At 37.0% G+C, this 129774-nt stretch overlaps 6 protein-coding genes across 7 annotated transcripts; 5 read left to right on the top strand and 1 right to left on the bottom strand.

Moving 5' to 3' along the window:
* Positions 1-8387: 8387 nt before the first annotated feature.
* LOC109064330 (unconventional myosin-X-like) lies at positions 8388-56021 on the top strand. Its single transcript, XM_042755029.1, is given in 43 exon segments — positions 8388-8544; positions 24646-24744; positions 34571-34729; positions 38636-38823; positions 39664-39798; positions 39950-39977; positions 39979-40075; positions 40780-40793; positions 41019-41103; positions 41220-41326; positions 41441-41570; positions 42536-42654; positions 42780-42926; positions 43010-43110; positions 43292-43358; positions 43522-43614; positions 43720-43788; positions 43878-43960; positions 44044-44152; positions 44271-44351; positions 44435-44559; positions 44646-44775; positions 44914-45020; positions 45764-46092; positions 46744-47254; positions 47256-47511; positions 47902-48025; positions 48728-48971; positions 49092-49187; positions 49289-49382; positions 49465-49520; positions 50211-50353; positions 50546-50685; positions 50688-50742; positions 51341-51498; positions 51615-51738; positions 51920-52217; positions 52323-52530; positions 52681-52817; positions 52982-53105; positions 53345-53824; positions 54061-54252; positions 55150-56021. Coding segments are annotated over 43 exon segments (6168 nt in total). The 5' UTR covers positions 8388-8523; the 3' UTR covers positions 55255-56021.
* Positions 56022-60620: 4599 nt separating this feature from the next.
* Positions 60621-65445, top strand: LOC109091192 (pituitary tumor-transforming gene 1 protein-interacting protein-like). The gene is made up of 7 exons (XM_042755032.1): positions 60621-61056; positions 61534-61586; positions 62577-62685; positions 63555-63657; positions 63971-64036; positions 64375-64421; positions 64907-65445. Exons 1-7 carry the CDS (start codon positions 60870-60872, stop codon positions 64951-64953), a joined length of 612 nt encoding a protein of 203 aa, XP_042610966.1. The 5' UTR covers positions 60621-60869; the 3' UTR covers positions 64954-65445.
* An 8526-nt stretch (positions 65446-73971) lies between these two features.
* Positions 73972-77123, top strand: LOC109079960 (small ubiquitin-related modifier 3-like). 2 transcript variants are annotated; one of them, XM_019095074.2, is made up of 4 exons: positions 73972-74129; positions 75035-75163; positions 75362-75433; positions 75996-77123. In XM_019095074.2, exons 1-4 carry the CDS (start codon positions 74109-74111, stop codon positions 76056-76058), a joined length of 285 nt encoding a protein of 94 aa, XP_018950619.1. In that variant the 5' UTR covers positions 73972-74108; the 3' UTR covers positions 76059-77123. The 2 variants fall into 2 exon arrangements, with proteins under 2 accessions (XP_018950619.1, XP_042610950.1); XM_042755016.1 differs by lacking the exon at positions 73972-74129 and adding an exon at positions 74747-74773.
* A 56-nt stretch (positions 77124-77179) lies between these two features.
* On the bottom strand, positions 77180-98045 carry LOC109079959 (multidrug resistance-associated protein 1-like). Its single transcript, XM_042755017.1, has 31 exons — positions 97790-98045; positions 96840-97016; positions 96289-96414; positions 93027-93164; positions 91233-91352; positions 89944-90005; positions 89718-89849; positions 89050-89256; positions 88011-88188; positions 87442-87603; positions 87174-87266; positions 86147-86350; positions 85879-86025; positions 85671-85758; positions 84676-84745; positions 84443-84569; positions 83913-84089; positions 83575-83742; positions 83295-83487; positions 82896-82977; positions 82308-82416; positions 82009-82216; positions 81614-81924; positions 81273-81472; positions 80883-81009; positions 80499-80607; positions 80234-80376; positions 79704-79862; positions 79411-79577; positions 79097-79291; positions 77180-78509 (listed from the first exon to the last, which is right to left on the bottom strand). The coding sequence occupies exons 1-31, from the start codon at positions 97829-97831 to the stop codon at positions 78401-78403; spliced, it is 4530 nt and encodes a 1509-aa protein (XP_042610951.1). The 5' UTR covers positions 97832-98045; the 3' UTR covers positions 77180-78400.
* Positions 98046-110101: 12056 nt separating this feature from the next.
* Positions 110102-112281, top strand: coq7 (coenzyme Q7 homolog, ubiquinone (yeast)). The gene is made up of 6 exons (XM_042755033.1): positions 110102-110290; positions 111071-111249; positions 111320-111434; positions 111517-111656; positions 111812-111880; positions 111982-112281. Exons 1-6 carry the CDS (start codon positions 110200-110202, stop codon positions 112057-112059), a joined length of 672 nt encoding a protein of 223 aa, XP_042610967.1. The 5' UTR covers positions 110102-110199; the 3' UTR covers positions 112060-112281.
* A 6047-nt stretch (positions 112282-118328) lies between these two features.
* Positions 118329-127169, top strand: LOC109102563 (carboxylesterase notum2-like). Its single transcript, XM_042755034.1, is given in 14 exon segments — positions 118329-118752; positions 120832-121067; positions 121252-121586; positions 121865-121917; positions 122534-122629; positions 122738-122798; positions 122888-122964; positions 123042-123141; positions 123845-123900; positions 123903-124032; positions 124834-124934; positions 125044-125191; positions 125361-125408; positions 126575-127169. Coding segments are annotated over 12 exon segments (1485 nt in total). The 5' UTR covers positions 118329-118752; positions 120832-121067; positions 121252-121272; the 3' UTR covers positions 126876-127169.
* Positions 127170-129774: the final 2605 nt, after the last annotated feature.

Below are 129774 nucleotides of genomic sequence, written 5' to 3'. Positions count from 1 at the left end.
AATAATGTACATCCAGCCGGTTGTTATCTCAGAATAAACCCCGATGAGAAGCGCTTATTACGCGGCTACTTGCCAAATAAGTAAATAATTATACGCGAAATATTGATTTGAGTTCAAAGCATTCAAAGAGTCCGTGATACCAGGATGACATAATTAAATAATTGTACACCATTTTGAATCGAATTTTAATATTTTATTAGCTAAACAAACGCAAGCTTCCACCAAGAAAAAATAGTTCAAGCAAGAGTACAGCGCCGACTGCTGTTACCCGGATGAGCCGGGTTATTAAGCTTTTACCAGCTTGTTATATAAGCGGGATAACATACCTCGGAATGTCGCGACTGACCAATCAGAATCAGTATTCCGCAGAGCCGTGTAATAATCAAATATAACCAGTATTGTCCATGAGTGTACCATTTCCAGTTTATTAAATCACTCTTATAACAACTCAGGGATTTTTCTCATTGTAGTCTCCATGTGGTTTTATTAAATGACAGATTAATTTACCTAAAATGAAACCTTAATTTGTTATTGCATGAAGAAAACTGGATCAGGAAAATTGCATTACCTTTAGAAAGTGCTTCAGTTGTGTTTGCAGCAGCACCAACATTTAACACTGGATGAGAAAAAGGATTTATGATTGTGGTTGTATTTCTACATGATTGTCCCATGTTGACCTTTGTCCATGCATTAGTGATATTGAGGACTGATTCAGATGTCGTTCTGGGATTGACAGGAAGAAGGAAGGAAACGGGGGTAAGTGGAGACCCCTCTTGCTCAGAGATGAAGTCATTCCTCTGGGGACCCTTAATTAAATTGAACTCATGCTGGCTGCTGGGAACCATATGCATTTATACACATACGCTTTCCTTCTGCATTTATCGCAACCACTAGAAGTTTTGTGCAGTTTTTCAGTGTTAAGAACAAACTAGAATGTAGATGTAGATATTTATTCATTTAAATATAGTAATGCATTATTTAATAACTTTCAGCCATAATATATCTTTGTGTTTTATGTGGTATTATATTTCTATTACCAATGACATTGGATATTTTTATAAGTAACTTGTTAGCTTAGCTGGTTAATTATCATCAAAACAGAAAGAAAGAGAAATTAATTTATTTTAACATTGTTGCTTTAATTAGACAACTTATTTTCATTGGTAGAGTTAAATATGTTGTGAATTGATATTATAAGATTTCTGATCAGGCACTAAATAGAATAACTAAACAGAGTTCACAAGGTGCATAAAGCACATCAGTAATAAGTTAAAGTGTCATTGAAGTTCCATCACAACAAATATTTTAGTCTCACCTGATTCCCAACTGATTTCAATATGCAAATATATATTTATGAATATAGTACCTATACATGGCTAACAGTTGTTAATAAGAAAAACGATGCCATTTCTTTTATTATATTCAGGAATATCAGTTTAAAAGCAAAATATGTTTGCAAAGCAATATATTCAAGAATGTCCAACTACATTGTAATGTATTTACAATACCAAAACAAGTTTTAGCTAAAAAATAAAATAAAAAAACCCTTTCAAACAAAAAGCAGTTCATGTTTTCATCTTCATCAGGATAAAATTAAAATGTTTTAAAAACTTTTAAACATTATTGAGATATTTATCCTCATTCTGTCTCTCTCTTAGACGTCTGTCAATATTCACACATTATTTAAATACTATGTGCAAGTTACTAAAAATGTACCTGTCCTGTACCCACATATTTTTTGTCTATTGTTAGTCTTGACAGATATTAATTAAAAAGTAATTACAACACCTAAAAGAAGTAAACTCTACCTATGAATATGGACTAGAGAAACTGAAGAAAAAACAACACATTAATATCAAATTAAAAATAAATGTTAGTAACATGAAAATAGTTACAGTACTAGTTAATCTGATGCAGACTCTGGTCCTTCTCTATGGTGCTTGTCGTGAAGAGGCTGAAACACCACATGTACCATTTCCTGTTGTCTGTGGAGAACATGTGTGGATGTTTGTGAGGGAGAGATATGCTTTATATGTCACAGAGCTTTACTGTGTTATGCTTCAGGCATTTTCATATTAAGGATTGAAGAGGATCAAGGTGCATACATTAAATTATAAGACAAACATTCATTTCAGTATTGAGGGATAACAGAAGAGAGCGTATGCTGGCGGGCAGATTCCTCTTTTTGTGATAAATTTGAAAGACTGGATAATCTTGGATTTGGCTTGGGAATGAAGTGAGGATGAAGCCATACTGAAGTGTCTGTTTTTGTCTTTCAGGGTGGTTTATTACAGTTTGTCATTAATCACTTACCCCCATGTCGTTCCAAACCCATAAAAACTTTGTTCGTCTTCAGAACGCAATTTAAGATATTTTGGATGAAAACCGGTAGGCTTGAGACTGTCCCATAGACTGCCAAATAAATAAAAGTGTCAAGGTCCAGGTAAGTATGAAAAGCATCGTCAGAATAGTCCATCTGCCATCAGTGATTCAACCGTAACGTTATGAAGCGATGACAATACTTTAAGTACACGAAGAAAACAAAAATAACAACTTTATTCAACAATTCCTCTCCTCTGTGTCTCTCCAAATCAGTGTAGTGCCATTTTGGCAAAAAAGTATTCTCGTCGCTTCATAATGTTACGGTTGAATCACTGATGCCAGATGGACTATTCTGACGATGCTTTTCATACTTTTCTGGACCTTGACAGTGTATTTTACTTGCCATTCTATGGGTCAGTCTCAAGCCTACTCGTTTTTTCATCCAGAATATCTTAAATTGTGTTCCGAAGACGAACAAATCTTTTACGGGTTTGGAACGACATGAGGGTAAGTGAAAAAGGACAAAATTTTCATTTTGGGATGGAGTATCCCTTTAAGTCCTCTGATGATCCAAGGACTCTCAACTTGATTCCTTCCTCATAGCTCTCTGTAAACACAATAAACATATTCATTTTCCCAAGGATGTTCTTCCTGTGGACCAGTTTTAGTTTTAGATCACACACACATACGCTTTAGCACAAGCTAGAATTAAGGATAGAATTTTTAATCTTTTATGCATGTGCAAGAAATACTTTGTATTGATGTTTTAGAGTGTTATACAGTATATGAAGTAAATGAATGGCATGTCAATGCATAACAATTGCACTTTATTTATTTACAAGAAGGTAAGTTTTAAGGTAAAATGAAACAAATCTAAAAGCATTGCAAGTTTTTTTTTTTTTTATTACAAACTCACCATGGCAATCAATAAAAATGATTTCTGACATCATAAACACACCCTCTCTGTCTATTGCAGAACCATTATACCTCCAGACACAACACCCAGCACTTAACTATAGCATTTACAGTCTCATGCCTGTCTAGCTCAATAATGGCTATTGATTTATCCAAGATCAATGGTGAAGAAGTGCACTAGCTTGTTTCTCCTAAATGTCTACATTTCCATCAAAATATCAGAACTTTGGTTCTCAGTGGTGCTTGACAAAGCAGTTTGTTGTCACTATTATTATTGCTTATACTTTGGGTTATGGATCCAAACAAACCCCTAACCCCTTTTAATCATTTATTTTTCAAGTGATCAGATCTGCCCTTGCTGAAGATGAAATGTTGCGTCTTTTTTTGCCTATTAATCTTTTTTTTATTATTATTATTATTATAACATTCAAAAACATTCATTTTATTGTGTGGACATTTTTTTATTGAATGTTTATTTTTAAAATATTTTCTCAAATAACCTTTTTTTAAACACAGATAATGTGTTTTTTTTGTTTTTGTTGGCTTTCCTAGATATCTATTCCACTATGAGAAGTGGAATTGTCAGACTTTGTCAGCTTTATTTTGACATCTTCGACATTGTGTACTCTCATGTGGAATAAATGTACATGAGAGTGCTCTGTCTAAACCTATATCTGATTGTGTCTTTTTTGACCATTGTCACAGTGAGATGAACACATCTGCAGGCAACTGATCTTAGGTAATTAAACAAAAACATTATATGCTATTTCAGTTACTGAACAGAACTAGGAGAGTGAGAGCAATAGTATAGGCCTATTGCAAGGGGTGCAGTAACATTTTAATCTGTTCCTATTCTGCCATAGACAAATAAAGGAAAATCCCATTACAAGAAAGCCTCTGTTTATTCACTGAATGAGAGGGATTTATGCTGATGGCAATTGGCTAGTGCCTTTGATTGACACTAATCTGTTTGTTTCTCACTAAATGATAACAACAGGTATCGACAAGTTTTTCTTTACTACTTTCTGATTCAGCACTAAAACATCGGGCTGCCGAGAGGAGACGGCATTTTCAAGTGAGAAGGTTCAAGCCTGAATGGGTTTTAAGAGAGCAGAAAAGATTGTGGCTGTTTAACTAATTCTCAACTAAATGCTTGTACCAGTTGTTGAGCTGGGTCATTCAAATGCCACCATTCTTTGGAATGGTGTTAGTACTAACCCATTGGTCTGAACTCAATGGGGCTGCAAAACTGAAACTATTTTCTATAATCCAGCCCTGCAGTGACTCAGATGGAACCTTAGACAGTCCGAACGGTAGAACAGAAAATAAATCCTCTCTTCGTCAACATGCCTTTCATACTACCAACTGAAGTCAACATCACAGCCCCATTACAAAAAAAAGGACTTATTTTATTGGCATAGCAACCGTGGTTTGTTATATGGTTACATAACTTATCAGTGGTGCCCAAGCTGCTATGATGATTGTCTTTTGTCTCTCAGTTTGCTTTACAAATAGTTTTTTTCCATAGGCACAATTCAGAATGACTCCTTTTTCACAATAACAAGTTGAAATTTGAATTTAATTGGCCACACCTACAAGATGTATAATTAGAATTTGAATCAGAAAAAAGAGGATTGTACTGTATAATAAATAAATTCAATCCAATGATAAAACAGGGATTTATGCAACATGTAAATGGTCTTACGTAATGTTTACATAAAAACTATTTCTATAGGTGTCATTTTAAAACACTGATTATTAAAATTATGTGTATATGTTTTGTTTTACCTCCATTTTCATTTTTGTAGAAATTTAAATTAGATTAGGTTTTCTATTAAATAAAAAATGTAAATGTTCTTGCTTAATACAAATTTGCATAGGTGAAATTTTAAAGCATTGATTATAAAAAATCATCTAATGTAAATTAGATGTAAATGCAAATTGAAATTATGTTTTCATGCTGTTTGTGCTTTTAATTCTATACTTTTAGATTAGAATTCTGTATTCTGTTTACTTTAAATTTTAAATTATTTTATATTTTAAAAAAGCCATTCTCAGTTAAAAATAATTGTTAAACAATTTAAAGTCAAATTATGCAGTCTAAAATCTGCTTTCAATTTTCTACATTCAATTTGAAAGTACAGTATGTGGAATTTAAAAGAATTGTTAATTAAATTCTAAATGATGCACAACCCTTTAATCCCTGCAAATGTAATCTGGTCCTATTGCACAAAAACCAGTTCGGTGGGACATCTGTGATGGTCCAACCGCAGGGCTTGTCATTTAGTGTATCACATTTTTCTTTTCTACATCTGTCTATCCACTTACAGTGACATCACCCTGAGAGTCCGATTGATTGTCACATTAAAATGACATTTGATTCCGAAGTACACTTTTGGGATATGGCTCTCAGTTTTCTACTTTTTCTCTGTCTCTTGCTCATCTGAATTGTGCCTGGAGCACTATCAACTGGATCTTGCTCCCCAGTTTGTGACTTTACTGTTTTACTGTTTTAGAGGACTTTATGAGCATCATGCAACACATGCTTGTTGAAAGCAAAGCATCAGGTGAATGATTAAGAAGTGAAGCCTTTTCATGTTGAATTGAGTTGTCACAGTGGGAGAGTGATGATAGTAGAGGGGGAACCAAGTGGAACTGCCTCCAACACTTAAAAATAAAGCAGCCCCATTCAGCAGGATGTAACAAAAGAGACAAGCTAGATTTGAACGTGAGGCTCTGTTACAGTGGTGTGACCCCAGCCCATGTCCCACAACGGGAGGCGAGGGATAAAAGGCTGGAGGAGACAAAGAGGCGACTGCAACACGGGTGGTGTGCTGCAGGCTACACCGCTTACTAGGAGGCTCCTAAAACCTCCAGGGCCTCCACTGACAGGCATGAGGATACAATAGAGAGGCCTGGGAAGGGGAGGATCAGACTTGGGTAGAGTAAGCTGCATCTGGGCTCTATAGTTTGACCGTCTGGAGCACAGGCAAGCTTCTTGCCATCACATGAGTGGATAGTTTTGGCAAGCATAAATGGATGCTCATATATATATATATATATACTGTATATATGTTTTTTTTATTCAGAAAACCCTGTCAGTGTGAATATGCTATCAGTATGGAAAGGCATTTTTCTTTGCAACTGGAGGTTTTTATATTTCCTAATTTCTCATTAGAAAATGATGAATAGAAACTTAGAAATGCGAGATGCTAAACTCACAATTCAGAGAAAATGTAAATGAAAAAACATAAATGCGCAATTGCATTTTTTTTTTTTCACAATAAGAATTTCTTCTCAGAATTGCCAAATTTATAAACCTACAGTTGAGAGTTGGGGGGTGTAAAATGAGCATTGCTTTCATTGATGGTGATGTATGTGACCACAGGGATTTCACATTGTTGTCTTCACAGCTTCTGTTTGTCAGATGGATACAGACATCAATCTTCAGTGTACATCTGACTCTGAAGCACACATAATGTATAAATCATACTTTTTTTTTTTACTGCTGATGAGGCATACTTGCGTGTCATGAATATCATCTAAGACTTTTCTACATCTGACACCATCTGAACCTGATACTGTTGATTTTTTTTAGCCAGTCGAACAGTTACAAGTTACATTTAGCTGGAGGCACTGAATTTTATTAGTCGAAAGACACATATTCAAATAGGTTAAGGAAAAAGAATTAAAGTATTCAAAGATGTTCATTTGGACCAAAAGAAAAAAAGATTGTTTGTGTATTATATGTAGAACCCCATAATTTAAGAAAAATAAGCCGTTGAAAACCCCTGGCAGAAACGGTGAACAGTTAAATGCAGCAACATGGTCCTGTGAGGCATGACATTTCGTTCCACTGTACAGTATATCCACACATGTAGCGGAATGACAATAAAGCTCAACTTGAACTTGAACTTAAAGTCTAGCACAAATGTCATAAATTGATTTCCTGGAAGAGGTAACCCAGTGCTCATCATAACACTGCTCAATAAATGTAGTATTTTACATCTGGGAATGACGTGCAGTGCCACATTGCTCCAGGGATGCTATTAGGTGCTGAATGAAAAGTGTCAGTCAAATGGCTCATAATTCGTCAATCAATTTTTCATCAGTAAACCCTGCTCTTTGTGTCCCTTAAACTGAAAACATGAAGAATTACAACTCTTTCAAATTTACCAACATATCCATCCACAACTTAAACTAATGATTACATGCACTTATCTATATGTACAAAACTTTTTAATATGCATGTGCATTTTAAAATAGTTTAAAAAAAATTCATCTTGGACATCCTTATTTGTCACTGACACTAAACAATTTGACCGTTCTTCTTAGCTCACTAATGTCTGTTCTGTGCTGGTTACAGAATCCGGATTACAATTTTTGTTTCTCAAGCTGTGAGAGATAAGAGTTTAATGATTTAATACATCCACCATCTGCTTTATTTAACTTTTATGCAGAGACTAACCAAACTGCCCTACTTCATGCAGTTTTGAAGATGTTGCATATGAACTTGTTTCTCTGCAGGATAAGCCTGCAGACACTGCGACACCTTCTATATAATGTGTATGTGATGAGTGAATCTGCTCTACTCCACACCCACCGCATGAGTCTCACTTCAGATGTTCAAGGCTCATGCAGAAATATGTGTCAGTAGTGCTACCATGGAAACCCATCAGAGGGGCATCAGTACCACATCCAGCGCATGGGATTTCAGATCAGTTCATTCAGATAATGGAATCTTGCTAAATATTGAATTGTATTTAAGATACATTTAAGATGTTTAATATTGTTCAGAAATCAAATTCAGAATGTAGCTGAAATATATGTCATGTTTATTTCCGAGAATGCACATTTCCCTGAAATCTTAGAGATGCGATGGTAAAAAAGGGTGAACTTGGGGGGCTGGCTTTGCGGGCGGTGCGCCGCCCAACCGGAGATGCGCGAGCGGACACTGGCTCATTTGCTCTGGTGCGGACACCGGAGTCAGAGAGGCATGTGTCTGGACACCGGCGTTTCGATTAAGTAAAAAAGACACTTACAGAAACCAAACAGCTGAGCGTTTTTCTTTTCCCACCGGCTGTTATTTGCCAACGGCCGCTTGCCCGCGCCATCAGTTGTTTGAATTGGCGCTTCAAGCAGGACTGCAGCGCCCTGCTCTTCGTAAACATTCGTGAATGGAAAGCAGTTGCAGAACAGACTTACATCTTGTCAAACGTTTCTTCCTCGAATCCTCTGCAGTTTTGTGATTGATTAGCTGGATCCTCTTGCAGCTTTTGAGGGAAGATGGAGACCTTCTTCGCAGAGGTGTGGGCTCATTTTCTAACGAGGGAACGTGTCATTTAAATCTGTTATGCTTTATGTGCAATGCAAAAACAATAGATTGTGCGCTATTTGTGTGAAATAATTCCCCCGATAGTCTTATGATGTAAAAACCGGTGGATAATTCTCATTGGCTGTTCCTCTGGATGTTTGCATGCAATCCCATGTCTTCACATAACGGTGTCATTCCGTTTACATACAGTCGGTATATTGTTTATAATTTTCAAGTGCTTGATTAAAAGGAGCCAGTGCGTTATTTGACCCGCTGACAGTAGTTTATAGCGATGTCGCGTGCATCGGTGTCTCGCGCTCGCCTGGGCTGTGGCGCGCGTGAGGGGGAAGGGGCTCGCGCATTGAAGCAGAGGCAGGGTCTCTGATATGATGTTTCTGCAAGGCTTCTATGCAAGGTTTTACAAATGGTTTCATGCATCTACACTATTTGTTATGAATGAGATTAAATGTCTCTGATTCCAAAAAGCAGCGCCTGACTGTGTTGTCAAGGCTGTCCGGGCATAACTGAGATGATTTCCATATTCAGAGCGTTCACCTTCAGTCTGATAGGAACATATATGCAAGGGCTCATAATGAACCTTTCACCCTGAATGCATTGGTGGTTTTGTTTACCTGATCTGTATTCTGCAGGACAGGCCTCACAGCAGGTTTTTCATCCATTTTTTTTTCATTTTTATATGTCTGCTTCTCTCGCTTATCTATTTCATTTTATAGTACAATTAGATGCACAAATCCTACTCGATTGGATGATTCGGTAATTTCTCCTCTTTCTGTGTTAAATGAACACACTCTTTGCACACAAAACACCTGCATTTTTTATCTAATACTGAATTATGGTATCCTCATTAAGCCATTTATCCTCTTGAGCACATGCTATGTCTCTCAAATGGTTTTTAAGCAGTCAGCATTTAATTTGTATCAGAGTGGACAGCACCAACACTAGGCTTAGTGAGTAAATGACATTAACTGATGATGCAGACACTATGGATATTGTATTTATTAGATAGTAGAGCAAGAAATTGCTAAAGTAGGCTATGTGATGGCCCATAGAAACAGAACAGGAGAACATGATCTTTGGATCCTTCACAGGCTGCTGGAAGGGCCATTAATTTAATTTATGGGGCATTTACAGTGAAATCTGTATGTGGGTAATGTGGGTTCTTATTGCTGATCTTTCCAAGTGGTTCAGATAACTAGGATGCTTGTGATACATCAGCTAGAATCAGTATGACTAGATAGCTGGTTCTTGTCCATGAAAACTGGCTGCTAAGATGGGAGTTGTAGGTGGTGGGCAGGTGGTTCCAATGCAGTATTTAGTGTATTGCTTGCCTTAGTCAGTGTTAATATTGGGGTCAGAGGTCAAACTTCCCCCAAAAGAGTTGTGTAATGCTCGCCATTTTACATGGGGTAATACGTAAAAGGATGCAGTGGAGCACATTAGTCCCCTTAAAAAATCAAGACTTGACCTTCCCACTAATATCCTTATCTCTGCCTAGCATCCTAATGTGTCATTGCCCAGCAGCGTCTCAGGAGCCCAGGGGTGTTTTTCTTGAGATCCTTAAAGCTCAGTGACCCTTTAAAGCACAACGCACATGCACAAACTGCTCTCGTTCCCATATTATTCTCCCTCTTTCTTTCTGTCTCTCTTTTAGCACCCATTTCTCTGCTGTCTGCTCTGTGGGTGGCAGTTCAGGTTATCATTTTGGTGACTCAACAGTCCACACCTCCAGTCCCCACAGCAACACTGGAATGTTACTGGGTCACCCCATGGTCCTAGTGCTGGGCATTACATTTTAGAATCTCAAGCATGTGGTTTGGAATTAACTAGATTTCCGAAAAAAGAACTGACATTTTATAAAAACAACAAAATGATTATTAAGAAGTGTTATGATATGTGTCATTGTTTTAAAAATATTGCAAAACTTAGGCTAATTATGTTGTGGACCCACTTACTTTCTAGGCAATTTTCTAATGTAGGCCAGAGATTTATATATATAAGAATTAGTTCTGACCATATAATATAGCTCTGTTCAGATGAGAATTGGATGTGAAGGCCTACATCTTTACAGGAGGTTCTATTTTTTTTTTAATGCACCACTTTTTAAAATCTCAGTTCAAAAAACCTTATCCTCAAACTATCTGTTTGAACTAATACAGAAAATGTAAGTACTAATAAAGCATATCTAATTGGAGTACTGTTTTATTCAAAAACACCTTTAAAAAAAATGGTCTGGGATGTAACAGCTAAATGAACAGCCACAGATTTTTTTTCCCAATCTGGCTTCCTATGGTCCACAATCTGCCAATTTTTTTGCAAAACCAACCTTGACCTTGATGGCACTCATTCTTGACCGTGATAAAATTTAAACACTATGTGAGAGTAGCTGTAAATCCTCAAATGATAAATGTTAGAGAGGATATGCACACACAACACTCAATACTGAAAAGAGTGTCTGATTAAGTGTGCTGTATGTGTGTGTGTTGGTTTATTTTATATTTAATGTAATGGTTTGGATGGGTTTTTAATAACTGAAGAACCATAGTTTTAAAATATATATTTTCATTCAATTTTAATTTTGTTGTATTTTTAATATAACTTATTTTTTGTTGGTTTACACACACACACCCACACACACACACACACACACACACACACACACCATCTCTGAGCTAGCGCTGTTAAAACTGTAATCTATACATTTGAAGAGAAAACAAAAAGAGAGTGATTCAAAATGTGATCAGTCTTAATTTATTGTTGATTTTTCAGGTCAGATTATGGCTTTAGTATATTTCCATTATAGTCTTTTTGTGTCTGTGTGCACTTGCAAAAATGCTTGCAGATGTAATTGTGCCACTATGGCATGTCCACAATCTTGAAGCAAAGGCAACTGGAAGAGTGCCAACCCAAAATGTCTCTCACCAAACACAAAGACCTATTTTTAAAGATAGGGCTGGGGGTGAAATGTAGAAAAAGGACAGGAAGTCAGAGAAAAGAGTGCTGAAAGATTGAAGAAAAGAACTAATAAAAGAAGAAATCTAACATAACAAACATCGACTATCTCTGAGCTTCTGAATGGAAAGGATGTTTGCATACACAATTTACATTTTTATGGCTATTGGCTTAACTGTAGAATTCTAGTATAGGAAATCTTACACATGAACTCATAATATATTGGTACCATATTACCAGAATTGTATTTTCATCTGTATTGGCCAGTAATACCATTTTTTATTGAATGCTAATATTTTGGAATTTAGATTATCTTTGACATCCACCAACATCTAATAATCTTAATTTTTTTTTTTTTACACTGTTGGTAGATTAATTATAATTTGTATTCTTGTGATGTTCTTGTGAAATTTTTAATGAATAGAGATGTGAGAATGTTATGTGATTTGCTGACAGGTGGCAGGAGCTTCAGCAGGTGTGCAGCTGTTTCACACAGCAGAAACTAAAGTTCATTTGATGTGTCAGTTGAGAAATCTGTATCATCCTTTATTACATGCATCCCAGGTCAGAGCAGAATTCACGTTAGCATCCTTTCCTCCTCGTGGTGACATGAATTGTGTGTCCTCTCACGCTCTCTGCGGTTCTGTGTCCCTGCATGGTTCTGAGAAAATCAGCCACTGGAGATGTGTGACCTATATTTCCTCAGCAGCTTCATTTGAAGCGAGTGCCTTGATTCGTTCCAGTGTGAATCTCTCCCTTTTCCTTTCTCTGTATACTAGTCTCTCTTCAACATTGCTGTCTCTCCTCTCTTTTGATGAATCCATTTCCGCAATGCACTAATTTCTCAGGTTGTTTGAAGTACTGGGCTTTAACTTTGACTTTCTTTTTTTAAATGATCTTTTTTTATCACATGCTGTAGGCCTTTGGAAAAGATTGGATACCATCAGTTTCTATTCCCCTTTTCTTTTCATCATTCTTCTTTGCTTTAAGTTTTTGTCATCTTTACACTTTTTTGGTTTGATTGTGTTCCGTGTTTTCATAGTACTAAAGGAAGCTCTTAGAGATATTCTGTCTTTTTTTTTTTTTTTTTATTTTTTTTTCCCTTGCACTTGTTTGGTTGCTGTTGAATAGCCTAAATGAGGTGTGATTGTTGTACTGTGTGTATCACAGTTGCATTGTGTGTGTATGTGTGTGTTTACTGCCTCTTAACCTGGAGAGGTTTTCTTTCCTTCAAGGGGATCAGTGTCGATCACTAAGTGTCAGATTCTCATTATCAGGTTAGAAATTGCATCTCTTATGGATTCTTGTGAGGTTTTAATTGAACGTTGACCACTTAGACTTTAATAGCATCTAACATTAAGGATAATGGTAGATTGTTGAAGTAGCATTGTGTTCTACAAAGTGAATCTGAGTGCATTTTTTTTATATTGGTATAATCGAAATAATTTTTTTTTCTGGATGTGTTCAGTTTCGCTATATACAAAATTAAAAGAAATTAGTATTTTAATGTGCAGAACACTGGTTAGCTTTTACTGACTGCAGAAATTGTGAATTTTAAAAATCCTATTTTTTATTCATAAAACTAAATTAAACATTAACTAAATATATTTAGTTTTATCTTAAGTAAACATTCTACTTTAAAAGCATGTATAATTTAACTTTTGCTTGTCAAATAAAATCTTTTTAGTTGGTATCAATGTCAGTTTTTGTCTTTGGGAAAATAACTATTTTGATTAATATTAAATAAAAATATATTTGTGGTTGGGGGATGAAATAAGTGAATTTGGCTGTAACAAATTAAAAACTTGATCCAAAGTATTTTTTTGTGTGTGTGTGTATAGCCATGTAATAAGCAAGCTAATGTTTCCTGATCCACCTTGTCAGGATTTATTTTGCGATAATGATTTGCTGACTGTACAGTATATTAATATTCCTCCTTTGGTTCCAGTTCACCCACATAACCATATTATAGGATCATGAGCAGGACATACAGTGACTATGAAGGCTTTCAGAATCAGGATGGAGACAGAGACACAGAGAAAGACTGCATGTGTACACGCTTGTGTTTTTTTCAGTTAGAGAGACCAGCAGAGAGAAGCACTGAGCAAAGTTGTCTCTCCTGACCCAGATCAGCCGCCTCCGCCTGCCTGTGAAGAGCAGATCTGACAGACCGCTCCAGGGCTCCAAAAGTGCAAATCTCTTTCTACCACTGATGCACGTGTGCCCCTTCCTGTGTCTCCATGCCTTCTTTTCCTCTCTAACTGTACATTCTTGGCATCATTATATGGTCTAGTCATTGTTCCGGTCCCTTGTGTATAATTAGAACGGTCGCTCATGAAGTCTCACTCGTCTGGAGTGATAACTTTTTCTTTTATTCAACTCATCATCTTTGAGACCATCAGAATATGAAGTAAGCCCCATGCAGAGAGAAACATGGGTGCCTCAATCCCAACGTTAAATCTCAGCCTCTGATCATTGCAGGGTTTTACTGAGGCATATTTTAGCACTGGGGGCTACTGAAGACGAAGGGTTACTTCAGCTGTGGATAATAAAAGATACTCTTCATTTCTGTTAGGAAAATATAGGTTTGTATTGTCTGGCCACATGTCACTGAAATTAAAGGGATAATTCACCCAAAAAATTAAAACTCTGTCATCATTTATTCGTGTAAACACATACAGCACATATATAACGCACACATTATTGTGTCTACTATAGGTGTAGGTATGTGTGTTGATCATTGTTTCAATGTAAATAAAAGACTTCATTAAACCTATTTATTATATAAGGAAATCATATTGTTTCACAGGACTTAGATTAAGCTGCTCATTTTCCTGTTTATCCCTATAAAGCTGCTTTCAAACAATCTGTGTTGTATAAAGCACTATATAAATAAAGGTGACTTTACTTGAATTTGCATCATAAAATTAAAAAGTCATACAGGTTTGAAATTTCAAGAGGTGAGTAAATAATGACGTCATTGTCATTTTGGGTGGACTGTCCCTTTAAGCATAATGTCCATGTACCAAGCAATAGCCAATGGCTTTCACACAACATCATAAAGTATTTTTTGCATTTTTACTTGGAAACTGGATGTATAGTAACACACAAAATATTTATTTAGGATAATATTTATATTAAATCACTAAAAAAGCAGACGCCAGCTATGCAAAGAGATAGGAATGGGCTCAAAGTTTATTTTAGTAGACTAGTGAGGGTACAAGATCAGCTTATGTACAGTAGCTAAATTATATTGGGCCAGGTCATGAATATTTGAGATGCTTTTTACCCTCATTTTAACCTATTGTTAATGGGTATTCCCAAGGAAAAATGTATTGGTTTCAAATTGGTTTTAGTTGTTGAAATCCACCAGGTTCATGATTTTTGCCTTTTTTCAGCATTTGAAGTGTGAATTTCTTTTGTAGTATTTGAACAGCACACTGTATGTGTGTGTATGACGTATGCAGTCCTCACCTGAGACTCATCGCCATCTGTTCATACCAAGAGTGGAAATATGTGAAACCAGGAAAAAATAGATGGGGAACTTAAAAATTTGATGACATTATCAGTGTAATATTCATTAAAGAAACTCATATTTGGGGCACCATTTAATGTCTTATATATAGTCTGCTACTTTGGAATTTATCTTCTATGGTTTACATCTAGTTTTGTGTATTGAATCCTTAGGCAAAAGGTTAAAAAGGTTTGTGTGCATTTGCAATAAACCCCATAAGTTGAGAAAACCTATAAAACGTATTAACACAAAGGGTTTTCTTAGCTAACTGTAAGTAGTTTGTTGCAATCAGCTGAGGCACAGGTCTGACCTGATGTGGCCATGCTATCTGAGGCTAGTTTGGCATGTGCTATCAATACTCACAGAGTGGCTGTTAAGAGGTATTTCCACATAATAAAATCACATGGCTAATACTGTAAGTAGCTATTTATAGTTAGTTTTGTAATACAGTGTATAGATACACTACCAGTTAGGGGTCAGTAAGAATGGCAGTAAACACATTTATAATATTTATGTTTTAAATAAGCACTGTTCTTTTGACATTTCTATTTATCAAGGAATTCAGAAAAAAAAAATTCTGAAACTTTTTCCAGCATTTATAATTATCAGAAATGTTTCTTAAGCACCAAATCAGCATATTAGAATGATTTTATGGAGTCATGGCTGTTGAAATTCAAAACTAAAATCATGAATCTTTCTCATCTCAAGAATACATTACATTTTAAAATATATTAAAATGTTAAATTGGAGTAATATTACAATCACATTATTACTGTTTTTACTATATTTGATTTAATAAATACAGTCTTGGTGAGCATAAGAGTGTTCTTTAAAGAGCACCTTTAATGCCACTTTTTACAAGATATAATATAAGTCTCAGGTGTCCCCAGAATTTTTCTGTTCAGCTTGAAATACCCCACAGATCATTTATTAAATCATTTTGAAAAGGCCTATTTTGCATGGAAGCAGAAACATATGCCTACTGTTTTTGTGCATGTATCTTTAAATGCAAATGAGCTCCTGCTACCCACCCCCTTTTCCAGAATAGGGCTGTGCTTTTACAGCTTGTAACTGTTTGGTTTTGATTATCATGTCTATCTCCCTAAAATCATGTGTTTTAAAACTATGTCAGTTTAAACTTCTGATATACGGTTTCACAAAATTCTGAAGCACATGCACAGAAAGTGGCCGTCACACGACATGCGAGTATTAAACCAAGTTCTCTTTCATGTCTTATTGCGCTTAAACTGTCCAAACCTCACAACACATGAGTTGCAAAAACACAGTCGTTATGTCTTTGAAAGTAAAAAGCTGGGAATGAAATCACATTTTTGTATTAGATCTGTGTATTAAAGGCTTAGTTCACCCAAAAATGAATATTCTGTCATTAATTACTCACCTTCATATCGTTCCAAACCCGTAAGACCTTTATTCAACTTCAGAACACAAATGAATATATTTTTGATGGAATCTGAGAGCTCTCTGACCCTCCGTAGTCAGCAATGATATTACCACGATCAAAGCACAGAAACGTAGCAAGGACATTGGTAAAATAGTCCACGTGACATCAGTGGTTAAACTGTAATTTTATGAAGCTACGAGAATACTTTTTGTGCAAAAAGAAAACAATAACATATTTTATTCAGCAGTTCTTCTCCCCGAGTTACCATCTTCCGCCATTTTGGAGAGTACCTCTGAACATAATCAACTTATTGAGCGTTTTTTACATTCAGCATGCGCAGACTGTCTACTGAACGTAATCAGCATTGTTTATATTCAGTAGACAGCCGTGCATGCTGAATGTGAGCATGTGTGTACGTGAGGGAGAAATGTCATTATAAATGAGGTGGACAGTACACATACACAGACATTCTAAAAATACACACCTACGTTGCATTTGACCTTTCCATGCAACCTGCATGAGAGTATTTTTGATCCTCTGCAAAGACATTCAAAAATCTGTCCAGATTTTGTATCTGTGTATTAAATCATTAAATAATAATATTTCAACTTTAATATATTACCTACTGTCCTGTCCACTCCACTATTGCCCTAGTTCACACCCAGCACCTGCTGCCACAACCCTGTCCTTCTGTTGCCATGGCAGCCGTGTGCTTGTGCTAAACCCTTTGATGGAGAGGTGGCAGCTCGGTGGGATTACTGTAACGCAGCAGGTTATTATAGTGATTATAGTGCCCTTATAATGCTCACAAATGCCAGGGTCATCTGTCTGAATCTTCCAAGGGAAATCTAGTGGGAAATCACTCCTTTGTTATGTCTGTGAAACTGGACAAACTGCACAATGCTGTGTGTAGCCCTTTGGTAGATTACCAGCTTGTGTTTTCTCTTTCTTGCTGGCTGTAAAGACCTAGAATTATCAGAATGCAAACAGCTAGGCCCGCGATGTAATTAACTCCCTTTGTCATTAAAACTGCAGCTTTGGCTTTCCTGATTTAGCATCGCTCGTTTCCCGTGATTTCACCCTGCTGTGATTAGAGCCAAAATGGATGACTTCACGAGTGTAGCATGTTAAACCAGCACTTTTTTGGGTCACTTATTATGAGACAATGCTACAGTTGAATCTCATCCTTGTCACATTTTATACCAAAATAAATTTTAAACAATTGTTTGCACGAAGACAATTCTTTGAGTAGATGAGGATACTTTATACCATATATGAAGAAGTTCATAACATATATAAAATCCCCACAGTAAAATCTGTACATATTGTATATAATAAAATGCATGTTATATATTGTCGCTATATATGTCAACAATGTATTTTATTTATATATGCATATGCAACTTTATTAAAACAACAAAGAACAAACAATCTGTATGTTTATGTGTTTTTGTAATACATGTCTACCTTTTATATTTACTTTTTATATTTACATATAATATCAACATGTATTGATGGGTTTAGGGTGAATATACATGTACATGATATATGTATATTCACATGATATGTCCAAAAATGTATAGACTAGATATAAAGGCTATGTTAAAATATGGAAAAGTTTTGCTTCATATGCCATATTTCATAAATGGAAATATATATATTTAAGATACGTACGTATTTTATTTTGTGTATGGGCCATTAAAAGTCTGTTTCTCACAAAAAAAATATGTACATTTATTGTCCCTTACTGGAGTTTGGAAGCTTCAGCCCTTTTTCATAGAAAAGAGCTATTAGCAGGGAATTTGTCCTTTTATTTCTCCAAATAATTAAAGTCTTGTGGGTTTACAGCAACTTGAGGATGAATAAATGATGACAGAATGTACATTTTTTTGGAGCTATTACTTCAAGCAAAATCTTATAATATTCTGTTTTTAATTTGGGGTCCATCGACATAATTATTCATCCAAAAGAAGTGGGATCTGGTTTCTTAAAAATACTTAAACCTAAGAGCTCAAGAAGCAATCAAGTATGTAATCATTTATCCAGAGCTACCTAATAATGGTCTAGTGATGCATTTCCTTGTTTTCATACAGTAGATCAATTTTTCAGTATTAAAAGAGAGAACAATGCTGCACTGCCAGGACTTGCAGAAATGCTCCATACACTAACATCTGCTTTCTTCTGTACCTATAGTCCATAAACACACATTCCCACCCTGTCCAGCATGTCCACATCGATGGACAATTAACTCCTCTCCTGCCATGGTGAACCGCTTGACCATTTAGATCTCTGTCTTGCTCCTTTTCCAGATGCATAAATCTGTCAGCCGGTCGTTAAAAAAGACATACAGGAGAGGGAGTGAGAGAGGGGGTCTCCAGACAGGTGTCTCATTTCTTAGCCATCCTTATTTCTGCTCTTAAATCAAAATGGAGCCAGAGGTGTGAGAGACCATGTGAAGGACAGAGCGGGAGGGAGGAATGTATAGGATGAAGAGAAAAGAGTGTGAAGTTTGGGACTATAAAACAGCTCAGCACCTATGCCAGCCCATCATAACCTATAGCGGATAATCCTGCATTATATTATTATATATATATATATATATATATATATATATATATATATATATATATATATATATATATATATATATATATATATATATATGTATCACATATACATCTTTAATATCTGTAAATTATTTGCTTGTTTGAAAAGAATAAAATTTTGGCCAACTCTATAGCCAAATCAGTTTTTCTAAAATTATATTTATGTTTGGTTCAAACCTTAAGTTTTGTTTTAACATTAATTTTCCCAAAGACAAAAACATTTATGCAAAGTAAAACGATTATTGTTATTGATCTTGATCTTGAGAATGAAATGCCCCATAAAAGCAGTGTGTGTGTCTTTAGGGAGCGTCAATACGTTGGCCATAAATTAAAGGAGGAGTGGAGAGGCGTAGAAATGGTAAGCAAAGTCTAGCCTCCTCATCGTCTCTATTTTCTTCAGTATGGTGGGAATCTCTCAGGCACAGTTTTTAGTCTAACAGCTTCATTTATCATTAATTTCTCTCTGTCCTCTCTCTCCCATTCCCTCTCCTTCTGTCATGTATATTTGATAGCTGCACAGGAAGGGCAGTGTAATGGCATTTTCACACTATTATGTGTGAACATACATGAGGTTAGGAGACGAGAGTAAAACAGATAAGTGGGGAGGAAAGAAGAAGGGAAAAGGGTGAGAAAGAGGAGGTATACTGATGTATAGCTAATTGTCAGTTTAGCAGCAAGCTTATTTATTAGGATTTTAGATGAGGAATAAATCTCAATAAAAAAAAAACAAGAAAAAGACCCTTATGACTGGTTTTGTGGTCCAGGGTCACATTTGTGTCTTCAGGACAGAGTGCCAACAATAAGGACAGAAGCTTTTCAGATTACCTGAGCAGCTAAAATTCTCCCTACAGTGCAGAAAGATGGGCAGACTGTTAGCATTATAACTGAGTGTGTCTGAAATGGAGCAGAAATATCTCAGAATGGTTGTGCTGCAGTAACTGAGACTCCAGTGATGAACACTGAAATGTCAGCATGTTTCGGACAGTAGAAGTGGGTGATGGGATGCAGCATTTTCCCTGGGCCAGTGGGTTTGTTTTCCATTTACAGTCAATACTCTCCTTCTTTCTTTTGCCATTTCTCTCTCCATGTCTCCTTGTCCAGCTGTATCATGCTTGATTCGTAATACTCACATATATGCTTCTATTCTGCATTTTAAACACATTGCCAAGTGTGCCACTTCCCTAATGCTTTATTAATCCCTAAAGAATCATTCAGGCACTGTTCCACACATACTCCTTCTTCTCATTGTCAATGTTATTGTCTGCTGGAATTGGTAAACCCCTCACTGGAGGGCGATGAGAGGTTGAGAAGCTGTCTGGTGATGAATTACACTGGTCATTAGATGAAGGTTAATAATGGCAAGTATCTGTGCAGGGAGATTTTGAAAGCCAGTGATTTTCAAGGTTGTGCAGACGTTCCATTAAAGTTATTTGAAGGGGTTCAGTGAGTCTATGTGCTGTGGTTTACATAGTGTGACTGCAGTATTTAATGCAATTTAACAAGCCCAGATTTGCTGTGTTTGTTGGTATATGGCTAAACAATTTGGGCAATTTTTTTGATCATGTATCAGTATGGCTATAAAGTAATAATAATAATAACAACAATAATAAATAACTAAATAATAATAGTAATCATAATTTTTACATAAATTATAAAATATAAAATATTAAAATATGAAATAAAAACAATATTTCACTGTAGATTATTAAAAATACATATAAATGTAATATTATTATTATTTTTTGATTAATCATGCAGCCCTAAGGCCAGGTCATTATGCTGCTGGTTCCTCAGGGGCTGTATCTTTTATATAGACCCTCTTGCATACCCCCCCCCACTAAGAGCATGCTCTCCTTATTCCTCCACATATGTGTGTGGTTGGATGCTTTTTCAGAGGATGTGGCGGCTTTCTACTGACAGCTGTGCAAGAGCAACAGCAGAGTTATCTGTTGATGAAGATGTTGAATTCTTTCATCTCTGTTGTGTTCATGCATGATCACACACTCCTGCTCTCCATAGGGCCTGAGCTCTCATTAATGATTCGTTCGCTCAGATCGGGGCACAAACCAACAGCCTCTGCATCTGTGCTAATTACTGTAGCAGCTCCTGATCCTGTTAGAGATGCTATCTGCGTCTGTGTACAGCCAGGAGTTTCTGATAAGAACATGAAGAACGCTTGAGAGAAAGACAAGTCAAACATCAAGTCATTTTTTAATTTCTGAACTTCTTCCCATGCACACAATACACACAGTGGCAAAAAGCTGCACGATTAATTGAAATAAAACAAAAATCACGATATGGCTGAGTGCAATTTTAAATGGCAAAGACTGCAGTTAAATTAAATAAATACATGTGATCCGTGTTTCAGTGAGTGTGGCACTGTGTTCATTTACTCGCATGTAGCTCATCATCCAAGTTTCGAGCGGCAGGAAATTCTGTTGCATAAGAACTCATCCCTGCGTCTGCTCTGAGTTTTGGTTCCTTGTGTATTTAGGATGCACCAACCATCTTCCCAAACTTGTAATTAGAAGCACTTATAAACAGGCTGTAGTCAACAAAGGGGAAGCTTTATAGGCTCCTTATGCTGAGTTCACACTGCACGATTTTCAAAGTCGTCGGATCACCATTTTTTTTTTCACACTGCACGACCATCTGGGGTAGCATTCAGTTGCTGATGAGTTCACATTGCACGATGGATCGGTGACAGGAGGTTACACATTGCATGACAATAGAGTGAATTGGTGACAACTCTGTCTGGTCCGCAAACTTCATTTCATATAACTCCTCCCTGAACTTCCCGCTGTCCTGTATTTTGCCCTCTCATTGGCAGTATGCCATCGCCAATGTATCTTTCAGTCAGAACTCATTTCACACAGCAGGATTTTGAATCACTGACAGGTCCAGATATTTAGCATGCCAAATATTTCACGGGCGTCTGCGACACGTCAGCGATTCTCTCAAATCGCGTCTTTGATAATTCACACTGTGTGTTATTATTATTATTGTTATTATATTTATAGTAATATTGATATATAATCACAATCATAATTTTTTCAGAAAAATCGATATTAAATTTTTCCACAAATTGCAAGCCCTATATCTGTTTTTACTGATTTTCCACTTGTCACAGTTTCTTCCACGATTAAGACACAAGACCAGTTGCTGTTTTTGATACTGTTACATACAATATGTAAATGATCTTATATTAGCCTCTGTGAATAGCCATTAATATTAGTGCTGGCTTTGATAATTTCATTGCTAAATAATAAAGTCTTGGCTGTGGAGGGAGTTTTTTATTATGAATAGTACACTGAATAATTTTTTCCCCAAAAGAGCAGGGAAATATTTTTAATGTCTTTTAATGGAAATGAAATGTGTAAGTGTATGTAGCTCAGCTGTCTGTTGTAAGTGTTTTTCTGCCTGGTTTGGTTTCTTTACCCAGGGGCAGAGCAGCCTGTCTTTTGTCTTCACCACTGTAGTTCCTCTGACTGGAGGTGGGACGGCTCGTCATAGTCAACCATCTGTTGACAAAGAACAGTTTGCTTATTTATTGTCCAGAAATGCATGTGTCGAAGAGGAGGTCATCCGCTTCAAAATCAGTATGGCTAATGTCCATGTCTGGGAAACTTACACTCATTGTCTAGTTTGAGGTTTGGGGTGGATTTACACATTATTCTTTATTTGTTTGTGGGCAGGCATGAGTTTATGAGTCAAAATTTCAATTACATGCTTGTGTTGTCTAGCAGTGGATTTCTATGTTGTTGTCAAATCACCTACATATTTCAAAATACTCTTTAATTCCAGTAGAATAATATTTGTGAATTCTGTCAGGTTACCATTGTGACAGTTTACCTCATATAGGCTACTGTGAGTATTAAGGAATTTTGTCACAAAATAATAATGGAAATGGCAATGGATGTTTCTTCTGGGCCATTTAATGCTTTGAAAGTAATGTGTGATATTTTTTTGTTGAAGCTGGTGATTGTGTATTGAGTTTCCTCTTTGAAGCTAAGGGCTTATCGATCTGTTTCCCAATTATTAGTAGTTAACTTCATACAGCAGGCCATAATTCAGTGCGCACACAAAGAACAGCACTTTACTGTGGAGAAGAGCAGGAGGACACATCCAAAATAATAGCATTGCTCACTGTGTGTTATTGCATTTACAAAATTATAATGTGGGCAAATTTAGTAATGCACAAACCTCCTAAGTCTGAAAACCTTTCATACTTCATTTGTAAGTGATTAATTAATTCTTTAATATTCTGAAATATTATGTGAGAAATGTTGTTGGGTCATTCTATTAAACATGTGCCTTGTCCAATCTGATGGTGAGATCATCTTTGAAGTATAATTTTTGTAAGGTTTTAAAGGGGGTCCTATTATGCTTTTTCACTTTTTCAACTTTAGTTAGTCTGTATTGTTGCTGTTTGAGCATAAAAAAAATTTGCAAAGTTACAAAGCTCAAAGTCTACTTCAAAAGGAGATAATATAATGTATAATGTTATGTACACTTGTATATGTATATAATGTACACTTGGTGTAGAATTTTACAATGCTATCTCACGACCAGTTCTTTACGTATTTTATTAGGTGGTTAATTTGTAAAAATTTGTATGACTTCACTCGTACGATTTTGTTTGATTTCTGTAAGGATTCAGTTTAAGGGTGGTCATTCGCATGAATTCCTACAAATTTGGCACCTTGTAAAATATACTGAAAAAAAAAATTATACTAAATTTTTCAAGATAAGTGGTTGCAAACAATTTATTTTAGCTACATTAAAAAAATTAAAACTTAAAAATATATAAAAAAAAATGATTTCAACCAAATACATCAAAAAAAAATTAAATTCAACCAATCACCTTAAAAAAATTGTAAATCCAATTATCACAAAACGTACAAATTTATAATTGCCATGAAATTGGGTTGGATTTGCTTTCAATAATTAAACAATTTTCACTCAGAAATTGCAAGTACATTTCATAAATAAGTGGCAAGTGAAGTAACAAATTGAATGAAACAAGAAATTTTGAAGTACAAAGACCCTAATGACAAACATAACAAAACAACAGTTTGGTAATGGTAAAACAATATGCTGTAGTGTTTAAAAAAAAAAATTATATAAATCTTTTTTATTTTAAAAATTATTTATTTTAACAGGTCTGATATTGTAATACTATGATCCTGTAAAAATCACCCAGTTTTTTTTTTTTTGGGGGGGGGGGGACTGTGCTTGTGTCTCTTTAAACTTTTTCTTTTATACATTTTACTTTATAATGTGCTCTGAGGGTATCAGTTTGGCCTTTACCTCACTGCTTTGGAATAATAAAAGGCTAAAAAAAACACTTTTTAGGCTTGAATCAGACTTTTGTGCTCAGAGACATGTCTAAGCTTTGTGTGTGGGCATCTGTGAGTGTTTAGAAATGAAAAGCCACCCACACGTAATCCTGAAAGTCATACATTTCAGCAGTGAATGACTACATGAAGATTTTGTGTTTTATTGTTGTGTTTTATGGTTATGTGGCTCTTACAAGCAACTGGGACATATAATCTGGGATTGTGCTGGTTTGTGTCTGACTGCTTTTGTGTGTATTTTGCAGGGTTCTCGAGTGTGGGTGAATCATAAAGATCAGCTGGTCCCGTCTACAGTGAACTCCTTTGGAGATGGAACCCTGGTGCTCACCACTGACTACGGGGAGGTAAGACTCAGCAATCTGTCATAAACACACACACATGCAAACACACAGATGTTGCCCTTTATGGCTGAATGGGTGTTGTGTGAGTCAGAGATTACGCTGGGTTAGTATTGTGCTCTGAATGTCATAATAACAGGGCTGAGGAGCTGTGTGTGTGTGTGTGTGTGTGTGTGTGTGTGTGTGTGTGTGTGTGTGTGTGTGTGTGTGTGTGTGTGTGTGTGTGTGTGTGTGTGCATATGCATGTTTGTGTGTGTATGTCTGCCATTTGCATTTCTGAGGCTAAATTAATGCATTCATAACTGACCATGTGAAAGAGACTATATCATATAACGACCATAATGCACTCCTCCATTCTACATGAGCTTTTGGCCAGTTCTGGTGCAATGTTATATATGCAGATAAATAATCACAGAATAATCACATGATCGAAAGAGAGACAGAGAAGAAGAGATAGAACACTCTTCTTTTAGTGCAGAGATGTCCACTAATATTTGCTGTCATGGTAACAGGGTGTCCTTTGAAAGGTGATGCAGCTGGAGAAAATTTTACTAGACCCTTCCAACAAACCAGTGCTTATAACCTTCTGGTATAACTGGACATGCAACAATGTCATATAGAGTCTGAAAAATACCAGTAAGCCATTGTAAGGAAATAGTGTTGCTTTTGCATTAGCTTCCCACAATTAGAACATGCTAAGTTAATTTTTAGATAGATAGACGTATATTTGATCTTTCTCTAAATATACCGAAAATTTCCAGCAAATTCTATTCTGTTAGATTAATCACAATTCTTTACATGTTCGGCTTTATCTGCATACACTGAAGTACACTATCAACATGCATGCATAGAGCACATCAAATATAGTAAACAGAAGCTCTTTTTGTTTTTTAAAATAATACACACTTTTAAAGGGGGGGTGGGATCTGATGGTAAAAGAGTAAGTATCAACTGAATTTACTGTATATATATTTACTATATAGCATATCTCAAACACTTGATTGCTTGTTTCGTCAAAAAGCATAATCTATATTATCGTCCAGCTCTAATCTATTAAATGCTAGTATGAGGCTTGAAGACATAAAGATATTATACACATCAAGATTTATTGTGAATATGCTTTGAAAAATATTGTGTTGTCAAAAGTGCTAAACAAATGAATGAAACTTGACAATTTGATTTAGATCTACTTAAGTTACATCCTTAGCCTATAAATACAGCTACCGTACAAAGAATACAATGTTAAATTTATGTTATATTGTCACATTCACACAGGATTGCAAGTTAGTCCAGTTAAAGCTTTAATTTTTACTGAACACTGAAGAAAGACCTCTTAGGTTCTATGCATAGTTTATAATAGTTTTAATACGTGCCTTATTCTGTCATCTCCATATAGAAATAAAATAAGCAGCTCCTCTTTCTCAAAGTACAGTTAACCTGCCATGAATTGCATCAGGGACTGAAAGCAGTAGCCATCTTTTGAGATGGTCTCAATTCAGCACTCTTTAAAAGTGATCTTAGTTTGTTGAATAAATACATCATAATTAATGCAAATCACTCTCAAACATCCAACAGTCACTTGTCTGATAGCTGTTTTGCCCTTCTCATGACTATGAGCAGATGACGTGGGAGCCTTAATATAGTTCCTTTATAAATGGCTTTCGTTTTATTCTCCGTACGTGGCACTATTCCAAAATTTAAAAATGGAAAATAAAGATTATATTATCTCGTGTAAAATACAGCTCAGAGAGATTTAATTCGTTTCTACAGTAAATACCTTTTGTCATTGTTATGGAGTCTGTGTCTGTCACATTTCTGTACAGATCAGTGATCAGAACTGCCTTTGTTTTGATGTTTAATTGTAATCAAATGGTTGTATTAGCAGTTAAACTCCTACACAAGCACTCAAAGTACTGATAGAGGTAGTAGTTTGTGATAGCTGGGGGTGTTGGAGCTGGCAGAGCTGTGATGTCAGGCTAATAATAACAGCTGTGCTGGCCTGGATTCTGCTCAGAAAAGGAGACTGCACAGCAGGGAAGGGTTATCTGTATGTACAGATGCATACAGGAAGCCTGTTTGCATTTGTGTTTTTGTCTACAAACATTTGTGTTTGTGGTGCATATATTATACTCATTCATGTGCATGCTTGGTAGGGGTGGGCAACATGGCAAGAATAACCTATCACAGCTTTTTTCAGGCAAGATCACAACGGTTTTTAGACTATTCTGCAATACTAAGCAGTACAGGAAACTCGTGTTCATATTTAAAAAACATGGCCATACAAGGAAACAAAACATCAAAGAAAAAAGAATGAAAGACCACTGGGTTGATATGACCAGTGGTGGACTCTGCTGAAGTCCTACATCTGTCATCAAGAATGATTTTTAAATGTGACTCTTTCTGATGGAGATGCACATGCGAACAGACATTAAGGAGAGAGTCAGTTGACTAATAGTTATACTTACTGAATTGTGATTATTATTTTTTAATGATTCCCAGTGTCTTTTTAAATCACTAAAGGGGAATTTGCACTTGATATTGCAGCTACAAATGTGTTTTAATTTTAGTGAGGTTTGAACTGACATGTCGTTGTTGGCAGTGCAACAGATTTGATCAAAGTGCTTGAGTAACTTTATGCAAATTGGCAGTGATGATGTCTACTAATGTCTACAGATCATGTGATCTGCTACAGTAGATGCTGCGTTTGAGATTGCAGTGACTTAATGCTTAATACTTTCTCCAATCCCAGTTTAGTATACAGACACGATGAAGTGATTTGTTAATTGATTTCACTAAAAAAGTATAAAAAGTGTGGAACTGTGGCACAATCAACACAATTTTTACTTGATATATTAACATTAACTTTAGAACTTCTGTTTGACCAACCAATGGCAAATGGAGGAAGTGTGGTAAAAAAATATATATATTTTTTTTTTGCAATTACAGTATGTTTGAAAAAAAAAAAACACCACAAAATTTTCTCACATGCTGTTTCAAACATGTATGCATTTCTTTATTCTGTAGAACACAAAAGATATTTTTTGGGGGAAAAAATCCATTCAGTGAAAGTCAGTAGGGTCCAATGACTTTCATTATATGGGCATAAACAGTTGTAATATTCTTCAAAATATCTTCTTTTGTGTTTCACAGAAATGAATAAGTGATATTTTTCCCACCAATTATTTGAAATGGGCATCTAAATTAACAGAATCCCTAAAATGATTCAGACTTTCCAGTTCAACAGCTGAATCCAAGGTAGGTTCCAAAAAAAAAAGGTTTAGGTTTTATCTAAGTCTGCATTTCCCCAGTATTTCCTGTATGCTGGTTACCTTGATGTTTCATGCCCTGAACACCAGAGAGCTTGTGCTGACATGAGAATATTCAGTAGCATTCTCTGCAGTAGTTCAAACCTCCATAAATCAATACACCTATCCAGCCTTCTGTTAGGTCTCAGGCAGCCTTTCCAGGAAACCCCAGCAGCCTCCATAATGTCTTCCTGGAGGTCTTCTCACCCATTGTTTTGGCCTTAAGGTCTTGGTCCAAAAGGGTAGAAAAATTGTTTTGCGTGTGTGGGGTATGTGTTTTGAAATGGCAACCCTGTCGGAGAATGCTGAATTTTTTATGTGGATTTTAAGGCATGGTATTGTACAGGGCTGGATGCAAAGTGACATCTCTCTCTCTTTTCCTCGCTTAATTTTTCTCTCTCTCTCTCTCTCTCGTTTCGGATTTGGTTAATAATTTAGTTAAGAATGGGAGTGACCCCATTCCTGCAGTGGTTCTGACCGAGTTACTGGGACAGTATGTGTGTGTGCTATGCATGCATGCATGCTTGTGTGGATTGTACATGTTTATTGAAACATTTCAAATATGTTCAAGAAAACACAACTAAGATATGCATATATAACCAAGATTAAAATTTAATGGTATGCAACCTGCTATGTTTTTGCAACATTATGAAAACATAAAAAATGTTGCATAAAAACATAATAAAACATAATAGAAAATCCTTGCATAATGCAAAACATATTAAAGGAATATTTCCCTCTAAAAATTAACATTTGCTGAAAACCTTCAGGCCATCCAAGATGCAAACGAGTTTGTTTCTTCATTGGAACAGATTTGGAGAAATTTAGCATTACATGACTTGCTCACATGTATGCAAGTGAATGAAGCTGTCAAACTGAGTCCACACAGCTGATAAAAACATCATAGTAATACACAAGTAATTCACACGACTCCAGTCCCTCAGTTAACATTTTGTGAAGTAAAAAGCTGTGTTTGTAAGCAAAAAAAAAAATCTAAAATTTGGCCAAAATATCAGTTCATAAACCATAATAATGTTTCCTCTGTGAAAAAGTCCATCCCCTGTTGTCCTCTCACATCAAAATCCACCAACTATATGTTGGCTATTTTCACTTATAAACAGTCCTTAATCTGTGCAAATCTCTCTCCTGATTCAGACGAAGCGACTTTTTCATTGAAGAAACCAATATTATGGATAGAGGACTCACATTTTAGCCAGAAGCAAAAGTTTAAAGTCAAAAACATCTTAATGATGAATTTGATTATTACAAACATGTAGCTTTTTGCTTCACAAGACGTTAGTTGATGGTCAGAGTATGGATGGAGATGAGGATGGAGTTGTTTGGATTACTTGTGGATTTTATAATATTTTTATCAGCTGTTTGGACTCTCATTCTGATGGCACCCATTCACTGCAGAGGATTCATTAGTGAGAAAGTCATGTAATGCTAAATTTATCCAAATCTGTTCTGATGAAGAAACCAACCCATTCACATTTTGAATGGCCTGAGGGTGAGTATATTTTCAGCAAACTGAGATTTTTGGGTGACCTATTCCTTTAAGGGATTAGAGTAAATGTGTTATCATAACCTTCTCATGACTTTGAAATGTTTTTGTAATGTAGTTATGCTAGTAGGGTTCTTCTGACTTTGTCACAGGGCTATATTGTGTTGGTACAGTTTGATTCCGTCATAGAAGGTTGCATTGTCAGCCTTGTCCTTTCAGGTTGAATTTGAGGATGTGAAAAAGGGCACTTATAATGTCAGTGGTCATAATGTTAGCCTTGTCCTTTTAGATTGAATAAGAATTTAAGTTAACGTGTTTGCATATTTTGTCAGTATATCAGTAATTCTGGTGTGTTTTCCTATATTTCTCTGTACACTCAAAAATAAAGGTGCTTAAAAGGTTCTTCACAGCAATGCCATATAAGAACCATTTTTAATTCCACAAAGAACCATTCAGGGGGATCTTTAAAGAACCATCTCTTTCTTACCTTTTTATAATCTGAAGAACTTTGTGAAACAGAAAGGTTCTTCAGATGTTAAAGGTTCTTTATGGAAGCATTTAGACAAAAAGAGTCTTCTATGGCCTTTTTTTTTAAAGGGATAGTTCAACAAAAACTTCTGCCATTAATTACTCACCCTCATGTTATTCCTAACATATAAGACCTTTGTTTATCTTTGGAACACAAATTAAGATAATTTTGAAACAATACAATAAAAATCTGACTCCATAGACAGCAAGGGTCCTTACACGATCAAGGCTCAGAAGTGTAGCAAGGAGATCGTTAAAATAATCCATGTGACATCAGTGGTTCAACCATAATTTTCTGAAGCTATAACAATACTTTTTGTGTGCAAAGAAAACAAAAATAATGACTTTATTCAACAATTCATCTCCTCCACGTCACCCTATAGTGCCATTTTGGAGAGGATCACATATGTAAGAGAGCTATCGGAATTCATCAAAAATATCTTAATTTGTGTTCCAAAGATGAACGAAGATGACTTGAGGGTGAGTAATTAATGACAGAATTTTCATTTTTGGGTGAACCATCCCTTTAAGAGTGTATCAGCTGGAAAAACTGTATGTGGGTTCTTTTTTTGGTGGGTGTGTATTTGTGTGTGTTCCCTCCGGAGCATTGGTCAGTGAGTGAGTATCTACTTCCTACTATTCACGCAGAGGTGAGTCTTCTGCTTCAGTGCGCATGTGTGTGTGTGTATGTGTGCAAGTTCACCTAAAGCGTTCACAGATTTGTTATAGGATTTAAGAACTCTGAGGCACAAAAATAGACTGTGACCTAAATTTGAGAAGTTAACTATAAGAGTTTACATGCAACTGAGCTACAGCGCTCGAAGGCGCCTCACTCACCCCCTCCTGAGATGGCCTTTCTTTGTGTCGTTTTGTATGTGAGAGCTACTTCTAATTCATTTTACACTGAGAAACATCAGTGGATGAGACGAAAATGGTAAAAGCCTAATGAAATTAATTGTATTATATTTCTGTCAGACTCTATCCCATGTTTTGTGTGTGTTCCTGTCCCCATTGTGTTGACTGATTTAATTCTGGTATTTTTTATGTCTACTCCTTGAGCTACGTGTTCCCCGTGATGTGAATAAATTCCTTGTTGATCACAGTAGCAGCAATCGTGACAGAATACCGGACTTAAACTGTAAGCGGCACCCCCTCTTCCCGCGTTTATTTTCCGTTTTTTGAAAAGTGATTTGTTTTAGTTTTTTTTCTGCTCAATCTGCCACGCCTACATGGATGAACGAGCGAGGTTCATCGCAGTGGCTCAGGTGAGCCCAGACCCCGTCGTCTTGGCAAGGGCATTTGTGCCACTTGCCCTCGCCAGCTCCCTTGAGGGGGAAACCCTTGCAACGCTGTTCCGGATCGGGATAACCTACCATCTTCCCGCGGAGCTCCCAGACACAACCAACCTTGACTGGAAGGAGGCAGTCATCCTGTGTCTGGAGAGCCTCCGATCCTGATCTGGAACCCCTCAGCTGGCAGTTCCTGAGTCAAATTTGCTGGCCACCCCCAAGTCAAGCCCGCAGTCCGAGGCTCACCCAAGCACACCAGTTCATGTGGCAAGCCAAAAAGACGTTAATGTGGCAAGCCAAAAGGACATTAATGTGGCAAGCCTGCCAACCCCAAAGCTCACTCCAGTGCCCACTCCTCCTAAGCTCATTCCAGAGTTTGCACCAGTGTTGGCCCAGACCAGACCAACAAAAGAGCAATGATATATAAATGCTATAACAAGTCTCAGTTAGCTTAAAATACTGTTTTACTGTATTTTGTTCAAATAAATGTAATCTTAGTATACACATTAGAGCAGGGGTGTCCAGACTCGGTCCTGGAGTGCCACTGTCTTGCAGAATTTTCCTCCAACCAGCTCAAACACCTGCCTGGAAGTTTCTAGTATGCCTAGTTAGACCTTGATTACCTGGTTCAGGTGTGTTTAATTAGGGATGGAGCTAAACTCTGCAGGATACTGGCACTGCATGACCGAGTTTGGACACCCCTGCATTAGAGACTTTTCAACAGTCGTTTAATTATTTGCAGTGAAAGGGCTGACATTTAAATAATTCAGTCACAGTACATTATTGTGACATATGAAAGCATTGAAAATACCTTTTAAAAATCCATATATTGTTTTCTTAATTTCCATATCACTGAACACAAGCCTATCACTGGCCTACAGTCTCCAGCAGTTCAAATGGTCATCAGTCTGTCTGAGGTGAACTTAGGGGTCATTCACACAGGGCACTTTTGTTATATCATTTTGGTCTGTGTTCACAGGCAGACAGATGTCTTTAACCAGTAAGTCACATCTCACTGTTTATCAGTGTCTCAATCCATGTGGGTCTTGTTTTTAAATTGAAATTTAAACATGCATCTCAGGACCCCTGCATTCTGTCGCACTTCTGTTACTCTATAGGTGTGAATGTAGGTCACTGGTGCTTATAGTCTCTCTCTCCCATGCTCTTTTGCAGCTTTCGTCTGAATCATGCAAAGCAGCTTCAAACATCAAACAGATTTGCAGGAATATCCATGCGCTGAGGGGAGAGAGATGGAGTGGCTGTGTGCTTGTGTGCGTGTGTGAGTGGGTGGGTGGAGAAAATGGAGCATGAAGACCTCCTCATCTCCTCTTTTCATATTCCAAAACAATGTATAAAATGTTTTTGTGCTAAAGTTTTGAGAACATCATTTAAGACCAAATTATCAAAGAGAACATTATTAATAACTAGAACTTTGTACAAATATTCCATTATTGTTGCTAGAACCTTTGTTCCTTTGCCAGAACATTAGCCAAAATTCTGAGTATGTTCCTTGATGCTGTGTATAGTCATGTATGATAAATACTGTAAAGCTCCAAAAAACATACCATAAAAGAATAATAAAAGTATTGAGTAGTTGACTTTTTTTCTTTCAAAATCAGGTTTGTTTCTTTATATTTCTAAATACGGTTTGATTCTGATCAGGATTCTGGAAGGTCAATGTCATTACCACCAGTAGTATTGATTGACAGCAACTTTGACCTTTCTTGCTTCTCTTCAGTCTGTCAACCCCAGTTTAGCAGCATGTAACTGAGGCAAACATAATTCTGTTTTTGTCTTGCCCTCCAGTCCTGAGATATATGTTTGTACATGTGTGTGCACTTAAATTTTTTTTGGCTGATTTAATGGGTTTGAATAGAAACATTTCATAAATCCATACCTGAAGTAAATCCCCCCCCCCCCCCCCACACACACACATTAGTGGCTGTATTGATTTTTAATCTATCAGGCTCTCAGCTCTCTCTTCATGAACTGGGCCTGTGCTCTCTGGTTACCGTGGCAACAGGTGACACGACCTGAGGTTTTCAGCAGAAATGAAATAGACAGAAGGGGAGTGAGAATGTCTCTTCCTTTTGTTCTGTCCAGTCAATAAAGCAAAGAACCTTTTTTCAAAGTTCATGTAATTTACATGGACCGCGTGTAATTTCTGCAGCAATATGATCACCAAATTGCAAAGAAATAATGACTCTTATCAAACAGGTTTCCAGAACACTTTTCCTGCATGCAGACCCTCATTTTTGAGGAAATCAACATACAAATGCCTTAGTTGTCTCTTGATACTTATTTCACAGTGGAAAGGAAGTATCAGCAGATAATAATAATAATAATTTTAATGATAATGATAATCTTTATTTTCTGTAGCACATAAATGTTACATTTCAAAGCGCTTTACATAAACAAGTAAAACAACAAAATACAAATAATTTATAAAGAAGATTATAAAGTAAGCAAGAAGAGAAGAGATGCATTCAAAACACTTAAAAGTAAAATAAAATAGAATTAATACCAAAAATTCTAGTAAAAGCTACCCTAAAGAAATTAGTTAAGCCAAGATTTAAAAATCTTTTCTTCTACAATCTAAAACTAAAAAAAGTTTAGTTCACCGGAGTTAGTTCACCAAAAACTTTAAATTTTGTCATCATTTACTTGCTTTCAAATTGTTCCAAACACGTATGAATTTCTTTCAGCTGTTGAACACAAGAAGATATTTTGAAGAAAGTTGGTAACCAAACAGTTGACTGTAGCCATTGACATCCATAGTATGGGAAAAAAATACTATGGAATTCAGTGGCTATCAATGACTTTTATAAACTACATATTGCAAATGCGAAAACAAAAACAATTTTAACTCAAACACAATCAAAATAAAAATATTCACTTATTCTAAATATAAAAATGCAACCTCAACTCTCCAACACCCAACACTTTTTTCAATCATTTCAAGCAGTGCCTGGTGGGTATAAAGGGTAAAGAAAGGCCTCAGCATGCTGAAACTACGGAACAGAAAAGCGGGAACCCTGCTGTCTGACTAATGCATTATTCAACTGCAGGCATTCCCTTAAAATGGCCCAGGAAGGATCCTCTCCCCTTTTGTGATATACTACTCATGCATCTGTGTATCAGCATGCTGGTGCATGTGGAAGCTGTGTTATTTTGTTAAGGCCACTCTGTCTGTTTCTGTCTTTCAGGCGGTGTACCTGCAGCAGGCGGAGGTGAACAGGGAGAAGGTGTCCCCCATGCACCAGAGCAGTATTGATGGAGTGGAGGACATGTCCACGCTGGCAGAGCTCCATGAGGCCGCCATCATGCACAACCTTCATCAGCGATACCAGAAAGACAACATCTATGTAAGAATCTCAGAGACATGTGACTGCACAAAGGTCCTTGGGACCTTATCAGGGTTATTATTGTATCTAACTTTGCTACAAATGTTTTCAGGTTTGTTCTGTCCCCTTATAAACAGTTAACATACCTTAGCTATTTTAGTCTAAACCACAGTGTTTAGTTTCCTTGGAAATATAATACACGCTTTTTGGTGAGGTTGAATTTTAATAATACTTCACAATATTACTGTTATTGTTTTATTTTTGATCACATAAATACAGCCTTGGTGAACATTAGAGACATTAAATTACAAAAATTACAAATTAAATTTTATCAACCCCAAATCTGTTGACCGGTAGTGTATATAAAGAAATATAAATGTCCATAAAATAAAACCTAAACTGTAAAAATGAAAATCATTGCTAAAACTAACTAAAACAAAACTGAAAGATTAAATAGTTTGAAATTATTAAAATAAAATCAAATTTGAAAATGCACAATTATAATAACCTTGAACCCGTACGTTTCCTACATGCATCTCATGTATATTATATGCATATTGTAATTTTTTTGTATTAGGATTGGTCTACGACAATGATTAAAAAGATGGATTAGTCAGAGCTGTAGCCTTGTATTTTGCACACATGCTTCAGCACACTGAGCTGTGGTTCTAATGTGGGCAATATAAGTGATGAAAAATGAACAAACAAGCATCTAGGCATTCTACATCAAAGTATTACAAAGTATCATTAATGTCGATATCCTTAATTTAATTAAATGGAGATTTTCAAATTTTCTCCAGGGATTCTCTCTGCTTTTCCTCATGCCAGTACTTTGTTAAAAAGTAGGTCAGGATGGCAGTTAATGCACAAGGGTTCACTCCTCTTTCCTGTGTAATCAATCCTTTGTTGTTTTGTATTCTGAGTTTGAGGGTGGACAGCAGTGTGACTGATTGAGAGAGGAACCGAAGTTTAGCAGGGTGATATTAACTCAAAACATCTCGGCCTGAGACTGAAAGGAAACCCTGTTTGATTAAGGAACGTTCCTTCTTCAAGAAAAACATCCAAAACCTAATACATCCAAAAAAACTGGGTTTTCAGACAAAACTGACACTAAAATAAGTACTGTAAATGATAGCCCAGATGTGTAAATGTTTAAAGTGAGTTTATCAGCTTAAATACCAACAGAGGATTAAAACTGTGCTCTGCAAGTGCTCAATAGACAGCCTTTTCATAATTAGGGAGTAGAATTTATGCTAAAATAGAGCTGGGTTTTATTTTACAAGTGAATTGCAAAATCCAGGATCTGACTATTAACCATCTGTTTTTAAATTAAACTTGCAATAAGGCTCTTATGTAGGTAATTCAACTCACTTTTATCGTTATATCGTTCATTATACAGTATATACTGTATGTTTAACACAATGTAACAGCATCCGTGTGTGTGAGAGAGACAAAGCAAGAAATCAAAGAACAGGCCCTCAGGACACGTTTAAATAAATGTGTGCCACTATAGGGTCTTACCAATGATGTTGACAAAGAAAAGGGTCATGTGATCGGGTGGCGAGTGCATGCTGGAACCTCATTGGTCTAAACAGAGCCATACATCCCAGACTGCTGGTTTAGAGTTGTAGCCTGGAGGGAATGATATGACTCACTGTCTGCATTATGATCCAAACATTCCAGCTTGACCTTTGCAGAATCCATAGAAAGAGACCTTAAAGCCAGTAAATCCCTCTTTGTGAGGATTGACTGGGACTAAGACAAGCATACAAGTTTTCAGCATGATTACACAGCTTTTATATGTCAGATTCTTTTTAATCTTCCATCATACTGGTTTTAACTAACCCATAGCTAAAGACAGATGCTTAAAAATATGTGAAATTTATGATTACTATATATTATATATATATATATATATAATATACTATATATATATAGTATATATGTTGTGTGTGTGTGTGTGTGTATATATGGTGTGTGTGTGTGTTTATATATATATAATGTGTGTGTGTGTGTATATATATATATGTATATATGTATATATATGTATATATATATATATGCTGAAAAACTGCATATAGGCTTGGAGTGACACAAGGGTCAGTAAATGATGACTGATATTTTCCTTTTTGGGTGGAGTATACCTTTAAGAGGCTTTTTTTTAAGGTCTCTTAAAGGGATACTCCACCCTAAAATTAAAATTTTGTCATTAATCACTTTCCTGTGATTTTCATTTTGGGGTGGAGTAACCCTTTAATGTGTTTTTGATGCCTATATCCTAAATAGGTGTTCTAATATTTCAGAAAAACTTTAAACTATTTGAATTAACTATTGCATACAACCCTAATGCCTGTGATTCAGTAGACACAATATCATACAAAAAAATACTGTTTTTCACACATTATAAAATGTATAATTTAAATTATAATATATATAATTTAAACTTTGATTAGATGAGCCATTCTCAAAAAAAGAGGCATAAAATAAACAACCTACTGAAACCACATCAAACCAAACATCAGTTTAAATCTTTACTAATAAAGCTACATTACTTTGCATATCGCCCAGACTACTACAATTTATCAAATTGTTTGTTATTGTTTTAGTATTTCACCACAAATAAGTGCCATTTTTACAGGTGCTGGGACTATAAAGTCTCAGTCCCTGTGTCAGAGGTTATTACTAGCAACAGTTGTGAACATGACCTGCCCTATTTAGTTCACTGCAGAGGGACAAAAACATCCCACAGTCATCTACACCCAAAACACATCATGCAATCTAAACCCATTTCAGAGTATAGTCCAATAACCAGCTCGAACAAGTGAGATAATAGCTGTATGGTTGTTTATCTAGGTATATTTGTGCTGGTAATGAAACGGGAGACACGGTATGATAAATCAGTCTAGTTCTCATATGCAATACAGGAAATTATGTATGGATGTTTCTACGATTAGTGAAGGTCATTGTAATGCTTTTTGTTAGTAGAGCTGGAATAAAAATTTCACTATCAGTGTCTGAAAATTGCTTATATAAATTTCCCTGTCATTTGAATAAAAAATAAAACTGCATGCAAGGCTTCATTTGGCTGCTGTATTGCTGATCTTGCTGTAGACTGCAGATTTGTGTCATGATGTGCTCAGTGGAGTGAATGTGAAGGGTCTCTCTTATCCCATCTTGGTAAATGGATACTGTAATTTACCTTTCCCAGAATGCATTGCTAGCATCTGAGGTTGATGACTGATAGCAGTGGTTATCTGATTTATCTGAGACACCAGGTCGACCTGAATGAGAATGACTCTTCTCTCTAGCGCCCTCTTGGGCCAGTAGCAACAATTTTATTTTTTATTTTTTTTTGTAAGAACAACATTGACACAATTTCAGATCCACAGATAATATACCACTGATTTTTTTTTTCTCATTTATGTAGTGTCCATAATGTTGTGTCTAGCTGTGTTTGGCACCTCTCCAGGAATCTAGTAATGTCTCAATTTAATCTCATCACTGCTGTTGCTAAGATCAGTAAATCATATTACTTCCAGTCAGCATGGGTGTTTTTAGCCACAGTATATGAAAATTGCAATAACACACCCACACATAAACACATTAACAAAACCAGCATCTACTAATGCAGTCAATATTAAATGAGATGGATTTATGTTGTCACAGAGCTCATAGATAAGAACAAACATCATCCACAATCCTCTCACGACCCACTGACACAACCAGCTGTGAAATATGAATGGATCACATACTGATTATTGAACTTCTTTTAAAATTTCCCTGTATCTGTGAGCATAAATTAAAAGATCACAAATGCACACAGATCATAAATGTGTGTGCATTTGTTTCAATATGCTGGTTAATTTACTCAATATGCTACTTACTCAATACCCCTTAACTCACTGTCATGTTTTCTCTATCTCTCAGACTAACATAGGTTCTATCCTGGCGGCCGTGAATCCTTATAAGCAGATCAGAGGGCTGTATGATCTCTCTGCAGTGGAGCTGTACAGTCAGCATCATTTGGGCGAGCTGCCACCACACATCTTTGCTATTGCCAATGAGTGCTACCGCTGCTTATGGAAGAGACATGATAGCCAATGTGTACTGATCAGGTAATATAAAACCTCCAAACACTTTATTTGAACTTGATAAGCAGACAAACTTGCAGAACATGAAATACAGTGAATAGGAGATTTTCAGTAATGTGCTCATAAAATGCTAAAAGTTGTGATTGTGTATTATTCATTGGCTGGAATTAGTATGACCATACAAATCCAAGAATGATAACTAATGACAATTATAACCATAAAAGTGTCAAACTTCCTATTAGCATGCACTGAACAACTTTTTGCCATTTTGAATGGATTTCTTCTGTGGAGTGATTTATTTAAACAGCTCTGATTGGTTACTGAGTATAGTAAGAACAATTAATCAACAATTTTCTATAGCTGTAATTGTATATGTGCAGCCTTTTTTTATTATCATTGTTATTTGATATATTATAACAACCCCCAAACAGCACGTTTTACTTTATTTTATGTAAAACTCCTTTTAAAACCTTCATACATTTACATAGATATGAAAAAAGAAACAGTTCTGTCTTACAATATGGCATGTATAATAAATAAATAGACACTGATTTATTATTCATCTGCCCTTGTGTTCAGTAGAGATATCTCTATTTCTTCTTACTGGAAAAATTAGATTTTTTTTGTGTCAATTGTATCTTTTTTTAAAGCATGTAGGTAATGTGAGGAAGGTTTGGAATGCTTTTGGTTTTAATCACCATTATTAGATATTATCTTAGTTTACTAATCTCATTTGTGTTAAACCTAAAGGCTGAGTTCGAGTAGTTTTGGCTTTAGACCTTTGCCACAACTGCTATCAGATTTTACATCATTGTAAATTCAATCAGGGTAACACAAATGAATGTGTGCATGTGTGTTTACCAGTGGTGAAAGTGGAGCTGGGAAAACAGAGAGCACCAAACTACTGCTACAGTTCCTGTCTGTCATGAGCCAAAACTCTGCCGGGACGCCGCCTACAGAGAAGAGCACACGTGTGGAGCAAGCCATCGTACAGAGCAGGTTAAACACATTCCTACACACACACACACACACACACACACACACACACACACACACACACACACACACACACACACACACACACAGCCTAAGCATTTTCATGTGCACATACAAATCCACAACGTTTATTTTTTTTTTTTTTTTTTTGCAGCCCCATCATGGAAGCGTTTGGAAATGCCAAAAACAGTCTACAACAACAACTCCAGTCGCTTTGGGAAATTCATTCAGCTTCATTTCTCTCAAAGTGGGAACATCCAGGGAGGATGCATCGTTGACTGTATCCTTCTCAGAGCACACATGCTTTAATACATAGTTTTTTTATACTGAGACATCTTGACATTTACAGATGGTACCATACCCATGTGAAAAAGGAACTGTGCTTAATTGTATTGAATGTGCACTTGCAGTGCGCTTTTAATCTTAAAAGTATATTTTAAAAAACTTGCAGATAATATATTATTAAAATAAAAAGCTGCTTATTTATACTTGAAGAAAGTACACTTCATGACTGTTTCTTAACACATTTATATACTTTTAAAAGATGCACTTTGTAAAAATGTCAAATTTAAAGTTTTAGCTGTATTTAATATTACATTTAAAAATGTGTAATTAGTCCTACATGGATAGGTTAAAAAGCCACTCTGAGACAAACAAATTTCAAAAATAAAAATTAAAACAACAAATACATATCAATATAAATTTAAACTATAAAACATTTCCATTTAATTTGCAAATAACATGCAATTTAAGTGTCAGAAAATCCCAGTTGCCATAATCACATCAACCATTTAAAATTTTGCCAGAGATTGAGTATTGTCCTCTAGTGTCATTTTATTAGCATAGGTTTTATTTTTTTCCCATAGTAATGAATGGGTAACTTGGTAACTGGGATTTGTTTTTCCCCATGCTTAAACACATTCACTGTGCACTACAAGCTGCTGTTTCATGTGTCTGCATTTCCCTTAATTTTTGGCCAATCAGATTTACTTGAAAAGGTAAACCTGTCCGAATGCTGCTGACTCACCCCTAACTACCAGAAATCAGTCTTCTATGAAACTTTAAACTGTTCACAGTATAAAACAAGCCATTGTTCTGTTAATACAATTTGGCATTGGATATCTTGTCAAAGGCAGAATCACTCCGCCATTTTGCAGAGAAAGAGTGTCTGCCAAAGTGAGATTCTCGCCCACTCAGCATCTGTGATCTGATCTGTGTTCCAGAATCGAGTGGTAAGGCAGAATCCAGGGGAGAGAAACTACCACATCTTTTATGCTTTGCTGGCAGGGGCCAGCAAAAGCCAAAAGGGTGAACGGATACACAATGCGCCTGAACACACATGCGTTTACACACATTCACAAATGCAGATGTGCCATCATCAACCAAAATACACTGAATGATTAGCTATGTCCATCTCTTTTTAGAAACATATTTTCTGGAAGACTCCCCTGAGTTATTTCACTACCTGAATCAGTCAGGATGTGTGAAGGACCGCAGTCTCCATGACAAGCAGCATTTTGACGATGTCATGGTACAAAAAATTTAATTATGGACTTTTGTTGACCTGATAATAAACATTCTTGAGGTGGACAAAAATCTAAGTGCAGCTTGATGAGTCATGCTCTTTTTCTCTTTTGGTCTGCAGGAAGCTCTGAAGGTCATGGAGTTCACAGAAGAAGAGATCAGAGATATGTTTAAACTGCTGTCTGGAGTTCTGCAGCTTGGCAATGTGGAGTTCATGACAGCAGGGGGCGCTCAGATCACCACCCAACAGGGTGAGAGGTGTCCTTCATCACTTAGTAATACAATAGAGAGACTTTGCTAATATGCAGTGCTGGGTACTAAATGATTACATGTAATCTGGATTACATAATCAGATTCCAAAAATTAAGAACGTTTTAAAATTATAATAATCAGATTACAGTTATTTTTTTTATGGATTACATATTATTCACACAATGGCAGTAAATTATTCATACTTTATTAATTCACCCCAGTTCTTTTTTTCTTCTAAATGTTCATTTCTAAATGACCATTTATGAAGACTAATAATTATGCAAGTTATTAAACACTGGCAATGGATAGCTGTGTCTAATACTATGTCTTCATCGTATCCATAAGTATTTTATTGGTGCATTATTGGAAGTCTGAACAAAATTATTTAAAACCTGGGAGACTTCGGCCAATTAATGTCATGTTCATATGTTTATTACTGTTTGTTCATGTAATGTAGGGATTCCCAAGCTTTTTATGAGCTGAACACCTTTGATGTAAAATATTTGCTTGATGTACCCCTGAGATTTAAATAATTTAGCAACATATTTGTATGTTCATGATTCTCTGATGAAATACAGCTGAAAAGTCAGTGGACACATTGTCACACAAATTTTAATTTGACACATTTATGAATTAATTAATTTATTAGCTTTTCATCAACACCCTACATTTTTTTTCAGAAACCTAGTTTGGGAAACCCTGCTGTAATGTAATGTTTAATGCATTTTATGCATTTTTTTAATCAATATGGTACACAATAATTCCGTTCAAGTCTATGTGATGAATGAGTTAGGTCAAGAGTAATCTAAAAGTAGTCAGACTACATGACCTAATTTGTGTAATCCAGATTGTTACAATTATTGTCATGTAATTTATAATCAGTAATGGAGAACAGTTCATAAGTAATCTACACAGCACTGCTAATATGTGTTTGTTAGTAAGTCTCTTCTCTGTTTTCCTGCAGTTGTCACTAATGTGAGTGAGCTCCTGGGTCTGGACAGTTTTCAGTTGTCTGAGGTTCTAACCCAGCGTTCCATGATCCTCAGAGGAGAAGAGATCTGCTCTCCACTCACAGTGGAACAGGTACAATCACACAGACTTTCTCATATTGATATACTTAAAAAAAACTTACATAGTTTGGCAGTTCTTCTCTTCTGTCTCCACTTAATCAAAAATGGGCATTTTCTTTTATCATGCTTGATTGACAGGCAATAGATTCCCGGGATTCGGTTGCCATGGCACTTTATTCTCAGTGCTTCTCGTGGATCATCATGCGAATTAATCAGAAGATAAAGGGCAAAGATAATTTCAAGTCTATTGGAATCTTGGACATCTTTGGTTTTGAAAACTTTGAGGTGTGAGGCCACATGTATCACATGTTCATGCACAGACACACATTTTTATGGAGATCTAACCCAAGTGTTTGTTTGTTCTAAAGGTGAACCGTTTTGAGCAGTTCAGCATTAACTATGCTAATGAGAAACTGCAAGAATATTTCAACAAACACATCTTCTCTCTGGAGCAACTGGAGTACAACAGGTAAAGACTGAAAACCGTGAGTGCATGAAAGTTTGTTTTTATTAAATGTCTGTTTTTGCATGTGTAATGCATCTCATAAGTGCCAGATCACCTGAACAGTTATTATATATGCAATTTAAGCATCTAAAAAGATTATTGTTAAGTTTGTACAAGTTGTGTGTACTAAAATTGTGTGGTACAGGGAAGGGATTCACTGGGAAGCCATTGACTGGATGGACAATGCAGAATGTCTGGATCTGATTGAGAAGGTAATCCAGTTATAGTCAGCTATCAGGTTTGGTTTAATTAGTCTGACTGCCACATATGTATACATACATATATTTTATATTCAAAGTTCAATTTGATTATTTACAATAGTAGAAGTTTTCACCTTTGCATTATGTAACACTTATTACTGTTGTGTTTGTGCAGAAACTGGGCATGTTAGCTCTGATTAATGAGGAGAGCCGATTTCCCAAAGGCACTGACTTCACCCTGCTGGAGAAACTGCACAGCAGACACTCTGTGAGTTAAGTTCTTATCACACAAAGACATAATACTATATAGCCAAGCATTTACAATATAACATGAATGAGCTCAGTAAAGACATGAGGTTGTCTTTTTCCACAGACTAATCCCTATTATGTGAAACCCAGACTGGCAGACCATCAGTTTGGGATAAAACACTATGCTGGAGAGGTATATGAAATATCCATCTGTCTATCTTTATGTCTATTTATCTCCCTATCTGTTTTTATTTGTGATATTTGTTGTTTTCCTTTTTATAGGTCTTATATGATGTGAGGGGGATTTTAGAAAAGAACAGAGACACATTTAGAGATGATATACTGAACATGCTGAAAGATAGTAGGTAAGATGCAAACACACAAATACACAAACTCACACACACACTGAGGCAGTTTTGTGTGAGTTATTCTGTGTGTGTGTGTGCAGATTGGATTTCATCTATGACCTGTTTGAGCAAGTGAGCAGCAGAAATAATGAGGAGACCTTGAAGATGGGCACAGCAAGAAAAAAGCCCACTGTCAGCTCACAGTTCAGAGTGAGATAAAACTCCTATATCAAGACTTTTATATAATAGATATTTTATATATATAAAAAAAAGATTTTAGATAAAATTGGACATGCTAAAGTGCTAAAGTGTCTCTTTTGTGTCTCAGGACTCTCTTCATGCCCTAATGGCCACTCTCAGTGTATCCAACCCCTTTTTTGTGCGTTGCATCAAACCCAACATGGACAAGGTGTCTCATCAGCCAATACAAATGCAATTTATATTCCACACATATTATACATTTTAATAATGCATTTCTTTTTGGTTCTGTAGACCCCAAACAAGTTCGACCCAGATGTGGTTCTCAATCAACTGCGGTACTCTGGCATGTTGGAGACGGTGAAGATTCGCAGAGCTGGATTCCCTGTCCGACGCACCTTTAAAGACTTCTTCAGCAGGTAGATGTATAAACCCATACAGATACATGAATTTTTGTTGGCTCGGGTTTTCTTGCAGACTTTGATTTTGTGGTTGTATACATCAGGTATAAGATTATTCTGAAGGAGAAGGAAAAGGCAGCTGTGGCTTCAAATGGAGATGAGAAAAAGAAGATCACAGATTTGCTCACACTTCACGACAGGACCAAAAAGGAGTGGCAGTTTGGGAAGACCAAGGTGAGTGACCTTTGAGCTCTTGCTTTATCGCTTCTCAGTTGATAGTTATCTTTTTCTGTATGTGAGGTTATAAAGGTAGATTGGGTATGTGCACTTGTTATGTTTGATTGCACTAACCTGATATAATTTTGACCCCAAGTGTTTCTAAAAGAACTTCTAGAACAGAAGCTGGAGAAGCAGAGGGATGAAGTGCGAAGCAAAGCTGGACTGATCATACGAGCCTATCTTCTGAGATATATTGCAAGGTGTGTGTATTTCTTGGTTTTTGCACAGATTTACTTAGATTACATTAGGTATAGTTTCCAAAACATTTTCAATACACAACAACATTTCTTTAATGTCATCTGCCCCTTCAAAGCACACATATTATCTATATGGCCTAGTTTCCAACCTGTACTGATGATTTTTTATGATCATCTTGTTTTCTTCAGAGAGTTGATACCAAAAATATTAAAATATACACTACTAATATTTTTTTGTGTTTTTGACAGAAGTGACTTATGCTCACCAAGGCTGCATTTATTTGATAAAAAATATAGTAAAAACAGTAATATTGTAAAATATTGTTAAATTTTAAAATAACTGTTTTCTGTTTTAATATATTTAAACATTTATTTCTGTGAGTTTTTGGTTTTCAGCATTACTTGATCCTTCAGAAATGTCTTTATTGCCACATTTTGTCACAAAAATGAATTTAATATCATATTTGTTCTCAATATGCCTGACCCTTTTCTTATCACATGGTTGACTTAAATAACCACAAAGCACTGGGCAGTGCTGCAGAGAGTAAACTCTTTTGCTTTCTACTACAGCCAAATTGCAAAGAAATAATGAGAAAGTTTTTCATACTATATATGCGTAAGTGCCTGTTCTTTACCTGTTAGTGCTCATCTAGACATGACAACAAGTAGTGTCTTAGTGACAGCTTTAAAATACTGATCTCACAGTTACTTATTCTAAGGGAACTTGAACTGTGTACTCAATACAGAAAGAACTTTAAGAAGGCCCTGGACAGCATTCGGACCATCCAGAAGAACTACCGCGCACATTTCTATCGAAGCCACTTTCAACGGAAATGCTCAGCTGCACTTGTTCTCCAGAAACACAGGAGAGGGCAAGTGGCAAGAGGAGTCTGCCACAAACTACGAGAAGAGAAGAGGAAGAAAGAGGAGGAGGAAAGGAAAAAGAAAGAAGAGGAGGAGAAGAAAACAGAGGGAGACCATGAAAAGAAAAATGAAGAGGAAAAGGCAGGCGAGAAAGCAGAGGTCAGTGACTTTGACATTCCTTTTAAAAGCTCATAGACCATGCATACTAGCTGTGTATATATTTTAGAGCAAAAATCCCACATACCTCTTAAAGTCACCATTAGGGTGATTAGTGTTTCTTTTTGGTCAGGGCATATCAAGTGATCAACATTTTTTAAGTTAGTCTTATCTTATTCCAAACTTTGAAACTTTCCATCATGAATATGCAATATGTAGCTAAGCTTTTAAATGTAAGTTTGTCTGATTATGCTGATTGATTGTAATTATTGTAGTCACATAGCTTTGTCTTTATTCTGTATAAGCCTATTTCTGTCACATAAGAAAAATGCTTTGGTAAATCATAATTATGACATAAAAATAATGACTTTATATCTAATAGTTATGAATGTTTATGACTTTTTTATGTGTAGAAACTAGGTTACCATGCTTTTCAACAACATTTTTTACAGACTAATTATAGAGCAACATTTTAATCTTAATAAAAACTTTAGACTCCTCCAAACCAAACAGATTTATGCATGGTCTACCTGTCAAATAGTTTTATTTTTAAACCTTCATGCATCAAGTCTAAAAACCTGTCATAGTTGCAGACAGGTGGTTTTAACATTTTTGTCATTTTTGTTTTTCTATAACCAGTGTTTCTATATCATTCCCCTCTCCTTTTCTCCTTTAGTCTCCACACTCATCTGAGGAGGAGGAGCAGCCCGTCAGATGGAGGAAATTCTGCGTTTGGAGCGAGAGATTGAGCGTCTGCAGAAGAAAAGAGAAGACGGTGTGTCTATGCTATGTGAGAGCTCAAGACAGGAACTCCGCTTGCGTCGTGATGCTGAGGTCCTGCGTCAGAAAAAAGCTGCTTCTCGTGTCGCTACTGAATTCCTTGAACTGCTTGACACTGGAGGCCCAGAAGTCATTCCAGGTGATGCTAGCCAACCTGCCCCCAGACCGGCAGGAGCCACTGAGGAAGAGGTAGATGAAGGCTTCCATGCAGAGGAAGAGTGCATACCACTTCCCGAGTTCCCCCCTCCAGTGGAAGGTCCAGTGGATCAGGAGATCTTAGGCACTCTGCCACCTCCTCCTCCTCCTGCCTTTGCAGAGGGTACGGTGGCCCCATCTGCACCCAGCGTTCCACCTGGGGCTCCTCCACCACCACCTCCTCCTCCTCCACCACCTCCTCCCCCTCTCCCTGGCGAAACCAAAAAGGAAGTTGGAAAAACCTGAAGATGCTAAAACAGTTGTGGATGGGAAAAAGGAGGGAGAGGATGTGGATCGCACCAGCAGGCTGACTGCAGCAGAGTCTCTGCCAGACACAGAGGAACCCATCTACAGTGTGCCTGGGGATGGCGAGTCAGACTATGACCAAGACGATCTAGAGGACGGACAGAGCAGCATTGCAGCGACGGACACAGAACACGCACGCAAGTCCACCTGCACCAACGCAAGCCAGGAGTCTTACAACCGCAGCTCAGATTCGGTGAGTTACACAGAGAACATGTCCACAAACATTAAAAATGTGTCCAAATGGACATGTACAATGTACTTCCCACAGTGTCGGATTGGATCTTCTTAGTGGTAGCCCCATTAAAGGGACAATTCACAGTACTATTCCTTCAAGTTTACTTGTGTTGGGTTCACATATAAGAAACACATTGTGTATAAACTGTAGTAATCATAGAAAGACTATTTTCTTACATATTCTTCTTCTAGACCGAAATACTAGACCAAAATCCCTAGATGTCCCTCAAATGAGGTTTTGTCAGGTGTAGCTCACTACTGAGTACATAACATATTTGTCACCAAAATATGGTTAAGTAGGTATGCACACTCACACACAGACCATTCACTCTTTCTGTTTCTTTTTCAGTATGCTGACAGCGATGATGAGCATGATGGCTATGTGGACACAGATGAGGAGGTATCCAACGGTAAAGTCAACATCTTGAACGGGAACGGACCTCCGTATTTCCACAGTTACCTTTACATGAAGGGTAAGAAATCAAAGATAAAATCTTTTTACATTAAATAAAGTCCCTAATGCTGTGGTCCTCAATGTTTTTAAAGTCATTGCCCCCATTGTGAAAGATAATATTCAAAGGGCCAAAATGTGCTCATTTTCACACTTTTCAAAATATAAAAATAAAAACAAAAACAAAAATAATAATAAATCAAACAAATTACATAATTGCAGAACTTTACAAAAAAATAGATCATTGCATTAACAATTCCACAGTCATGGGTTTGATTTGCAAGAAATACATAATTTGATTATAAACAATAGACATCAAATGCAATGTAAGTCACATTGGATAAAAGCGGCTACCAAATGTGTAAAATTCATATTCATTATTAAAATTCCCATGACTTTTCCTGGAAATCACACTTTTCATTCATATATCCAAATTTACCAAGACTGAGAATTATGTTTGTAATTTTTTTTAACATTGAAAATGAATTAAGATGCAAGTTTACATCTTAATTTTTAGCTTTTGGGGCTTATTCTTAAAAGCTTGTTTTGTCATATTTTAAACCATTTAAAGACATCTTGATGCCCCACTTGAAGTTTGCTGTGATCTGTGGTCTTAATGTTATTGAAATACCATCTCTTAAAAAATATAAAACAGCTGGAAAAATGTTGTTCTGATGCTGTATGAAAGTGTAAATCTTCTTTGTCTCTTGCATCTCATCCACAGCTGGCTTGATGATCCCGTGGCGCAGGCGTTGGTGTGTTCTGAAGGACGAAACATTCATGTGGTTCCGCTCTAAACAGGAGTCGTTAAAGTCAGGCTGGCTGTACAAGAAGGGCGGCGGTCTATCTACTCTCTCTCGCAGGAACTGGAAGATGCGCTGGTTCGTTCTGCGTGACTCCAAGCTCATGTACTTTGAGAATGACAGTGAGGAAAAGCTGAAAGGGACAATTGACATCCACTCAGCCAAGTAAGTATGAGACAAATAGGAAACAGTATTGTGGTATCATTAGGTGTCTATGCCAGGTAGGAAGACACTTTTTGTGAGTAGTGATTGATCAGGTTTTATCAAGTTTTTTCCTGTTTTTAGGGAGATTGTGGACAATCATGAGAAAGAGAATGCTCTGAATATTGTGACAGACGAGAGAACATACCAGGTGTTTGCAGAGTCACCGGAGGATGCCAGGTATGTTGACACCTTTATGTCTAGGCCTGTGTGTTTTCTGTAATTGGACCAAACTGCTTAACCCTTACTCTGCACGCTCTCTTTTGCTCTCATTCTCTTAGTGGCTGGTTTACCATGTTGAGTCGTGTCCAAAATGCCACCCCAGAGCAGCTGCTGGAGATGTCCCATGAGCAGGCCAACCCAAAGAACGCTGTGGTTAGTGTCCTCACACTATGTGCATTTTCACCATTAAACCTCCTTTCAGTTTTGACAACTGGCATTGCCCTCTTTCTCTCAGGGCACACTGGATGTTGGATTGATTGATTCAGTCTGTGCATCAGACAATCCCGACAGGCGAGTATCATCTTTGTTACAGAATACTAAGAAGAAAACCAACTGCTGAAATTACTTACGGCAATTGAAGCTGAATTGTGTTATTTTTTTCTTCTTCTATAGTTTCAATATAGTTTAATTTTGCATTCCCATTTGCTTCAGTAGCAAAAGAAAAAATCCACGACAGCGTTTCTATGATCTTCCAAAAGAAGAAAAAAAATAGATGTTAATTACAGTGATTAAAAGAGAGAAAGTTGTCAAATTTGCTGTCACTTCCTCAGCTGTTGTAGTTTTATGTAGCAGTGTTAATTTTTTGTGATTTAATGACAAGGTAATATAATAAAGCAATAAGCCCCAAGAAGCCGTGGTTTGCAGTGAATTTATAACAGGGGCGTTGTTAGGTACGATGCGAAGCTATCTGTTTTATAATGGCAAGTACAGTGTTCTAAATGTATGTAAAAAAATGAATAAATAAATAAAATAAAATAAATAATGAACAAAAAAAAAAACTTTGCTACATTTACATCAATAACTGGGGAAATGTATCATGACACTTTTGAAAAAGGTCCATTATGAGTAAGCCATTTATTGACTACACATTTCACCTTTAATGTTTGAACTTGCACAGCTAAATTTCTGAAAATAAAAAAGTGTATAACGTTGCCATATTTATCTGGTGCTAACACACAACTTCTGTTTCCTTCCAAACAGACCTAATTCATTTGTGATCATCACAGCCAATCGTGTGATGCACTGTAACTCAGACCTGCCGGAGGAAATGCATCATTGGATCAGTCTGTTGCAGAAACCCAAAGGAGACTCCAAGAGTGATGGACAAGAGTTCCTGGTCAGAGGTGTGTTATTCATATTTAACAGAGTTGTAACCTGAATTTAGTTACCAAATGAATTTAATTTATGCTTGATTAGTTATATAACATGTCCATGAGTATTTGGATTCAAATTGATAGGACAGTGTCTATTAAGGTTCTGTAAGTGGTCACAATTTGCTTAAACTGTGTGTGTCTGTGTGTTCTTTTGTGACACAGGATGGCTGCACAAGGAGATGAAGGCAGGAGCCAAAAGTTCTGCTCTCAAACTGAAAAAGCGCTGGTTTGTCTTGACTAACAACTCTCTGGACTACTACAAGTCTTCTGAGCGCAATGCATCTAAGATGGGCACTCTGGTTCTCTGAACAGCCTGTGCTCTGTGGTCCAGCCTGAGGAGAAAAAGTTTAAAGAGACAGGCGAGTATATGATATGATCATGATATGACCCGACTGAGTATGATATTATTAAAAGTTTAACTTATGCTGCTTGAGTAAGTAATAGAACAGAATAGGAATGTCCATACCATAGCTATAATGATATCAACACAAAGGAAAAATATATTTAGAATCACTTTTAGAATATTTTTTTTTTACAGCTGATGAATGTTAAAAAACATTGACGCTCAATCAGAAACCACCAGACTTAAAGAGCTCGAACATTTAAAGTGTCAGACAACATGTATGTAGTGTATGCTTATAATAAACAACATTATCTTCCTAATATAGTTATCATTATAGTTAAATAGTTAATATTCTTGGTTGACAAAAAATAATTGTTTGGAACTGTTGGGAAGCATTTGCTGTATTGATTGCAGTCTGCTGTTGACAGCAATTACAGAGTGTATTTTTAAATCTAAAAAACTATGTATTTATATATGGTTTTCATTTTGTTGGTTATATGTCATTAATTTTGGATTTATTTAGAAAAAATAAAATTAATTTTGAAATTATGCATTTTTTTTTTCTTTTTATGAACTAAGATAAACAGTGATGTTGATGTGTGGTTACACTGCAGTTTACTGGAACATCATAATTCATGGGCGTAAACATTCATACCGTCTGTACACCAAGTTGCTGAATGAAGCCATGCGCTGGGTGTCTGCCATTCAGGGCGTCATTGACAACAAGGCACCCATTGAAACGCCCACCCAGCAACTCATTAGGGACATTAAGGTAATCAGTTTTTAAAACACAAGTCTGTTTTAGGTTAGAACGGATAAAATTGTTGTTTAATAAAAGGGGTACATAAATCTTGACCTTTCCTTTTACCTTTTCTGATATTTGTGTAGGAGAGCAGTGTGAACTCTGAGGCTGTGGAACAAATGTATCGGAGAAACCCCATTCTGAGATATACCCAGCATCCCTTGCATTCACCTCTTCTGCCACTACCATACGGAGAGGTCAGCGAAAGCTGTGAGTATCGTCCATCAGCTAAATCACTCACACACAGAAAGTTGACAATTATACGCATCCAACATGGTTTCCTGAATTTGTTAACCTATTTCCTATTTGTGCAGAGATGCCTCTTGGAATTTTACTTTGTCTTCCGTCATCTTTTTTTTTGCAAATCATCTCTCTCTCCTTCTTTCTGCAGTGCAAAAGGAGAAGGGTTATGGAAGCCTGCAGGATGAGGCTGTGAAGATCTTTAACTCACTTCAAGAAATGGAGATCGTTTCAGACCCTGTCGCCATCATCCAGGGCATCCTGCAGACCTGCCACGATCTGCGGCCACTGAGAGACGAGGTTTACTGTCAGCTGATCAAGCAGACCAATCACGTGCCCCAACCCAACAGCCCTGCAAACCGTGCACATTGGCACCTGCTCACCTGCATGAGCTGCACCTTCCTGCCCAGTCGCGCCATCCTGCGCTACCTCCGATTCCACTTGAAGAGGTAACAGAGAGATGCTCATTAAATAGCCTCTTGGAGTTGAATAATGGTTATATTTCCATTTCGAGGGTCATTTAACAAACACTCTGTCTGTGACTAATCTCTCAGAGTTAGAGAGCGCTACCCTGGCACCGAGATTGAGAAGTACGCCCACTTCATTGGTGAGTCCCTGAAGAAGACAAAGACCAGGGAGTATGTGCCCTCTCAGGAGGAGATCGCCGCCCTGCTGAACAGACAGGAAATGACAACTACTGTGTACTGCCATGGAGGAGGGTCTTGCAAGATATCCATCAACTCACACACCACAGCTGGAGAGGTGAGAAGAAGAGAAAGAGATGTTATCGAATTTATTGGCATACTCTCACATCATTATAACATTTCTGCTTTGAACTGTATAATGAAAGGACAGCCTGTACTGCAAATAAGGATGAAAGTGACATCTTTTATTGTGGTTGTCTTTGTCAAGGTGGTTGAGAAGCTGATTCGTGGTCTGGCAATGGAAGATAGCAGGAATATGTTCTCTTTGTTTGAGCACAATAAGTTGACAAGTCGGGCCATAGAAAGCCGTATAATTGTGGCAGATGTGCTCGCAAAGTTTGAGAGGTAATGAACAGTTCATATGGTCTATGCTGATTAGATCATTTTGAATGAATGGTTGCTCCATTTCTCTATTTAAAACTGTCTATAGCATCTATAAAACCTATATTTTTGTACATGTTATTTCTGTTGGCTTTATGACTGATATCTGCACTGCTTTGCTCTTCCAGGTTGGTAGGTAGTGAAGATGAGGAGGAGGAAGGGCCCTGGAGGCTATATTTCAAGCTCTATTGCTTTCTTGATGTGGAAAGCATGCCCAAAGAGGGAGTGGAATTTGCCTTCATGTTTGAGCAGGTAAATTAATTGTTTCTATTTTGTAAATTTTGTAGAACGATTATAAAGAATTTTTACTATTGATTCACCCATTTAAAGCACATAGACAAACCACTTGTCAAATCATTTGTATTTTCTACAATTTAAACAAAAAATATATATATTAAGACCAGTGGGCCTGATTTGAGCATCTCTGATATAAAGTGATTTTTTTTCTTTCATTCCCCCTTATTTTTCTCTTTTTTCACTATCTCTCTTAGGCTCACGAGAGTCTCATCAGTGGTCATTTCCCAGCCCTTGAGGAAACCCTCCAGCACTTAGCAGCCCTGCGACTGCAGTACATCCACGGTGACGTGGCCCGTACGCCCTGGAGCCTAAGCAGCGTCTACCCTGTTGGACGACTTCGCACCCGCATACTCCAATCCACTAAAGCAGGGGGTGCTGGAGTACCCGGCGCTGGTATAGTAGGGCCAGGAGGTCACACTTTAGAACGCCGGAAGGCCAACTTCCTAGACGGGACGCTGAGACGCAGCTTCAAGACAGGATCACTGAAGAAACAGCGTGTGGAGGAGGAACAGATGTTGGAGATGTTTGTAAAGGAGGAGATGTCAGCCACACTGACCAGCGTGCTGGAGAAATGGAGCCGTCTACAGGGCATGCCTCAGCACCAGGCCATGCTCAGCTACATGACCGTCATCAAAGAGTGGCCGGGATATGGGTCCACACTGTTTGATGTGGAGGTATAAATCTTTTCTTTAAGGCTGAGAGCATCCCTATTATTATATTTTTTAAATCCCACCTCAGGTCCAGAGTATCAGGGCTACTACCTCCGATCATAAATATATGGTAAAATAGCAATATTTATCATTACTAACCCTAAGCCAAGCCCTAACGTGCTATATTTCAAACCTGTCACAATGCATTTGAAACTCTTATACTTATTATATGTGTTTGTGTTTTATTTCTCTGTCTGCAGTGTAAGGAGGGCGGCTTCCCTCATGATCTGTGGCTGGGAGTCAGTGCTGAAAACGTCTCTGTGTACAAACGGGGTGAACCCAAACCTCTCGAAACTTTCCAGTATGAGCACATCGTTTTCTTCGGAGCACCTCAGCCCAGCACATACAAAATCATTGTTGATGAAAGAGAGATGTTCTTTGAGACGTCTCAGGTAATGCACTTCTGTGCCTCTGTCATCAGTACTGTGTTGGACAAAATGTTGTTTAATTGCTTGTTTAAATGGTTGAGGAGCATTTAAGTCTTTTGAGGATGTACACCACTGTCCAAAAGTTTGAAAGTCAGCAAGATTTTAAAATGTTTTTGAAAGAATAGTCGTAGGCTGGATTAATTTGATCAAACACACAGTAAAAAACAGTAATACTGAGGAAATATTATCACAATTTAATATAGTTATTTTATATTTTTATATATATTAAGAATTTAAGCATTTTCATTACTCCAGTCTTCAGTATCACATGATCCTTCAGCAAATATTCTAATATGCTGATTTACTGCTCAAAAAAACAAAAACAATTCTCATTATTATTAATGCTGAAAAAGTTGTGCCGATTATTTTTTTTTTAGGATTCTTAGATAAATAGAAAGTACATCAGAAAGAGCATTTATTTGAAATAGAAATCTTTTGTAAGATTTTAAAAGCTTTTACTGTCACTTTGATCAGTATAATGCATCCTTGCTAAATAAAAGTATTAATTTAAAAAATACTTACTGACCCCAGACTTCTGAACTGCAGTGTACATATATAGTGTGCAGGCATTGACATTACACTCATTTACTCATTTATGTCTTATGTAGCTGTATTTTTGTTCCCTCAAATCACAAATTAAGTGACCACCTTGTTCTCACCAAAGCTGCTTCACAAATTAAATAAACATATTATATCACAAAACAAAATAAAGACACATTTTACAATCTTTGTTCTAAATTGAATCTATAAGTCTAGCAGTTCTTATTTAGTCACTTTATTCCCTTTTCTGTGGTAGGATTAGCATGTGTTTTATTTTGATGTGATTCTGAATAACAAGTTTGTTTTGTGTTGTGCTTCAAGGTGGGTGAAATCACTAAGATCATGAAGGCTTACATCAATATGATCGTCAAAAAGCGCTGCAGTATCATGTCCATCACCAGCAACAGCAGCACCTGGATGAGGTGATCAACACCAACCAGCGCCCAACGTGTCCAGAAACACAATGTCATGAAAGTGAAGTATACTACTGACCGTTCTTGATTGGAGAATGAGAGCAGAGAAGAAACAAAGACTTCACCTTTCCAACGACTGAACTTAACCTACTGGAATCCTCTGTATACCTGTCCTAAATACACAGCACATGTTTAGTATTTATCGACCAGTGTCACCTTTACGAAGCACAACAAAGCCTGGTAACCTGCTCACTGTTCCCTCCCCTCACTTGCAGCACCCTGACTGATGACCAAACTTATTTATTTCCTTGTTTCTTCTTCTCCATTTCATACCCTTCTCTCTACCCTCAGTGATGTAGTACCTAACCAACAACCACCTACAACTCCATGTACCGGTAGTTTTACAGAGGTGTATATATTGTGCTTGTGTGTGAGATCAGAGTTTGTGCACACACACATACAGGTGAATGCTTTGTGGAGCACATACAGAGCTATTTTGTAAAGCCATGGCTGTTGGAGGCCGTTCAGATAGCAGGAGGCGAAAGCTATGCGTAAACATTCCCATTCATCTCAATGGCAGCTGCTCGGCTGGCGCAGGATACCCCAGAAGTATGCTGATTGAATTCTGCATTATTAAACGGATAGTTACAGTCCTCGATTCTGATTGGTTGAGCTGTGTTCGAAGCTGTTGTAAATTACACTACAAACATACACCTTTGTTAACTTCTGTGTGTTGCTTGGCAACCACTTTGTTGGAACCATAACTGTTTCTGAGGAACTACATTGTTTGGTGGAAGAATACTATTGTTATTTATATCATTACACTTTATTTGCTCTGTTTTATTCTGTGAAACCTTACTACGTATAGGGAACAACCGTTTTATAAAAGCAATAAGCCCCGTGAAGCTGTGGTTAACAGTGAATTTAGCTTTGCGTCGTGCCTAACAACGCCCCTTAGCTGTTATAAATTCACTGTAAACTACGGCTTCTTGGGGCTTATTGCTTAAATCTTTGCTCATGGCCGCTCAATTTCACATACAGGTTTTTTTGATCCAATCACCTGAGCCATAAATGCCATGTGACTCGAGCCGCAGGAAAATGACATCATGGCAGCTCTGATTGGCTGATGGCACCAAAAGGAACATGCTGCGTGATAAAAAAATCTGCTATAATATAATGAAATGTGTGCAATTTATATGTTCAAAAAAAATTGCCTTGTACCCTCAAAAGTGAAGTTACAAAATCTACCAGCAGAGGCCACCTGGAGTCAGTCAGCCAATCAGATCGCAGTATATCTGGGGCCGGCAGTATGTGGACATCAGCGACAACTGTCTACTTGTATGTAAGACATCCTATTTTGTATTAAATGCCAGAGTCTATAAATACATATGCTGAAGTGTTACATTTGATACTGTGTAAATTATTACAACGTAATTACAGTGTTTTCCTTTTTTTGTTATTTTTGCCAGTGATACAAAGCTTGTGTAATTTTACCTGTACCAAGGCACAAAATCATACCCATTTTGACCAGTCCTCTATTCACTATTACAGAAATCGGATAAAGGTTATGAAGTGTTATGCAAGTAGAGCCAGGTCTGCCTGCCCAAAGCAAGCAATGAAAAGTACTGTATTAGGTAACAGCAGTCAAGATTCAATAAGCATGTATTTGTACAGTTTCAATACATATAAGTAACATTAATTGTGAAACACTTACACTTATTCTATGATTAAAGCACTTAAACTGTTTAGAGCCTGACATCTGATGCAAAATTATGGGCCCACAGGACAGATCTTATTTACATAAACTATATCAGATTCTTTGAAGTGCATTTTGACCAACTGGTGGCTAATCTTATGTAGCTGCATATCTTTTCCCCTCAAACCACAGGTGAAATGACCATCTTGTCTTTAAAAGAACTGCCTGACATAGCCAAAGCAGCCTTTTTGTGTTTGATGTCATGATGGAGCTCTGCTAAGACTGTTTCCAGAGTGGCCATGCTGCCAGAGAGATGACAGACAGCAGACATAACAGAGATCTAAAATGGACCGTAACACCAAAAAACATCATCCACTGACTCTTGATCAACACAGAATGAGTCCAAGTATGCCTGTTGTTTTTCTTTATGTGAGTATAATCCGTCGACAGTACCTTGTAATTTTGCTGTTTGATATGCAACTATATTTGTCAGTGTAACGCAAGTATGTTTTTTTTTTTTTTTTTTTGGTGAACGTGTATGTCTGAATTTAACGATGAATTGAAAAAAGAATAATGATGGAATATGATAATGTTTAGGGAGCTATGTGTATGGGAATTTCTATTATTATTGTTATGATTATATTTATGAAACAGAACGGGAAGGGGTGGGTGAGGGTTTGATGTATTTGTCTGTTATGATGGTGTTATTGTTGATCATTGGAGAAATGAAGGTGTAGTTTTACCCTTTCATGCTGATCTCAGATTTTTTGGAGGCTTAGATCAGCATTAAAGGGCTGCTAACGCTGTGAAGAAATGGATTTGAGTTGACTTGTCATAAAAAAGTGGAGAAGATTTGATGTGACGGTGTGTTGAAGTAACAAACGGTATGTGTTGATGTTACTGAGTGTGTGTGAGTGTGTGTATTAAGAGAAGGTGGTGTCAGAGCAGCCGAGAAGTCTCAGATGCTAGCTTGCACTCTGCCTCATACACACATATTAACACACACATGATCAAAGACATGCTTACACACAAAGATCAACATAACACATGCACACAGATATAGCACGGTTGGTTCTGTCTCTCACACATTCACACGGGTCCTTGCTCAGCTGCAGGCAGCCAGTACAAGGCCTGAATGTAATTTCTTCATTGCCATTGTTATAAAACTATAAATTATTGCTTACTCAAAAAAAAAAAAAGAATAATTGTGCTTGTTAAAATATTGAGAGAGAGAAAATAAAATGTTTTCTTTTGTAACTGGCTTTACAAAATGCTTTAATAAATTATTGTAATTTATCTCAAGCACTGGTTTTGTTTGTATACTGAATGTCCTAAATGAAGGTTAATATCATTTGTTCAGAAACTGTCTGGCAACTTATTGTTTTATTTATTATCCACCAGAGGGTGCCAAAACATCTGGGGTCCGCTCTTCGTACCTCGCTTAATAGGCCCACATCCATGGCCGGACTTACCATTGGGCTTGTAGGGGACCCCGCCTTTGCCCGTTTATGTTTGTTTGTTATTATTCAGAATTCATTAATTATAAGCTTATTTCCACTGCGCACGCAAGCAGTGTTGCTAAGTCAGCGGTTTCCGCGCGGAATTGGGCTAACACTGTTTCCGCGGATTGTTTTTCATGTCCGTGGGTTTTAGCGACCACAAGAACGTGATATTTAGTCCATAAAATGCAATTTTTACCAGGGGACCCCTTTCTTGTCTTACTACCATTACACATAGTGGGGAAGATATGTCATTAAAATGATTTTAAATAAAAAAATGGCTATTTAATGAGTTTCTGTTTTTATATAGCTATGCCTAGGATATAGGACTTAGTCTATCACACAAACAAGTTTGTTTTTTATATATACAGTATATAGCCTAAATCTGCAAGATCGCAAATGTACAGTAAACAACAACTTACAGAATTACATTTTGCTTTGTCAGAAAGAAAATAGAACAAACAGCAGAACCGCTGCGTCTCCAAACAACAGTGTTTTGTTCCTCAGCATTACACTGAACAGCAAATGATTCAAAGTAGTCGTTTGCAAAGTTAAATGAATCAGCTTTTTAAAAGGAATTGGTTGATTCAACTCACTCATTAAGACAGTCACTTGCTGCCACCTACTGGCGGTTGTTTCATATTTAAATAAAAGTAGCTTATTTTATATTTTTTGCAATCATTTAATATTTCTACACTAAAATGTTATATTTAAACTTAACATTTATGCACAATCCATCTATGAATTTTGTTGATAGTGATTTAATTTGATTGTTAATAGCCAGCATGTCTTTTTATTCGATTGAAACCTGACATAAGAGGACACAGGTATGACAATAACTTTTATAATAGCTACTAATAAGCCAATAGCTACTAATAAGCCAACACCGTCTTTTTTTTCTGCTCAAAGTTATTTCAGTGTTTTGCTCTCTCAACTGAGAGAACACATCCTGTTTATTATATTATAATGAATATTTAATATTACATTTAAACTTTGACTATAGCCTAGACATGTTGCATATTAATTGTACTGTTTATAAACCTCAAAGCATGTTTGTGCATTTTGTGTTACTCCATAACGATGTTCTATTTGAGGGAATTTGTAGTGTAGGTATAGGGCCCAAACATAACCTCAAGCCCAGGGGCCCCCGCCCCCCTAAGTCCTGCCCTGCCTACATCTGAGGTGATTTGAAAGATTCCAGATCTAGTAATCCTGATTAACTGATCTCTGGCTAATTTGGTTCTTCTAAGAGCATAGACTGTATGGGTAAGAGTAGTGCGCGTTCTCGTGTTCCCCGAAAAGGGCAGTTGTATCGATAGTTGAGACCACGATCAGCAATGCAGCGATTGGCCAAATTTCTGGAAACAGGAAAGGGAACAAAACTACATAAATGTAATAATAGATCAATTAAATGTGCACTGTTTTTATTATTATTATTTTTTTTTTTACATGATTCCCAATTATTTATATTCATAATTTCTAGTATTTGGAGGTCCGTGTAGCCTACTTTTGCGTCCATTCGTTTTTCGTTTTTTAACCCAGAAATAAAATACGGAAAATGCGGTTTCTTCTTTAATGGTTCAAACACTGATGAATAGAATAAGCAGACACAAAACATTTTCATTATTCAAAATTCGTATTTCATTAAAAATCGTAAAAATGAAATAAAACTTGTTTAACTATATTATAGATCAGTGATTATAACGGATTTTTGTGACGCAAAGGATAGCTACACGGTACAGGCTTTACATTTTTTATATCAATGTTGTAATTAGCCATTCATTTAATTTTTATCTTTGAAGCAGATTTGTTACGTGACAGCGTTAATTAAAGGTGCTGTATGTAAGATTTTGACTCTACTAAAACATAAAAATAGGCCTACCATAATATGTTTGCAGATATTTAAGAAACGCTAGTTAACATAGCCTACTTGTTTATCTGGAAAACAATGCTACAGTCAGTTATTCTCATTTGAAAATAAATAAGTTCTCGGGATTACACAATCAACGATTTTTGCTTGTGAATATAAAACTTAGCCTACCCAACAAAATAAAGAGGAGAAATTTCGCGAAATCATTCTCTGATAAAGGTTTGCTGCTTAACAATCTTGCGCCAGAATTTCGCCATTGGAAGGTTACAACGTGACGTCATGAACTACCTAATATTTATATTGTAAGCCATCGCTTACAATGCAGCTTTTGTATTACATGGCTACTACTTAATAATAATAAACCACGCCTTCACCGGTGCCTGTTTGTAATTTAAGCTCCTGAAGCGCCATAAAAGAGAAGCAAAACTACAAAACCTGTTCCCAGTTTCTGGTCGGAGGAAGTGGCTGCGCTGAGGTTTCAAAAGGAGATATTTGCTGATAAAATTTATTACGAACTACAAAGTCCGTTTTATTTAGGTATTCGTTCATTTAAAGAAGATAACATGCATTTTATTCCTCTCGTCCTCCTCCTCTTTGGTTTGAGCTCAACGCTGGCACAGAATACAACAGCTCCAAATACAACAACAACAACAACAACAACAACACAGACTACACAATCTTCAACTACGACAACACAGACTACATCACAAACTACTACAAGTAAAGCACCGACTACAACACCACGTCCAAGTAAGGCAAATAGATACTTTGGCGGAATACATCAGAGGGAAATAAGGTTCAATGTTTTGTAACTGTTATAGTTTCACTGGTGTTGAATTTACATACAGACACATGTAAACCTTGGTCTTTTTCATTTGACAATAGTTTACTACAATAACCAGATTGGTTTTATAGCTATCAGTTTTACTACTTTATCTAAATAGGCAAAGCCCATTCTAGAGCCTCAACATAAGACCTGCTGTTTACTGGTAAAACATTTAATTCCCCTGGAAACCCAATAGCCTTACTCTGATTTCCCTTGCTGCTTTTGTCTGGTTCATAACTAGGATGTCTAAGGCAACCACTGTCTCATAGGGTGTAATTGTTGCCTAATAATATAGAGTCAGGCACTAAAGATTGTAGCTGTATTCTAACAGAATTAGATTAATAAGTTTAAGTTCATTTCTATAACTAACGTGTCCTCTCTCACACTTCTCACGTTTCTAGGTTGTGAGAGCAAGAATGGTACAAGCTGTGAGGAATGCTTGGCATATGTGGATGTGAGTTTGGATAAAATTTTGCCTCTTTCTTTGATGTTTTTTGCCTGTCGCCAGTCAATAAAGCAGACTGGCATGTTTTATTCCAACTATTAAATACTATGTTTACTTATGGCAAAAACATGGGTGAAAACATATTACAGTATGAGAGAGTGTTGTATAAATGAGATCTGATGAGAACCAAAAACATGAGGAGACATGAGATGAGAAAGAGAAAAACAGAGTGACAAGGAAATAATGAACTCAGCAAGCAGCAAGATTTACAGGATTTTTTTACACTTTCAGATCATCACATACCTCACCCGTGGAACAGGTTTGGGCTGTTCTGGGTGTTTACAGCTTCATACTCTTTCTAAGAGCTCAGTGTCACTTGAGATCTCCTGTGAACTTCCCTTAAAAAGTCAGTCTCGTAAATATTCATAAAAGTTTAACTTTTTATCTAGTGGTGTTTGCTAAAACAAACATCGCTGTTACTATAATTCACCCAAAAATTGACCAAAAATCCAACCCTGAATATTAAACCTAAGTAACATTTGTGTAATGGACATGAATAATGCTTAAAATCCTAGTTTATCGTGAAGAGCTGTGCTAATACTTTGCAGAAAAATTACAGTTTTCACCTGTTAATATTTTACATTTTATACTAGTTCTCATGTGCTTATTCAGGTCCATCAGTGCATTTGAATTGTTAGTGTATATATAGTTTTAGAATTTGGTCTGTTGTTGCTGTGTGATGTTGACATTCTGTATTTGTTAAGACACTCCCAAACATACCTTTTATATACCACAGACACGCACACACAGCTTTTCTCAGTTAATGACGTGTGTGTCAGTATCAACCCTGTAATAACTGGTCTCTACTGATGTCATTACCCTCATCGCCATTGGTACTGTAACTATCTGCAACCCTAAATTCAGAGAATAAAACATCTTGAGCTTTGAGTCCTGGATACAGTAGATGACTGTATATAACAATCTTTTCTCTCTTTTTAGTGTCTGTGGTGCATTCCAACTAAAACATGTATAACATACCCAGCCAAAACCATCCTGCCCCCCCATTCCCTCTGCCCACTGAGTGATGCTCGATGGGGCCTTTGCACAAGTAAGATATGTTTTTAAATTTGTCTCTGACTTATTTTTCTACATTTGTTATTTACGACACTGTGTTTCCCAGCCTTTATAAACTTCTTTCTTGCCTTCCTTTTTTAACCAGACAAAGCATAAAATATCATTTAAATCACAAAATAACTGCATAAATAACAATAAATTAATAATAATTATTAGGAATGCACAGAAAACAGCACCATAACAGTTATCTTGTGGGTACTTAAGGCAACTTTCTCATTTAAATGATCATTTAAAAAATAGCATAGATTTCTAAAAAATGTTGATGATTGGCCATAATAGTTTATTTCAACTAAATAAAAAAAATATATATAAATATTAAGATATTTTCAAGGCATCTAATGGTTTTATTTTTGTCTAATAGTAAAAAAAAAAAAACAGAAATAAAACAGTCATTAAAAAACCTTTATGTATATTAATCCCTCATAATGCATTCAAAATCAGCATACTATTTGTGCATTCCAGGTCTGTTTTGGACAACAACAAAAAAAATATTGTTTTATAAAACAGTTTTAACTTAATATGTGACCAGTAACTTCCCATTAATGAGTGAACGTGAAAAGATTTCATTAGTTTCGGGATTGTTTGATTGTTATGTTATTATCAAGTTATTACTGCATGTACTCCTGTTTTAATTGCACATGAACCACATTAATATATATATATATATATATATATATATATATATATATATATATATATATATATATATATATATATATATATATATATATATATATTTATATAATGCAAAAAATTATATTTTACAGATAGATATATCTGTTTATAGATTATAGATAACACTTTCTACAACTTTCTCTCTTTTTTTTGTGAAACTTTTTTCAGTAAACTTCCAGATTTTGATCATTACATTGTCAGTGGCTGGAGCGCTCCTCATCATTGGTTTTTTGCTGTGTATTTTCTGCTGCTGCAAGTGTGAGAACATTGGGTAAGTCTATTGTATATCACATCAACTTTTATTATGTGGTTGACAAATAAGTCACACCCTCCATTAAGCTTTCTTAAATTCTGCAGGGAGATGGTGTCACCTCCCTCAGGCTGTAATTACTTTTACTTGCATAAATGTAGATAAAGTCAAATTTATCAGACTTAGACTGTTTACTTTTTAATTTTACTTTCTTTACTTATTGGTCAACCTTTCTGCATCGCTGTAAAATGGCAGAGAGCCAAGACATGGCTAGATCATTAAAGAAAGGCCTTGATGACTCAACTTTCTCAATTTAAAAAACTTTGTCTTTCAGATCTGCTCGATCTGAAAACAGAATGAACCGGCAATTAGACAAGAGAAAAACAAAACAAGAGCAGAGGTAAGAGTGACTGACATTTGAATATTCTGAATGGAGATGACAGGAGATACATGACATATAAAACCAGTAAAAAGGGGAATAACGGACGTTTTCATTAAGTACTTTTTATTGAACATCTTCTTTTATCCATACATACATATATATGTGTACATGCAGATGCATCATGGTTAGTATATCAACATTTGAATTTTCAAAGCAGACAAAACATATTATGTTACGAGGAACTAAGATGTAACAAATGATGTTCTGTGAGAACCCTGTTATGCAGCTGTAATGGGAACAGATCATCAACATACCTTTGGGGTGTGGGAATTTATGTTTGTGTTCTTGTTTCACAGAAAAACTGAGCTGAAGATTAGACATGATGAGATCCGACAAAAATATGGTGAGTCAACAATTCCCTCATCTCAGAAACAGCATAAATAAGTGAATTTTAACTGGTTGTTATGCTGGCAGTGCAAGAAAAAAAATCATGCTGTCAATCAATATAAAGGTCACCATAAACTCAGGTCCAGCCTAATGTTTTGGAATGTTTTCAAAAAATGCTGCATGTTTTTAAAACGCTATGACTAGTCAAATTCTTTATGAAGTGTGCTCCCTCTAGTGGTTATTATTCAATATGGCCTCTTGTGTTTCTTCAGTAAACACTCCTGGACAATGAATCATGATAAATGTGTACATTCAGATTTCTGTGTTTATAAAATTAAACATTACTGAGCAAGGTCTTAGAGATTTTGTTCAATGGCCCTTTTTTTTCTTTTTTAGAAAAGAAAAAGATCTTTGTTTCTATATATTTGTTTGAAATGTATATTTGATTAATTAATATCATTTTATCTTTTGTGTTTTTCCCCATCTCTCTCTCTCTATCAGGTCTCAGCAGGGCAAGTCCTTATGCCAGATTTGACAATCCCAGCTAAAATGATGGGTGCACTGTTTTAAAGATGAATATTTTGACTATCTGCTGCCTATTTGAAAATTATTAAAAAAAAAAAAATTAAATAATAAGATTCCACTGCGCTAAAAATAATGATTTTCTGCTTAAGTAAAATTCTATTTATTGTCATTTCTGTTCATTTATTTTATTAAATATAATTTTCCACAAAGGCTACCCCACCATCATAATATGAAAGTAAGTTTTTTTTTTTTTTATAATTTTAATCAAAAATAGATTTCACTGAAACAAAAATAATAAAATATAATAATAATAAAAAATAACATATCTAATGTTCTCATCTGAAGCCAAGCATAAGCATCTGCTAGGTTTGGGTCGGATTGAAGGATTACTTATTAGTCCATGACTGTTTTTCATAGCCTAATAGACCTTTTTAAGATACAGTATTTGGATATTTGGTAAATACCTGCTGATGTAATATACTCATTTATTGAATAAAAAATAATAGTAATTAAAATTTGCTTGTCTGTTTTGACTTGAATGTAATTTTACAGTTTTTTTTTTTTTTTTTCAACAAATTGTCAGTGTGGAGGTGTTTAAATGTTAAAATGTTGATTGATCTTGGGATATGAGCTGTTTATTTCATTTTTTTTTCTGTAAGGTCTGCAATATATATATATATATAGAGAGAGAGAGAGAGAATCAGAATCAGAATGAGCTTTATTGCCAGGTATGTTTACACATACGAGGAATTTGTTTTCATGACAGAAGCTCCGCAGTGCAACAGAATGACAGCGACAGAACAAAAAACACACAATATATAATATACAAATCACAAAAAAATTAATACACATTACAAAATCTGAATAAAAACAATTGACAATTGTATGGCAGATATATTACAATGAGCAGTTATGTATGTACAGGTATATTATGTGCAAAATAATTTAAGTGTACACTAAGTATGTGTATTAGATAATAAGTGTATGTGTCTGTAAATATAAAATAGTGTAATGTGTTCCACAGTTATTATCAAGTGTTCATTAGATGGATCGCCTGGGGGAAGAAACTGTTCCTGTGTCTGGTCGTTCTGGTGCTCAGTGCTCTGTAGCGTCGACCAGATGGCAACAGTTCAAACAGGTAGTGTGCTGGATGTGAGGGGTCCAGAGTGATTTTTCCAGCCCTTTTGCTCACTCTGGATAAGTACAGTTCTTGAATAGAAGGGAGGGTTGTACCGATGATTCTCTCAGCAGTCCAGACTACTCTCTGTAGTCTTCTGAGGTCAGATTTAGAAGCTGAGCTGAACCAGACAGTTACTGAAGTGCAGAGGACGGATTCCATTACGGCTGAGTAGAACTGTTTCAGCAGCTCCTGTGGCAGATTAAACTTCCTCAGCTGGCGAAGGAAGTACAACCTCTGTTGGGCCTTTTTCACAATGGAGTCAATGTGATTGTCCCACTTCAGGTCCTGAGAGATGGTGGTTCCCAGGAACCTGAATGACTCCACTGCAGCCACAGTGCTGTTCATGATGGTTAGTGGAGGGAGAGCAGGGGGGTTTCTCCTGAAGTCCACAATCATCTCCACTGTTTTGAGCGTTTTAAGCTCCAGGTTGTTGAGAGTACACCAGACAGCCAGCTCTTTAACCTCCTGTCTGTAAGCAGACTCGTCACCGTCCTGAATGAGGCCGATGAGTGTGGTGTCATCTGCAAACTTCAGGAGCTTGACAGAGGGGTCCTTAGATGTGCAATCGTTAGTGTACAGGGAGAAGAGCATTGGGAGAGAGAACCGCAGCCCTGGGGAGCTCCAGTGCTGATTGTACGGGTGCTGGATGTGTATTTTCCCAGCCTCACTAGCTGTTGCCTGTCTGTCAGGAGGCAGGAGAAGCAAATAAGTCCAGAAGAGGGCACGGAGAGCTGAGTTAGTTTGGGCAGGAGGAGGTTTGGGATGTTCGTGTTAAAGGCCGAGCTGAAGTCCACAAACAGGATTCTCACATAAGTCCCTGTCTGTCTAGGTGTTGCAGAACATAATGCAGTCCAATGTTTACTGCATCGTCCACAGACCTGTTTGCTCTGTAGGCAAAAGAGGATCCAGTAAGGGTCCAGTAATGTCCTTCAGGTGGGCCAGCACCAGTTTTTCAAATGACTTCATGACCACAGACGTTAAAGCCACAGGCCTATAGTCATTTAGTCCTGTAATTTTGGATTTCCTTGGGATGGGGATGATGGTGGAGCATTTGAAGCATGAAGGGACTTCACACAGCTCCAGTGATCTGTTGAAGACCTGTGTGAAGATGGGGGCCAGCTGGTCAGCACAGGATTTCAGACAAGCTGGTGTAACACAGTCTGGGCCTGGTGCTTTTTTCCTTGTCTGCTTCCGGAAGACCTGGCGCACCGCATCCTCGCTTATCTGTATTGCAGGTGTGGGGGAGAGGGGGAATGCAGGAGGTGTGAATGGTGAGGGCGGTTGTTTGGAGAGGTGTTCAGGATGGGTTGCAAGAGTTGTGAATGGTGTGAACGGTTGTGTGGAGAGGCATTCAGGGCAGGTGATGGGTGTTCTTCTTTCAAACCTGCAGTAAAACTCGTTCAGATCGTCTGCCAGTCGTTGATTCTCCACAGTGCTGGGGGGTGGTGTCTTGTAATTGGTGATCTCTTTCAGACTTTTCCACACTGATGCTTAGTCGTTGGAAGTGAACTGAGTCCTTATTTTTTCAGAATAATTCCTCTTTGCCACTTTGATCTCCTTTTCCAGTGTGTATTTAGCCTGTTTATACAAGACATTGTCCCCCTAGCATCTTCTTTGGCCTGACGGAGCTGACTGAGTTTTGCAGTGAACCACGGTTTGTCATTGTTGTAAATTAGTTGAGTCCTGGTAGGAATACACATATCCTCACAGAAACTGATATAAGATGTTTACAGTCTCTGTGAGTTCGTCCAGATCAGTGGCAGCAGCTTCAAAAACACTCCAATCAGTGAGGTCAAAACAAGACTGTAAATCCTGCTCTGCCTCATTAGTCCATCTTTTAACAGTCCTTACTACAGGTTTAGCTGATTTTAGTTTCTGCCTGTAGGTCGGTATAAGATGAACCTAGAGAGAGTCTCGGGCCGGCCCGAGAGTCGAGAGAGAGAGAGAGAGAGAGAGAGAGAGAGTTAGAGTTATTTTATAATATTACTTATATAGTTATTAATCAATTAACACTTTGAAATCTATACAATAAGACAGTGTTCATAAAAATGTAAACATAAAATAAAAACTACAGCAGAATGGGAAACAGGGCTGCAAATGTGTCTCTCAGTAGGAGTGGGAAGTTAGAAGTCATTGATAATCTTATATGTGGGTTACAGAGCTGAAGGTTGAGGTTGAAGAATGCAATCACCATCACAATTTGTGTAAAAAATTGTTCAAATCAAATTATTGGGTTGGATGCAGCTAAATATTATGTTTTTGACTTCTCTCTGACTGCATGCTAATAAAACACATACATTAGATACAAAGGCCAAGGGAAACTAGGCAAAACCAGCTTTTGACAGTGACACATGGCCTGAGCATTCCTGTGTAACATACAAAGGCATTTACTTTCAGTCTGTCTCTTTTTACTTTCTCAATACTTGCAGGACTCTTTTTACACTTTTAACAGCTGATGTGAACAACCTGAAAACTTGCTATTCAACACAACAGAACTGGGCCAGAAAAACAAAGAGCACCATTATGTACAAATGTGATCCTAGACTACAAAACCAGTCGTTTTGTAGTGAGTGTCGACAAAAAGTGACGTGACATACAGCACAGTATGGTGACCCATACTCAGAATTTGTGAATTTAACCTCAGAATATAACCCATACAAAGTGCACACACACAGCAGTGAACACACACACACCGTGAACACACACACCCGGAGAAGTGGGCAGCCATTTATGCTGCGGCACCCCAGGGAGCAGTTGGGGGTTTCAGTGCCTTGCTCAAGGGCACCTCAGTCGTTGTATTGCCGGCCCGAGACTCGAACCCACAACCTTAGGGTTAGGAGTTAAACTCTCTAACCACTAGGCCACTACTTTCCCCACTCCCCCACAATGGACCAGAGCTGGCACAAACCTAGAACAATGGTAAGTAAGAGAATTATCAAATTCTTTAATGAATTACATAAATAATAAACTTTGATTAATAATATTATCATGTCCCATTGGTATGCCTAGAGAGTCAAGCCAGATCCTGTCAGTGGGATGGTGTTCCTGTTTGCAAGAGAGGAAACTCGCTGAGTGGTTAAGGTAGGAGTAGAGTGTCTAATATTGTTACATCATCTTTCCATATCTTGCTTTATTTCATAATGTATAACATGCCTATTTGATTAGCCCTAGCAGAAAAAAGACAAAAAACACAATCATATTGAATATGGCTCCATTCATAATGTATGCAACATGTAGTGACTGGTGGAAATTTTGGATTTTTTTTTTAATGGTCAATTTACACTATACCTTTGTTTTTCATCTCAGGAGAATGTTTACAGTGGTGTCACCAATAATCTGCCTGACCTATCAGTCCTCCAAGTGGCAGAAGTGTTAAAAAAACATAGTAACATACCATTACACTATCACAGTTATTAGTATTTGTATTTTACATAACTGTACTACACTGTACCAAAGTTTCTAAAATTTTTGTGTGGATATTTACATTACACTGGTGAGCAAGAAACCGTATTAAAGTTATATATATTTGCATTTACATAATATTTAATTTACATTTTATATTCTAGTCTGTACAAATAAAACCAAATTAATCCATCCCAAGTGTTTTGTGTAAGGCCAGATCTCTCTGTGGAAGACCGACTGAAAGGTGGACCATGAAGAGGAGGAACTCATCGAAGGGCTGCATAGACTGACACTGTCAAAATAAATTTTAAATAATTATGATACATGCATGTAACCTGTGCATCAAAAAAATGAAAATAAATGTAAAATTGTCTTTCTCTGTCACAAACAATACAATATCAATATTTACCATTGCATTGCTTGTTATTCCAACTTCTCTCCTTGTTGTAGCTGTCCTTGCTCTGGTCTCATGAACCATGTGGAATGCAGGTTCAGTAACTCTCCAAAAGTCCATTCAATGGTTCTACATCTCAGATCTAGATTGGATGAGACATGTTTTCAGAAAATACACACCAAACAATGTAAAAAGTTAGTTTGCCTACACTGAACCTGAAGGATACTTGAAAAATGTATAAAAAAAAGTTCTTTACATACAAGTAAAAAAAAAAAAGAAGAAGAGTTTAGCTGGGATTTTAGCGTATTCTCCCGTGTGTCATTCTGTGTGTAGGGGCAGCTGTGGCCTAATGGTTAGAGATTTGGACTTGTAACCAGAAGGTCGCAGGTTCGAGTCTTGGTGCTGGCAGGAGTTGTAGGTGGGAGGGAGTGAATGAACAGCGCTCTCTTCCACCCTCAATACCCATGGCTGAAGTGCCCTTGAGCAAGGCCCTGGACCCCCAGTTGCTCCCCGGGTACTGGATATATAGCTGCCCACTGCTCCGGGTGTGTGTTCACTTCTCACTGCTGTGTGTGTGCACTTGGATGGGTTAAAGACAGAGCACCAATTTCGAGTATGGGTTACCATACTTGACAAATGTCACGACTTTCACTTTTCACTTTCATTCTATGGAATAATTTACAAATCTCATAATCTTATATTTTATTCACAATAGAATATAGATAACATATCAAATGTTGAAAGTGAGACATTTTGAAATGTCATGCCAAATATTGGCTCATTTTGGATTTCATGAGAGCTACACATTCCAAAAAAACGTTGGGACAGGTAGCAATAAGAGGCCGGAAAAGTTAAATGTACATATAAGGAACAGCTGGAGGACCAATTTCCAACTTATTAGGTCAATTGGCAACATGATTGGGTATAAAAGAGCCTCTCAGAGTGGCAGTGTCTCTCAGAAGTCAAGATGGGCAGAGGATCACCAATTCCCCCAATCCTGCGTGAAAAATAGTGGAGCAATATCAGAAAGGAGTTTCTCAGAGAAAAATTGCAAAGAGTTTGAAGTTATCATCATCTACAGTGCATAATAGCATCCAAAGATTCAGAGAATCTGGAACAATCTCTGTGCGTAAGGGTCAAGGCCGGAAAACCATACTGGATGCCTGTGATCTTCGGGCCCTTAGACGGCACTGCATCACATACAGGAATGCTACTGTAAAGGAAATCACAACATGGGCTCAGGAATACTTCCAGAAAACATTGTCGGTGAACACAATCCACCGTGCCATTAGCTGTTGCCGGCTAAAACTCTGTAGGTCAAAAAAGAAGCCATATCTAAACATGATCCAGAAGTGCAGGCGTTTTCTCTGGGCCAAGGCTCATTTAAAATGGACTGTGGCAAAGTGGAAAACTGTTCTGTGGTCAGACGAATCAAAATTTGAAGTTCTTTTTTGGAAAACTGGGACGCCATGTCATCCGCACTAAAGAGGACAAGGACAACCCAAGTTGTTATCAGCGCTCAGTTCAGAAGCCTGCATCTCTGATGGTATGGGGTTGCATGAGTGCGTGTGGCATGGGCAGCTTACACATCTGGAAAGGCACCATCAATGCTGAAAGGTATATCCAAGTTCTAGAACAACATATGCTCCCATCCAGACGTTGTCTCTTTCAGGGAAGACCTTGCATTTTCCAACAGGACAATCCCAGACCACATACTGCATCAATTACAACATCATGACTGCGTAGAAGAAGGATCCGGGTACGGAAATGGCCAGCCTGCAGTCCAGATCTTTCACCCATAGAAAACATTTGGCGCATCATAAAGAGGAAGATGCGACAAAGAAGACCTAAGACAGTTGAGCAACTAGAAGCCTGTATTAGACAAGAATGTGACAACATTCATATTCCTAAACTTGAGCAACTTGTCTCCTCAGTCCCCAGACGTTTGCAGACTGTTATAAAAAGAAGAGGGGATGCCACACAGTGGTAAACATGGCCTTGTCCCAACTTTTTTGAGATGTGTTAATGCCATAAAATTTAAAATCAACTTATTTTTCTCTTAAAATGATACATTTTCTCAGTTTAAACATTTGATATGTCATCTATGTTGTATTCTGAATAAAATATTGAAATTTGAAACTTCCACATCATTGCATTCTGTTTTTATTCACAATTTGTACAGTGTCCGAACTTTTTTGTAATCGGGTTTGTATATGATGACAGCTTTATTTTTATTTTTGGGTGAATCATCTATTAATCCGTTAACACATATTGTCTTGACCCACAGAAGAGGTTTTTAAACGGGGAACCACAGCGACAAAAAAAAAAAAAAATATATATATATATATATATTAATTAAAAAATTCACAATATGCCTACACTGTGCTCAGTAATATAGTAATAAGGGTTTATGTCTTACCTGGCTAATAAAAATAGGTAATGCAAAACGATTATGTGGTCACCAAGGTGAATTGGTTTAGTCTTGACTTCTTGTCGTGAGTGACAGTGTTGGGGGGGGGGGGGGGAGGTGATGGGAAATCTGTTGATTGTGGAGTGCCAAAAAAACACAGAGATGGACAGGAAAAGGTCAAAGCCATCAGGTCCCCAATTTAGAAACAAAAAAGAAAGAAAAGAAGAAGAGGAGAAACAAGTAAAAGATAAAGGTATGCAACTATGTTCTCTCTGTATAATTATTATGGTATCCATGAAGGACTATGTTAATTGGTGGGTAAAACTCTTAAGTTTGTCAGCCTTTTGCTATGATGCTTGCTATGCTTATACAACAATAATTTGGTTTTAACTCAACAAACACGAGATCTAATTTCACCATAATATTGTGCTTTGCAACAAACCTATCAACTATCAGTTGGGTTAAGGTTAGGCCCCGTAGTATAGCCAACAGAATTTTCTAATCTGTGTAATTATAATTTAAATCGGACTACTTTTCAAATTGTATTTCATAAACCAACATCTTAGACGTTATGTCAAAACGTTATGGGGTTTCAAATAAAAAAATGACTTTCTGTTACAGAACAGGGCATTGATTCCACTGTAGAGGACATCAAGAATTAAATCATGTTTATCATTCATATACAAAAAAACAGAAAGTTAATATGGAAATACATTATACATCTATATTCCTATGAAATATTAGATATTATTATTTAAATGTTGCCAGTTATTACTCCAATTATTACACTTCTTTTTTCATTAAATGTTGCTCCAATAACACATTAATATGAAAATTAGATACAGTGTATAGATACGTTGCATTGAATGGGAATATTAATTTATAGCCATTTTACCCACATATTGCATAAAGTAAAATGGTGTATCAATTCATTCCATTATATCTTTCATAACATAGTTGAGAATCATCTTTATACAAATTTTGGTTAAAAAAATACTGAAACCCAAAAAGTTATTGGTCTATAGGCTACATATTACATACATATTAGCGTATACATATAATTTCATGTCATTATATATTTTAAACAACTGAGTCCACTACAGAGGACATAGCATAACATATGAAGAAAAAAAATCTTTTTTCAAAAAGTTTTTTTTTTTTTTTTAACATTAGTTTCTTGTGCTTTTAACAATGTGATAACATGAAAATACTCCAAAGGGTTCTCGTCCAGGGTGTAATTCAATGTAAAATCAATGTAGGAAATTTTCTCAGTATTTTGAATATTTTTTTTCTTTGCACTCTCAGATTCAAGATTTTCAAATAGTTGCAGCTCAACAAAATATTGTCATGTCCTAACAAACCCTGCATCAATGGAAAGCTTATTTATTCAGCTTACAGGTGATGTATAAATCTCAATTTCAAAAACTTGACTCTTTTGGCTGGTTTTGTGATCTAGGGTCACAAATGAGGCATTATGGCTATCAACTACAGTTGTGTCTCTTGTTAAAGCAATATGTACATTTTAATTTAAAAATAACTGATTCATTAGCCCTGATGTCAAGACCTAAAAGTACATGATGAGCACAGGCCTGATTATGCACAGAAATTCGCGGGGAGCTTTGCTCGCTCCCGTGAACGACAGGAGCATCACGTGACCAAAAACCAGCCAATCGTTGATAAAGTAGGTAAAGGAAAGCGCGTCCCCGTCGGCAGCTGTGTTGCTCTACAGTGTTGAGAGCGCATCTTGTGTTCAGTATATTTCCATAATACAGACCAACAGACACCTGCAAGAATGTCCGAAGACAAGCCTAAGGTGAGCATCCGATTTGTAATTTTGCCGTATTTTGACGCTATGCTCAAAACCAGCCGCGTGATGCCGAGTTCCAGTTTCATTTTGTGCAACCTTTTGCTGATAGTCAGATTGCGCATTTATGCGGGAGAAAGGCGGTCGGCACGCAATCTTTGTCTTGTTTTCATACAAACGCCATCCATTTTTAATTTTCAGGCTTGTGTTTTTATAAAAACCTGTTTTAAATGGTTCGTTAAGCAGATGCTCATTGAAAGAACGCCATTATTCTGTACGCACCGCGCGTCTGCTCCGGTGTAATTCAGCGTTTGCGGGTTTTTCTTTGTGAGAGCGGAGTGGCGCTGACCGGGCCACGTTACGCCACTAGCGTAAGAAAATGCCGCAAGAACAGCGGAACGGAATATAAAAGAGCGTCGCAGCACTCAATTGTCGTCCGCCATTTGCAACATAAATGAACGGATACTGTGTATTTTCCACGCTAGTCAAAAGTATTCACCTAATAAGTTTGATTTGATTAATCTGTCGGTTACGGTATTGAGTTCTGAGTTGCACCTCGCTGCGCCAGATACTTAAAAATGGCGCACAGAGCTGCAACAATGTTTGACTACTAGACGAATAACATTTGCTGCTGTATTTGCATGTCTGTTTTTGTACGTCTCGTTCGCTTCACTGCTGCTGTTTCTACTGAATAGTTGAATGTTCTGAACATTGTTCTAAAATGTGTTTTTAACCCCCCGCAGTTCACTTAGTTCTTAAAAACTTAGCATCCACTACTAGGCCTTGTTAAATGCTTAAGTTATAGCCCTCCAAGGGCAAGCAGGATTGTGTTTCGTGCATCTCACATGTGTAAATTTTGCACTATTTGATCTTCCCTGCCTTCTCACACATGCACTTAATTATTATTGTTTCAGGAGGGAGTGAAAACAGAGAACGACCACATCAACCTGAAAGTGGCGGGGCAGGATGGCTCGGTGGTCCAGTTCAAAATTAAAAGGCACACGCCACTCAGCAAATTAATGAAAGCGTACTGTGAGAGACAGGTAAGTCATCTCCACTAGATCAATAATCGTGTTCATGGTAAACCCTGGCACTCAGGACTGCTGTGTGGGCCGTCCATGTGAGTCACTGTGATTTTGGAACACAAAACGCTTGTAGAACTCCATATTTATTTGAAGTAGTATTAAAATTCTAAAATATATCCAGTTCCAAGACTGATGTAAATACTGCTTTTATTTCAGGGTTTGTCGATAAGACAGATAAGATTTAGATTTGACGGGCAACCAATTAATGAGACAGACACACCGGCGCAGGTGAGTTAAAGTGCCCCTTTTTTGTGACGAAATCTTGTTATTTTAGTGCTATTTGAATACTAATATAGTATTAATATGTTTTCATTTTAGTTTCAGTAATCATGTTTGTGTCAATTTCTGTTTTAGTAATTGTAGTCCTTTAAACAATTAAGAAATGTTGCCTTTGCAGCTAACTGAAAATTTAGTTTTAGTTTAGGTTGGAAATCTGTCTATTTATTCTGTTTACTGAGGGTTTTTTTTGTGACCAGAAGATGATTGAATAATAAATATAATTCTGATAACCTATTTGGGTAACACTTTACAGTAAGGTTACATTTGTAACATTAGTTATAAACTATATTAGTTAATGAAAATTGTTAATTCGTCAATCTTAATTTTAGTTTCAACATTTATTATTGCATTCAAATGTAAAGTTGTATCTGTTTATATTAAATAAAGCTTCCCAAGTTAACACAAACTATCAATAAACTGTAACATTTTATTAACTAATATGAAAAATGGATTATAATACTGTAACTAATGGATTTTTTGTTGTACCTTATGGTAACTTTGCATTTGTTAGTTGGAGATGGAAGACGAGGACACGATTGATGTATTTCAGCAGCAAACTGGCGGCTCCTGCTAAAACTTCACACCACCTGGACCCCACACTTATCTATTTTATTGCTCATGATGTTTCATTCAGATGCTTTCACATCGTTTCCCCTTCTCTTTCTCTCTTTGTCTCTCCTCTGTCATCTCTAGCTTTCCTAGAGTGGGCATTGCAAATGTGTTTCCAGTAATATTTATATGCGCAATTGTTAGACAGCTACTGTGGTGTGGGAACAAACTCAAGAAGGCTGCCAGATGGCGTAGTTGTTCAGAATATCCACACCAGCCACCAAGCAAGGTTTTATGTTGCTCCGAGCAGATTCACTCAACAAAAGCCCAGAATCCGTTCACCCCCTCCATAGTATATCCGCCCAATAAATAGTGAGGAAGCAAAAAAAAATTTTTTTCCCCATTCACTTTTTTAGTTCTTAAGAGCTTTAAGTAGGCCTGTTTCAACTCAGATTCTATTTGCCTGTATGTGTTGTAGAAATATTTTCAACCAGTGTTGTATGCATCTGCCTTTTAATGGGGCCGCTTCTCGTACGAGCTCACTGTAGGGACGGGATCTTGGTGGAGATCAATTTAAAATGAAGAGACTGACTACATTATAAAATTTACAGTGACCCTTTCTGGACCAAACCCCAAAGATGGTACTCGATTAGCAAATATGGGCAGGATTACACCAACTAGTTCTGTGTTTATACTTTTAAATGTCTGTAGAAATACATCCATTTACCATTTCGTTTTCCTCTTGAGTGTTGGTTGAGGAAACAGGAATGATCTAAAAGACCAATATATCTTTTTCTTCTTCATTACTTTTGCCCTTTTTTTAAATCCCAAAACTATGACCAGGTCTTGAAGCAAAACGAAAGGGAATCCTTTCAGGCATTGTTGAGGCGATGTATCTGTCATCGCTAACAAGGACTGGTCTGATTTCTATTAACATCTCTTGCCCTCCCACTGTAATTCATATGGCTGAAGGGGAGAGAGCGTTTGACATCAAAGATTTCCAAATGTTGGCATCCTTCTGTACTGATATGTACATTTTTTTTTTTGTTGTCCTTTACTACTGTAAACAATAAATATAGTTTGGTACTCATTTTTTTTCTTTCTGTGGCTTTTTCGTCATGTCCAAAGAGTGTTTTTTTTTTTTATTGTTTAACAGCATGTTTTTCGGTTTGTCATCAAATATGGAGCCTGTAGAAAAGCTTATAGAAGCACAATGACGCATCCTTTAACAAGATGTCAAGTTTCTTTATACACAGTTATTACATGTATAAACATACAAAACATGAGATGAAGTATCAATAAAGATTAAATATAAAATATAAATAAAATCTGGAGTGTCACAAAGGCACTTGAATGTACATGTCACACATGTAGCTTTTCGCATTGTCTTATAAGACGAGATGCAGTGTCTTTTCATGTCCACTTTTAAGATTAAAATATATTTCTAAAAATCTACAGTAACAGTTACAGAGAACAAAATGCTTGTAAAACACTTTTCTTACGCTGAAGTGCAAAACTGCTAAATAAAAATCTTGCCTTCAGAATGGCGGTGAACAATATTTTCTTGCTATTAAAAATATTTGACTGGTCAGCAGTAATGAAGTCATGTAATATTACTAATTATTTACAGGTTTTATTTGTTTACTTTGGCTGAAACAAACAAACACCACAACCAACTTGGTTAACTGTACTGTTTTTTTTCCTAAACCCTCTCGTAAAAGCTTTAATTAGTGTCTGAAAGGGAGTCTGGAGGTTTTCAGGGGATTTTAGGTCAAGTATATGTGGCAATATTTTTGTAAACATATTGTCCTCTTACGTGATCTTCACATAACTGACGGTCTATAAAGAGAACTAAGAATCCACTAGAGCTTAAAGAATTTTCTTCATTGATTTGTTATATAACTGTGCAACAACATTACCATGTTAGCTGCTCTCACAATCATGTTCTTTCTCCATGGATGCTTTGGCACAAGCAGAACAGACACTTTCTTCCCTAATTGTATGTTTTGCCATATTTACAGGTTTCCATCAACTACATCGTTCTGTAACCTTACAAATAGCTTTGGAGGCAGCACTGATCTTTATCTTCTGGCAGGAAGGCCTTTTTCTCATTCTTCCTAAGAGCTGCGTAGTGTTCCTCTGCCCATGGAGATGGCGAGTAAACCTGAGTAAAAACTTACATTTTCATCTTCAAATTTAACAGGCAAACCATTTTAATTTGTGGGGAAGTGTGTGATTGAAGTGTCTGGTGCACCAGCTGTCTTATTGGGATGTCTGTGTGTTCTGCACTGAGAAATGGAGAGTCTGCAGATTCTTTGCTTTCGCCACAAGGAGGCGCAAGAAGACAGTCGATGTGTAAGTAAAGTCTTACAAGAGCCCAGCTTCCCTGCACATGTAGTAAAATTGGCCTCTTTTTGCAATAAGGTTACTGGGCGAATCCATCTCGACTACATGTCCTTTATCCATAACAATCACCCTGAGAAAACAAAAATAAGGTAACGTTTAAAATATTAACAAATTACTGTGTAATAGGCAAATCAAGTAACGAGGTTCCCAAACTGTGGCGACGTCCGCTAAAATATATATAATAGCGCTAAATTTACCTGTTTGGTCACGTTAGTCATAATAAAACATTACATTATAGACAATATGGTCATTCGGGCTGTCAGATAAGAGTTTAATTTCATAAATTACGCAAGCTGACTGTAGAGTTCATTAGAATTGAGTCACACAAATGAATGAAAGACATTTACGACTTGTAAGCAGCTAAATCACTTTCCAAAACTCCTAATAATGCGGTGATATTAATGAAAGTTCAGCCAATTTTTTCAATAGTGTAGCAATGTATGAAGCGCTGTTGAGAGATAATTGAGTGACCAACTTAATCTGCAGGTTTAAATCATTTGTCCTGTGAAATTCCCTATTGAAATGACTGGGTTTAACACAATGGTACAACGGTAAATGTGGTTGTTTTGGACCCCTCAAACAAACAGAACAATGTTTGTGAATGCCACAGAGAATGATTTGGGAACCACTGTTCAATGGCTTTGTAAAATGACCTACTTTGTGTAATCCATAATGGTGTTGAGGCGGTGCGCAATGGTAAGAACAGCACAGTCCTCAAACTGGCTGCGGATGGTAGACTGGATCAGGGTGTCTGTCTCCAGGTCCAATGCAGCTGTGGCCTCATCCAGCACCAAAATTTTTGTCTTTCGGAGAAGAGCTCTTGCTAGACAAACCAGCTGCCTCTGACCAAGACTGCAGGAAGAGAACCACTCACCATTGTTAATCCAAAGTCTCTTATTAAAATGTCATGCCTGCAATTTGCTTTTAGTTATTTAAAATCATGAAAGAAAAGCACTCTTGGATGCACTTACCTGAGATTTTCTCCTCCTTCTGAACACTCATGATTGAGTTTATCTGGCAGTTCAGACACAAAATTTTTAAGGTGAGCCAGTTCCAAAGCATTCCACACGTCCTCGTCAGTATAGGCATCGAAGGGGTCAAGGTTCATACGGAGAGATCCTGAAAACAGCACTGGGTCCTGGAAAGATATTAAAATTGCAAAACAGATTTGTGAAGAGTTCATAATAATTTGAAAAAGCCATGACGTGAAGAAGAAATTATAGAGTAATTTTGGTTCAACGTGGAGTATCTCAGTTGTACACACTTGTGGAATGATGGTGATGCGGGATCTTAGATCGTGAAGCCCGATCTCTGCAATATTGATTCCATCAATGAAGATCTGTCCTTTTGCTGCTTCCAAGATCCGGAAAATTCCAAGAGCCAAAGATGATTTTCCTGCACCAGTTCTTCCCACAATACCAATCTGAAAGGATAAGCAACAAGAGAGTAAGCCTGCGGGAATGTTTTCAAAATAGCTTGACTTCCAGACAACGAAATTATGGGACTATTTTCCAGAAACACTTTGTATTACCACTAGGGCAACAATCCCACCAAATGTTTGTTAAGCATAATTACAGCAGTGTACACCATATATCCTTTTTAGAACAATAAAATGGTTGTATTACTTTATGTTTGCAAGTAATTGATGACATTTTTGGGTGTTCTACTCCCTCAAGGTCTACAAGAATTTAACCTTGTTCAAGAGAAATGAGGCGAGGTATATATCATCCATAAAAATAGACAGCAATAATATTTTACAGTAAATGCTGATGTAGAATACTTCTTCACTTGTACCTTCTCCCGCTCTTTGATGTGAACAGAGATGCCCTTCAGGGCCAACTCCAGGCCTTTACGGTACTGAAGACCATAATCATGAAATTCTATGGTCCCTTTTTGAGGCCAAGATGGCGGTAAAGAACTTCCCTCTATGGTCCAAGCTGCCTGTAAATAATGATATAGACAGTCTGTAATGCTTGCTATTACAGACCCCCCCCCCCCAAAAAAAAATGCTATCCATAAATATATGCTATACATAGATATAAATATGCTATTCAGCTACACTCACTTTCTTTTGGAGTGTCTGCATACTCTTTCACTCTCTCAACTGATACAATGTTGTTCTCTACATACGTCCACGACCTTAAAATCCAGCTCAGGAAACCTGTCACCTAAAAAACAGCAAACAAAAATGACAGTCAATAAGGATGGGATGTGATTTGTCTGATCTAACACAGACAAATAAATAATGTTTGCATTTTCTTCTCTGAATGTTAATTTGAAAAAGGCTGACCACAAATGAAAGCTACACCATAGTAGATCTTTTTTGGTTTGAGGGTGAACATTGCAAGAGCGAGACTGCCACATGAAATATATCTGGTAGCTCTTGTAATATTTATATTAGTAATGTCAGATTCTGCATAGAGGCATTTGAAATTATTCACACCTGAAGTGAATGAGACACGGCCAGACCAACCATCCCAGGGCTCAGGGTTCCTTTTGCCATCACAGAGAGAATAGAAGCAGCAAGGACAATGCCATTACCCAGAAACTCCAAATTCACACCCAGCCACCTGCATGAGAAGACATCCCAGAACTAAGTTAATATCAATATCAAGCAATCAATATCTATGTTACAGGATGCCCAAAACAGTAGTATAGTAAGGTGCCATAAAAAGTGCCATTGACACAGAATGCAGTCTTGAATTGCATCAGCAGAGTTTTTTAAGTGGCTGTTCCAGTCCATTGCACCCACCTAGTTGTTTTTGAATACAAGAATACGCTTATAGTTTGTGATATTTTTTTCTGAATGTAGATGTTATTGCGATTGTCTCACCTTGTGGCTACAAAACGGGGAAAGTAAGCCGTTTGGTTTTGATCCACCTTGTGGTTGACACCCATGATGAAGCGGGACTGCTCATTGAACGCCCGGATGACACTGGCACCCTGCACTGTCTCGTTTAAATGCGTGTAGATGGGAGAGCGACTCACTGACTCCAACCGCCTCAGCTGGCAGGATGTGGCCACATAGAAACTTTCAAGGTTAAAAAGAGTGAGAGAGAGATTATAGTCAAAACTATAATGATTTCAATCCTTGCTTCTGAATTCAGGTATGGTTGGCTCAGCAGATGGATTAGTCTTCTTTCCTTAACCCCATAAATGCAGATTCAGGCATACCTGTATGAAGCCATAGAGGAATGCCATAGGAAGGATGATGACGGCTGCGAAAGGAGTGGCCATCAACACAATGATACAGACTTCCATAAGTTTGAAGAAGTAACCTAGCATCATTTTCAGCCCATCAGGGATCATGTTGTCTATGGCATCTATCTCTTTAGCAAAACGATTGAAGAGGTTGCCACTGGGAGTGGTCTCGAAGAACGACATAGGGGAGTGTAGCACATTGTTTAGAAGTTCCAAGTGAAGATGGCGGGAGGCGATGATGCACCCTAATGAGATGGCCACTGTTGTACCAAATATGGCAATTCCTAAAACAACAGAAATTCAAATCAGTTTAGTTTATTTGAATCATAACTTGAGCTGTTGAGGTAAAACACTAAGACTCTGCAGACCTTGAGCGAAGCCAAGAGCTCCATAGACTCCTAGTTTCAGATCCGTGTTTAATTGAGTGCCGTTGATGACAGGCTGATCAGCCCACAAGCTTAACCAGTAATTATAAGACAGAGATGCTGCTTGTTGGAAGGCATACAGGAATACAATGGAAACTATCAAAGGCAAACCAATAGTGTGGAAGTATTCAATGTACATCTCAAGTTTGACCTATTGGGACAGAGGGAAAATTGAGATCATAAGCCAAATGTATGTGGTTAATAAATAAAAAAAGTGTCATCAAGTTTTAGGATAAACTTACTCTGCCAATCCGTGCTTTATCAGCCTTAGTCAGTTTGCCCAGGTCTTCTTGAATATGGTCCTCATCAGAATCAGGCAGTGGCTCAATTGTAATACTGTTGGTGTCACCACTAAAAGACAGTTTGATTAAATCTTTAAGCTTCTCATTTAATGAATAACTTAACCAGTGCTAAGTCCTGCGGAGTCTAAATATCTGGAAATGAACTAGCATTTTTGCACTTTTGGTTCAATCATCCACAAGTCAATATTTTTTTTAGATGCCTGAAATTAGGTCTGTGGTTAAAATGGCTCAAGATTTTCAGGTTTATGTCATAAAATACATCCCAATACCAAACTGGTGACTTGATCTTTTCCTTTACATTTTATGTCCTGTTCAGTTTCATAATGTTATGGTCAAGATTATTGTGATTACCAAAGTGGTTATCAGTTATACACATTCAATGCAACACTCATTGAAATTAGACTGATATTGGCCACCAAGCTTTAACTGCAGTCATTCTGTACCACAATATCTGTGTCATTTCCTGTTTTCTGCATCATTTGAAGTCATATTCAGTAGCACTGAATAAGCAAATATAAAATCTCATACCTGATAAGCTGCTCTTGGGACAGATCCCTGGAAAATGGCATGTATTCAGTAACACTCAATCTTACAGACAGTCTTCTGGAGCCTGTAAATGTATGGATTTAACATAAAATGATCAATAATAGTTTTTTTTTTTTCACATTAGAACAACATTTGGATCTGACATATCCCTTCTAAGAAGATCAGCTTGAACCGCTATGAAGTTTCATACAAGTCCTGGTTGGTTTATGCTAAATGGAGACTGGTGTAGCTTATAGTGTAACACTTGTTTAAGCAGGGAAACATCAGAAGAACATGCTAGGGACACTCGATTCCCTGGTGGGGACATCAGCATCCACAATAACTGCATATCTATCTTTTCAGCTAGTATAAATGCCCGAACACACACCATAGTAATATTACCTCTCTGGGAAGCCTCCGAAAAGCACTCTTTCCTTTCAGAGCTCGCAAAGGTGTGGATGAAATCAGCAAAAGCACCATTCCGGTTCAGAAGTTCTTGATAGGAACCTCGCTCACTGATCTCCCCGTCCACCAGAACCAGAATCAAATCAGCCTGAGGCAGGAAGCTCATTCCATGGGTCACCAAAATCCGTGTCTTTGAAAAAAAGAAATTGGAAATGCTGAGGAGATAGAAAATTACCCCCCATTCCATCTGTAGGGTAAACACTACAGTGATAGTCACCTTGTCTCTCAGTATGCCTCTAGGTCCAATGACTTTGTTGAAGATGTGCTGACCAACATGTGCATCCACCGCAGACAGGGGGTCATCAAGGAGGTACACGTCAGCTTTCCTGTAAACAGCACGTGCCAGGCTCACCCTCTGTTTCTGTCCTCCGGACAAATTTAAACCCTGGCAAAAGACAAAGCAAAACTATATTTATTTAGATGTACAGTATATCAAGATTTATATATAGATCCATGCTCAATTGTGATTGGTCTCATGGATGCTTATTTATCCTATTGAATCTGAATCATGGAAGTTTAGCTCATACAAGCTCAGTCCTCTACTTTGGGTCTCACCTTCTCTCCGATCTCAGTGGTGTCTCCTGCAGGCAGATTGTCCAGGTCTGGCAGCAGGGCACAGGCTTCCAGCACCCGCTGATACCAGCTTTCCTTTTTTTCCCGTCCAAACAGAATGTTGTCCTGCAGACTGGCATTTTGGATCCAAGCTTGCTGGGGAACGTAGGCAACTGAGCCCTGTATTGATAGGAGCAATAAATGCTAAGAAGACAATCAACTGTAAGGATGAACTATTTTGCTCTTTGAAATTTGATTAGTGGCCTTGAAATAGTGCAGACTATGACATAATCTTGACTTTTTTGAATTGCTAAAACGTTTTGTTTATTTCCAAATTTAAATTTGATTTTCAATGTGGTTTCAGACTATTGTACCTCGTGAATTTTATAATTCTATATTACATATAATTTTAAATTACATGTGAGTCTACGGGCTCTCATTATGGGCACTTTCTGTATAATCATAACATGCCATTCAAAATCATATTTCATAAAATATATACAATGAGCGTTATGGTTGATTAATGTAAGTACCTTGACTGAAACTGCCCCGCTTCTTTTTTCAGTCTCCCCAAGCATGGCAGAAAGCAGCGAGGATTTCCCACTGCCAACATGGCCGACAACAGCAACCAGTGAACCACAGGGAACTCTAACGCTGATCCTACTCCAACACACAGAGTAAGTGAGGGGGATGTTGCTTAAACTTGGACACTTATTGCCTGATTGTGTATTCAGGAGTCTTGTGGAAACTTTCTGGATAATGATACCTTTTTAGACACGGGGGGCCATCCTTAGACCAGCTGAAGGTTCCATTCTCAAACACTACACCATCCACATCTGACAAGCAAAGAGGAACAATCAAAGAGAAAAAGTAAATCATGTAATATCATGCCTTAATCACTTACCATAACATGCAGACTATCTTCACAAACACAAACTGTTCTTGAGAAAAGTGCGGTTGAAATTACAGAGATCGCTTCTGGGAAACTAGATTTCTTCTGCAGCTTGTGAAATTATAGACTCACTTTAATTACACAGTCTAATTAGCTTTATATTCACAATAACAGTTTTCACAAGCTATCTTGAACAGCTTTGATGAATGCCGCCCACCACCATCCCCCAATCAAATTCCTTTCTATAATAACTGCTAATCTGTATGTTGTGTTGTTCATGGCAATATACCGGTTTTTATGTTTCAAAAAAGAACTTTGAATACAGGAAGGATGTTGCATTGTAAAAAAAAATAAAAAAATAAAATAATACAAAATATTTTAAAGTTATATAAAAGTTATAAGTAATAAGTCCATATAAATGTAATTTTGATTGCAGAGTAAATTATAATATTTAATTTAATACTGTAATACTGTAGCTGTGTTTATTTTGTAACAAGGCTAATCATTTTTAAATTAACTGTTGTTTTTGTGCAAGGTCTGTGATGATCTACAAGTAAAATTAAATAAATAAATACATTAATATTTTATGTAGTAGGCTACACTGTATTCACATGCATGCGATCCAGTGTGCTTTCAGAGATCTCTGATTGTTTTTGCCAGTGTGAGGAAGTGAGACATCACTACCATCTAACTGTGAAATTTAGAAGCTATTATCAAAATGTTGTTAATCTTGCTCTCACTCATATTTTTACTGACAGACGGAAGTGAGGGGAAGAGGGAAAGTCTCACAGTGTACAGACAACATTCAGTCTGATTTTAGCCTTACTCATCTATTGCACAATAATGTTTGTCAACAAGTGATCTCTCACCAGATTTAAAGGATTCCCTTGTCACATTGTCTGGTTTGAGTTCATCTTGACAAAGAAATTTCCCCAGACGCTTTAAAGAGACAAGAGCCTGCAACACAAGAATAATTTGTACATTTGAATTAAGATCACTACAAAATAATTAAATACAGACACCATCAGTAAATAAATAATCAGGGCAGAATATAATGGTGTTAATGGTAATTCTCACCTGCATGGTTGTGCTCATGGCGAAAGGAAGTTGGCTTAGGGGAGTTTTCAGTATGTTGATGAGAGCCATTGATACAAAGATTTTCTGAGCATCCAGAATATTCTTATCATCAATGAGCACATAGACACCAAACATGGCAAAAGCAATCTGGCAAAGAATGGAAATCACAGTCAAAAAATAAGATAAAATAAATGACATCCTGACCTAGTGAATTAAGGTTTAGTTCTTTCCCAAAAGTGTGTCCTGAAGCATTACTTAAGAATCTCACCAGAAAAGATGAAGAGTTGAAAGAGGCAATAGACACAGAGTATAAGATCTGTGATTTCTTCAGCGTTTTAAGCTCCTTCTCTCTGTATCCCAGGACCTGCTCCAGAAAAGCCTTTTCCCAGGCGTAGAACTTCAAAATCTTGATACCATTCAGAATCTCATTCATTAACTTGACCCGTCCATCCATGTACTTCATTTGTATCTCCTATGGAATGACCAGAAAACAGGAAAGTTATTAAACATCACAATGTCCCTACAAGGCTTCTTGACTAACTGAACCAGAAACATTTTTTTGGTCAACCACCATTACCATTAACCATCTTAACCATGCTATGATTTGCTGATGAACAGGATGGTTATGCTGGTTCACCAATTAGACCAGCATCACAACAAGAAGGAGGTCTTTTCAGCAGAATGACCTCACACCAGAATGATTGATATTGAAGAAGGCAATAAATTCCTAACCGCATGTTAAGATATTCTAGAACACAATAGCTAGGAGCTGAGAGATTGACTCAATCAGTGGCATGCCAAATGTCTGTTGTTTTCTAAAAAGAAAATTTCAGTTTTATTGCCATTTGCAAGCATTGTGGTTACTTTGCTTTGGAGGAAGCATGGGGAACTTCAAAGGAACAAGAGAAGCTTGAATCCAACCCGCACACCCACGCTCTGCTCACTTCACTATCTAAACCAGCTGTGGACCCTTCACGCTGTCTTTCTTTAGCACTCATTCACAGCGCTCCTCTGCGGTCTCATGGCTCAGAAAGAATTTTAGTGGATGAGATAAACAAGGAACTCATTTTCATCTCCTTTAATGAGAATCTTGTTCAGTTATTATTCAAATATTAAAAATAAATGTACTTGACTCCCAGGACTGAAACACTTGGGACTGTCGTAGCTTGCAATACAACATATTTAGAAACATTTTTTGAGGTATGGAACTTACAGTATGTTTTAATGTAGAGTAACCTCTTATATCATGATCTCAAAGACACACGAATTGTGGATGAGTTACAACATTACAGTACCTGAAGTTTGCTTCTCTTCCTTGCAATGAATCCATTCAGAGGGAAAATGAAGATCACCGTGGCAATGCCTGCTAGCGCAGATGGTCCTAAATGCTGAAAAAAGTCAAACAAGACATGTCTCATTTATTTCTCATGGAAAGCTAAAACAGCTATTCAGCCAGTATCCCCAAATGCTTAGAAAGAAATTCAGGTTTTACTCATATTACTAGAATGGAGATAGTTTACTGGAGTGGAATAAAAATAATAAGCAAATATACGTGCCCCTCACCTGCCAAAGAAAGAAGAGACAGAGTGTGACCTCAATGGGTGCTAACCACACTGCATTGAAATACACCACAAAGTCCATTAGCTTCTGGGTATCAGCAGAGACCAGATTGACAATCTCCCCAACCGTGCATGTTCTGCGTGCTGCGCTGTTCACGACAAGAGACTGAGAAAAAACAAGATGGAGAAAATAAAGAAGAGAAAGGGATTGATTAAAAAATTTGACTGACTCCCTTTCATAAGGGCATTTGAATTGACTTAAACCGGTCATGACCTACAGGAAGCTGAATTGTAATAATAAGAATTTAGTTGAATTAACAAATTCAACAAACATTGTATTATCAGAATTTTCACTAATTCATAACATGGTCAAAAACTTGTTAAAGTTTACTTTCAGCCCATTTTATGAAACTTAGAGGATTCTAGGAAATTACATGGTCCATAATGTTTTTTTTCTATTTTATTTTATGCTCCTGAAACCATCTCTGTATATACTTCCCTCCCTCAGAAATCACAGACTAATTACAGAATTATATGTTTTAAAAAGGTTTTTGTGCAGATGAGATGGCCCACCTTTCTGTAGACCAGACCCATGACAGCTGTTTTAACCCTCATGCCCACAGTAAAGCAGGTGTATGTGTACTGGTGGTTGAAGATGGACTGCAGGCAGGACAGGAGGAACATAAGAGAGGCGTAGAAATAGCCCTTCCACAGCGGAGCGTCCTCATCCTTCATGAAGCCTAATAACAGACTTAAAAAAAGAGAGAAAGGGTTTGAATGAAGGCATTATATAGTACCAAGAAATTTGCTGATTTCTGATGTAACTAAGCATTTGGCTAGATTCCTCTGTAACAGACCGCATCCAACCATTGTGGTTAGGCTCAAGGTTAACAGTAGCACTTAAACCCACAGCTTTCTTTGAAAATGTTTCGAAATTGAAGAATGGTGGATTTGTTGAGCCTAACAAGAGGTAGCATGTTCAACTGGAAAAATGTTTTTCTGAATGCTAACCAAAAGCTACAAAATCCATGTCGGGAACACTGAAGGGAAAAGGAGACCTTGAATGTTTCCACAGTTCCCACCAAAGTCCACCTTTTTTGACAGTGGATTCCAGTACAATACATGTACTTGCTACAGTTTGGATCTCCCTGTTCGCTGGGAGCTGACTGAACCTCCTATTTAGCTGGCTGCTTGCCTATAGTCACCACAACCCCGACAGTGTTCCTCTACCCTCCCAGAAGCTAACACGTCTACGGCGGACAGAATGCTGTGGTCATCTCTTGCTCTCTCAAGCTTTCAGACTTGAAGCCATAATTGCTTCTCTGTGGGCATAAACAGCATGATCACTGTCTGGCTGTTATGGCGTCTCTGACTCAAGCACCTGCTTCACACTGCCACTTCCTGTTTTCATCCCAAGATATTGTGAACCGTAAGATGTCTCTTCTAAAAATATTTTGATAACCTAGCAAGCTGTCTTTAAAAGCACAGAGGGGCCATCTGTGTTTATCTGAAGGCAGAACTTCTCATAAACACAACCCAAAGCCTAACTTATCCTAGATATACCAAAAGACTGGGCCAAGATGACTCATTAAATCTGCTTTGACTTTCTCACCTTAGAACCTGTGGAACTGAAAACATGAAGGCGTCGTGGACCATGAGGCACAGCGTCCCCGTTAGGAAGTAGGGTCCGAAGCTACGCGCGAGTGTCCGTAAGAGACAGAAACCCGAACTCTGCTCCTTCTGAATCTTCCTGAGAAACTGGGCCTGCTCTGGTAGTCGAGATCCCAAGGCAATACTGGTGCTTAGGTGGTTCTCCTGCCTATAGATGGAGAAGAGACAAACGGACATGTGCATAAGGAATTGGTGCTAAAGCCTAAATGCAGTTGGTAAGCTTTTTAATACCTCTTTGTAAGTTGTAATTGAAAACAGAATGACATTAAAACATCCTGTGCCACAGCGCAAGTTTCCACAAATTGTAAACTGCATGGGACCTCTGACATGTGAGGCCTTAAAAGAGGATTTCAGAGGACTTGAAAACACTGTATGTTTAAAACAGAAAATTGTTAACAAGCCAACCAATTGACACAATCCTCCTGTCTCGGCTCCTTTTGACTCATTTTAGGTCTGTCTCTTTTGTGGGAATCTTTCAGATGGAAATGTGATTGCATTGATCAAAGCAGCATGAGGATCCACAGCAACATCAACAAACAATATAAATGTGCATGTGCTTCAGAATGTCACGTGTAGGAAAAACCTGTCTGTTATTTCAATGAAACTTACTGCTGTAACTTGGTGCACTCCGCTGTCCATTCCTCTTCCAGGTCAGATATTATTTTCTCAGATGTATCCTCTTCCCTCAGACTCCACAGATCTTCTGCTTGCAGAGGAGAACGGTATCCCTTGAAAAGCAACCTGGAAGCACACACAACACAAACTGCATTACCTTCAACAAGTATTTCAAAGAGTTAGAATTAGAAATTGTATTCAGAATTATTTATTTCCTTACCCGCTGAACCACCAGAAGAGGATCTTGGACAAGAATGATGCATCTTGAACAGGACATGCATTCTGAGAAAAGAACAAGAACAAGTTGGCTACAAATACACTATATGGCCAAGATGTACAGAATGTGGATAAGTGTTTAAATAAATAAAATGCCTATGTTCTTACAAACTCTGAAACAATAGATCAACTAGAAATACCATTGGGTCTCATCTTCCCATACTTATTTGGCTATAATTTATTGACTTTGCCCACTTTACTTATTGCCATGGTACCATTAACATTCAAATGTATTGTCCACTACTGATGCCTAGCTGTGTCTTCATTGGAATAACCAAACCAAACATGCTCATTAAAATATGATAGAGGTGCAATTTTATCATCAACTACAACAAGGATTATTGAAAACAGTTCTAACGTTATACACATAAATAACCAGGTTTGTAACTGTCAACAGTCTGTTTTAGAAAGAAGAGTTTCACAGTTTTGCTTTCTTGGATGGAGAAAGGAGTGGTTAGAAATGACATTTGGCAACAGTGAACTCAGAGTAAACAGAGAAACAGTGTGAAAGTGTCTGTGAGAAAGAGTGGTAGACCTCTATCTGTGTGTGTGCATGCCTTATGTGCCACTGTAACACACTTCCACCCACTGCTGACCTCAGTGCTGCCCTCTTGCCCATACAGCCATCCACCCAAACACTCCCTCTCTCTCCCGCCTCCTCACTGGAGGTCTCACTCTTCAGGATGCTGTGAATAACCCTACACAGGAAGTGACTGAGCCAGGAGGGGATCAAGGGGTGTGGCACCGATGTCTGTGGCTAGAACCTCATCACAAACACACTAATTCCTCTCTGAGCTTGTTTCCCTGTTTTTCTCTGGAGGAGAACAGTCAGATGGACCACTATCTCACGAGATGTCTGGAGATTACGTTGTGTGTTGCTTTGCTCTGTGTGTAATTTGCATACATAACAACCAAACAGTGGGCAGAATGAGTCAAGAATTTAGTTTAAAAAAGGATATATCATTATCTGGGAAGGGGGACCACAGAGTGTCCATGTTGATGAGTCAAGCTGACTGCCGGAAAAACATCTCTTTTATCCAATAGCTAATATCTAAGTGCTGCATACTTGCGGGAGATAGTAGTTGCGTATCCTACCACCGTTACCATAATTCACTTCAAAATGGTGGGGTTGGGTTCTATATTACATAAGGACACTAGTAAACAACAGAAATTCACCACAGGATTGTTTGTGATGGATTATTTTAGCTGATGAAGAGTTTGCTCCGTTCGTACCTTGAGGACAGCTTTGCCTGAGGGTGCCCGGTCTGCAAAACAGCTGAGGAAGAGTTGTGCCAGCTGCAGGGCAAAGTACGAGAAAAAGGCCAAATACCGCACAATGTCTGGAGAGAGACCCTGAAAAGCAGAGACACCCAAATCAGCAGATCACATACAGATTACAGAAAAAGAGAGCGCAGGCAGACTTTCCATTTTAAACGAGTACCACAACCAGGGATTTCCCATAATGTACTGTGATGTTATTCCAGTTCTGATCCGCAGACTTCCCAACATGCTGTTTACATGCTGAACATTCTGTTCTTATGGAACTCTCTGGAACACACCATGTTGATGTGTTCTGAACCAAGACTACATTTCCTAATGAACCTTGAAGGGCTTGTTTACTGAAGACATTTCAAATTCTCAAGTGAGAACTCCCTCACTACTGTTTACATTTCAGTGATGTAAGGATTAATGTAAAAAAATATGATCTGTTGTTTATTCTGTAAGAAATCATGCCAGTGCTACAGTGCAGAGTCCCTTCTTACTTCGCATAATGTCAGAAGACATGGGTGTGCACGAGTATTAACAACATAGTAAAGCTTATTTTGAACAGTTAAGGCAAATCATGGTGAAAACCAAACTCTTTAATGGCCTGCTTTATATAAATTAATTACGTATGAAAAGAGTCATAAAAGGCCTCAAGTCACGCTACAATCGAGAAACTCTTCTAGACTGCTGCTGTTCAAGCCTCCGGCCACTATTTGCTGGTGAGGAGCCAAAAGTAGCTATATTTACAAAAGCTTCACATGTGCTGTTCACATGCTGCTCATGCATTTTTACACCTATAGTAGATGCTATGTTTGTCTTTCTGGTGTCCTGGATATAGCGTCCTGGCTTCACTATTGGAGCACAAACCATGTTGAGACAAATCTGTAGTAAACATCCGTTTGGCCGTGGAGACCCTTGCCAAGATAGAGGCTTTATTCTTAACCACACCACAAAATAAAAAACAAGGCCAGAGCGGTTTCGGTGGTCACTATGTAGGTCAGTCAAAATGTCTTCCCACTCTTATTCAAGCATAAAGTCAGCATGCCAGTGAGAAATATGCTTATCTGTCTTTAAGTTTGACCCAGTTTTGCATGATATGGGTCAGAACTGTCTCGTTTCTAAAACTGGTAAACCTGTTTTCTTGCTAGCGGTGTTATTGTCCTTGGGCTGAGAAGGAATGTGTGGCTTATAAAATCGCTTAGAAACATGTACTTTGGCCTGGTTATTGACATGGCACATAAAAATGTTTTGAACTTTGAAATATTTCATGCATTTGATTTTAATTATTTAGTTAATAATAATTAGCTTGATACAAGTGAGTTGTTTAAATAATTTACATAAAAAAAATATACATACTATACTTCCACATGCTGAAAGATCCAGTAGGGGTAAAAGGACACTTTCTGACATATGTTTCAAACTAACACCTACTTGGACTTCACCTGAACTCATGATATGAATGTGACAAACCAAGTCCAAACTTGGGGAAAATCAACACTGCTAAAAGTAGAAACTGCTGGAATGCTGAGCTGCTGTGTGTTTGTGAGAGTGTGCTGCGATGTATTTGCTTGTGCATGTGTGGATATGCATCTATGACTATGTGTACATCTGTGCTTGTCTGTATGTTTGAGCATGAGGATGTTTTCATGTGTGCACCTGTGTTTGGTCAATATGTTAATATTCACTCATATGTGCAGGGTTAGTCCAGGGAAACTGAAAATCCCCAGATTTGGGGTCTGTGTCAGTTGTCATTTCTCTCACCTGATCCACGGCCAGCTGGACTTTTGCATGAAGCGGAATAAGGGAACAGACCACGCCCAACAACCAGAAGAAGAACAGGAAAACAGAGGAACGGCATCCTCGCACTCTCTCCCAATGAATCATGCATACGGCTAACACCTGTCAAACACACAGCTGTTAATAACATTGTTCTCATCTGCTAAAATTACAGCCTGTACAAAACAAGTGATAAATAACTTCAAAAAGGAACCTAATTACAGAATGCCCTCTTCCTGATGAGTATCTACTGAATGATGCAAGTTTACTTTAAAGGTGAAGCATGTAATTTTTTCAATGCTAAAATACTTTCTCTTTTTCCCGGCTTAATCCATTTGTAGGCTCTGCCCCAAAAAGTGTAAACACTGTGGTTCTGTTTGAGTGACCACTGGTGTGAGTTGTGGGTGGGACTGTCTGTTTTGCCGACCAATGAAAAACTGAGAAAGTGTTCCGGGAAACTTCATTACTTCATCCTTTTTGAAATTACACATTTCACCTTTCACTCTAACTCATTGCGAAAGTCTTTAAATAGATTTAATTACATTTAATAGATTTAAATTACAACTATCGAGCCCATAACCTTTAGAGAGAAGAAAGAGCAGAAAGCAAAATTTCATCCTGTTAAACGAATACCCAACCAAGAAAAAAGCTATGAAAAAAAAAACACTGTCTACATGCAGGTTGCATACAGGTTAATTCAGTCAGTTAACAGCTTTTGCAATTTATATGGATAAAACATGGAGCACCTGAGAACTGATTTTAAGTGGATATGGACTTTACTTTTAAAATTGTACTATTGTATTAATTTGTTTTGTTTTTGTTTGTTGATCCCACGTTTTTCTTAATTACTGCGACTTTTCTTTATCCAAAAAAATTTGACATCCTCCATTTCTCAAAACCAGACTGTCAACCAGTGGCTCTCGCCGATCCCAAGCCTGATGTGATGTTCAGTTGTTGCTGTCTCCTAGGTAGCGCAAAACATCATTTGATTACGTAAAAAGCAGCCTCCTGGTGTGGTACAGATGAAAGATCAGGACTGGGCCCAAAGACGCCTCCTCAAAACCAAACCAAAGCCATATTATAACCTCAGATAAATGAGGTGAAACCTTTAAAAGGAACTCTTAATCAGGTCCCAACGGAACACGCCTGCGGAGGTTTTTGCGCTACCTGGAAACAGATCATGTAAACCACATGTAACATCTGCATTGCTGATTTTGTGTTTAGACCTTACGTCTTATGAGAATAAGCCATGACTTCTCCTCTGGACAGTGGGAGGAGGCCAAAGCTTGTAATTATACTGGAGAGTTAAGAGCGATAGAAGACAGAGACAGATCTGCTTCCTGCGGCATAAATGACAGCACGCAGTGAAATCGGCAGCAGCTTATGGTGGGTAAAAAAAAAAAAGTAGCCAAGCATTACAGCAGACTTCAAGGACATAAACCAAAAACTCAATTTGGGGTGCCAAATGTAAAAATGTATGATCTCCAGGTTCGAGAACAGGTTAATGTCAAATTAAAGTAAAAATAATGATCAAATGATGAAGAGTATTTTAAAGAGCCATGGTGGACTAATGGCATACAGTCCCAGGAAAGTATGCCAGACTGCAGTAGTCTGCTGCATTTTCCACAACCTTGTAGTCACAGCTAACCTGAAAGAAGGGAATTTGGGCAAATTTGGTGTTCTTTTAGTGAATCAGGTACTACAACAATCCAGACAGCATGTGCAAATAAATTGCAATTGGGAGCGCAATTCATTCTTTGCAAATTCTCCTTCTAGGTCCAGTAGAGTTGTAGCTGTTGCTTTCTAAACTGTTCATTACATAAGCCCAAATATTACACAAGAAACCCATATGTGGTAAAGAAGGTTGGGCAAGGCAACAAGGCAATATTTTCATAATTTAAAAGCAATATTTATGCACCATCTTAATAAAATCTCCAAAATAGTTATTGAGGTTTGATACCTACATTCCAGCACTCCACCAAGCTATGACAATGCATTATTTAACTCGGTGACCAATTAAGATCACTATCTGTTGTGAAGAAAGAGGGCTTTTAAGGACAAGATTGCACTGTTTAACTCTTTGAGTGTTTTTTTTTCTTTGGCATTAGCCAGTGTTGACTTAGGTGTCTGAGGAGACCACAGATGGGTCATGAGTCTGGTCTGGAGCCCGACTCTGCAGGATGCAAATGGAACATGCAGACAGAAAGCGATGATGAGATTGTGTTCATTAGGCAGTGTGTAGGTGTGCCCCTAACCTAGTTCACCTCAGAGTGTCACACTCTATTAGATGAAAACAGCTCCTGCTGTGTAAGGGTTTAGGAGCCATTTTGCAGACATAAGCAGGTGTATTAAGAAATGAATTATGGGGAGGAAGGCTTGTAGGAGGGGAATGAATGAAGCTTAAATCTCTAATGTACACTCGTGCATGTGGCCCCATGTATAAATCTTTAAGGCTTAATATGGGATGCTAGTGTTCCCAATAGGCTTCATAACTATCACAAAGTAAAGATCCACACACTGCTGCAGAATTCCCACAATTCTACTTGATGAAGATCCTCTGGATCTTGAGAAGGTTCTGCCTCCTTGATTTGCTGAAATCTCTGACATTCTCTCCTTTTCTAACTAGCAAGACTTCCTTGGTCAACCAGCTCTAAAAGAAAAACAACACTAATCAACCGACTTCACTAGCTAAGATTTACATGACTATTCCGGTCAACCCGCTATACTAAAACACTGCTAACAAGTGTAAATCAGTCTAGATTAGAATGGACATTTATTTTGGTCTAAACTTGTCTTTTCAGCAAGACTGGACAACATATTCAATTTTAAAGGTGCATTAGTGAAATTTTGCAGGCAAAAGTTGAAAAAGCGAAAGTGATGAAGTCACTTTAAACCAAGTAAGTGACCAACTCGCTGAAAAATTTGCTTTGAGTAATCTTTCAAACTCGTGCGAAATTCTTGATTGTGTGGATTCTTATTCATATCGAAATGAATGTATTTTGCCTGCAACAATTTGCTGAACATTCATAAATGTAACCACACCTCAAGCCTGGGCAGCAATCTTTACCATGCTAAGATAAAAATCAGAGATAAAACGTAGCAAGAATTGTATTTTTCCTGACATTGATTTGATGAAAACAACAGATTGAGGCTAATTTTTCATTAATAAACAGTTCTACACAACTTTTTAATGTTGGCTTCTGCCTGTACTGCTTCATATTTCTATAGAACCTAGGGGTTACATTACCACGGTGAGACTGCGTATGACAGGACTGAGCAAGAAGACAAGGTGTTGCTGGATTTCCTGTCTTCGTTCCAACAGGATGTAGAAGAATTCCACAAAACCAAAGGACGCCAAGAAGAACCCCAGCAACTGTAAAAGCAAAGAGGAATACAATTCATATCAGGGTGAGAACTGAGTCACTCTCCCGGAAGCTCCGGTGGTCAGTGACTGTAAAGAAGAGGTGCGATTTACATTATGATAAGACTGGATAGGAATCTGTGTGACTCTGAACAAACGGTGGAACAACTGTATTTCAAACAAAAGATTTTTAGAACGGAAGAGTGAAAAGTGACATCACAGCTCACCAGAGTGACAAACTGTGGTTACACACATCACTCTCTCTTTTACTGTCTTCCTTGGTTACTAAAGTGTGAACTCGACCCCTCAGTCTACCCAGACCACCACGTTCACTTTGTATTAACACTCTGGTTTGAGTTTTATAGCCCACAAAGCTGGTACGTTTGAGACCTGGACAGGCTTGTATAACATTAACGGGTCTTAGCAGTCTGTCTCACCAGCTTGGCACTGCAGAGTGAAGAGAGGGGCAGCCGACCTCGGCCATGGCAGTACAGATGCAGGCAGTAGAACGGAGAGAGGACCCACAGGTAGATGCACGGAGCCCACACCAGGACTGTGTTCTGGAAGCAGTTGCTCAGTTCAGGGTTATGCGTGTACCATGTCTGGTTCCAGTCCTGGAGATGAAGGAGAGGGTGTTCTTAACTTTTCAACCAGTTATATTATAATTGACAGTCTTCATTCTTTCATTGGATCAACATTTTCTTGATCCAAATCCAGTCCACACAAAAACCAGATATGTCCTGAATGTTCCAGAACATCTCAAATAAGGTTATAATTTTGAACATTTTGAGGTTTGTTTACCATATTGGTCAATTTTGCTTCTTATTGTTTATCTTGGGCAAGCTCATCACTGACTTTCTCTTATCTCTTTCTGTTACTGGGTGAGAAACAACTGAGTTTCAATTAAGTCTTGCGATTGGACTAAATCAGTGTAATTGAAGGAACAGATCTGCCCTGAATTCTGACAACTAAAGAAGTTTGTAAAATCAGTGTATTAAATTGCCATCTGCTAGTTTATTTAAAATATGAAATGTTATGTAAAATAAATCACATTCCAAACTTTGACCACAGTGCATCATCTTAACTTAATGTGACACATTTATTAAATATTCCAACTTTAACTGAAAAAATAAAAACAGCAAAAAACACATACTCTGGTTCTCAGATTCTTGGAATTATATAATGTTTCCAAAGTACTTTCAATATAAATATAATTTATAAATATAATAAGCCCTTACAGGTATCAATGTAACATATACAATATAAATGAACCATACAAAAAATATATATATATATATAGTCTAATCTAATATATATATATATATATATATATGAAAAAATCTTGAATAATATTCAAGATTTAAAGTCACATAAGACGTTTGCTCACCCATAGAGGGTCAAGTCCACTTAGACTGCATAAGGTATCCATTCACTCGTCTGGTCCTGAAGCTGTACCTATCCCTGCTGTGTATCCTGGTGTTTTAGACTGCTCTGCCACTCTGAGTCAAACTCTCCCTTCGTCCTGGGATCTCCTACACACTCTCTTTCACTTTTGTCACTGCTTGTTTCTGAGAGTGTCTGGAAGTGTCTGCTTTTTGACCACCGGTCTGACAGCTGCTTAGGTGGGTGGTTATATTCACTCTCTCCTCCCAGCAGTCTTCCTTAAACTCTCTGTCTTTCCCTCCTTCTCTATTTATCTTCCCCTTTCCCCGACTCCCACGTACTTTAGGTTCTTTATCAAAACAGTACTGTGGTTTTTGCAAAGTTCTCTGACACCACCCCAAAAAAAATCCCCACCCTTAACATAGTCCTCTCCTCTCCCCCTCCTATAAAACACTATCATCACTCTCATTTTCACCCCCATGTAGTCACCTCCAGCTCAGTCCAAATGCAAAAAGTGCTGCTAGTAGCACTCCATCGCTATTTGTTTGTCTTTATAGAAGTGCTATATTTCACTTTTCCAGCATGTACCTGAAATACTTAGTAAGATCACACAACCAAGCACCACACTCTCCACCTTACTTTTTACTTCCAAAGGGAATTACGATACACTTACTGCACACATTCAGTCCAACCTGGAATTCAGTACCTTGCGTAATGGCAACATTTATTATCTCTAGTGGGACTAGACTCTACAAACTAACAGTTAGGCTGCCATTTCATATCACAGACTGGAACTAAATAAATAATTTAACTATTTATTTACCAAATTAACTATTTGTATTGTAAAATAAGCTTCACTTTCTAGAAGCTAGACAACTCGGCAAGTTGAATGCCCTCATCTATGAAAACTGAACAAAACTACAGAAGTTTAGAGAAATAAAGAAAATATGAACGAAACTACATTAAATTCAAGGTATATTGAGCAGATATTTTTCTATTCACTATTATTTTGAAAGCTGTATTGGGTCACCACTCATTGTCCAATGAAAAAGCTGGGTCCTGAAGCAAAAGCAGTTGAGACCCGCTGCGCTAGACTAAACCATTCTTTACTCAATTAAGGGTGTAGACTGGTCTCATTCATTAATTATCCCGTAAAAATGTGTAGTACAGAAAAGTTCCCACAGAAAAAAATCCGCCATATTCACAACAGGTGCTCAAGCATCTAAATGTGTTCCTCGTTTTACTGAGCCTCACATATGTCCATATGATATAAGGGCTTTCCGTACAACCTTACCCTTCTTACCCCTTCTCCCTTCTGCTCATGTTGTCTCTTGCACGCAGCGTTGTCTAAGAGCATGCACAGTCCCAGATCTGTGAGTAAATGGTTTTCTCAAAAATTTAAAACAACAGTTTTTTTGTGTATGTGCTTTCGCTTTGTTCTAAATGTTACTGTAAGTTTTAAATGATGACTGATGAAGCATCAATTTTTCATGAAAACTTTTTACACAGATATTATGCACAAATATATCCATACACACAGTAAACGATACTCACTCTTTTGAATCTGTGCAGAAAATTATACTAATTAATTGGACTTACAGGCTACAAACGTGTCATGTTATAAAATGTCTTGCTAAATTTGGTCTCAAGCTGAATTTGCGAGACCTGCACCTGTTTGGCATGTTAAATGGGTCAAGTGCGTTTAAAAGAGAAGCACTCAAGCATTCTGTTGTAAATAGACCAAAAACGATGCGCTGAGACATAGGTTTAACACAGACATACTCACGTAATGCAATACATACACATTTTCACACAAAAAAACTCATTCACATAGGCACCCAGACATTCTGACACACACGTTTGTATTACTAGGCTGGCACAAGTTAAACAGACGGTCAGACTGATATTATGTCTGTCTCTTTTGAAGCTCTCAGTAGTCTGTTATGAAGTAACATCAGTCCAACAGAAATCCTGGAAAAGGCCCGTACACTGGTGGAAAGTTTTAGGTCGACCTCAGTCAAGGAGCTTCTGCAGAGACATGGAAAAAACGATGGATGGACATGCCTTCCCACAAGTGCTCCCTGCGGCCAGTCATGTGTGTGAGGAAAGCTGTATTGTGTTATTCTTCAAGGTCAGAGAATATAAAATCAGACTTTTCTTTAAAGATGATTCTTTTCAGCACCATATAAGATTAAAAAACGTTAAAATAACAGGTCTCATTTCTATTCTACTCACATACACTGATCTAGGCTCCTCAAGTATCATTTCTAATGACCAAAAGGCCCCTGTAAATCACTCAGAGTACCCAATAACAATGAGGCCTCTAAAGGGAGCTTGAAAGAAAGTGATAAAAATAGCAGCAAGAAGCCTGACTGCTCATGACGATAATGACTTGGAAAGGAGGCACTAAGGAGACGGATATAATCAGTCCCTGTGTGCTAGTTGCCAATTTTGCCTCTTAGTTTTCGCTCACAAATCAAGCAAGAACTGGTGCAAAATGACCAAACTCTAGACTGATTTTCCAGTTATTGTAAAGGAATGAAATGTGGTCAGAAATTAAAACAGGAAGACACCTAGGACTAGTGGTTCTTATGAATGTCAAATACAGAGAATTTTCATTTTGGGGCAAAGTTTTCTTTTAACTTAGGCGGCAAAACAACAGTAAATCATATTAAACAGTCAGAGAGCTGCTCTTATGTATAAATGTTTATAAAATTTGCACACTTTTCAGTTGCACTATCGACTCTTACTTGGGCTTTCAGTGGCCAGACCACCTATAGAAAAGCCAACATTGCAAAAAACATAGCATTATACTGTCAGAACAACTAAACAGAGAGATGAATTGATGCATTCTTCCTGGTCAACCATGAATCCACCAGGGGTTTGGCAAATGGACTCCAAACAACAATGACCATCTCCTTCTGTCTATAGTTTTGAGGACTGCACTTATGGCAGTAAATGAGCCGAAAACTTCATGAAATGAGAAAATGCCACATTGCCCTAGTGTACGATAAAGCTGATGCTGAAGAGATTATTTACATGTGACGGTAGCTCTGAGAGAACAAACAACTGTCGGCGTTTCCCATTTAAAATACTCAAATCAGCATGGCTGCCCACTTTTGTTTTTGTTAATCAAGACCAGACAGCTAAATAGCAGTCTTACAAACAAACAAGTCAAAGTGCCATTATCTTTTTATGCTGTGGGGTGTGGCCAAACTGTTTCCCACAGCTGAATTATGTGTATCAAAGGTCCACCACATATAGTGTTGTGCATCATGCCATCATGCTCACCACCAGGACATACACTTCCTTATGACTGTATGTTGGGTAACCAGTCTGTGGTGTTGAGTGGGAAGCTAAAAATAGCCAGGATACCAAAATTAAACATAGACGTCACTTAGCCCAAAAAATTTAGCAGTCCTAAATTTATACTTATCCTCAAAGCAAGTTTTTTTAATTTATTTTTTTTTTTTTTTTTGGGGGGGGGGGGGTGTATTTTATATATATATATATATATATATATATATATATATATATATATATATATATATATATATATATATATATATATATATATATATAAAATATATATTATGAATAGCACAGTTTATGGAAATTATGTTTCAATTTAAAAAAAATTTGTTTAAATCCTCAAATGACAAAATATACGACAAAATGTATTTCAAGGGGAAAGAAAATGCTTAATGTATATTGTAAATATATATTTTGGATAATATAATTACATTTGATAGAAAATATGAACAATATGAAGAATGGTCAAAAATTATATAAAGGAACATGAGTAACTAAAATGTACATAAAAATATATTTTAAAATAACAATACTTTAAAAAAAGAATTTAAAAAGGAATATATATTTGTTCTGCATGGGAAGATGTTTTAAAAAATCTGTTCCGTCTTTCCAACTGAAAATTGTCAGCATGATCAAATAGTAATAATATTTGCATATATTTGCAAAGCACGTAAGTCACCAAATTTAGTCAGATTACAGTAACTACAACATACAGATAAATGTATTTTAAAATAATATAACTTAATTTTTTTAAAATATTATAGACGTTATATATAAATATTGCTTAGAATATTATATAACATAGCTTAAAATAATTATAAAAAAACTTTTTAAAAATATATTTAAAATATATGTTTTTCTGTATAGATGTCATTTTTTAAAATTAGTTTCATCTTTCAAATTGAAAATTGTCAGCGCATTTATTCAGCAATAATATTTGTGTTGAAGCAGATATAAACATCACTAGAAAGGGTCAAATTTTTTACAAATCCAATGGTTAAGACTTCTGACTGGCATTTTTATGTCGGATGTGCTCTGCAAATGCTTCGCTAATTAGTGCAAAGCCGTACGGACTAGATTTAACATTCGTGGAACAAGAAATTGAACTCAAAACTGTCCAAAGAAACTTGGATTGTTGCCATGTTCAGCCAAAAAGTGTTTGTTAAGCTGGCATACAGGAGAGACCAGAGTCTGTCTCTATGCCAGTCTGGCAGAAATAATGCCAGAGCACTGGTACACCAGTCAAACTCCACTCCATTTCCTCTAGCCCCTCTCTTTCTCTATCTGTCTCTCTCTCTTTCATTTACTCTGGAGCGAAAACAGTCTAGAGAAAATAATGGTGTCATTTTCAACCTACTCTCTCCAGTGCAGATAAATATAGCTCTGGCCGCAGAGGTGCCAAACCCATTAAGACACAGCTTTTGGTAGGAAGTAAGAAAATATCTTCTTTTTTTTTTTTCATCATAAAGTCTGTGGCAAAGGGCCAAGGAGTGGTAAATCCAGATGTGTTAGCCTACGCATGCAATTATGACTTGTGTTGTTTTCTGCCACGCTTTCCCCTCAATCCTTCCACCCTGCTACGTCGTCTGCCCCTTCTTATGATTCAGGACAGATCAAACGTCTGGCTATGTGCTGTCAAGGTCGTCTGAGTTGATGAAGATTTTGACGGGTCTGTCGTCTACAGACATGTCTCACAGGTTTCCGCTAGCCTTTCTGTGGGATATTTGCCACCAGGTTCTTCTGAAAACTGAATTGTTAGTTTAGATATCCATAAAACTGGGAATGTAGCAAATCATGCATACACACACACACACACACACACACACAAACACACACGTCAACACACACACATACAGTATCGTATGTATGTATCTGTGTGTTAAAATGTATCAAATATGATATATATATATATATATATATATATATATATAGCATGTTTTTATAATTTAAATATTACATATAGTTTGCATCTATTAAATATATTACATTTTGCTACATTAAAGATATACCACTCACACATCTTAAAAATAATCTGTAACTGTACGTTCTGGAAAAAATAAAAGATTAAAAAGATTATTGAAGTGTGTTTTAAAAGAACAGTTTTTCATTTTATCTACTTCTTTTACATGTAATTCAATGTTATTTGACATTTCTTTATAATTGTTTGCGAAAAATACTAGCAATTTCTGAGTAAAGATTGTTTCTACAGTGCACTATATTGTGTTTTTCTTCTTCTTCTTGTTCTTTGGTCATGTCTTATCTTGTCAGAGCATGGCACCCCTGCAGAAAATGATCAGTATTGTATTTTTTAGTCACAATCTGGGAAGAAAATGTCATCTTATCACATATACTCCGCTAATGTGTCAGAGATCATTATATAACATTTTTTGCTGAGATTCTTGCTGATGAAATGGATGGAATTTTATGGTAAACACAAAAGGGAAACCACAAAAGGAAGAGTAATCACCTGCTAAATTGCAGACACTATAAATGAAGGGTACCTCTGTCTGGATTCCTTTGGATGAGATGATGGTTTGCTCTAACCGGAAGTGGATGCGTCAAGATTTTCATCTCTCCAGGCAGTCTCCTAATTACAGGCTGGTTAAACGAAAATGTATCTTAATTTTATGCGTCTATAAACTCGCTATATAATTATGTCTACATGGCAGGCCTATCAACAAATGTAACACCTTTATATCAGAGCCAGAGTTAATTTTTTTGACACTGCCGTCTCTATATATTGTATATCTATAGGCCTATACTGTAGCAACTGAAGAAAGATGATATAACAGGCTATTTCTTTTGATTTAAAAAAAAAAAAATCCAAATTAGCCACATTTACAATAAGAATCCTAATATTTAGGAAACTACTATATGTTTTACCTGCCACTATACAGACCGCCGACAATATCTTTTTTGACCTTTTGGTGGCCTGTGAACCCTATATGCATGAATACCTTGGTATTAAGAGTATTATTCTTCACAGAGCCAAGTAGGAGTCCAAAACATTGGTGGCCCTCCCTCGCAGCACTAAAAAAACCACTTATCATTTCCTCAAAGATTATTACCTATTATACTGTCATTCTGCCCATTAACAAATCAGATTTTTAAGGGAGCATTGCAATTTTAAAGGGGCACGGAGGAAGGCAGCATGTGTGGGCCACATCAGGATGATGCATCACTGTGTCATTAAGGCTATTGCCTCTTATCATTCCCAAACTGCAGATCAAAGACCAGGCACATGTTCAAGAGTCCTTGATTGAAGACTTCAAAAGCTGCTGTCCGCTCACACAGACCTATACGTACACTCATATGGAAAACCCTAATGCTTGCTTTACTAATAGAAGGACAATGCTGTGGCAAGACTTTGAGTAAACATCGTCCAATTGCTTTAAACCATCTTTAATAGGATGCTGTGGCTTTTTACAAACTATAAGCAGGCCATCTTGCTCCAAAATAGAAGCTTGTGGAAATCCGTGGGATCGGCCCGCAGACAGCTCACTGGAGCCTGTCCTGTAATCTGATGGAGAATACCACCTACTCACCCCTGCTCAGTGACGTAAATCCATTTCATTTATGACATAATTCGTGGTATGGACTCATGCAACACAAACACGACTTAATGTTTATTGGCGTACTTTGGCTAAAAATATTTTTGCAGGACCGAGGAATAAGCGGGAGCTATGAGTCCTTTATGAGTGTTTCGCCACAAAGAGAGAGAGTGTTTAACGAAACACAACCGGGAATGAAAATCAACATTTTTTGAACCGTCGTCTGAATATTTTATTTTCTCACTTTCCACAGCTAATTGGAATCAGATGGAGCTCTAAAAATAATTCAAATTATTAAACCATTTTGGGTTTGGTTTTATACTTTATACTGTCAACGGTACTGAGATTTTTACACGGGCTCTGATAATAACAGTACCGTATACATATATGTCTACATATACATACAAAGCTGTCCTAATATGATTATATCAAAAAGGCAGTTTTAAAACAATTGTATTTATTTAATTAAAGATAAAAGGACTCAACTTGTATTTTCCAAAATGATACTTTTTTACTGTTTTATTTTTATTATTATTATTTTTTATATATACTGTTCATGGTTTTGTTTATGACAAATGGCACAGCTGTCGTCCAGATGGGCCATACTGCAGTCTGTATAGAAGAGGAGGGACCGCACTGTAACAGAGAAAAACCTTTAGTGAGTATACAGTACTTCACAAATCAGAATATTTTTCCTCCTGTATGAATTTTTGAACACATTAAAACAGTGAACATTAGGTCATGATTTAAAATAAGATGTTATTGAGAAAAGTCGCAGTTCAATGAGCTCACTGTTGTGCTGTATTAAATGGTCCAGAAAAAAAAGATATTTAAGTATTCTAGTATGACAGAGATTCCCAGGCATCTCAGACACACCCTGACGGTCATGGCAAATTAAAACTGTAGGTTTTCAGAAGAAAAAAAAACTACTCTCACAATCACACCTTTTAAATGTGGAGTGCCTGCACTTTGGAACAGTATGACATAACTGAAGGTCATGACCCAACAATGGACTGCAGGTCTGTTTTAACAGGGAAGCATGGGGAAAAAAATGTGAAGTGCAAATAATATAGTGTAATTAACCACATAATTGTGAGGAGGGGAACAAATCACTTCCCTTACCTTTTGTACCTGATATTAAAGGCTGCACATCACACTCTATAATATTTTGCCACAAATGCATCTTTGTAGCTTGGTAGTAAATCTTTGTAACTTGGTAGTAAAACCAGTTGCAAACCTCCAATTTAATTAAAGTAATAGTTCACCCAAAAATAAAAATAAGTTGTTTGTAGATGAGTTTGTTTCTTCATTGGAACAGATTTGGAGAAATTTACAGTAGTATTACATCACTCGCTCACCAATTTATCCTCTTCTGTGAATGGGTGCCGTCAGAATGAGAGTTCAAACAGCTAATAAAAACATCACAATAATCCCACAAGTAATCCACACACCCTCCAGTCCAGCAAAAAGTTGGGTTTTTGTAAGAAGAAATACATCTTTTGGATGTTTTTTAGCTTTAAACTTTTAAGTCTATCCTCTGTTGTCCTCTTACTGTATATCAAAATCCACCAACATATTTGCTTAGAACTGTTTTGAACTGTTGCTTGTAAATGGTGCATGATCAGTGCATATTTCTCTCCTTATTCAGACAAGACGACATTTTCACTGGCGAAAGAAATTTTATGGATAGAGGTATTTTAACCAGAAGCAATGATTTGAAGTTTAAAAAATATCTTAATGGTGAAGCTTCTTACTGTACAAGACATATATTTATGGACTGGAGTCATGTGGATTACTTGGATTAATGTTTTATCAGCTGTTTGAAATCTCATTCTGATGGCACCAATTCATTGCAGAGGATCCATTGCAGAGGTGAGCAAGTGATGTAATGCTAAATTTCTCCAAATCTATTCTGATGAATAAACAAACTCATCTACATCTTGAGGAAATTTTCAGCAGAAATCAGTTAATCAAAAAAGATTGTCAACTCAAATTGTCTCATATTAACTGCAAAGGGAACAAGTTTCAAATCAGACCCTGTCAGAATACTGTGCCCTCTTCAAATCTATACAAAATGTGTGTAACTATACAAGATCTCTAAATGTCAAACACTGTTTCTGTCTTTTGTGTCAATCATAATATTAGTATAAGTGCATCTTTCCCAGCATCTGCTGGTGCAGACAGAATGTTAGCATTTGTATATTATTTGGTCAGTGATATCCAGACTATTGCTTGTTTGCCAGCTTATTGTGAAATCTGATTCATCCCAGCCAGCCGCAGAGAGGTTTGTCTGGACATAAAAGCATGCACCCCACAGCCAGGTGTAGATGCAAAACGTGTTGGACAAGCCCCTGACACCTTCTCCTTCAGTAGTCAACTTGTTACAAGTGGACAGACAGACGCAGCGGCATGTATTAGCTTACATCAGCAGCCTGCTGAATTCCCAAAGTCTGCAAGAGCAGCCTGTTTTTAAGCGGTTTAACAAGGTCTGCAAATGAGAAGAAACATTTCTGAGGGCAAACTCTTCAATACTGGCGGTAAAGCTTCTCCTCTCCCTGCTTAAATAGTGGACTATAAAAAGAGGTGTGCGTCTATTGGGAGACAATGCAAATTTAAATCTGAATTTGATTCTTGTGCTGTTGTCGTGACTTTTATGAGTTGGTTTGTCTTTTTTCAGGGGATACCACTGAGCAACAATAAAATAAAATGTGTTGAGCCAATTTTTAAACTTGCACCAGGGTTTACATAACAGGCGTAAGCCAGTAACCCCAGTTCCTGACCACAGACTATTATGTGCACTAGATTTTCCCCTGAGTCTGCTGGGCTATGCAGGTGATATTAAATCCTTTAGACCCATTTTATATTAAGTGTCTTTAATGTAATAACATTTCAATTAATCATACAGTGCATTTATTGTCTATGTACATGATTTTAAATTGTACTTATATTTTTAAAAATGCTGAAAAAATTGCTGAAAAGTTACTCACCCTCAGGCCACCCATGATCCACATCCACTTGCTCCCCAGTAGATCCGCTGCAGTGAATGGGTGCCGTCAAAATAAGAGTCCAAACAGCTGATGAAAGCATCACAATAATCCAGAAGTAATCAACATTACTCCAGTCCAACAAATTAGTGTCGTGTGAAGTGAAAAGCTGCATGTTTGTAAGAAACAACTTCATCATCAAGGCATTTTAATTCAAACCATGACTTCTGGCCAAAATATAAGTCCAAAATTCATAACACTTCCTCCAGTAAAACGTCCATCCCCTGATGTCCTCTCAAATCAAAATCCACTGACATACTTGTCAGAAAGCATATTATGGATAGAGGACTCTTCTATCTTAGCTGGAAGTTGGTTTGAAGTTAAAAACATCTTTATGATGGATCTGTTTCTTATAAGCACACAGCATTTCACTTCAACATATATTAATTGATGGACTGGAGTCATGTGAATTACTTATGGATTATTGTTATGTTTTTTATCAGCTGTTTGGACTCTCATTCTGACGGCACCCATTCACTACAGAAGTTCCCTTAGTAACTGATGTAATATTAATTTCTTCAAATCTGTTCCAATGAAGAAACAATAAAATCAGAAAAGTGTTTAATCAATAATACAAAAAAGTGCTGTGACAAAGTGACAAACACCAGGTGATGTTGAAATGGTATCTGTCAAAACAGTTTTCAGTCTAAATATCTAGTAAGACAATTGCACATTGCTCCTCAAAAATAATCAAGAAGATTCCAGAGGTTGTACCTCAATGTATTGTGCAATGGAAATCATCCAGAAGCATTCAAAGAAAGTACATTTAATTATACCCTTTGTGCTACAACACAAAGACATTTTATTATATTAGTAATATCTCAAAATTACAGTAATCACAATTATTTTTCACCAGTGATTTAACTGTGGCAGCATAAGAGGGATGTTCAAAATGTGGACATATTCAATCACTAAATGCATTATAAGCTACTAATAAAATTACTTACTATACTCTTGATGTACTACGTATGTCCAACATTTTGAAAATTAATACATCACATGGCCCTTGACACACATTAAAGCAAGAGTTGTCATGTCTCTCTCATCAGTGCAAACAAATAAACTAAATTTTGCATAGAGCTCTTAGACATTACTCCACCACAGCTATGTCTAAGGCTGTCTGACCAAAGGCTTGGAACAAACATGAACACATTACTTCTTTCCACACTTGTTGACATATCAATGGATACAGATTTTGAAAACTCACTTAAAGCTTTTAAATACTATTTGTCTGAGTAATACCATAAGCTGGTCCTCTTTATATCATAAACTACACTAAAGATGTCAAATATCAGTGTCATAAAATATATAGTTTTGGTGCTTAAATAACATGTTAGCTTCAACCACAAACATCTGTTAGTGCATTACTTTAATATACTACACCGCGGAATGATGGATATCTCATTTTACATATCTTGATTAAATAAAGATTAATTTTAAAAATATAACAAGTGTTAACACTGTTTTACTTTTTTTTGTTTCCTGAGGAAAAAACTCTATTCCTTTTTAAAGTTCAGTTTCTCAGTTGTTTGACCTCACATTTTTTACATTACATAATACTCCATTTCAAAGGCTGTTTAAAGCTGAAATTGTCTTGTAATGTTGACCTAGCATTAAATTCCCATAACTTACTCACAGCGTTAACTGTACAGGGCGACTTCTACCTACAGTTCAATGTTTACCTAATGCCAGTCACAGTTCCACAGCAGTCAACACCTTCTTTCTTCAGATGGCCAGGCTCCATTTTTATCACTGCAGTGAAATATATGCAGTATGTCTTAATCTAAGACATAGATACAGAAGCCATGGAATTTACCGGCCGACTTGGATGAAAAATCACATTCTACACTTTACCAAAGGCATGTAAACTGGACGCCTACAGTTTACACACCATGAAAATGACTTTGAAAATTAATTTACTGGTTTACTAGAATGTTCCACTAATTACAAAGGGTGAAATACAGCCTACCAAAAGGGCCAGAAGTTTAACCTGAAAGAAAAGGGCAATTGTATAGCTATGCCACAGAATTGCATCACTGAGAATTGTGCAAGTCTATAGGAATAACATTTAGCTATGGGAAATTTTTACACTGACTACCCAATCAGGTGGGAAAATGTCTGGTGCTGGACAGTTTAGCTGCCCTACTGAGAAATGTATTCTGTACTGCTTCAGTCCATACATTTAGTAACCAAACTAAAAGACTTGCTGGACTCATTTGTGTGACAGTGCCACCTATGGGGCGTTAAGAGGAATACCGAAGAGTTTTATAATACCTATAATACACATTATGTAATATATTGTGATACCTTGCTTTACAAAAAGTTTTCTTAGTTTGCTATCGTTGTCTTTAAAAAAAGTGATGCCCACCGACATCACACAAACACCCGACGTCTGCACGTGCACGAACTTAGCGACGCGATGACGTCACTTATATGCGCCACAACCTTCAACGTTAATATACCTTTTCTGTTTACAGTTTAGATATATAATTGTATAATTTCTAGACATGCAGAGAGCCGCGCAGTGTGCTTTGAGACTGGACATTAGTCGTGCTTTCTGTCCGTCAAGCGCGAGGAACTGTCGTGCTGTAAACAGAGGTAAACGCGTGTATGTAATGACAGCTGCTTCACACTGATGTCAAGAAAACAGTTCTTCGAACTTCAGCTGTAATACTGCTCAAATGATAGCTTGTATTGATGGCCTTAACATAGGAATTATAACAGTCAAAACTTAGATGATTTGTAAAGGTTAGATTGTTTTGATTTATGTGACATGATTTTTTTTTTATTTTGGAAAATTTGAAGTTTCTCTCAATATTTCAGATAGTTACTTGCAGATGAGGGCTAAAATAAAAGTAATAACTTTTGTTTGCAGATATGTGATATGTGAATCACGATAATTTCAGACACATTATTTAATAACCTAATGTATACTTTGCTAACTCGGTACAAAATAATGCCTTTTTTCCCTTTCAACAAGTGGTTAGTTGTGGAATTGCTTGCATAACATTCAGAAAATTTTCGATTTTTTTTTTATCTAGGTTTCTATTTATTTTCTGTTTGACTTTTTTTTTTCAACCATGTTAAAATTGTGTACATATCTATTTTAAAACAGGTATAAAACCCTGTTACTCTGTTTAAACCGAACAATGCAGTAAGCATTAAATTTAATATGTAATTGTTTTCTGTCCAAATTATGTAGTTTTTTGAGTTTGTGATAAAAATAGTGCTGTTTCATAGTAAAGTGATTACTATTATTTTAAGATGTAGGAATAGTAATAATAATCAGTGACAAGGTGTGTTCAAGCTTTAGTGTATTTAAAGGCAAAGTGAATGTGTTCTTTTTCTTACAGAGTTATTTTGTTTGTATGTGTGCAGTAAATGGCTCAGTGTCATCCAGAAGATACAGTGTCCTTCCTCCACCACGTGATGAAGAGGAGAAAGCCATGCTGGACAGTATGTTGAGGGTTGATCATGCAGGAGAGTACGGAGCCAATCGCATCTACGCTGGGCAGATGGCAGTTCTTGGAAGAACTCAGACAGGGCCTCTAATCCAGGTACTGAACATTAGTCTTTAAATGCACTTTTGCAGGTTAATGCAGTAACTGACTGAAATGTACTTTGCAGCATATGTGGGACCAAGAGAAAATGCATTTGGAAAGGTTTAATGAGATCCTTGGAGAGCATCGGGTTCGACCAACATTATTGTTGCCATTATGGAATATTGCTGGGTTTGCATTAGGTATGTTTATAACTATGTATGTTTATTTACTTGCTTTTGCATTATGCTTTGTGATAATTTGCTTCTACCTCTGTGGTTTCAGGGGCCTGTACTGCTCTTCTGGGTAAGGAAGGGGCTATGGCATGCACTGTTGCAGTGGAGGAGAGCATCTCAGAGCACTACAACAGCCAAATCCGAACACTAATGGAGGCTGACCCAGAGAGATACACAGAGTTACTACAGGTAATGTGTGTATTTATACCAGTGCTATGCATGCACACTTATAGTACAGCATTTAAAATCATCACTTCTTTCAAAAAATTTTTTAGCTAAATGCAAAAAGGTAGATATCTAAAATTCACACTGAGACATAAACTTAATGTTTAAAATTTTATCAGCTTATTAAAGAATTTCGTGATGATGAAATAGAACATCATGACACAGGATTGGAGCATGATGCTGAGTCGGTGAGTTTGATATGTTGGTTTGCTTCATATGAAATGTATGTTTTAGTTTTGTTGTTGTTGTTGCATTTGAAGTATTTTTTAACTTTGTTTTTCCACTATAGGTACCAGGATATTTCCTTCTGAAAACAGCAATACAGGCTGGCTGTAAAGCTGCTATCTATATTTCTCAGCGTATTTAAAGTCATTTTAACAATGCATGATGTGTAAATATTGTTTTGTTTATGCCAATCATGTACAGTAAGTAGTTGATTTATGTAGAGCACATTTTGAAAGAGGTTATGGTCAGTTTATGTGATTCTAAAAGTAAACTTCTGACACCTTTAACATTTGAAACAATTTTGTAATTAAAAAAATTGTCTCACAAAACTGTTTATTTGGTCCAAATAAATGTGTTCACAAAATCACTGTTTTATTTTATTTTGAGCTGAGAGGACACCTTTGACAAGCAGGTTATAAAAGAAACCATAGTGGCTTAAAATAAACCATGACATCATTATCAAAGACAAAAGTGTATATACTGATAATAAATTACAAGTAAAGTGACTTGACGATTGAAATGATTGCAAGTAATGAAATATGAAAGGCATACTATCATGCATGTTGTCTGTATGGCGCCACTTGGTGGACATAAAAGTGATAGCCTGCCCAACAAATATGAAAATTCTGCCCTCATATCATTCTATATGCATTTCTTTATTTTGTGAAACATATATGAAAATATTTTGAAAAATGTTGGTAACTAAACTGTTTTGGTTCCCATTAACTTCCATTGTAAGGACAAAAAACACAGTGGAAGCCAATGGGAAACAAAAATCTTTTTCTGTGTTCTGCACAAAAAATCGCTTTAATGCAAGAGATGTAATGGATAGCTCTATGAAAATCTATGAAGGTCAGACCTCCAGAGAACATTTGTCAGAATTGATAAGAAATAGAGATAGTGGATGACTGAAAATAAAATCAATGACCTTGACATTGCTACTACTAAATTCCATCACTTGTTGTCTAGGAATACGAAGACAGACATGAATGTAAGATCTGACACTTATAAGCAGAGATTCAGTGAACTGAGCAGTTTGTCTTTTCCATGAACCAGTTTTCCACCTCACAATGGATCAGATGGTCAGTGTTCGGATGACATCACCTTCCATCCATACAGCACCCTGAGACAAACTACCGCCGTGCTCTAGTTCACATATATAAACAGTGACGTGTGTGTTCATAAATCATAAATCATGTCCCCCAGTTTAGATCCCGTTGCAAAACACTCATACATTTCAAACGTTATGAGAAGAGGTTAAACAACAGTGCTTTGATTTGGTTTAGAATATGCATTGTGTAAATGACAGCTGTCAAACCTTTCTGAGATGCCACATTGCTGCATTAGATGTGTTCATTCTTCCAAAGCACACAATAGGTCAGATTTCAGTGTGTGATATTTAAATTAATGTCTTGGCTTATACTGTTAGACTATTAATATTCAGTATAAGCTAAGAGGTTAATTAATATATTTAATTTAAGGAACATTAATGGCATAAATACATGCATACATACATAATGCCTGTAATAATTCATTATTAAATATCATTTATATGTATTTTTTTATTAGATTTATTTTTTTTTTTTTTTGACTTGACAGTTTTTAATGGTTTTCTATTCACCTTTCATTTCATTATGAATAATCAAATATAAACAATCTTTTTTCGCATTATCTCATTTTTCTCATCTGCTGTTTTTCCCCCCTCTTTTTTGACATATATTGTTAAGACATATTCTCTCACACATACTATTCCCTGAACGACAGCAGAATTCGCACATCTTAAAGCCCACCTGAGTCAGGGGTTTATTTCTGTTTTAGATTAATAGTGCTGACAGCTTCACTGCATGATGTAAGATGTTTTAAAAAAGCAACAAGTATTGAACTGCATATTTGGCATCCAGATTGTGTGACAAAATTACCATAACATAAAAGCATGAGTGATGAGTCCGCTCAAGCTGCAGGTGTTAATACCAGTAAACCATAAAACCGACAACTATATTATCTCACTGTTTAAGAGAACAGAGAGAAAATTCCAAAACTTTGAGTCAATGCACAGATGTGTTCACACACAAAAAAAGCGGATGTTAAAAAAGAAATAAACAATATTATTCCACCGTTTACTTCCAGATTTACCCATTTGTCATAGACCATAAATGTATTTTTATGTGCCTGAACTCAACTTTTTGAGTAGATCCTTTTTTAAAGCATAGGATATTTAGGATACAAAGCAACTTTTTCAGTGGCCATGGTTCAAACCTACTTGGGAGCTATCAACCATTGTTTTAGCACCCCAAATACTTAACCATAAAGCTTCCTACAATTATGTCCCAGAGTGTCAGAGCCGACAGAAACCACAGAAACAGCTTCTGTCTTTACCATTTCATTCTGACATCGTAAATACAACATCACTCTATCATTTATGTTTGACTCTATTAATCTCTCTCAATTTACAGGCTGTTAGTGTGTTGAGTTTTTTTTATGCATGATCTCTTCATCCAACATGGCAGATGGCTATATAATAGTAACTTCTGATGTTTGATGATGATTGTTCTGATCTTCTTCTTCTCTGCCCTAAAAGTGTATGAGAGTCAGAGACTGTAAATCTCATAGACCCCAAACTTGACAGGATCTGTTTGACACTAAGTGGTGCTGTAATAAGGGCATTTATGTACACATTATTTCCAGCCATTTTGCAGAAAGATCTACTCCTGGGCCGATTTGCATGATATTTGGAAGACACCTTCTCAAGATCTTAATGACAAAAAGTTATCAAAAGAATGTAAGTGTCTAAGCATTGCAAATACATAAGCCAATGAAAACTCGGGGATTGCCTATTTTAATTAATGGACTTATATATAGTCCATATTTAAGAAACCTTAATACAACTCGATAAGAGGACATTCTGAAGATGCATGACAAGCCATGTCAAATTCTACCCATAGGGTGTGCTACAACTGAAAATACCTCAGAACTCTGCAACCATTTGCTCCGTCAAGTTGAAAACTGGTATACTTTGGGGCAAATGCTAACATGTTCTTTAAATATCACTCGGATAAACCACAAAACATGTCTGCCAGCAGCCAATAAAATTTCAGCAGCTAACAGTGTGAAATAAGTGCCAACCTTTTGCGGGTATTTAAACTTTCAAGAATAGTTTTTGAGCAAACATGCATTAGATCATTGGCTTTCATTCATAAAGTCAGACTGATGTTTGTGCATAAGTAATGTGTGTTTGTTTTGGATCCCATCTACCTGTATGTGTCTGGAAAAGGCTTTGCCTAAAATCACCTCTCAGAGGAATCCACTTTTATATTGAGGAAATCAACATCAAGAACAGACTTAAAAAATTCAAAACATTATGGCTTCTGTATCTGTGAAACATTGTTGCTGTAAATTTTGAGCACAATGGTAATATAAATCCACACAAATCATAAAAACTTTCAGATGCAGCTCATTTCGTTTCTTGGCAACACCAGAGGCATCCAATGAATCACTGACTATAATGTTAAACACCGTCTCTTGCTCACATCTCTCTGTAAGTTTTTTTTTATTTAAATGTGAAAGTTTGTCTGCTCATTTTTGTATAGTAAACCATAGTCTTCTGTTATGTGGTACGTTTGAACTAATATCTCTACCACCTTAAACTGTTTCTGGTTCATAACACTAACAAAATTCACAAATTCTGCCATTATTTACTCACCTAAACATTCCAAACCTGTATGATTTTCTTGTTTTTTGTCCATACAATGAATGTCTCAAAACAGTTCCATTCTTTATATGTGGAATGCTCAAACATTCTGTTTTTATTCCATTCTAATCATTCTTAGTGGTTTTTCTTAAATTTTACTAGTGCAAAATAGTAAACACTGATTTTATAGGCAAAAGTACTAAAACAACAACAACAACAATACCACCAGCGACCAGTTACATGAACTTAGCCTCGATAGTCTATATTAAGACTATATCTTATTTTTCACATTCAAATTAGACCAATCTGTGATTTTATTTAACCATCTTAATAATAATAATAATTATAATAAATGTTATGACCAGGCTTAAAGAAAAAATATAAGATGACTAACTTTAACATTTTATGCAACTGGCCACAGTATAAGATCACTGTTATTGTTGTAATCACAAATATTCTAATTTTCTGTATATTCATATTTTTAGTATATTAAATATACTCCATGTCTAAACTAATAACCAAACTGTGACATATAGCTTGGCCACCAGCCATTAGTACGAGTGCATGATTAGGGGTGTAACATTGCCGTTTAAAACAGGTGAGCATATGTACGAATGTATAGATGTTTGTCTCTGTAAGTCATGACATTGTTTGGGGAGCCTACATTTGTGTTGGCACCTCCAACGGCTGTGTTTCAGATCAGATGGGGCAGCTTATGTGAGGTCCCAGAGGGTGGCGTGACCCCAGGGAACATTAATCAATGGCTTTGACAGGAGTGTGGCTTCACCAGCATGACTTCAAGGCCATGCTGCTGCTCAGACTGTCATGAGTTTGTGCCGGCTCTTCAAGCTATTTGCCCAAGCATTTGATGAGGCCCCACACGACCCAACTAGTGGTCACTAACAAACTCTTACAGATGGATCCCAATAGTGCTCAGAATTTAGATAAGTTTAGTTATGAAAATGTACAATCTGTGCTGATAATCCCACAGGAGGCAATCTATGATGACTACTGTGCACTTGAACAATACACTTTAACCTAGGATACGCAAGGCAACTGCCCCTGTAAAATATGTATGTATACTGTAAATATATTTGGATAAGAGCTTTTCTCCTTCTGCTTTAAAGAGTTAGTTCACCCAAAAATGAAAATTCTGTCAATAATTACTCACCCTCATGTCGTTCCAAACCCGTAAGACCTTCATTCATCTTTGGGAAACAATTTTTGGGTGAACTAACCCTTTAAGCCCAAAATCAGTTTTTTCTCCACTGTTTGGACTGTATCTTTGTTTGCACATTTCAGACATTGAGTGTGTAGGGTAAGACAGCGGAAGATGTGCTTTGTAAGAACAATGTGCATTTACTTTTAAACAAATCTAGATCAAGTTTAATGATTAAGCAAATGACTTTTCTTATAAAATATAAAATACTCGATACTCATTTTATTTGACAATTTAGTTAAGTAATTGAATAAAAGATGACAGGAAATGCAGAATCCCAGTAACAAATTGATCAGAAATTAATATATATGCTATAAACTGTATATATAATGGATTGTTTTCACTCAGTTAGCTCAAAATAGGTCGCTTTTTTCAGAGACACAAAATTAGATTAACCTTAACAAAATGTAATGCTGTGATACACAGGAAAGGAGTTTCTATGGTATTTGCAAACAATGATTTTATTAACATTTATTGACCTAACCACCTTACTTAATGTTGTCCTCATTGCTTAACTGGCCAGCAACACAAGAAATTAGCATAACACTTCATTTTAAGGTGTCCTTGTTACACATGTTCCATGCACTTACTTTTATAACAACAATAAATTATGCATAATTACATGCAAGTTACCCTAAACCAGACACTAATCATAACTCTAACCATATAGGAAGTACTGTTAATTAATATTACTTGGTACTTAAATGTATAATTACACTGTAACGATGACACCTTAAAATAAAGTGTAGCCAAAAAATTTTGTCACGGTTGTTAGTACAAGTCAAAGAACAATGCAACATGGCAGGTTTAGAATGTTCAGGAATGTATTACTACACACCTGCAATGTTCTTCAGAAGACAAGAATTCATTTTTTCATCATATTCAGTGCATACCATAAAGGTACAGGAATTAGTAGACACACAGCCATTGACTCAATGTGACTCATTTGGGTGTGAAGTCATGAGTTAAAGTTCTTGCATGATGAAAGTGACTTTTGAGTCACACTTTTGCCGTGGAACCTCAAAATTCAAATCGTGCCACTTGTTTTCTATGGCTATTACACTATGGAGCGTGCCAAGACCATCAATCCCGTTGACTGCTTACAGAAGGTTAACATGTCATGTAGCATAATGCTTGCTTCAGCACTCTTCCCTTTAGTGGGCCTCTCACACTTTGCACCAATCCAGCAAAGCCAGAGATGTCAGTGCTGATGACAAACAGCCATAACCACAAAAACTGTTCTCAGCAAAAATCATCACTCGTCTTAGGGCTTACACTGTGAGCATGCAAATCACCTGCACCTTTGCATATATATTTCTCACTCATAAAGTGCACTTGAGCACTGCTGACAATCAAAACTATCTAAGCTTTTCTAATGATCTCATTCCTCCCATGGTTCAATTCAAGCTCCAGCTTCAGATGAACTTGGATCTACATGCATTGAACAACTGCCTGGTGTGTAAATTGTGGATGTGTTTAGATGATATGATCCCTTAAGGCTACGTTCACACTGCAGGGCTTAATGCTCAATTCCGATTTTTTGAAAAAAATGCGATTTTTTTTGCAAGGCCGTTCACATTTTCAATTAAATGCGACCTTTTGTGATCTCCTGTGTGAACGTGAAATGACCCAAAAGTGACCCGCATGCGCAGAAGAGTACACAACGGCCAACGACGTCACTCGTTGTTTGCGGAAGTAGCTAACGTTTAAACGTGGATGTCAACAACAGTGTAGGCAACAGCGGAGCTCTTTTTGCAATATTAAAGTTATTTTCCCAACGGAGCCAGCACAATTACAATCTTCTCGTTTTAAGAAGAAAATTAAAAAGAAGGTTTTTGGCCATGGCGTTTTGTGGAGCAGTGTTAGCAACGTCGGTACAGAGAAACGTGTGGGTGCAGAGTCGCAGCCAGGAGTGGTGAGATACTGATGTGAGTGGCTACTTTCTTCTCGTTCCCGCCTACTTCAACGCAGAATTATGACGTTTGTAGCGTATCAATGACGTACAGGTCGGATACATGTGGCCTGGCAGTTCAGACGGAGGTCGCATTTCAAAAGATCGGATACGTATCGGATTCAGGACCACATACCCAAGTGGCCTGGGTCACATTTGAAAAGATCGGATCTGTGTCGTTCAGACTGTCATGAAAAGATCAGATACAGGTCGCATAGGGGCAAAAAAATCGGAATTGGGTCGTTTCAGCCTGCAGTGTGAACGTAGCCTAAGATGTTTAGATGATATGATCCCTTAAGATCATGACCTTTACGCATTACTGTGCTCTGAAAATCACATCTATACAGTTCTCAGAGGTGCGGCATGCTTTGATGCCTGTCAGCTGAGAAATGCACTCGCCAGCCTTCAAATGCAGCGATGACACACACAGACACAGACAAAGTGCTCAGACCACTCGAGCACTCAATGTCAGGAGCTGACCTTGGCTGTACATTTGAAAAACACATTCCAAACAAAACCGAGTCCTATAGTTCTCCGCTGGCCACACGATTATCCAGTGATATGGGATTGGTTTCCTTTTTTAAAAAATGAAACAATAGACGGGCATCTGCTCTTCTTTGTGTCACTTCTGGTCAGTGCAGCGGAGTTACTTCAGGTTCAGACCCACAGACATCTGCAGCATCTTGCCAGCTTCTATTGAAAGAATCTATTGAAGCAGATATCAAAGACAAAAAAGACAAGCAATGCCATCTAAAAGCTTTTTTCAAAACATTCTGGCTGTTATTTGAAAATAAGCTGAAGGATTTACACCTTTTTTTCTCTGTTTTTCTGCATTTTGAGGTCTGCTTCGCAGATTGTTGCAATGAATTCTGGGAAGACGGGCAGCATGCGTGTTTCTAAATACAGAAAGAATGAAGAATGTTTTAAGCTCAGTAGATCAAATTCAGAAATGTCATTTGATTAGCTGTTTAGACATTTTTTGTCTAAATACTTTCACTCATCTGGCAACACTTTAAAGACTTAGGCTCTCACAACACAATGAATGGTAAAAACATCTTGAGTCTGAAACTTGTGCCTGAGAAGTCAAGGTTAAGCAACCCTTATATTATATTGTTTTATATTATATATTTTTTTTTATAATTTGCAATTTGTAAATTATTTCTAAATTAATGGGTCTAATTATTTTGTAGCAATATTAGATGCAAAATGTTGGCATTTGGTTCCTTACTGTTTATCTGTTTTTCACTGCTTTGAAAATAGTATCATTTTGCTGCAATTGAAGCTTGCTTATTGTAATTTTATAAAATAGTTACTGAATGAATTCATATAGTTTTAATCTTTATTCTTGTTGAGTGTCGGTTATATGCTGCAATTTTTAGATACATTTCTCTGATACCACCACTTGATTACAATAATATTTGTAGAAAATTCTCATGTCTAAAAAAGAGGCCCTGGACAGTGCTTATACTTAGATGGAACCGCTCTAGTTGGTCAGACTCAAAGACAGGTCTCCTATACCAAAGGTTAGACGCAAAGGCATGTCTCTTATTCCAAAGATGTAGCAAACTTTCCATAACATCATTCATTTACATATACATTTCACCGTGATTGATAAGCAGAGTGGATAATGACAGCATCAGTCTATCAGCTGTTGCTTTATGTAAGGCAACCCTGTGCGATCAATCAGCAGATACTTCATAAATCTGGGCACAATTCGCTCACTTCCATTTCTTTAATTTGAGAAGACTTTACATTTCCTGAAGGATTCATTTCATAGGATTATCTCATAGAGTTTTCATAGAATTATTATTCAAATGAGTGAAGAGTTTCTCCCTATTAGAGTGAACAGAGAGAGGTCTGCTCCAATGACCTAGAGCCACATGCCATGTAGCCGCAGGGTTATGCAGGTATTTCAACCATCTAGGTGTTTAAATCAAAGTCGAGCCTGGTCTAGGGGAGGGCGGGAGGGCTTGTTGTGAGACTAAGTTAGGTGGGGAGGGGATGTCTTTGAAATATGGTTGGGAGAGCGCATGTTATCTTTTCTCCTCGCCATTAGACGTCCAGGTTTGGTGTGTCATTGGTTGCAGCCCAGAGCTGGCACCAGCTCAAAGGGGATGTTGAGAAATGCAATCCATATGGTGGCACTATAAAATCTAGCACAGACCACAACCAAAGACCAAGATCTGTTCAGGACGCAGGCATAGCATCAATTCGAAAACCACCTTTCCCGCATTGCCTGAGGATTTTTGCTCTCCTAGACGCCCGGAGGACCAGGACCAGTTGCTTTAAGGGGTGAGTGTTGATCACTTAAAGTTGATCACTTCTAATTTCATTGGTGGTGACAGATTAAATCATTAAATGAATTTAAAGCAGTGTCTTTTCAAAACATGGGCCTTTCATGATAAAAAAAAATGAAGGTGTTGCTTTAAATCGTTTTTGGAGTTTCATAACAGACTGTTCCATTTGGTTTTTCTAGGGTGGTCCTGTCGGATTTGATATGAATATTCTGTGTCATGTCATGTTCCTGCTTCTGCTGGGAGTCATTTCTTGTCAGAACAACAATCGCAATGTCAAGCCAGGTGGAAAACCTGCAAAGAAGCCTAACAGCCAGGCTAAAGAGACAACCCAACATGGCCCTGAAGATGACCCAAACCCTGCGCTAGCAGGTGCTGGCGATTCCAGTAAAGAAACTAACTCTGGAGGTCGTGGAACCGCCCAACAAAGCGCATCTGTCAACAAGCCTGTTGATGAAATGAAGCTGCACTTTCTTAAGAACACATTAGTGACATGCAATGATGGTACTGCTGCTGGGTAAGACACAGCACTCACATCCTCACTGCTAGCCAGAGGTGCATAAACTTGGCAATTTGTAGAGCAACAAGGTCATGGGTTTGAATCCCAGAGGATACAGTAACTGGTAATATTTAAACATTCAATGTCATGGAAAAAAGGACATCTGGCAAATCATAAATGAACAAAATTGTTGCAGTGTTGCAATGTTAAGTTAAATATTGGCTCTTTGACAGTTTTGTAAATGTCCTCATATGGCTATGTTCCCTAGACCATCTATATTTATTTGTGGCCCCCAGGTTTTACCTAAAGGAGTTCAAAGGAAGTAAGAGATGGCTGATATTTTTGGAAGGTGAGTATTTAAAACGAAGTTAATTTTGTCAAGAGAGGTCAGCAGGCTTAAATGCAGTGCTCAGCGTTATTTTGACGGCTGGTCATCTTCTTAGACATGTCATTTTTTTTTGCTTTTTTGGAGCATGTCACATCACGTTGGTTAACCAGTAAGTCATGAAGACCTATAGTGTCACTGGTCAAGAAAAGTAACATGCGATGTTGAATTAGACATGGCAAAATTAAACAATGCAAGAAGGAGAACAAGGTGTAAACATAAATCATGCAATGTCTCTCTCTCTTTACTTGGAAAGTCTTGCCAAGAGGAAGCAACTTTAAATGGAGAGGGCAAAGTCTAGCAAACTTACTTTACATGCAATTGTAATAATACTTGTGTAACTCCTGTCAAAATAACAAGCTGACACAAATTCACTGTACACTGTGCTGTTTTGTGACTCGACTAATTCAAACAAATTTTAAAATAATATAGTAACAAAAGCTGTCCTCTCTACTGCAAGTTGTTGTTTGAACAAAGTAAACACTGTAAATTTGTGCCAATACAGTCCAAGCTGTGTACGTTTTTGAAATCTGCACAAAAGAAGGATAATGTGAAATTAATTCCAATTATTTTCTTTTAGGTGGCTGGTGCTGCTACAACAAAGAGACCTGCGATTCAAGATACAAAACTATCCCCCGACTTATGAGCTCAGCTGACTGGCCACAGACACGCAAAGGTAGGCTGATATTAACCACACTCATAGCAACACATCTTGCTTTCTTCTAGCTAGTGTTGCAAGCCATACTTCTGTGATTCTTTTTGAAAACAACCTGATTATTTGCAGGAAGTGGTTTACTGTCAACACAAGTTGATGAAAATCCTCACTGGTATAATGCCAATATTGTGTAAGTATTTGAAAAATTCAAGAGTGATATTTATATAAGCTTTATAATTGACATCTAACTTACTTATGTATCTTATCTGATGTGAACAGGTTTGTTCCCTATTGTTCAAGTGATGTGTGGAGTGGTAACAAAGCAGCATTAAAGTCCAAACAGACAAAAGAAACAGGTACATTTTTCAGAGATAATTTTTGTGAGACTATTAACGTTTTTTGTTTCCAATATTAATGATTTATTCCACCGCAGAATATGCTTTCATGGGATCTCAAATCATTCGGGAAGTGATCAAAGATCTTGCCCCAAAAGGACTGAAACAAGCCAAAGTTGTGATGTTGGCAGGAACAAGGTGAGGTCTCTGGCTGTGTTACCAAACTGTTTTAGTTTGGACAAAAATACTTATGACATTGGTTTGTATCTATTTTGTATATGTTTCTCAAATGATGGGCTGCATTTATCGTAAAAGAGAGATTACTTAACAGTATTAATCCTTAGGTACAGTGAGTTTGCCTCAATGATTGGCCTGAAAGAAATGTTCAGAGTTTTTTCTTTTTTTTTCTGCTATTTGTTTCCACAATCCAAGAACCATAGCTATTATAAATCCCATAATTAGATTTGAATTCACTCATAAACAAAGACAACATTAGAGACCCATTACACCTGTTGCTGCAGATCTAAAAACAAGATGCTATGAACAATTGAAACAGAGCCATCTGGAGTACCATGAAATCCTATTCCCGTCCATGGACCACCCCTTAAGTTTTACCACAACACTGACCGAAGCACTATTTTCAACACATCCTGTTGTCTACCATAAAAATGTTTACTGCAGCCTGTAATGCTATAGACAATGACATAATATCTATATATGGCCTGCCAAGAAGGCAAAACAAGTTCTGAGGATTCCTCCAATGTTAGCAGCATGTTTTGTTGGTTATCCCAAAGCATTTCTTGAAGCCATCTGATATTCAGAACAATATTTGTAGTTCACTGATTCTACAAGGTAATATTTTGGGACTGAATTGACTGCACTTATTTTTTCTTTCCGTTAGTGCTGGGGGAACAGGTGTGCTGCTGAACATTGATAAGGTATCCAGTCTTCTGGAGCAGTTGGGGCTGATGCTCAGGTGCGCGGCCTTGTCGACTCAGGCTGGTTTCTGGAGAGTAAACAGCAAAAAGCTCCGGAATGTCCAGACATTGCCTCCTGCACCCCTGTGGATGCCATAAAAAAAGGAATTCGGTAAAGTGACCCATTTAAATAGGACTTCAGTACTTTATATTAAATTTCATAATTATTCCAACTGTAATTGAAATATGGTTAAATTGTACTGCTGAATGTAATGACAAGCATTTATGGTATATACTTTATACCAACTTAAATATACTTAAATGTAATTTCTATGTAATTTTTATTTAGATATATTTGTAATTACACATTTGAAATTATGAAGTTTAAAATGTAAATATTAACTTTAAATGTAAGTACTTTATGTGTGCTTTAATAAGGTTAGTATATCAAAATAATTATGAAAATATTATAAAAATATTTTATAATAATTTATAAAAATATTTTTCTATTTTATTTAAAAAAATGTGTTTTTTTAAATCATGATAAAAGTAAAATGTACTTTAAAGTAACCCTCTTAATTCAACATTATTATAAAGTGTACTTTTTTAGAAGTGCACTTAAGGTCTGTAAACAAACAAAGTTGTGGATGTGTATATCTTTAAGTTTATTAATTGGCCCTATATTTCATCAATAATATTTCATCTGTAAGAACAGATTTTTAAAAATGTACTTTTGATATTTGATCTTCACTACAAGTGCACATTCAATATAATAAAAATCACAAGGGATAAAAAAAAAGTTCCAAAACATTATGTGTGTTTTGTTTCTAAAGCCAGCTGCAATGTTACTATTGCTTATTGTATACATCAGTGTATAACTCATCCTACACATTTTTCCTGTAGACATAAAGGAATTCTCAAAATGTGCTGCTTCATTGATATTAGTTTTCTGGTGATATTATGTCTCTTTTAGGCTGTGGGGTGGTGTTGTTCCAGAAAAGTGCAAGCAGCAGTATAAAAGAGGCGAGGAATGGCAATGCTTTTTTGGACACAAACTGTACTCATACATAACCGGTGAGGGTGTGCCATCTGTTTGATATGAATAAAAACATCTTTACTGAAGTGGTTAATGTTAATAAGACTTACTTCAGTTTAAAGTAACAGAGGATATGTCCCTTTTTAGCTCCATTGTTTGTAGTGCAGTGGTTGTTTGATGAGGAACAGTTACGAGTGGAGAACATTTATATGGGCGGGCAGTCACTCTCAGAGCAGCAGTGGACCTACATGCAGAACCTGGGAAAAGAGTTTAAAAACTCTCTCAAAGATGTTACGTGAGTGCATCACTGACATAGTATATTAGTATAACACTTAAACTACCTAAATATGTCTCCAAAAAAGCAAAATAGTTAAACAATCAGGTCAAGATCATGTCATGAAAAGTATTTTTTATATACATTAATATAATATATAATATATATGTTCTACTGTGTGTTGTTTTAGGGCTGTGTTCGCCCCCTCCTGTCTTTCCCACACTTTGATTACCAAAAGGTAAGGACTCGCAGGCACCCCGAGACACACTCCTCATGGGTGAGCTCATACGCCTGCATTTGAGCACTCGTCCATCATGATGCATTCTAAGTGTCACCAAAATGCCACCTCATGGTTTCACGCTTAATTAATGGCCCACTGTATGAGCTCAGCTGAGAGAGCAGTGGGGTGGATGATTTGTGAGGTGAAACACAACCATGGCGAAACACATGATGAGGTCAAACTTACAGCAGAGCTGTAGCTGAGACTGATTAGACTACTGCTGATTATATATATATATATACAGTATACATATATATATGCATTTTCCCCCAAAACATGTATGGTTAATTAATTTACCTATATACACTCTCTTTAGTTTCTGTTAATTATGTAATGTAGTTGATAAATTAACAGAAACTGGGAGTGTCAATGCAGGTAAATTAATTCACCACAATTCATTTTGTGATTCCATAAGTTTCAGGAAATATATATATATATATATATATATATATATATATATATATAAACACACTACCAGTTAAAAGTTTTAATAATTAGGATTTATTTATTTATTTGTTTGTTTGTTTATTTATTTATTTATTTTAAAGAAGTCTCTTATGTTCACCACAGCTACATTAATATCAAAGAAAACAGTAATATTGTGATTCCTGTTCCAACCCAGAATGATTTATGTCATAAAATTTTGTGCTTAACCACAATGTTATCAGATATCTTATTTTTACTCTCTAGGTTAGCTGTATTGTTGCTTTCAATTTCACCACAATCTCACTTAAAAAACTAAATTTACTTACTGAGCAGAACCTTATGGAGGGGAATTTCAAGACCTCTACATTCTTGTTTGAATTGCAGTTGTTTTTAGAGTTATATTCTGTAATTATACTTAATTTCTTACATTTCTTTAAAGGAGAATTTTATTTAATAATATGGCGATGCTGAAAATCTTTTCGTCTCTTATGTTTACCGAGGCTGCATTATTTATTTCTTTAACAGGAACACAACACCACATTTTTTTCTGTTCTTTCTGCACTTACGCACTTCACCACTTGCGACTGAGACTTCCTGTCAGAGCCCACTTCCGAATTAAAAAGGAAAATTAATGAACATCCATTCAGAAAGTAAAGGTCTATTTTGATTTTGTGCTTCCTAATTTTTCTCTCCTTCAGTAATTGGACGGATTTCCAGATCAAGGGGACGTCACTCTCTCGTGCTCTGCAGTGCTGGGACAGAAGTCTTCAGGAGGCTAATAAGAACAGCAAAACGCCTCTAAAGGGCTGTCCCTTTCATCTCATTGATAATTGCCAGTGGCCACAGTGCAACCCAACCTGTCCAGCCCTGATTGACCAGGCCACGCAACAGGAGATGACTCTGCTCCAGGTGCTGGCCAGTATGGGCTTGGACCTGCAAAAGCTCGGCTTGGATGTAAGGGGAGATATTTCAGCCAGCATGATCAGCAGTGGTGGCTAAATTAGCATTAGCGGCGGTGGTGTTCTCATCAACACAACTACACTCATCCACACTTTTTAGAGATTGTTCAGTGGCTTCCTCTCATGCCACTTCCAGAGAAGGACCTGGGTTTGTCTAGTGAACATGTCACTGGATTTCAGTACTGACAGTCTGCCTTTACAACCGTGTTCTAGAATGATTTTGGGTTCTCCAAGCGAGCGACTCTAGCTAGACACAGTTAATCAATGGTTATCACAACTGCTAATCTAACTAATCACTTCCATAAGAGAACTGGTGTCTGAATTCAATGCTTTAGCTAAAAATGTCTGACAACATCAGTGTACCAACAAAATCAAAAAAGAGCTGAATTTACTGTTAACTAAATCTGAAGAATGTACAAGCTGATAAACAACAAGGACATTTAGAAGGATGTTTCCATCACATTCTGGAGAAAAGCAGTGAGCAGTATAATATTTTTAGTTGATTTATTTTTTTTTTTTTTAAAAAAAGGTGACAAGAAACCAGAACATTGCAGTAACCACATTTTTCAAACATCCTGTCACAATACTTACTCTATGTTATATATCTGTATTATTTTTTAACAAGTGCATGCTGTTTTAAGACATTGTAGTCCATTTTGCAGACAAGAATCATAAAAATGACACACATTGATAATATTGAATGGATAAATGTGGTATCTGTTTAAGTGTGCCTTATATATGAATAAGACATGTGCAGTTACATATTGATAACCATCTGAATGTCCTTAAAAAAACATCATAAAACAAAAACATCTATTTTAAATATAATTATCTTACATCCATATGATTATACTCCTTGCCTATTTTCATGTTCTGTAATATCTTTTGACATTTATAGTTGGTTTGACTTATCTTGAACACTAATAAAAGATGAATGAAAGCTTTTATATGTACAAGATGTTTTAGACACCTGCTATCTCAGTGTGTGTGTGTGTGTGTGTGTGTGTGTGTGTGTTGTTGGAACCTGGTATTCCCCAAGTTATGGAGACCAAATGTCCCTACAAAAATAGGATCCCAGTCATTTTTGACCTTGGGACTTTTTTTTTTTTTTTGGTCCCCATGAGGAAAAGTTTTTTTTTTTTTTTTTTTGGAAAATTTAAAAATGCAGAAATTTTTGTTTGAGGGGTAGGTTTAGGGGCAGGGTTAAGGTAAGGGGATAGAAAATACAGTTTGTACAGTATAAAACTTATTACGTCTATGGAATGTCCCCCATAAAACATGGAAACCCAAAGTGTGTGTGAGTGTGTGTGTGTGTGTGTGTGTGTGTGTGTGTGTGTGTGTGTGTGTGTGTGTGTGTGTGTTTGTGACATATCAGGACACAACCTTGTATAATGACATGGGTATGACACAGGTATTACAAGGAGAGGGTGACTTATGAGGACATAACCCATGTCCCCATTTTTCAAAAAGCTTATAAACCATACAGAATGAGTTTTTTTTTTTTGTTGTTGAGAAAGTAAAAATGCACAAAGTTTCCTGTAAGGGGTAGGGTTAGGTATAGGGTTGGTGTAGGGCAATAGCACATACAGTTTGTAAAGTATAAAAACCATTATGCCTATGGAATGTCCCCACAATTCACAAAAACAAACGTGTGTGTGTGTGTGTGTGTTTTGCTAGAATGTGCCTGAAGAGCACAGAGGAACCACATGACAAAAATCATTATTCGGTTTAATGAGTAGTTGACTTATGGAAGCTGACTAATGTGAAACTGCTTAAAAACTGGTCTTTGTCCATTTAAAAAGACCATGGAATCCAATGGTGAATGGCATGGTAGCAACTTTACATTACAAAAACACTGTGGTAAGATGAGTTATCTGTTTGAAATGTGATTCTTGTTCCAACCCAGAATTATTTCCGTCATACATTTTTGTGCTTAACCACAATCTTATCAGTGATCTTATTTCTACTCTCTAGGTTAGCTGTATAGTTGCTTGGTATCTTACCACCATCTCATTGAAAAGATAACTAAAATCAACTAAACTGACTTTTCTGAGTAGTAATAGCTTTATTGTAATAGCTAGTAAATACCTAAAAATGTGTAGATCTTTTTGATATTTCTTTGCTTTTACAAGTTACCCTCAAATCAGCAAAGCGGTCTTGGGTTTCTTAGGTTTCTCACCATTTGACATACCAAAATAATGTATTGTTGTTTTAATAAGTTATATCTTACTGTTTTCATTAAAATCACCATCAACTATTTCCCTCAAACTTCTATGAATTACAGTGACATACAGATATAGAGCTATATCTAACAGTGATCATAGGCTACCGTTTTAAAGTGCACACGCTCGCATGCACTTTGGAAAACCGTATTTTGTTTCTTAATTTTTTTTTAAAGTAGATTATTTTAGGCTTGATGTCAATTTCTTGAAGGTCTGCAAGGTTTTGTTTTCCATGCAAGTTCCTAAAAGTTTAAAGCAGAGACTTTGAGTGGGAGTTTCATGAGTAAAAAAAAAAAAAAAAAACCTTGTTTTCACATACGTGATTAAGCAAAGGCATGACTAAGAAACTTCCCAGAAGAGTTAAAACACATCATGTCTAAAGGGAAATTTTACAGCTATATCCATGTATATAAACAATTCATTATGAGATGAACACACCAGTGAGGGAAACAGGGTATATGTCAGAGTGCAGACAAGATTAGCCCAGCTTCCTGTACACACCAGTGAGTAGTTTGACTAACGGTCCGAGGTAACTTAAGGACGTCTAGCTGTTAATTATGAAAACCCCAAACTCTAGAATCTACTAATATTTCACAGAATATGTCCAGTGAACAGCTAAGAACTTGCTTTGAAATGAAAATAGAAAAGATAGTTTGTGCTTACATCCATGGTACAACACTAAGAAGTGTATTTCATCACTTAACTGTTCTTCTGATT

Source organism: Cyprinus carpio, unplaced genomic scaffold (genome assembly GCF_018340385.1).
Source record: "Cyprinus carpio isolate SPL01 unplaced genomic scaffold, ASM1834038v1 S000006627, whole genome shotgun sequence".
Taxonomy (NCBI): Eukaryota; Metazoa; Chordata; class Actinopteri; order Cypriniformes; family Cyprinidae; genus Cyprinus; species Cyprinus carpio.
The sequence above is the reverse complement of the archived record's forward strand: the minus strand, read 5'-3'. Positions and strand labels throughout refer to the sequence as shown.

Excerpts from the sequence above, each read along its gene's own strand:
- LOC109091192 (XM_042755032.1), top strand. The coding sequence starts at position 60,870 with ATGCATTTTATTCCTCTCGTCCTCCTCCTCTTTGGTTTGAGCTCAACG. Across the intron at positions 61,057-61,533 it reads GACTACAACACCACGTCCAA|GTTGTGAGAGCAAGAATGGT; the intron begins GTAAGGCAAATA and ends TCACGTTTCTAG. Across the intron at positions 64,422-64,906 it reads TGAGATCCGACAAAAATATG|GTCTCAGCAGGGCAAGTCCT; the intron begins GTGAGTCAACAA and ends TCTCTCTATCAG.
- LOC109079960 (XM_019095074.2), top strand. The coding sequence starts at position 74,109 with ATGTCCGAAGACAAGCCTAAG. Across the intron at positions 74,130-75,034 it reads TGTCCGAAGACAAGCCTAAG|GAGGGAGTGAAAACAGAGAA; the intron begins GTGAGCATCCGA and ends TTATTGTTTCAG. Across the intron at positions 75,434-75,995 it reads AGACAGACACACCGGCGCAG|TTGGAGATGGAAGACGAGGA; the intron begins GTGAGTTAAAGT and ends TGCATTTGTTAG.
- LOC109079959 (XM_042755017.1), bottom strand. The coding sequence starts at position 97,831 with ATGGATACCTTATGCAGTCTAAGTGGACTTGACCCTCTATGG. Across the intron at positions 84,746-85,670 it reads AAGGGAATCCTTTAAATCTG|ATGTGGATGGTGTAGTGTTT; the intron begins GTGAGAGATCAC and ends TTTGCTTGTCAG. Across the intron at positions 78,510-79,096 it reads ACCATTATGGATTACACAAA|GGTGATTGTTATGGATAAAG; the intron begins GTAGGTCATTTT and ends TTGTTTTCTCAG.
- coq7 (XM_042755033.1), top strand. The coding sequence starts at position 110,200 with ATGCAGAGAGCCGCGCAGTGTGCTTTGAGACTGGACATTAGTCGTGCT. Across the intron at positions 111,435-111,516 it reads TATTGCTGGGTTTGCATTAG|GGGCCTGTACTGCTCTTCTG; the intron begins GTATGTTTATAA and ends CTGTGGTTTCAG. Across the intron at positions 111,657-111,811 it reads GATACACAGAGTTACTACAG|CTTATTAAAGAATTTCGTGA; the intron begins GTAATGTGTGTA and ends AAATTTTATCAG.